This window comes from Neopsephotus bourkii, unplaced genomic scaffold (assembly GCF_033783945.1).
Source record: "Neopsephotus bourkii isolate Nb327-2 ecotype Australia unplaced genomic scaffold, CSIRO-AGI_Nbou_v1 NB_1630, whole genome shotgun sequence".
Classification (NCBI taxonomy): domain Eukaryota; kingdom Metazoa; phylum Chordata; class Aves; order Psittaciformes; family Psittacidae; genus Neopsephotus; species Neopsephotus bourkii.
In genome coordinates this window covers 330,681-447,118 of record NW_026902105.1, presented here as the reverse complement: position 1 = coordinate 447,118, position 116,438 = coordinate 330,681, and the positions used below count along the sequence as shown (strand labels likewise).

At 43.2% G+C, this 116,438-nt stretch overlaps 1 protein-coding gene across 1 annotated transcript; it reads right to left on the bottom strand.

Moving 5' to 3' along the window:
* Window positions 1-230: 230 nt before the first annotated feature.
* On the bottom strand, window positions 231-62,181 carry SDC2 (syndecan 2). The gene is made up of 5 exons (XM_061373192.1): window positions 61,827-62,181; window positions 12,285-12,396; window positions 5,059-5,192; window positions 4,152-4,287; window positions 231-2,501 (listed from the first exon to the last, which is right to left on the bottom strand). Exons 1-5 carry the CDS (start codon window positions 61,884-61,886, stop codon window positions 2,338-2,340), a joined length of 606 nt encoding a protein of 201 aa, XP_061229176.1. The 5' UTR covers window positions 61,887-62,181; the 3' UTR covers window positions 231-2,337.
* Window positions 62,182-116,438: the final 54,257 nt, after the last annotated feature.

The window sequence follows — 116,438 nt, the reverse complement described above, 5'->3', positions numbered from 1 at the left end:
TGGATAAAGTGTTCTGCACATTAGGAATAGAGGCGGAATCCAACATACGTAAATAAAAAGAAAACAGCTTCTTAATATCAATTTGCTTATGAAGGAGAAGACAATTTATCTGGCACTTAATATTCATAGCTATACTTACAGCAAAATTCATCACACCCTTAAAGAAAATTCAGATCTACTACCTCAAGCAAAGTGGGCTTCAAAAAACTGGATGTCAGACTATACAAATGAAGTATTAGTTTAGGCATGGTAGACTTTATTTTGGCACTTTAACAAATGCTTTATTTTACAGCAGTGGCACAACATTTGCCAGAAATTTTCTTTTCTTGGCACAGTTATTTCAAGCAATTATTTTACTAATTGAATTTCACTAAATATTGCACAATAAGATAAACCTGCTAAATTCTTACCCTGTTTTTACTTGATGAACTTGTATGGCTTTGAAAAACTTGCCAGTAAGTATAAGTAATTTTAAAAGCAATATATTAAATATTTTAGCACAGGATAGCATTCATTTGTTCCTAAATGACCACTGAACTTGGGACAGCAACAAATACAAGTTATGCAACTCTTTCGTAAAGAGCTACCAGAACTTATTTACATTACATTGCCATTTCTGAGAAGCACTTCAGCTTGACATCCTGATCACCTGTATTTTGGAAATCTCAAAAATAAGAAGTGAGGAGGTTAACAGAGCAGAAGACGAAGCCATTTGTCTGTTAGAAAGCGTAATATAAGGAGGCAGACTATCATCTTCTCCATGTGTCCCTCTATCCAACACCTATCTGAGGTCTAAGCAACAGAACCTTTTCTCTTCTACTCGGAAAATTTCTTTCTTCTCTTATGAAGATATTTCACTTGTCTCAACTCTTCTGCTGGAGTCTGAGCAGAATAAACCAAAATTCTCCAAAGGCCAGGGAATAAAACAATCCTGAACAACAAATCACAACCCAATATACACAATAAATGAACCCAGGTACTCCTTTGAATTTTAGAGTATGGAAAACAACATTTGCAGGACAAACAGGTCTGTGTCAGTACTGTCATTAAATATAATGCAAAGGTCAAATGACTCATACACCAGATGCAAGACTTAAACATTCCTGCTTTTCTCTGTCACTTCAGCAATAAATCTAGTCCAAAGATCAGCTTGGATCAACAGCCTTTTTCTTTTGGTCTGGATTTTTAAGATATACTAAGTGTACTCTGTGACATTAAAACATAAGCAAGTAGACATAAAATGAAAAGCGTACAAAAGTATATCACAATGGAATTCTCAGTATTAGGCCACATGATTTATTCAGTAGTGTTTATGTTCCCAAATTACAATTATGTCTATCCATGTAAGACTACAAAAGTTACCATTAGAATTGTCTGTGCTTATAAAATACCAACATTTTCTTTTACTGTTATATACTCATTAACACCAGTCTGCGACGAGTCACATATAATCATAGGCACTTCAAAGGCTTTAAAAGACGTTTACAACTTAAATGCATTTTTTAAGAACAAAAATTTAAACCCCTACTTGTACCTTCAAATTGCAAATAATTAACAAATACAGTGGCCATAGAAATCTGCAGCAACTTCTCAAAATACTGTTAGAGTCTTTGGGTTTGCTTAGGTGTGTCAGTGGCTTACTCCAAATCTTCCTTACAGGAGATTTGTTTAGTAAGAATACGACTATACAGTTTGTAGTAATCCAATTTTACACATTAATTTGCTGTTACAAATCTCACTGAAGCTACAGGTACGCTGAGAAACAATGCAAAGTGTAAAATTGATATTCTGACACTTAAATTTATACAAAGTGGAGGTTAAAGTTTACATAGCTGAAAAATTACATTTACACTAAAAGTTACTGTTATCTGAATTATCCGAAGACAAATTGCACCATGACAACTACAAAAAAGGCATTTTTTGGAAACAGATAAATTAATGAAATAAAAACTAACTTGTAAGGTCAATCTGACACATGCTGACAAAAATTAAACAACTTTCATTGAACCATAGGATAAAACAATAATTTTCATTATTTTATATTTATGCATAAAGTTTTAAAAATGATTCAGTGAATATCAATGGTTTTATAAAATAACGCTTTGCCACTGTTATTCACAGAACACTGCAAATGTTAAGTTTTAATTTTACATTTGTAAAGGAATACATGAAAAGTTTTAAATACAATGGGATTTTGTCGTAAAGGTGCCGGAATGGCTCTTTAATGACAAAAAAAAAAAAGAAAAAAAAAAAAAAAAGGGATCTTCATTATTCAATGCAAAAGCTTTATTTAAAAAAGTTCAGTGATCTCATAAATAGAGACACTAAATAGGAATTTTATGCATAAAACTCCTTAGTAGGTGCCTTTTGATAGGCAGCACAGGATGGTTTACGTTCACCAAGGTCGTAACTGCCTTCATCCTTCTTTCTCATGCGATACACCAGCAGCAGGATAAGGAAGATTGCGAAAAGAAAACCGATAACTCCGCCAGCAATAACAGCTGTAATCAAAGAAAAAGACATTCACAATATGCTGGGAAAACAAGTTTAGCACCACGTTTCTTTTTCATCTTACACAATAAGGGTGCTATTATTTTCAAATTGCAGAAAAGGACTCCCATTATGCAACTGTCTTGATTATTAGTATCCTGAAATATATTCTCAGAAATGTTTATTGAAGCAGTCATTTAAAAGAATATTCCACCTACAGGTCAGTGATGCAACAACCCACAATTCTAACAAGGTTATTAAAAATTTCCTAAAACCTCAATTAAGAGAGCCACCAATACTCTCAGAGCAAAAGTTCTATTAATTTATAATAATAATTTTCAAGTTTCTTTCAAATTCATTTTTCAACAGTTAATATTTTCAGCCTAAAAAGAACTATTTTGTCACACTGGCTAAGAAATGGGTTTTCCCTTTTCTCCATCAGTTTTCACCCTGACTTAAGGCTGAAATAAATTTCCTACTGATGAGCAGTAGGAGAGAACATTTCATGGAGCTGTAGGAACAGAGGCATTACATTCATCATGCATTTGCAAGTGTGTAGAAAGTACTAACTCCAACTAACTTTCAAGAGCAAACTTGCATGCTTCCATTGATGTGGCTATTACACAGAATCACAGAATCCCAAGGGTTGGAAGGGACCTCAAGAGACCATCTGGTCCAACCCCCCTGCAAGAGCAGGGTAACCTAGAGTACATCACACAGGAACTTCTCCAGGCGGGCCTTGAATATCTCCAATGTGGGAGACTCCACAACCCCCCCGGGCAACCTGTTCCAGTGCTCTGTCATTCTCACAGTAAAGAAGTTCTTCCTGATGTTAACGTGGAACCTTCTATGCTCCAGTTTACACCCATTGCCCCTTGTCCTATCACTGGGTATCACTGAAAAAAGCCTAGCTCCATCATCCTGACACCCACCGTTACATATTTGTAAACACTGATGAGGTCACCCCTCAGTCTCCTCTTCTCCAAGCTGAAGAGACCCAGCTCCTTCAGCCTCTCCTCATAAGGGAGGTGTTCCACTTGATGCTCATGGGAAGACATGGTCCAAACCTGTGTGACTTTCATGGCTCCCAGCACCTCCTCTGAGGACAAGTGGGGAAAAGTGTACCTCTAAACACTGTTCTTATGCCAAAAACCCTTCATGTGGTGAAAACATTGGTGGTTAGCCTGTGCCTCCCTGTGTTATGCATGGAAATAGATCTTCTGTATCCTAAGGGGGCACTCATCTGTCCCTCTTCATTCACCTGTCTACCCACCCCTTGCCATGAGCTCCTCGGGCAGTGACTGTCTGCACCAGCTGGACCAGACAGCAATGTGCTCTCGGGAGTATGGGTGAGAAATACATTTTTGCACTGCAAGCATCAATCCAAATACCAACTCCCTCTCTGAGCTGTGGAAGCTCCAGACACTTAGCTGGCAGTACTCGGCTTGTGGGCATCGAATCAATTAGCAACATACTTTGCCATTAAGCAACTCCAGAAGATTCCCATCTCATTCTCATCAAATTAACCTCTGGTACCTGCTACGAATGCGTTTAAGGATCTATTGAAAAATACAAACGCTGAGTTTGCATTATGTGATATGGATCCCTTCTGTTTTGTGGGGTATTTCTGGTGAGCTGGACCTTAACAAATGTGGCCTCACCTGCCAGAACTTCTGTTCTCTGGAAGAGGTTTTCTGAATGCTTCTCAGTGTACACATCGGTGTCATCCCCTGGCTGATCGCTCTTTTTCTTGGCATCCACCTCAGTCCTTTCCTCTTTATCGATTTCTTCAGGTGACTGTGGCACAAAAGGAAAACAGAGCACTGGTTACAGACAGGGAGCACCACAAGTCTGCACAGTCACTGCCTGTCATGGGCAGCCACGAAGCTGTGGCTCCATGCTCATTGTCCACAATATCGACAAACACAACACACGGGAAGCTCTCTGACCACAGAAAGCTGTACTGGACACCGTAAATGGATCTATTTGTTGTCATTATGTTGAAATGAAAAACATCTCACACAAACTTAAAACTCCCAAAACTATATTTAACAAACAGTTGGCAAATATTTCCTGTGTTTATCAGAGTAATGGCCTCTGAATGAATTCTGAAATTAACACATCAGATGCCATATTCAGAACACCTTTGAGGGTAACAGACAATATTACCTGAGGTGGTAGAAGGAAATACTGAAATGCTAAATGGAACTTGGCAAGTGTTCAAACTACAGCCAAACCACACAACAGTCTCCTTTGAGGAGGGAAATTTCATGTAGAATTTTCTGAATAACAGTATCAGACATGTAATAAAGGTACAGCTGAGACTCAAAGGTATCATGAAAAGCTGTCATGTGTATCTAAGTTATTCTTTTTAACATCTCTTTTCTTTCATGTGAAATACAGACTTTCTAGTACAAATGAAACTGAGCAGCTCTGTATTCATTTAACAGGCTGCAACAGCATTAAGAAAAGTGTGTGTGCTTTTTAATCCATATAAATCAAAGTTAATATGAAGCCATCAGAGGTGTACAGCAGAACCATTTTAACCATTGCTCTCCAGCCACACACCTTTGTTTGTGCAGGCACCTTGGTCTGCATTTTCACTGTGGTGGTCTCAGTCCTAGATGCATCACTAGTTGCCGGTAATTTTGGAAGCGTTCTGGATGTTGTTATCACTGTACTATCCTCATCTTCGTCAGCACCTGGAGGCAAAAAAGGTGACACTGCATTTACTGGTGAAATCCTCCCAGACTAATCACATTTTTAACTATGACACCAAGGTAGGGGTGCTTGCACAGCTCACCCTGGGCAAATGGCCTAGATGATAATGCCTGCTAAGATAAGGATGAAAGAACAGTGTGCTCCAAACTGCAAGGGAGATATTTTCCCCAAGTGATCCCATGAAAGAGGATGGAGGCCATCAGCCAGATTAAGCAGTAACCAGGAAATTACCACGATATTTTTGAAACAGTAGGAACCAGCCTGAAAAGAAGCATGAAAAAAAGCATAAATACTTGTAACAGGGAGAAACCCTGGAGTGGAAGCAGCAGCTACTAGGGCTGTGTGACCCTGTCTGACATGGCCCCTTGGTACCATGGGCTCTTCTGGGGCTCGACAGTGCCACTCCCTAACCCCTGGATGTCCCCAGCAGCACCTCTAGCTCTAGCCATCATGGGGGCACCCCTGGAAGCTGTACCATGGGGGTGCAGGGCCACCTCCTGTCACCCCCAAGAGGTGGTGGGGCCCCGGGATCACATGGGGCTGGGGACACCCACATCTCCACAGCGGGGTTGTGTGGGCAGAGGGTCCTGCACACCCCGATGAGGGAAGCTTACACACCCCATGGCCTGCAAGGGTGTGTTTGTGCGTTGTGAACAAATCTTTGTGTGCATGCGGCACATGCTCAGGTCAGTTACAGAAGGAGGTTGGAGATTTGTAGTTGCATGTTACCATCTTTTTAATTGGCTGGTATTGTGGTTATGCATTGTACTGCTGATATTAAGCCCATACACGTAGTTCAAAGATTGCCAGCTAATTACATAAATCAATCAATCAATCAATCAACTTTGTTACCCTGACTTGACTTAAACCATATGAACTGAACAGTTTTTCTCTGTAACACACTGCTTCAACAACAAAATCCTTTTTCTGCAGCAGATCTGTTAAACCCTCAAACATAAAAACCCAAGTAGTTCGTATCTACAGAAAGACTATGTTTCAGTCATCAGGAATTCACATGTTTTTAAACTCTGTAATTCAGAAGTCTTTTTCTTTTGAAATAAAGAGTGAGAGAACAGAAAACTCCCTAAAGATGACCTTAAATTTAATTTCCTCCACATTCAAAGCCCTGCTGAAGTATGAAGATTCCTTTAGAATAAGATAATGGACATGTCTAATAAATATCCTTTAGTGATACTGGAAGGAAGAAGACACAGACAAGAAACTAAATTATTGCAATGCCTGAAAGAGGAAAACAATCAGCCTGTTCTTGGACCACTCCTTAGGAATCTCAATGTGTTCTGCTCATTACAGACACCAGTCACCCAAGTAACAATTGGGTAATAAATCCAGCAAATGTGCATAAGAGAATTCCTTGCAAATAAAAATATATCCTCTTACAACAGAATAGTATGACTCACTCATTCCAAACTCAATTTTTATCTTATTTTTGCAAAGAAAAGGGACAGGCTGAAAATACGAGCACAATAACGATGTTTTGAACTCATGATCAAGAATTATATATATTTGGCATTGAAGGGAAGGGAATTAACAAGACAATAATTAAAACTACTTCTGTACTGTAGGAAAGAAAATTTAGAATAATTTAAAAAAGTACTACATTAAAGCTACTGGCACAGAATAATACTGGAAAAACCCTCAGATCAGAGATACCAAAATTACAGTGCAACATCTAGAATAAGACCTCACAACAAGAATCAGATATTTTCCTGAAATGCTACTCAAAGATCAAAAAATCAGCATCTTACTTCGAAACAGAGGTGAGGAAAGGCATCCAACAGGAAAATTTTTATGGCTTTGCCTCAAGAGTTTTCTTCAAGAAATAAGGGCCCAATGTACAGCTCAGGCTGCTTCACCTTCCAAAGTTCCTCCAAATTACACACAGTTTTCAGAGTCAAGGAAATTAAAATTGATGAGCAAATTAGAGATCTGATGATAAAACACACTTTGAGAGTACAGAACTTTATTTTCTTTTTCTGAAATGAGAAGTCCCTTTTAATCACAACTGCTTCTCCAAATCCTTAAAAGGTCACCTTTGCTTCAGGCAAGTCGTGTCTGCCAGATAAAACGGTGAGCATTACAGCTCCGAACCTCTCTAGCTATGGAGGATGCAGATCTCTGGTTTCAACAAATGGATGACTAATCTAACTCCTGGACTAGTCACTACATTTGCAGTGAAGGTACCCAACTCCTCTTCTGTATGGCCTAAGGAAATCCTGACAATCCCCAAAATACTGGGACACCTATCATTTAGGCCTGACTTAGGTACCTTCTCAAACACATCCCCATGGTTCCTGCTTTCTAATTAGCTTTATCTAGACAGGTGTCTGCTTGGCACGGAGTAGAGCTAAGCAAAGGGAAGGCATTTCCTTTGCTAAACTGACAGTAGTTTTCTCAGAATTGATCATAAATACAACTAAGGGATAGAAAAAAACTCTCTAAAGCTCTCCAGAACATCACAATAGCACTTTACATAGTATCATGATCCTTAAAAGGCAAAAAAACCCACAACCCAACAACCAAAAAAGAGAGAACAAACCCCCTTCCTGAATCAAAAAGGATTGGAAAGAAAAAAAAACTATAGTGTCTGGTGTGTACATGAGAATAACTTCCAGCTAGGTTGTTAAAAGGAATACTGTGATGTGGCTGGTGTATAAGAGCTAGCTTACTTTTTCCTCTTGAAAATATCACAGTCTCTTTAGATAATTTCTGGATTTGTCCAGCTTGGGTGACAGTGCTGGGTATAAACTGCCTTGAGTTCCTTGACAGATAGATACTGCCATCATAGTGAGGGCACCACAAACCCCCCTGTGGTAATTAAACCCATAGCCATCTCTGTAGTAAAGAGTTGAAACCTCTTCATTATCACACACCATCTTCTATCCACCACAACTTCTTCAGGATGCCCAGCTCCTGTCTTCATAGTGGTCAAAATAGCTCTAGATTGTGCTGTAGCATTGGAAATATCTAATATAGCCCTCAGTAATGTGTCTATTAGCTGCCTCTTAGATGACAGGAACACAAATACACTTTCACGCTACTGGTGCTTGAAGAAACTTGTCAAGAAATCAAAACTGTGCCAGCTTAAATTATTGTACCCTACAAAAAGCCCACGGTACTTAGCACTCCTACTTGCAAAGCAATCAGTGATAAACTCTTCCTACCAAACAAATCCAATAATTTCACCCTATCATTTGGTATCACTTTTGCTGTTGCACATCATACTCTGAGAGTACTACGGTGGTAGTACAAGCAAACTTGTCATAAGCTGGGCATACACATACCCATCGTATCTTTCACACCTTTCACACCTAACCTATCATCAATGTGACATATAGCAGAATGACACATTTTTAGCAGGCTTATCTCACCCCCATTCACGTGAAAAATCCCCAGTACAACCCTTAATCAACATAGTGTTAGGCAACCAGATATGACACTGGAAACATAATACTAGTGCCCTACCACAGACCTTCAGCTGAATTGATGGGGACAGTGCAAGGCTGCTGTGTCTCTGGTAATTCTCACTTAAGGAGGGAGAAGAAAACCCAACAAAACTTGAAGAAAGAACAAAAGTTAGAGTCTTAACTGTACTGAAGTATAAGATTCTGTCCAGCACAAAAAACCCTACACTTTCAAACAGTGTCACAGTAGGATTTTATGTTGAAAGACCTGGAGAACGAGGCAGTCAATGACACGGAGCATGCTTGGGGCTGGTGTGACATACGGAGAGAAGAAGCTCTTGCTCCAAGCCAATCTGAAAGGCACTCACGAATGGGAGCGTAGGAAATAGAAAATGAATACTTGCTGTGTTGCCTCCACCACGGTAGGGGAAGCACACCAGAGGGTGTGATGATTCACCTGGAGTGTCTGCCAGGCACTGGGCAGGAGCACCCAGCAGTGGCCATGGCCCCTGTGCTGCATCCTGTTCAGCACCTGGGAGAGCACCAGCGCCTCTCCCAAGAACCAGCATCCCCCTTCTTCCCCAGCCACCCCACCACCCATCACCCAGCGCACACCACACACACTACTGCTGGACTCAAACTGCCTTCCGGCCTTGCAGCATAATTTTGCCTTCCTGTTAGGTCAAGAGCCAAAGCAGACCTGCTCTTGTGTTTCTTGGAGAAGCTCCAACCCCACCATCGTAATTTTTCTCCAAGAACAGTCCCGAGCCACAATCTCAGACTCGACCTAGTTCACCCTGATCTAACCTTCTCAGCTCAAGCTGCTATTAACTGAGAAATACTAGTTTGGGAAAGATAAGAGGGAGGAAAAAATCTGCATGATAATACAATTAATATATTGCAGAGACTTGTTTACCACAAGTAACTTCAGAGAAGATAAAAGAACCAAACTGATAGTTTTCCAAAGAGCTTGTAGATAAATCTGACAGAAGCGGTACCTTTCCTTAACATAAGGGTAGTCATGCTGGTTAGCAGCTGCTTCCAGTATCTGCATGACCCAGGTTCAGTTAGGACTTTTTATGCCAGAGGAAAAGGTAGTTATAAAAGCATTTCAAGTTATATAGGCAGGAAAACTGCTTTTACTCTTCTATTATTATGCTGCATAAAACCACCAACACTAAACACAATGATGACAGACTGAGGCATCTTCTCAGAGGTGGAGACTGGAAGAAGGAAACAGTGGACTAATGAATTCACAACTTTCTGTTCTTGATACAGAGCAGTGAGGAAACAGACATGGCTACTTCAGAAACTGTTAACCAAGAGGATGTATTTGGACTCAACACTTTGGCAAAAGCACAACGGTAGCTGAATGTACATGAAGACTAAAGAAGCTATGAAAGGAAAGGAAAAAAAAAAAGCAGAATACCATCAACTTTTTTTTTTTCTACTTTACAAAAAGCCCTCAGCCAATTTCTAGTTTGAAATGTGTCATGTCTACAGAGACATTTGTCCATGTTAATGCTGCTGCAGACCTGCAAGGGCATTAATGGTAGTGCTGACAATTCCTGTCTATCTCCACAGGCCTGGTGGCATCTAACAATCTTCATACGAAAGAAAGGAGTCAGCATGTTCTCATGTTGGATCTGTTTGCTTGAAGTGCAATTACACGGCAAGAAAACCACTCTTCAGTGGGAAGGTTCTTCCTGCTAGAGGAACACTACGTCACTGAGTATCAAGTAAAGAGACAAACATTCAACATAATATAAGGAAAACTGATCATTGGTACATCTAGAGGACACTTTCTACTTCATAAAATAGATAGCAGTAAGTATGGAATGGGTAGAGTGGCAGGGATGCTAATCTGCCTCCCTCTTGAGATTTGTTTCTTAAGTGAATACAACTGGGCCCACAGATTGGCCAGAAGATTATTTTAACTTAGAGTTTTTACTTTGCTTTAAAGTACTAGATTTTGGTACTGTAACATGAGCTCTTTGGAGAGGCATCCAGCTAGTCTCAGTCTACAATGAGACTTTTCCTGTTTTCTTGTAGGAAAGAAACGAAGATTGCCAGAGGCAGCAAGAATGCTCCCTGTTGGCATTACTGTTGGCGAGTCTAGAGGCGGATTCTGTCCTTCTGGCTCCACTTTTACCACTGAGAGGAGTTAATAAAATCTCAACCCAGTTCTTGTATAGTACTTTCCACTTAAAAAGCAGGGCTGCATTTTGAATCATTCACATTAGAAACAGCCACACTTCATAGAGGGATAAAAAAAATAAAAGGCCAAAAAAGCAGACCACTCTCCATACCACTATTTATTAACCTATCTCCTTTCATGAATCTTACCAAGTCACCAGCATCTGAAAACAGAATGGGAAGCTTACTGAAAGTGCAGTTTTACTGGAGGTCAGATTTTTCCTCAGTCCTGAAAACTGGATGAAAACACTGAATTTTTAATTTAATGTATTTTTTCCTTTTCAAATGAAATGTTACGTTTTCCCTCAAAGAAGTCTAAAGCAAGGAGGTCCAATTAAGCCTTTGATCACAGTGGAACATCAAATTGCCACCACGAAGGACTCCCAAGATACAGGGTATCACCCAGGTGCCAGTGACCTTGGGCCTGGATTTGCCTGGCAGCACAGTCATACCTCTGCAGACTCCATTTTGACATATCCTTGAATCACCAAAAGAAAGAAAAGGCAAAAAGCCATCTGAAAAATCTCAGCTGTGTCTTAGAAGGTAACAAAGACAAAACATACATAAAAAGTATGACAAAAGGTGCTTCAAGAAGGATTCATCCTTTAAAAATCCGAAGTTTGTATAACCATCAGGAGACAGATTGCAAAAAGTATCATAAAATAAAAGAAAGAAGTAACACACACTTGGAAAAGAAATGGGATTTCCACAACAGCTTAGCAAATACTCAAAGCAACAAGGAAATTCCTCTTCCAAAAATACCGTAAAATCCTGCACTTCACTTTTAATGGCTGGAGCCTCCCAGCCAGTCTAGAAGACACTCTGCAAAGAGACCTTCTGAGAGAAATGATTAATGAGGTTTCACTGACAGTTTTTTGAAGAATGATGAGCTAGTTACATGCCTCTAATGAGTGTTTAAGTCTGAGAACTCAGTACGTTATGTTTAAGAATTACTTAATTCACTTTATGTATGTAATTACCTCAGAGAAAACTCATGTTTTTGGCAGCACTAGACTTCTAAATTTAAAAGAACAACAAAAAGGCATGGACGCTGTTTACAGGAACCCGATGCATAAGAGAAAATAAGATTGCTGCTGCTGTGTTTTCTTACAGACTGCTAAATTAGCATTATGTCATGGGAGTACTAAGCCTTCTCTAATCCATATTTCTAAACTCCAGAGAGATCTACACAGAAAACAGAGAGAAAGCAGAGACAGCAGAGAGAAAAACAACACAGCAAAATGATGAAACTAAGGCGTAAGTGAAAAGAGCAGAAAGTTAAGTTTTTAAAACCGAGCCTGCACGAGTGTTCATTGCTCTGTAAATACAGAGCCAAGCACTCATGACACTCACTGAAAGTATCAACTCCAGCTTATAAAGTAAAACTACGCAGCTTTTCTTCAATCGCATTACCTCTTACACCTTTGAAAATCAAATTGTGACATGTTGTCTCACCTGAACCTGACCCAGAAGAGTAATCATCATCATCAATTGGATAGACGCCTGATGCTTCTTCAACAGAGCTGTTGTCAAGGTACAAGTCTTTATCAGAGGTCAAATCTGTTCTCTGGAAAACAGGTAAGAGAGAATGGTTAAAAAGATAACAGTTCTCCAACACAGCAGTCTCTTAATCTTTACTCCTATTTCGGAAGCTGATGATGGCACACTGAACAGTTTATAATTTCAGTTTATGCAACACATTCATCTAAGGTGTTAAAGAAATTCACAAAAATTGCAGCATAAAAAAATTCCCAAGGCTGCACAACGAAAACTAGGAAACCACCCAATCTTTAGGAAGCAAGCCCCCTTCAAATCACACTTCATTTCATTAAATGCATGAATGAATAAACAGGATTTGCAATATATTCTGCAGAGCTTCTGTAACAAGAGAGAAGCAAAGCCCAGAAGTGAGGCCCTCTGTCAGGATCTCAAATATGACATACATAGGCTGTCACATGCAGACTGTCATTTGATCTGAAATGGGAAGCAACGAGAGCATGTATCAAAACTCATATCACAGGTATATCGACCTCAATGCATTTCTCCTGAAATTTAGCTGTAGCTGCAAGAGGCTAAAAAGTTGGGATTTTGTGAATTTCACCACATTTATGTCCCCAAGTATTTCCCCTGCTAAAGAGAAAGTCTTCTAAAACGAGCTGATAATAGAACAAGGTATCAGTCATCCTTTTAGACTGACAATTCAGGTTCTGAAAGACTAGACAGTCTTTTCTTCCACAGCAGCTTGCACTTGATAGCACATGAACTTCCTTATGGGAGCCATGTATCTTTGATGACTGGGAAGGTACAGGCTGCTATTACTACTATTACTTTTATGACCATTTCTGTGAAGACCAATTTGCCACAACTTTTGAGAAAAGTATGACAGTTGCAAATGGAGTTTTAAGTCAAAAAGCCAAATACCAAAATGGTACAAAGTGCATCTTTTCTGTATCCCAGATAAGCACCCAAACCTGCTGCTCTGAGTACCAAGCATTTCCATCTTACTTTTTACTGCATGGCATTGATTGCCTGGTTTATTCTGCCCAGCATTCACTGTAGCTTTCCTGAAGGGGTACCAGATTGTGAAAGGGGTAACTCCTGTATACAAAGACTCATATCAGACTTTCCAAGGTATTTTTTTTCCTCCAAAGATCTAAAAAATATTGTCAAAGATGTCTGTTACTTATTCTTTTAGGAGTTGTTTGGCAACAGTTTCCTGTTCTCACCTTTTCATGGCAGAAAACTGCTTTCAGTTTGATCTACAGTGAAAAAATGATTCTTCATGGAAAGCAGAAAGGCCATCCTGATTATTAGACTATTTTAGAGTAAAAGACCTTTCCACTGGGGGTGCCTATAACACTTCACTGAAAAGCTCTGAACTAAAACAGTGTTACTCTGTTTTTCTTCTACAGAGGAAAAAGAAAAACAACATGACACTTGGTCAAAGTCTACTCTTGCTATGGCAGCTTTTACCTGTGGGATATGCGGAAGAAGAAAAGCCCTGTTTTTAAGACAGATTTACAAAAGGTCTACTCTCATCTGCTGCTGCTAGTTCACACGGTCTGCCTAGAACTGGCTGCAGTCCAAAGCAGAAATTCAAGACACTGTCTGGTCACCATCAAATGACTTAATTCCTTTAAAATATGTTTCCAAAGGAAGGCCTGAAGTACTTCGGTAGGTGTATAGGTGGTATTGTCATTAAGAAACAGCTGAGACTGTTTCCGTGTAGGAAAACAACTCCCTGTCACGGGACAAATATCCTGCTGTTGATGAGGCTGCCACAATGGACCAAGACACTTCACCCCATTTTACTTTCGGCTACAATTGTGGTACAAAATAGCCCACTCTCCGATACCAGTCAGGAAAAAACAAAACGCATTTAAAGGAAAACACAGGTGGCTGACCATGAGTACAGAAAAGGCATACAATATTCAAAGGCAGTAAATGTTAACCAACACCAAGCTGGGAAAAAAAATTGAAGCCCTACCTGGATAAATTTCCTAACAATGGAAATAACCAACAGCATTTGGCAACAGCTGAGAAACTGCCTGAGTTTGCAAATGTTAGTGACTGAAAACTAGTCTGCATGAGAACAGAAGCTTCACGCATCCATGCCCAGAATTTTTAGTGTGGAATAAAGATATGGACTTACAAATCTATTTATTCCTTAGGCCACCTCCTACTTCTGTCTATATCAGAAGCGAACTTAGTGGAATTAAAAAAAACACACAAAAATCCAAAACATCCTCCTGCAAAGCCCCTGTTTTCTTGCTCTTCCCAGCCTCACAGGACTTAGAGAAGACAGAAATGATCGCTCACAGTTCTTCCAAAGATTCAGTTTTTGTAAGACAGCTGAGCAGCTATCTCAGCCTAGCCCAAGCTGCAAGTGCCTGATCCTGCCCCACCCATCATGCTCACTCCCTTTCTTTCAATGGATTATGGCTTTTCAGCTGCCAAAAAGCTTTCATTTCTAGCTATGCTGAGATGTTTTCAAGATCTAAACCAGCTGAAAACAGAGAAACAGAAACGGAAGGAAAGTCTGTGTAGTTTTCAGTAGCAATTGTATTTTTTGTATGTGAGCATCCACTTTATTTGATTTGGGGGATGCAAAAGATACAATATGAAACATTATTTAATATATAGTATTGTAGGTGGTTTCCTCATTCTCCATCAGAATGAGAAAACTATTCCCCACACTCTTACAGAATCAGTACAATATTTACTATAGGGAGTAATATACAGTACAACTAACTCCAAATGCATTCAGATCAAACACCATGCTCCATCTGAGGAAGATGTTCTGCAGCTTCTCTGGCCAGAGCCCCTTGCTTCAGCCCATTTCTAGTGCAAATGATTCTCATCTAGTGAAACTTGGGCAGGAAATGAGCACCTTCTCAAACAAAAGGCACAAAGAAGCATACTCTAGCTTAAAAATCTGCAGGCATTGCCTAGATAAATGCATTGCACTATCCCCAAAAAGATCCTCTTTGCAAGATGGCTGGCTGACACGGGGTAGGGGAACCTTCTACACCCACAGCCTGCACCTCTTTTCCCAGTTGCTTAAAAGCATGTAGCGCCTTAGGCCACTTGGAATGAAAGTTGTATTTAGGTTTAGAACAAAATCAAAAGCCCAACAGTTAACACAAAATTCTGTGAAGATTAAGCTTAGAAAAATAAGATTGTTGTTAAAAACAAAAGAATGCTTCATTCATGGTCCTTCTGTATCAAGCACTGAAGCCATGTTTTGCAATTTTATGCTATGTAAAAATTAATTTCACAGTATCACAGTATGTTAGAGATTGGAAGGGACCTCAAAAGATCATCTAGTCCAATCCCCCTGCCGGAGCAGGAACACCTAGATAAGGTTACACAGGAACGTGTCCAGGCGGGTTTTGAATGTCTCCAGAGAAGGAGACTCCACAACCTCCCTGGGCAGCCTGTTCCAGTGTTCCGTCACCCTCACTGAGAAGAAGTTTCTTCTCAAGTTTAAGTGGAACCTCTTGTGTTCCAGTTTGTACCCATTGCCCCTTGTCCTATCATTGTTTGCCACTGAGAAGAGCCTGGCTCCATCCTCGTGACACTCCCCCTTTATATATTTATATACACTAATAAGGTCACCCCTCAATCTCCTCCAAACTATAGAGACCCAGCTCCCTCAGTCTTTCCTCATAAGGGAGATGCTCCACTCCCTTAATCATCTTAGTTGCCCTGCGCTGGACTCTCTCCAGCAGGTCCCTGTCCTTCTTGAACTGAGGGGCCCAGAACTGGACACAATATTCCAGATGAGGTCTCGCCAGGGCAGAGTAGAGGGGAAGGAGGACCTCTCTCGACCTACTAACCACCCCCCTTCTAATACAACCCAGGATGCCATTGGCCTTCTTGGCCAAAAGGGCACAGTGTCGGCTCATGGTCACCCTGTCATCCACTAGGACCCCCAGGTCCCTCTCCCCTACACTGCTCTCTAACAGGTCGTTCCACAACCTATACTGGAACCTGGGGTTGTTCCTGCCCAGATGCAGGACTCTACACTTTCCCTTGTTATATTTCATGAAGTTATTCCCTGCCCAACTCTCCAGCCTGTCCAGGTCTCGCTGGATGGCAGCACAGCCTTCTGGCGTTAAATTTGATTTAACATTTGCTCTCGAAATGTTTTCTTGCTTGGGAATCCATGGGGGCCTATGGAGTACTTCCAGGGTGGAAAAACAAGTCTGTTGTCAGTACTCTTGGACAGAGAAAGGTCTGTACCAGCACTTCAGTATGCTCAGGAGGAAAAGTAAAAACGTTTGTAAATTACAACTCTAAAAATCTATTTTTACTTATCATGAAGGCCAAATATTTCAGAGGCCATTTCCTATGGCTAACAATTGAAATGAGAGCCCTTACGACACTTCTCTGTAACAGCCTTATTTCCAGAACTATTAAAACGGCAGGAACACCAGGAAAGGATGTCTGTGTTATCAGTCCTTTAATCTGACCCTGAAGCCACAAAAACTGCTCATTACCTCTTGACAGAGATTGCATTCTTGTCCGTCATTGTTATCCCACTTACATTTTATTCCAAGAATATAATGCTGCAAAATCCTGTGACCTAAATACTTCACATGCTACACGCCAATGATCACCGATTCCTGTCTGGTTATTGACTATACTGGCATAAATCTAAACCTTATGGGTGCAGTGTAGATTAGCACCCATTAAGTACTAGATAAAAGATAATTCCCATACCAGTAATATGTTGAATTTGAAGTTCTTTTTTTTTCTTTTTTTTTACTGAAGCTTACATTTCAAATGATTTTTAATTTAATAAACTTAGATCATCCAGGACATTATAAAAAAAACCCCAAACGCCTCATTCTGACACTAAATGAGATAGTAAGCAAAGTGAAAAGCCTTTTCTGACTCTTCATCTCATCAAAAAAGTACAAAGTGCCCTGCCATAGCCATTGCCTTTTCCAGTACTGCCAATACAGTCATTCCTTTCAGTGCCTGGGGATAATTTAGGAGTAAGACGCTAAAGACTTTTATGCCATATAGATGAAGCCAAGAAAGCTGGTGTGAGGAGCAGTGAAGAAGTAATGCCTACCACGGCTGTTGTGGTTGTTGGAAACTCAGATGGAAGAGCGATGAGTAACTGCTGTATGGAAGGAAGTATTTTATTACTTACAGATGCACACAAATTTCTCTTCTCTGCCTTTTTAGGTATATGTATGGGACAGAGAATTTGAGGTTTGCAGCTGGGTTATTAATGGTACGCTGCTTCCCTTTTTCCCCCAGATGGAAGCCCTTTAGATGCAACCCACTCAGTATGCACAGAACCAGAGAATAGTATTTTAAAAGTGATGTTATATCACAGACACCTAAACCAGAAGGCTCTGAAAATTTGCAAGCATTACAGCTGTTGATTAGGTAGAGATCTTACATGTAAGAAGGGGAAAGGAAACATATAATAACTATATAATATAGTGCTGTTCTATACATGCTTGTATAAAAGAATGCTCAGCTGGTGAGCCTGAGTTCACTGAAGTGATGTATTCTTCATATGCACTACTTTTTTTCTGAAAGCTAACTACCTGAATGCATTCATTTAAAGCCCAAAGGCTATTGCAGAGACTCCCACTGAAGACTGAAAAAAAAGCACTTGTGTGAAGGAGAAGATGTATTTCCCTCTAGGCTTCCTGCTAAAGGAACTATGATCTGCCATCCAACAGCAGTTAGTCCTAACAGGCCTCAGCATTGCCAACCTTGAAGCAGGCAGGTGTCTTCCTATCATTGTCTGCCATTTCTTTGCTTTCCCTGATCACAGCAGAAAAGCTATTTCATCAACTGGGACTGTCCCATTATGAGTTCATTAACCTTGTCCAGGAAATTCTACAGTGCAAAACTTGAGAATCAGTTTTCCATCTCAAAGCACTAGTTTTTCACAAAGAAACGTGCTAATGGAAGAGCATTCACCTTCCATTTCTCATCGTGTTATTGATTCTTAGAGATGAGCTTCTCCTGCTCTGGCAATGCTCATCAACCTCCTTCAGCCTGCACACTCCTATGCTGCCCACATGTACCCTGTTACAAACATGTAACTTTGAATGAGGATTTTATGTTACAAGGCATGTTTACCACTAATTATCTTAATACAGATGTCTTTCTTTCCTTTCACTGATATGCCCTACAGATGGGCACCTAAGAAAAGATGTAGTCCCCATTATTTCCATTTGAAGTGGTGGCCACTTTTAAGAACTCAAAGGCCAAACTCTTCCCAGTAAACCCCACCTCGATGCACTGTGCCAAGTGTGGCGGAGCCTTTAGCAAATGGCAGTGGGAGGCATGGTGGTGGGCAGTTGTGGGAATTTTTGAGAAACAAGCCACTAGTAATTAGGGACATAATTTTAACACAACACGCTAAGGATTCCCCATTTTCTTCCTGGAGAAACTGTACTGCCTGCACAATGGTGATGTGTGGAGCGAGTACTGGCTGCCCTACACCGCAGTCTGTGTAACTGATCACAGCAAAAAATATTCTTTCCATAACAACAGGCCCCAGATTGAATTTTCCAAGTTTGAGAGCAAAGGTTTCGTACAGAAGCCAACATCTGCATTGCTCATTTCCTCTGAATCATTCTGACATGGTTACCATCTCTCAGTTTTACCTTGGAAGGGCTCAAAACCCTCCAAGCACTCTCCAAGGCTGCTGCCTTTCCGTGCCTAGTTCTCCTGCTCATCCACATACCCAACGTGAAAACCAGCCTTACGATGGCAACTGCCTCGACTGGATTTGAAAAAGCCACTGTCTCCCTCACTGCTGGCTTTGGCCAGTTAAATAACAAGCTTTGATTTCCTTGACTCATTCAGGAGAGCTCATTTCCAAAGGTATTTTTAGAATCTTAAAGGACATTTTCTGCCCTTTGTAAATTGACTTTGTACAGGTGTACCTACTAGTGTTGTAAGTCGCGTGTTTGCCCATAGGGATGGTGCTGGTGCTGGCAGCACTGCAGCAGGCTGAGACCCTGTCTGGTACAGCGCAGAGCAGCTATCACGGCTGGAGCGCATGCCAGAAAGATTATTCACGCTTCTTGTACCTCATGTAGAACTTCCTGATGCTACACAAAACTATAGCTTTAGGCCTCCAATCTCTAACGACAGACAAAGGGTTTGACCGCTCGTGGCTGCTGAGGAAAGGCAGAGCCCAAAATAAACACAAGTACTGCAAACTGCTTCTACTACTGCTTGTGTTCAACAATAAAGGAGTCTACCAAAAGAGCTGATTTACAGAGATTGCCTCATGTCAGAGCCAAGAGTCAAAATATGCTGGCTTTTAAGATGCGCACAGTCTGTTATGCCAGACTAATTACCAAAACAGAGACGTGTTTGACAAGAATGGCATTAATAAAAGAACTCTTGCCTGTTTCAGGCATTTCAGCTATGGCAGAGCTTGCACTAAAGAAAATACACTGCATACATGGTGCTCACAGGAAAATGCTCCAAGGCAAAAAGTCCCTGGGGTAAGGAGACACCAACAAGCCACCACTACATCAGTTACTGTTCACTTGCAGCCATGCATCGAAGAAATCACAGTGCTGCAGTTGATAGATTTGTGTTCATACTCTTCACAAAGTCATAGAAACTTGTGTGCCTGTTTTCTAACCATCATCTGTGCCTTTAGAAATATTCCCTTATGTGTAATTACATGCTGTATGGTACCTTACGTGATAACAGAATTTAAAACTGCAACAGGAGAACTTGTTCAAGCTTAATTGAAAATGTTTTTCTTCCCATTATAAAGGGTCACAGATCTGTGCAGTGGATCTCTGGCCTGCTCACAGCTTTGGAGCTGAAGCTTGTCCTGCCTTGAGGAGAAAGATAAACACTCTCTTAAGCTCTGACCTGTTTGAAGAAAATTCCAGTGAAAAAGGAATCTCCTTCTCTGGAGAAGAGAAGGCTGTTTGGAGGCCTCATAGCAGCCTTCCAGTATCTGAAGGGGGCCTACAAGGATGCTGGGGAGGGACTCTTCATTACGGACTGTAGTAATAGGACAAGGGGTAACAGATTAAAACTTAAACAGGGGAAGTTTAGATTGGATATGAGGAAATTCTTTCCTGTTAGGGTGGTGAGGCACTGAAATGGGCTGCCCAAGGAAACTGTGAATGCTCCATCCCTGGCGGTGTTTAAGGCCAGGTTGGAGAGAGCCTTGGGTGACATGGTTTAGTGTGAGGTGTCCCTGCCCATGGCAGGGGGTTGCAACTTGATGATCTTAAGGTCCTCTCCAACCCTAATTATTCTATGATTCTATGGTTCTATGAAAAAGCTTTTAACTTTCCACTTCTTTTCACAGAGTCTGATTTCACATTGTGCATCATATAGCTACTAGATGCACACAGAGACTAAACTTTAGTCTGTTAATATAATGCCTTATCCAGAAGCTGTGTTGCCCAGGGTAGGGCAGAGGTTGCTGTATGAATGTGCAGAAAAGAGGAGAGGTAGCACATTGGCAAGATCAGGCAGAGCTTTCTATCCTTACACGAGTATCAACAGTATGATTTGTGAAGGACAGATCAAACAACTGGGTCCATGCTCTCCAGCTACAATAGATATTTAGTAAATGAACAAAAAGAGATCCTCATCAGTTACACAACAGCCCTCCCCAGGCTACCTAATTAGGCTCAAGCCCATGTGAAGTAGTATTAAAGGACTGCTAGCTGAGCGAGACCATAGTTGGGTCTGCCCCTTCACATGATGCCTTCATCATCTACCCTGCAGAGGATGCCTACATCTTCATTCAGGTATGTGCAATTTTCTGGAACAACAAACCTTTACAACTCTATGAATCTCTGCCACTGTTACATCCCAAAGAATAGCAGTTCTTCACGTAGGCAGAGTCTCCTCAGAAGATGCTCCACAGCCTCATCCCACAACTCAGCAAGTGAAAGCTACCTGGATCACAGGATAGGAAACTGCAGTATTTTATTTTGTTTCTCCAGCAATGAAAGTTTCCTGTGGTTCTATAGCAGTTCATGTTGAAAGCCCATGCTTGAGAGAGGACCAAATGGTCAAATCACCTCCACAGAGGCTACAGGTTAGGACCAAGGGACCTTCCTACCTCAATGACCACGTAAACTTACTACAACATAAAAATGGTTACTTAGGACTGATAGAGGAGGAGGGTAAATTTGATACACCAACCTAATCAAACAGTACATGCTGTTTACATGAACCCCCTTGATTTGATATATATCACGTTCCCTGACACTGTACCAACAGGTCTTACCTTGTACATGAAACCTGGAATTGAATGCTGCAGTTTAGTTGTCTCTTCTACCTTGAAAATCCCAGCACTGCTTAACAGTCAAGGTGCAGTACACAGCAGTTCTTGCTTCCCACATAAAAGCAGTAGTTTAATACCAGAGTTTCTCTGGGAATCCCAAAATTAAAAGATTCAAAGCCCTTTCAGCCCTCACACCAAGCTATCAATCTGTGCAAAGAACAGTTTATTCCTCAACCCTGCCTTTGACGTAGGCACAATACAACAGGGAAACTATTTTAGAAGGTCTGCAGCTGAATCAGCTTCCAAAGAACTACTCCAGACTAAAATATTAAAGGGCAATGTGCAGGCGAAACAGCATTGGAAGCCAGCAGCCAGCAATGCGCATCACAGATTGATTTCTCTCAATTAGCATAGCAATTTTCTGCATGTTTTCCCAAAAGCACCCATCAGTTTTGCCAAAAATAGGATCAAAACCACCATGCAAATCATTGTCACAGCTCAAAATGCTAATCATTTTTTTTAAGGACACATCAGCCCATGTGCAGACAGGTTAAATTTAAGGCACAGCGTGACCAAGAAGCTAAATACACTCCTTTGAAAATACTGAATGAAGAGGTTAGCCTGTCTTTGAATCACCAGTCACAAGTGTGACAGCAATGGAGGAAGCAGGTAGCTTTTGGTTTAGAGGTCGTAACTACATGTACCTGCCCCAGTCAGTGCTTTTAAATCTAACGTGCACTTGCTCTTCCCCTCTCCTTTCATGCTTTACTGATCCTTTTTGCTAATCAATCAGAAGAACTAACACTTACATTTTCCTCTTTCCTCTTGAGAATCTGGATGAATGATTAAAGCTGCCAGGGTAACCTCTTTGGCATGCATGCCAATAACTCCCCACCTAATAGCCTTTCCTCTGCCTCGCTGCCCTGGCCCACTGGTGATTACTGCAATCCCTTGAAGTGGTCAAATTGCAGGGCAGCCCCCATGGAAACCTATTTGGAGCTGTTCAAGCTCATACCAAAGAATGATGTTTTTAATACAGATTGTTCTTTTTAAAGCCCTACAAAAGCAGCTGTAATCAATCGTAGTGGGAGCACTGCAAACCTCCACCAGTTTCAAAAGCCCCATATTGATTCCTTTCCAGCCCATGGATTTCAACAAAATAACCCCATGTGAGGGACCCAGAATCAACTAATGTGAAATCATTTAAATTAAGATATTTTTGCCATTAGTAGCAAGAATTGGCAATAAACTTGCTCAATCAATTACATTCCTTTTCCATAAGCAGGGAAATTACAAATAAAACAACTATATTATTAAACTTACATTATGCACCAATTAAATAATACTAACAAAGGTTATGTAGGGCAACTGATGTTTATCAAAGACGAGCAGGAATCAGCTTCACAGCTTAAGGAGTGAGATTTCCAATTTTTGAATGCATAATCTGTTATTCTGTAGGGATTCATTCACCAAGGTCTACAAATCTCCCAATGGACACTTCTGTTTGCCACCTGCAGCCAGCAGGCTTTTGGTCACATCCTACCAAAGCTCTCCACAGGTGGAAAACCAGCCACTGGGGGTTTTAAAATCTGTTTGATATTTCTAAAATTGTGTGCCATCATAGCAATTAGGTGAAGTAACTTCCCTCCCTCCCAACAAACACATGCAACCTATTTCAGAAGATGGTCATAAACTGCTTTAAATGAAGAGATATCCTAGATCCTCTAGAACTGAGATGAATATTGGTGGTAACATTCATATCCCAGGTTTGCTAGATTCTTATTTAAGGAAAGTAGAGCTCAAATAAGATTTAAGCATGCTTAAATGAAACACACCTTTGTACCAGGACTCTGGTTTCATTACAACAGAATATGCAGGCTGTGCACTCAACATGAGAGGAAAGAATCACCCTTTAAGCAAGTATCTTAAAAAAACCCAAGAAACAAACAAAAAGCCCCAAATCATCATTTTTATACTACTTTGGGTGCTGAGAAAGAGTATTTTCTGCTCAAAAGTGGTACAATCTAATGATGCAAAATGCATGGAATTGCAGATCAATGTGAACTTTGCATTAGCCAGCAGAACATGCTACACATGCCAATTTATTTCTTCAGTCCATGAAAATATCACTTTGTTTATTCAGATAACTACTTTGGGTAGTGCCTCCAAGCACAGAAATAAGGGATCAGTTTGTCCTCTGGCAGGAAAAGCACTGGTAAATCAAAAACTTGGTTAAATTAGGTAAGAGGCCATAATCTCCATGACCAAAAAGATAAATGGTATAATTCTTTCCACTGGTATAGTCTTCTCAGACAGAGACAGTAAACACAGAAAGCACTGAGAGACCAGGTACATCCTTCTGAGATACCTCCTCATATTCCAGATCCCCAAATGGTAAGACAACAAAGATAATTTTATTGCTGTTTCCAGGTGCCAACTCCTACTCACTTCACTGGTCTACAAGATTAAGTTGTTGGATTCTGCACTCTGATCCCATCTTAACTGATTTTTTGCTACAAAGGCTTAGTGTTCATATCCTCTTTGATGCATAAAAAGATAAGAAATGAATTTACTTCAGACAGGATAAAACATCACTCTAATATCTTCTACTATAACAGCAGTTGAGTGAAATCAGAGATACAGCAGCTTGTACAGGCTGCATGGCTTCAGAGGCAGTCTTCTGTCTGGTATGCTGCCCTTCAGGCATGACTCTCCTCCTTCACCAGGGAGAATGAACTGGTGCATCACCAGCAGAAGCCTGCCTGACTCCCCAGCCAAAGATGACAGACAGGTTGGGATGGGGGAGCCCAGACAAATTCCTAGCCAGGTGAGACCAAGGCAAAAAGGAAAGATTTTTCCCTCCTGCCCTCTCTCTGCTTTTGACTCTCCTGGTGGCTCCCTGGGGCTTGTAGAGCAGCACCGGACTGGGCAAGAGAAGCAAGGGGGACAATTTCTTCTGAAGACAAATACAGTCCAGCATTACATTTGGAATCTAAATGGACACACTGAGCAGAACCACTAAAAGAGAATTTGGACTATATTGTTAGGAATTTTTCCCCAGATGGTTTTGCAGCTGGTTGACCCCCTATCAACAGCACAGCAAGAGAAAACAAGACAGAGCCTCAGTGGGGCAGTCTGCTGTGGGCCTCCATACCTGCCGTTAAGACCCTTCTGCACATCATAACAATTAACATGAATTCATATCCAGAAGAACCACTTGTCGGCTCTTAAAAAAAAACCACAAACATACACAGAAAACATCAAGCTGAAACTACATAGTATAAAGTACACTAAAATAATAGTCCTTGGGCAGTGGAAAGACTGATTTCCTGCAGAGGTTCCCTTTCCCACTACAATCCCAGATCCTGACCCTTTCCCCTGAGCTACTTCTTCCCTATAACAGTGCATGTGGATGTGGCAGAACATGGATCAAACAACTCTGAAGATGAATGTATAGGAATTCCTCAAAATAAAAGTTTCAACTGAAACTACATAAGGGACGGCCTTTGAATGGCATGTTACAATTCTTCGGTTTAAGGCATGGTCAAGAAAGCTGCTCTTCTAACTGAAGGATTAGTGAACTGCTAACATTATCTCTCACTTATCATGAGTGATTACCATCAATGAAAACTGGCTGAAATAAGCTTCATATTGATTACCTTCAGCTGATGTTTTAAAAATAATGCTACATAAAACTAGAACCAAAAGAATTACATTCATAACAAAGGCAGGGATGAATTACACTGTAGTTCATAAATTAGCTTCCCTTGATTTAAAGGAAAGCAAGCCAAGTAAGTTGCTTTACAGTATTTTTAACAGTGATAGATCTGACTGAAGAATAAAATACATCAAAGACTCTAAATAGCATTAAATATCCGTTAATAAAGAACAACACTTTCTAAAGTTCATAATTTAAATCAGAGTTCTGCTGAAGGGAACAAAGACTTCAGTATTTCTATAGCCAAACTCCAAATCTTCATAAAACTGTCCCAGCGCCATCAATGCAAGGTTAGCAGCACTCTGCAATCTTTACAGCCTTACCAGCGGTCTAAAGATTTTAAAAATCCATATACCTACAAAACGTCCTGGAGCTGCTACACATTGAGGATTTCACAGCATTATTGACCTGGGCAGCCTCTTTTATCCTCAGTAAGTTATTTTAAGCAACTTTCTGCCAGAAAGCAAGTCTCTTTGTTAGGCTTTGTCAGTATTATTGCTAAAGCACTGCTTACAATACAGCACAAAGCAGAGAGGTACAAAGCAGAAACTGTAAAGGGGTCTGTCAAATTCCCTTTTTATTTCCTTATTTTCTCCACTTCTCTGATATGCTTCTAATGTTCTACAGACCACTGCCCTCCTGCCCAGAATCTGGCTACACACCTAAGCCACCTCCTGAGACGGGGAAATATGAATTCACAGCAGACAAAACAGCCCAAATCCACATATTTTTGAGACCATGCTATTTAATTTGCACACTTTCTTTTGCCTTGTTGTCACTTTTATAGTATGTATATCATAGAGAGATATATACACATATCTCTATGCTATATTTATGTATATCACAGAGAAACAAAAGCTAGCAAGTGTGTTTACCTACTGAAGAAGAAAACATATCACCTGTCTTGGGAGGCAAGGAAGGGGAGAAAGAAAAGTAAATTTCTCACACTTCAAACTCAAACCCCAAACACTCTTATCAGGGGTATACCCCCATCTTGAGGACCATATTTCTGTAGCATGGTAGAAAAAGCAAACCTCAATCTGACACATATCAGCAAACACCAAAAGCAATCTCATGGTCTTCTTCAGGCTTATGCCTGGAGGTATCAACTGAGAAAGCCAGTGCTAGCACAGCAGTATTCCTTGGATTGTAACTTATGAATAGCCACAGCTGAGCAGCCACATCCATGCTTCTTTTACTCTCCTACTTACCAAAATTTGTGTACAGTGATCCTGTTTGGAGGAGCAGCCCTTGCTTGTCCTTTGACTTTGAAGTTTCATTATCTTGAAAGCTTGTGTGGCCAGTGAATTACTAAGACCTACCCTATTTTTATCCAAGGCCACACTATAAAATGTACTCAACTGACAGCCCACACAGGCACAGAGAGATTTAGATTTGATACCAACTTCTGTATCACACTTGACAAACAGGCTCTCACCTGAGAGCCAAGACATACAGAGGAAGCTGCCCAGGAAGAAGAGTAAAAGAAAGAGATTTAAACCGAAACAAATTGAGTTTACAAACTCTCTGCTAGTGATATGTTATTTCTGTATGTTAGATCAACTTCCCTATTTTCTTGTTAAACCTGTACCTTGTGGCGTGAATGGAAAGAATAGATGTTTTCTAAGTTCAGTAAAGTTAGCAGGTACCTTTTAAGCAATGCATTACCGAAGCAACTAATTCAGTACTGGCATCTTTAGGCTACTTAATGCGGTTAAGTGCTGGCAAAAATAGTTAGTAGACACAATGGATAGGTAACCTGTCAACCCTAAATTATTCTCAGATAAAGCGGGAATATATGCCAATTATCTGCACCTTATTTCTGACAGTTCTGCTTCAACAATACAGCACATAATCTGCTCCATATATAGCCGTCAATCAAATTGAAAAATTCTCTTAGGTTTCATTGCAGATATGTTCAAAGCAATTGCACTTTACAAGGCTATCCCCAGATTAATAACAAACGTTTAATTCAAACCACAGGTTTTTCTCTGCAAACAATAGGAAAGTTTGCTACACTGGCATTAAAAAGCTTCTTAGCATCCATTTCTGTTTGCTCCAGTAAAAGGGTCACTGGTGCTCAGAACAAGCAAAAAGGAGTTTCATCAGCCTGTTACTGATATTGGCTTCTTAATAGACCTGACCTCACCTCCTGAAAAAAAATAATCTGAGGACAAAGTGGGGAGGTGAAAAGACTCTGCTTAGGGAGACCACAGAGCAAGACATTCAGATTGTCACAGCAAGAAAACACAGAATTAAATGTTTTGGGACATTACTAGTACACTTGCATATGTGTATCTAAGAAAACAGAGCAATCAAAGGACTGTGTTTCACGTGGCAGCAATGCAATGCAAAGCAACGTTTTAACAAATGCATCTATACAGATAGAAGAACGTGCCTCTAATGCGGGATTAGTAGAAAGCGTAGACGAATTTTCTGTCACACAATAATGTTGTACTTAAGTTATTCTCAAATTAGACATTTTGACTGAGAATAAACCTCCCTTCATAGGGCAGAGCATGAAGTGTGTAAAGCAGGTTTTCTGACTTACACGAGCATATGCATGATTTACATATACATGAGCAAATTAGGTCAATAACCTGTTAATAAATACAATTCTGTAAATAATGCAAATGGAGGCAGCTTTTTATGGCATACTGAGGAAGATAGCTCTAAGGAGGCAACAGCAGCATGTTACACCATGGCAAGCAGCATCAGTTTTCTCGCTTTGACCACATAGGAGAGATCAGAAAGACAATGTTCAAATGCCACTTTCAATAACTGAATGAAGGCAGACCATGACCAGGAAGCAACTGAGAACTGAAAAGGTGAAGATCTTTCCTGCTGAAAACTCAATTCATGTCAGTAGCTGACGCCTCTTCTTAAACGTCACTCAGAAGTTCATTTGACTTCACAACACAATAAACAAAGACCATTAGGCAAAAGAATGCAATAACTACAGGCATTTTGATAAAGCAGAGTCATCATTTCATTTCTTTAAAAAAAAAAAAAGTCCATAACTGGACACATCCCACAAAAACTGAAGATACTCATCCAGTGAAATAGATAGCTGCACTTCACCTGTAGAGAAACTGGCTTATCAAGATGAACTGGCACCCCAAGAGTTTTCTGTGCTGGAACTGCTTGCTTCACAGCCTGAGAGAGCACGGTCCCTTATGAAGACCAGGGGCTCTGGCTCAGCTTGTGGCAGGGGCTGTCTTTCCTCCATTAATTACATGTGCACACACATAGGCCCATGTTGCAGTCCCCCAGGGAAGCCTCTGATGGGCTGAGAAAGCAGATTACTACTGGTTTATGGCACAGATACAGCACTGTACGCAACTGAAGGGTTTAACAAGCCTCCATTTCATTCTTTTAAAATCAGTTTGAAGGGGGAAAGAACAAATAGTTATGAAGGACACTGAAATAAGTGACATAAACCCCTCAAAACACAGCACAGAGCTGTGGGATAACACCTCAGTTTTCAAGTACCAGGGTGAGGGCAGAGTCAGGAGGCTCTGCCAACAGCCCCACCCACCACGAAGCCTGCCAGAAAGCCAGGACTCCTCTTTACTGTCTGCTCAAACACTGTGTCCTTCATGAGCCTGTTTACAACTTCAGAAAGAAAGACCAGGCTACGCTCTGCAAGTCTGTTACTGAAATCTGCTTTGGCGGTCACTCCGTCTTCTACAGCAGGACATGACGCAGGAGGGAGAAGGAAAGGTCTGTCCCATGACCCACCAGGAGCCAGAGCCCAAGGAACACTGTCACTCCTTACAGGCACCAGCTCAGCAGCCACCGGCTTCAGGCAGGCAGGAAACAGTGCCAGGAGCCAAAGGCAAGGCTCCTGGTAGACCGCAGCCTGCCTGCATAGGCAATGCGGCCTTTCCTTCATTCTTTGCTGGCAGGGCTGGTTTGAAGTGTCGCACCATTTGCATTCAGAGTGGAAAACCTTGGTTTGTCATCAGAAAGCTGAGGAAAGCTTTCCCGCAAGCTGCCCCTGGGCACGTGCCTGCTGGACATTAACTTGTCCCAGCTTGCTTTGTGCCACCTTTGCTGCAAATCCAGCCAGCACTGACCACTCAACGTGGCCTGGTTTTTACAGCCCTCATTCTGTGAGCGTGGAGGGGGGTTGTGCTGTTCCCCTCTCTGTGCTCAGTACAGCCACAGTTGAGAGGTAACACAAAATGGAAAGCCTGGGGTGGTAACAGCCAACTGCAGTCCCCCAGTGCTTGCTGAAGCAAAGTATAAAAGTGGCACTTCCGACATGACCACAAAGCCTAACTACATATAGTTTTGGGTTTTTTTAAACCAACATGAGATTCAAATAAAGGGTTAGTTTAGGATACTTCACAGCACTGCTCCCCTTTATACTACCTTAGGAAATTAACTTACTATCCTATTATTGATTTATAATAAGGATATATAATGTCCTATCTATCCCAGGATATATCATATCCTATTACCAAGTTTTAATTAGCCACATGATCTGAAAGTTAAAGCTCACATTCACCAAAGGAGTCACTAAAAGGAACAAGCTTCTCTCTCACTTCCAAGCCTATTCCACTGGATCACACAGCTGAAGTTTTCCGTTTTGCTGGAGAAGGTTGTCATTCGTGACATTATGCAGCGCTGAAGGAGCCAAACAGATTAAATGGACATCTGCCTTTCCAGTCTGCTATAAAAGTGGTTTAATACCAAGCAGTGTTTAAACAGTAAAACTGTCTGCAATTGCTGCTCTATAATCTGTGAGTAATCAATCAATCTCAACGCTGGGCTTCCATCACTGTTTCTCTGCAAGCAGCTGTAAAAATTTCCAGGGCACACACTCCTTGTTTATACCCCAGTGCTAAAGAGGAATTAAACACAGATTCAGTCTGCATTCATGGTGATCCTGGCACATGTCAAGTCTCAGGCTTGTATTTTCAAAGCAAAGCACAGAAGATACTACGAAGCCTCCAGTTATAACAGCTATTTGCCATGTTACTTCCCCTCTTAATGCATTATTTAATAAATACCCTGAGGGCTTGCAAAAGCAAAATATCCCACCAGACCTGTCATCTTCCCACTTTCTGAAACCTTAGCACATCAGAAGGGAGCACAGGATGCAGCTGTGGTCCTGTGCCACCCATGGAGCTTGGCTGCTTCAGTTTGCAGACATCCTGAGGAACAGCATAGAGCGCAACATCTTTTTCAGACTTGTTGCTTGATGTTATAATGACTGTGGGATTACAACTATCGTGTTGCGGATTCAAAGGCTTACTTCTTTTAACAATGTAATCTTTGTTGACATGTTTTGGTTAAGATCTAAGTGTCCCTTGCTCTCAGAGCTATAGAGACCCTGCCAGCAAAAGTTATGCACACCAGCAGCTGACATCCCTGTTCAAGAAAACTAAAGGTGCTTCCGTTTAAGCAGGAGAAGGCCAAGAAAGATGTGGGCACTCTGACCAAGGCATGGGATTCAGAGCAACGCCAGAGCTAGACATGTAGCTCGCAGAGGATTGGTGCACCTTGTGATGGGGTCATACCCAGATTACCCTCCTTCCCCAGCTGGACATCAACAGGCATTTAACACAAGAGATGGTTTCCAGAGTGGATTAATGCTGAATCTTTTCATGTTCCTTTACTCTGTTGTTGCATAGGCTGTTGCACAGTTCTCTCTGACATGGTTTATAAAGCACACAACTAACATCCATCACCTATTCACCCCATCATCACCTCCACAAAGCCAGAATCCCATGTGGCAGAGCCCCTTACTTTATCTGAAGCGGAGAGACAGGTTGTCCCACAAATGCACAGGTCACATCATTCAATTCAGACGTGGCAAGTGAAATCAGTTCTCTGTAACAGGGATATCAGTTGCTGATTTCACACCTCTCAGCTGACAACTAGTTCAAAGGCAGCTCCTGCCCCATGTATTTATGCACCAATAAGTTCTGAGTTTGTAGCAAGTGCCCAACACGATGGCTGGTGAGGACAAGGAGCCCAGCAGAAAGACATTGCTCCTTGCAGACCCAGTGCTCAGCTCTGCTGCTGGCTGCAGCCATCCAACCTTGACGGTGTTTCCTTCATGGGCTGGAGGTTTCTGCTAGCCTGATGAAAATTGCCAGAGTCTAAAACACCACATCAGCCTTGCATGAAACCTAAAGTATTTTTCCAACATTATCTGCACCTACTCCTACTCTCCCTGTCCCTCTGCCTGGCATAGGGAGGAAAGGATCAAAGCGAGTCCCCAAAGACTCATATGCACATTCCTTTCTCTCTATCTAAGTGCAATCAGCATAATCACTGCAAACAGACTTCATTTGTAATTTTGAACCCACTGGTCTCATACTGGATTATCCTTTTCAGGGCTTTAAGACAGTGGCACTCTCAGATGAGACTAAGGAGATGGGGAGACAGAAAGTCACTGTGTATTTCAGGCACTTTAGTTCAATCCAGAGTAGCTAAATTTAGGACCAAAAGGCCCTTCTACAGATGAATGGAGAGAGGTATACTTCCCCAGAGGGCTGTTCACAGTCCTGATTTTAGGTCTGAATTCAGACTCCTCAGTTAACAGCTGAACAGTCCTTCCAACGCATGTTAAGCAAGGGAGTCAATTTCTGACTGAAATGGCACCTATAACGTCAGGTTCCAGTAGGTCTGAATGAGTTTTGGCATAGAACAGTAGAGAGGCCCACTGCAAAGCCAGCAGATCTTCTACATTTTCCAAGGGAACAATTACTGTGACAACAGCACATTTATGAGACTCGGAAAGAAACCTCAGTATCGCAGTGCTGCCATGAGATGCACTCAAATAAACCCCAAGCCCCATGACTTCAGGTTGCAGACCCATACTTTTGCAGCTGACAGTTCCAGTAAGGGATCTCTATTTGTAATGACACAGTATAACCCAACCAAATAGGTGACTTGTGCCTGGACTGGGACAGCGGGTACTCATTTCTCTGGATGCTTTATAAGGAAGGAAAAAAAAAGTAACCACAGCATAATTCCTAACTGTAAAGTTCTTTCAGTAAGAAGCTGTATTTCTTTGGTCACGTACATCAGCAGTTATTTCAGCTCTGAAGTATACAAGCACCCAAACATCACTCTCATACAACTAAATGTACAGACCTAGCTGTATAGAAAATCAATTCTGTTCACTAATTAACATGGTGCCAAAAAAAATTCTTCCAGGTAAACTTTTTACCTCTTCTTATGCTGCTTATAGTCACTTGATGACTGCATGAAGGTTATATTGTTGCACACTTGGAGCACTGCAACTCTCCTCCAATTGTTAATTCTACCCTTTACAGTCATTAAACGAATGGTAACATATATCAGACCCTTTCTCAATGCCAACCAGTGTGTACAGGAGAAAGCATAACACTGAGCTGAGCAGAATGCTTTAGAAATAAGACTTTCCACGTGCCACTTTGATTACTGTATTGCAATGCAGCTACTCCTTTGTTTTCATTTTGTCAAAAGATACACGACTATTCAGTCTTGTGCTATCTCGGAAGGATATAATGGTTTATAAAACCTGCAGACTGTGTACTGTACTTTATTTTCTCATGCACAATAAGAATGAAGTGTAATCTATTAAGGCTTAAAATTAAACATCCCATATTGTGCAATGAAACAGAAACCAGACAAACCAGTTCAAAATTCAGTTCTTTTCCATGTAAAAGAGCACTGAATACCTATCAATTACAGAATAGCAGAAAACTTGACCTAAGGCCAACCTGAAAATGTGAGATGTGCTTGTGTTAAAAAGTGCTTGAAATTTCTGGTAATTATACACCTACTCTACCTACAGACAATAAGTACCTATTCCCCCAGCATAAAGCAGCACTCCAGTTCTATTCCTGGGTCACCTCCTTTTCTTTTGAGAAAGGCTGTTGATAAATACCCACACAGTATGAAAACCCCCTAAGGATACCTGCATATAATGCACTTACAGACAATGGGGTTCTGGTCAGCAAGATGAAATTACCTTACAGTGGCGTAGAAAACCTTCCAAGAGGGACATATTGTCCTAATGTAATAGGAGGCTGTGGGAACAAACAAACTGAGAACAAAACAAGACAATTATACAAAAGCAACTTCCCAGCTAATGTCTAAGATGCAATTACAGGATATCGGCATGCTTCCTGGCCCTAAACTGAAGTACCATTGCTGTTTGCCAGCGATAGGGGAAAAGGAAAAGAGAAAAAGCACAAACAGGCATAAAGAATTTAAAACCCATTCCTGGAGAACCCCCAGAGGGCCAGACTGAAAGCAAGGGATTCAGCTCCAATGGCACCTACTTCTAGGCAGCATTTGCCTTGAGCTCAGTGTCCGGAATCTTATTTTAATCAGTGGAAATCTTGTCACTGCAGCCAGGGGAGCCCTGTTGAGCTTCCTGACCACAAGCACATAGCGCTGCTTGGGATCCCTCAGGCACCCTGACTTGTCCCCAGCTCCTGCTCCAGATGGGCATGTGCCTCCTGCAGGTCCTATCACACCTTCCAGGACTGTGCGGACCTCCCAGTGCCAGAAGGTATCTCAAATGGCACAGAAAGTTTAGATAATTTCTCTTCTCTGTCTAAGCTGGGAGGGCAGGCGTTGCAGGCAGAAGGAGGCTGTCTCCAAATCTGGACTGGTCTGCGGTATGTAAGACAAAGGACCCTGAATGAAGGTTGCGCAAATATTGGAAACACTTCTGGAATGCTCAGCTTTGTAACTTTAATACATGCTCCCTATCCACAGGTATTGAACATATCACGAGTGAAGCCTGGTTTATTACGCTTCAGTGAGAGCAGCTCCTGAACAGCAGGACAAGCTTTGGAGAATGCTCCGGGGCATTACCCAACAGATTTTCTAGAGTCCACTTTTACCGCCTAGAAACTCCTCAGACGACGAGGTCTAGGCCAAACCTGCAACGCTCCCCACACAACAGACATCAACAGAGACTCCTGTATGCCATGTGTGCAAGACAATTATAAAGGGTACAAGAACTATGCTCAAGCATTTTTTTCTCCCAGATTGCCTTTTTTAGCTAAAAATGCCAAGAACAGACACAGAAAGCTTCCAAACCTTCAAAGCCAATTTAAATAACCTGTTGCTTATAGAAGTGGGAAGAACACTAATGTATTTGTAACACAAATCTATTAGACATTTTTTCTAATAACCAAAAAACCAAGAATCCCAATCTCTGCCTTCCTCACCACAACTTAGAGCTGCTTAAACTGGTTCCCTTTGCTGCTGTGGGAAAGATCCTGAGAACCAACAACAGATGCTTCTGAAGCAGTGAAGGGACATGTCTAAGCTGTGCAGTACTCTGCTGAGCTCTCCTACAGATTACTAAATTCCCCTCACCCCCTGCCGCCTCCAATACATACAAGTTGGCTGTGGGAGTGCAGGCTGAACAATCCTCCTCCCTTTGCCATAGTGGAAAGCTAGCGAGAACACGGTGGGAAAGAGGAGGGCATCCTTCTCACCAAGTTCGTGTTGTCCTGGTTCTGCAGCAAGATCTGCATTTTCGCCAGCCCCAGGGTCTACAGCTACACAGAAAATCATTTTCAGTCTAATGCCTGTAGACACAGGCGTTAGAAGATGTTGTATTAGTCATATCTAGAGATTAAGAGCTGGAGAAAGTAGCCTGATTTGGGGCAAGCTTTACTATTATTTCAGTGCACACAGCTACAAAGTGATTTGTAGGGATTTAGGCACAGCTTTTCAGGAGTTGTCAGCCACACGGTCCATTCGCAAAACCAAGGCAAGTCTCCAAAGGACACTAAAAAGGACTTGCAGGCTGCATTCCTGAACTGGATCTTATCTTAGACAGGCAGTTGAAGACAGCAAAGTGAAGCACTACAAGCTAGCTGTGTTAAAACACCTGTAGATCTTCTACTTCCAAGGTTTCTCATTGTATAGATCACCAGCCATACTTATAGAAAGATCGGCAGAAAATCTTGGTGAACATCTCTTCTTTCTTCAAGGCTGGAAAGACAGGTCCAGGCAGGATTTGCAAGGGCTGATGCATTATTACTGATGATTCCCTCTGGGCTGGATTAAGCCAGAAATTGGCCAGGCAGGGGAGTTGATAGTAGCTCTGCCCTCCCCATCAAGGTGTTGATGAAAGCTCCAAATAAGGCTTCCAAAATAAATGCTGCTACAACATTTTTAGGGTGTAGGCACACCCTAAAACCTCATAAACCAACAAGAGGGCTTTTGTTCTCTTGACTGAAGGCCAAGCATTTCAGAGCACTCCACTGAAAGTTAACCAGAAAGGCTACCTATTTCCTTCCTTCCCAGGCTCTCAAAAACGCTAGCAATGGTATTTTTCTACAACCATAAATCAGACTGCCTACTAACACACTGTGGCATGGTATGTAGAATGCAATTTTTACAGGCAGTCAAAAAAAAATAATACGTTCATGACTGTACTCCATACTGCACTCACTTCTATTAAAAATAGGCATTTATCCTTATTGCAATAATTCTAAAGGATATAAAAGGACAATTTCTGGAAAAAAATATAAAGCTCTATAAATAAGACACACACAAAAAAATCACTCACAAAATCCAGCCACCACCAGGGAAAGATAAGTCCCAGATTTTAATTCCTTTATAGGCTAAAGGTCTGTGAACAAGTTAAACATAGGAGTAATTAACTTTTGTGTAAGTAACATGTGGGCTTTACTGCATATACAGCTAGAAAGCCTTGACAGCTTCCTACAGAACAGGCATTCCCACGGGGGCTTTTAATTTATTTTACATACAAGCACACCTTGTGAGGAACAGAAAACAATGCACAAACTTCTCACAACAGCTTGTGGACCACAGCATGGCGGGGTGGGGCAAGGATTTTGATTTTTAGTCTTTAACTGGTTTAGGAAACTTGCATACACTTCTGAATTTCCTGCTTTTTCACATGCTGCACTACCAACAGTCACAGGTAACTAGAAGCTCCATGCTCTGTGTATGTTGTCCTTTTAAGGCAGAAAACATGTAGCAAGTTTAAACTTGCCCAACGAACTCCATTATCTGAGCCGAAAAGTTTTCCTGTGTGAAGCGAGATATCATCTAAATGTTTCTACTGCAGGCAAAATTTGTCTGTGCATTTGAACCAGCAGCATTAAATCAAACGTCTTTTACTTTAGGAAAGAATGAACATTATTTTCAAAATTGATATAGCATAAGCACTATGCATAAATTTAGACTTACTTATTTTGAGGCAACTTTGCCCAATAGCAAAATCCTAAGGCTGCTTCTGACAACAGCATTCATACTGACTGACAGATGTACCCTATTCAGCATCTGTAATGAAACCCACCTTGTGCGGGTTGAACCCACAGCACAGGTAATATTACCGCCATTAGAAGAAGCATCCTTAAAGTATGGAAACCTGTTCCTGATCATTACTGATGAGAGAAGAAAAGTTTAGCTAATTCAGGCTTTAGTGTATTCCTCTAAGGTTGTAGGCTGCTGAAACACTGAAGCCAAACCAGAGAGGTTTTTTTCCCCCTCAGAAATAATTAAATCACATTAGATAAATTAAAAAAAAAAATATAATAGAGCAGAGGTAGTGTACAAACCTATCTTCTATATTAGGCACTAATTGAAAAGATGCGAAACCAAATAAGTTTAGGAAAACATTAACCTAAATTATACCGTGAAAATCCATGGCCGTTAAACAATCATCCACATCTGATACTTACTTATTATGTGCCTTAAGTAAAACTGAGTACCTAGCTCAAGGGAATCCCTGCTTAAAAATTAAACATAAGTAAACTGAAGCACAAAAAGCCTCCAAGATTTAAAGGCAATATTCTCAAGTAGAGCCATGAAAGAGAAGTTGTATAACAGCATCTCAAATGAGATTGCATTTAGAAAGTTACACCATTAAAGGACCAAATCTATTATCAGGGAATGCAGCAATTCCTGCTAAACTGTCTGATAGAAACCAGGCACTGATATAACCTAATCTGTACAACTTCCCATTACCAATACCACTTCCTAAAAGGAAGGCATTAAGGTTGAAGGGCTCTCACAGCAGCTACCACAATTCAGTGTATGAAGCAAAGCAAATCTAGCAGAATTACTTTTCTAAAAGGCAATGTGGCCACCCTGAGATGTCTTTCCAAATCAGAATTATTTAATGCTCCTTTCCAGACATGGACTTGTAGCATACTATAGAATTTGCAAGTAATTTAGTTATTTACTTTTCACAGGTACTCTAACAGGACTTATTATCCAGTCCCCCTCCTTCTACCTTTGCTCTTGGCTGTGCTGAAGGCAACACTGCTGTCACTTCTCGTTTAGATAAAGAGATCTCAGTGCTTGCTCAGTGCTGTGGCAAGAAATACTGTGACACAGCGCTGATCTGTATTTTTATCTCTCTGCAATCTCATTGAAGACTACAGCTTTCTTTTACACAGCCAAAGTATCAAGTTATAGCAAGGAGGCCATAAACACTGAGCTCTTAGTACTCACCTCTCTTGAAACTCAGATTAACAGGAAAAAATGTTCCCCTCTTATTAGCCTTTTATTATGAAATAGCTATTCACAGATTCCTGAAATACCTGCAATTCTTTTAATTCACTATGAAGAAACTCTTCTAAAGCTTAATGAATTGCAGAAACATTATACGCTAACAAAGGCAAGATGCTTCAAGAAACAGGAGGAATGCTTGTTCAGTATCATACAACACTGAAGAAAATGACACAGGAAGATAACGATGTAAAAAAAAAAATCTATTTCATAAAAACTTCCCACAGAATATATGTAAAGGATATAAAAACAGGAAAAAATAACTACATAATGCATATACTGTCTAAAATGGAGCAGCTGAAGGTATATTATGGTAAGAGAGTGAAAAATGTCAGTGGTAAAAGACTGTTGTTTCCATATAAACATGTCATAAACTATAAATCATACTTCCCTTGTCAAGTTGAAAGGCCAGTGAAGCATGGTGAGGTGACATGCTACCACAAATCCCACACTGCAGATGATACTCTGCTTTCAAGCCTCCTTTTTTAAGGTGTACTCCCTTGGTGTATCTGAGTGAAGAGGGGCCCAGAGATGAAGCTTCACTTGGAAAATGGGAGAGGAAGAAATTTCCTCTGCGTATTTTACTATTACCAGTATTACACAAACAGATGTCACACACCTTGAGGGACAAATGAAGGTCATAACGACTGCTGGCACCAGTCAAGTCACCAATTCAGCAATACAAATTGGAAACCTCCTTCTCCATGAATCACGCACAAAGTATAGTGGCTGGAATTGCAGTCAAAACAGAGCTACTGAAACGAAAAGCAACTTTGCCATGTAGCTCACACCCTTCTACTTTCTGAGCCAGTGCCCTCCATTTGCTGCTGGTAAGGCAGCCTTCGGAGGACAGCAGCTCTCCATCACCACGACCAGACATGCCCACAGGAGAAGCAGGTACCACAGCGAGCACCATGCACACCTGGGCCTGGGTTTGCCATATCATGTGTGAGTATCAAGGTGCAGATCGCTGCCTGCTCTTCAGATGGGAGGCAGGTCTTACTAACAGAGAGCAGAGGAGGTCTCATCACCTGAACTCTAAGGCTGAAGTGGTATGAGAACAATGGAGCAAGAAAGGAAAGGATATACAAGGGTGTAATAAAGGTGTAATTTCCTAGTATAGGTTCTTTTCAACAGAGTATCTCAAATTTTACAGTGGCAAAAGCCACCTAGTAGTGATGAGTGACATAATGGCTGAGCAACTGCAGAAACAAAACATGATGAATAAAACTGTGATTGCAGAAAGGCGGCTTTTCATCACTAATACACCCCAAGCGGATAAATTATGATGAAAGTCCTATTACATGGAAATTCAGCCACCTGGGAATTCAAACAGTTAGCAGCCAGATCTATTTTTAATCACATTCATCTGCCAGGCCTAATAGCAGAGCTGTGCCAAATCCTCCAGAACAGAGCAGAACTGACTATGGCCTTCAAAGGTACAACCATACTGCACTCACTGCAGAGTAGGTGCCTACAAATCCTGCCAGCTCTGCAGTCCAGGGACAGAGCAACCAGCTTTGGAGGAACTCAGGAGCAAGCACAGTTTCAAGCAAAGTACTCCACCCCAATAAACTACACCTCATCTGTACCTGATTTGTATGGGACATGACACCAAAGCTTCCCTGAGTGAAAACAAAACAGAATCAGTAATACAAATTACTTCCAGGGATGGTGAATATATGAGAGAAGAATTAAGGCCTCAGCCCATATGCCACATGTGGCATCAACTTTGGAGGACTCAACTCTGCAACATCGCTGAGGTTTGTGTGCATAACCAGTACGCACACTGCTAGACCAGTACCTATACCTGGTACCAGTTGGCCAGCTCAGCACTAGACCAAAGCCTCCAGCTCCAGATTCCCAGGAGCTGCTGTGCGATTCCAACCCTTGCAAACATCCACTGCTTGTAGCGTGCAAAGTATCCTCAGGCAAGAGCAAGGTGCTGCCATCCAACAGCTTTGGCTTCAGCCAGGCTTGGTTGCAGCTTCAGACAGGGAAGATGGCATGGATTTATCCATGCACAGTTTAGTAGTCTGAGTTTGGGCGGAGGTCAGCAGGCAACTGCCGATTATCAAGTAAGAAAAACAAGACTGCCTCACAAATAAGTCTGCAACGAGAACTTGGGATGGAAAGTATTACTTAACTTAGGGCACGTGTTGTGCTTCAGTCACACTTAGCAACTACAGGTAACAGAATTACACAGGCAATGACAACCACTGGTTTCCTTCACGTGAGGCACAGAAGAAACATCCTTTCTTCCAGTTAACATGGTGGAAACTTGTCAAGTCTCACAGACTTCTGTCATTTCAATTTCCTCTCTGAAAGGCTGACAAAAACAAGCGAGCCACTTGTACAGGACTCTCTTCTGGAGTTATTCATCTTTTCCAATGAGACAATTCCATGCTTGTCTGCAGTGATCTGCATCCCTGCTCTCAGCTGCATTCCCAACTGTAACTGCCAAACACAGTATGTAAACTGCCTTTAGTCTGTATTTGATTCAATTTTTATTTTTTTAAAGAAGCAACAGTTCCTAGGACAAACTTGCAAGGAAGCCAGCTGCCTCTTCTCCGCATTCATCAGCTCCTCCTGCTCAGGCTGTTCCTCCCAAAGCAAAACTTGATGGGTTTTGCTTCCCTCACAATCTTTTCACTGAGATACAGTACTGAATAAAGCAACCTGTGCAGTGTTAGTCTAAGTGTTCGTGCCATTCAGGGCTTATATTGAATTCTGTACCATTCTCTCCTCCCAGAGCACTAAAACTATGTTATTTTGTAAATTCCTAAATAAATAAAGACATCTGCAGCAGAAAAGAGCTTGGTCTGGCCTGGCTTGCATCAATCCAAACCCATGAAACCACATCATGGAACACTTTTGTGGAGCCATCAAACCCAGCAAGGAACACACGGACAATTTTGGCCCAGTACCCTGCTACCACTTTTGAATTAGTGTTTTCCCATGATCTGCAACTCTGAGCTTGGGCCCCCATCAGATGCTCCCATGCATGCTTCGCTCTATGCACAAGGGGTACCATCAGGGACCCCATTTTAGCTTGCTCAGTGTGCTTAACTGGGAGCATATGCTTAAGTCAAGGACTGCGTCTCATTTGCTTGTTTAATTCATGTTGTAAAAGACTGCTCTGAAAATACAAGTTTTCTTTTGTTTTGTTGTGTTTTTTTGTTTAATTTGCTTATTTACTACTCTAAAACACTTCAGGACACCATTCAAGTATATGCTTGTACGTTAAACCCCTACGATATTTCCATAGGGCACCATTAACAATTGAGAGGTCCTAGAAAATGAGAGAGATGCAAGAGTAACGAAGAACAGTGTGTGGGATCCATCTAACTGAACTTCATCACCAGCCAAGGGAGGTGATGGATCAACCACTATTTAGTGTTACACAACCAAACACTTTCTTCAGCATCATCTAGTCATAAGTAACATAATGACTGGGGTTGTCCTAAATCCCAGCAAAATAAATACCATCCTCCAACAAAGCAGATGCAATAACAGATGTAGACTCCTGCAACAACGAATTGCTGCCAGCTCAACCTCTCTCCCTTGATGACTGAAATCCTCAAGCCTCCTGATTTAGCTTGGCTTCAGCTACTGATGCAGCACAGCCAAGCCATGGCCCCTAGGAAGAGGGGTGAAGAGAGTTGTGAACAAGAAAGGAACTACTTTTCTTATTTTTTAAGAATCATTTTGCTGAAACCTATTTTAAAAAATCTCTTTTGAAAGGCACCATAATGAATGAAAAGTTCTGTGTGGTTGTCACTCTGCATCTGTACAGGACAGAATTCAAAGCATTTCCTCTCTTTTCTGAGAAGCCACCTAAACATTTACCTTTCTCTGACATACCATATTTATTTTCATTGCTCAATGCTTGTTCCTCTAAAAATCAAAGTAGTAAGAAAAACAACATGATCTTTCTGTATTCCCCTTTCTCCCTGATATTATTCCATCCTTCAGCATATCTAAAGCTATGATTTGATGGGGTTTTTTTTGGAGTAAGATCTCCAAATACTACAACATAAACTTCACTCATGTCAATGGCATTTGCTCAAGTACAACCAAGAGTAAAAGCAAGAGTATCCCAAATTTCTTAATAGAAATTAAGAAATGCTGCAGAAAATTTTTCTCAGAAGCAGTCAAGGAAGAGGATGCTATTAACATGAGCTACTTTATGCTGTGCTTCTCAAACATTCAACAGCAAACACCATCTTGATCCCAACTCCCTGGTTTTGATGGCAGTAAGTAGTAACATTGAGGTGATGGAGGGAATGAAACAAATACTGGTTTGTGGGAAAGAGGGAAGGGAGAAAAAAGCATCACACAGCAGTTATACAGTTTACAAAATTGCTTTTTTCTATACAAATTCAGAACATAACCATGTCCTGTAAAGCTTGAATTATTTATTTTTTTTTTTATCCAAAGGATACCAGCAGGTTGAGGTCTGTTCATTTCTACAACTCTTTCCTTTGCATTCAACCATTAACTTTTGGTTAACTTTCTGCATAACTTACATGGCTGCAAAGTCAGCCCTTCCTTCACCAACAGCAGGGGGGTCCCTGCACACCCCATTGAGCCTGCCAAGCTGCCGGTGTTGTCCTCGGGGCAACTTTCCCACCGGGCACAGGATGGAAGAGGCTGCGCTGGGAATGGGCACACAAGCGCAGGCACCGCGGCACCAGTATCGCTGTTCACGCTCAAAGGAGCCATGGTCATTTGCTCTATTGCCTGAACGCCTGCTAGCTACGGGATGAATTATGCATTTGGGATAGCACCAGTTTCTATTTTCATGGTGCTGAGACGGCCATGTGCAGCTGGAGGACTGAACTCTATTTTCTTCAGAGCAAGAGACTTAAAATAAGTTTGCTGCCTGAGGGTGAGAAAGCGGCTCATGCTATAAAACAAGAACCTTTTCACTTTGTTGCCAGAGTTTCTAATTTAATGGAACTGGGGTAATGGGCAGCCAATTTTAAGCTGGTGGTTTGGTTTAAATATTAACTCTGGTGGTACATAAGACTTCACTCAAAGGATAAATTTAGCTGCCCAGAGACAGTTTACAAAACAAGTATAATGTAGCGAGAACTACATTGTAATTACATCCTTGAAAGTTACTTTTAATCCTCAAAGTTTCATATGTTGTGGACTCTTAAAAAGAAAAACAAAACAACAAATAAAACCTCACACAGAACACACTGAGTGCAAATGAAACACGGTACCTAGTGCTCCTTACAAAGAATTGCTAAGAAGTGTTGACTTTTTTTAGATGGTAAAAGCATATAACTAATTCTGGCTCCATAACCGGGCAGATCATGCTGGTGTGGAAATCCCTGAACTGCTAAGCAACAGGGACTTTACATTTGAAAAAGTAAAGTCCCTAACTTGTTGTGATTCCCCAAGGCAATTCTGCAGCAAACTGCCACTTGATGCATCAGCCAAATACCTCCTACCAATCATTTCTTTTGTTCTTTTGTTTCTTAACAACCAAACCAATTTTATTCTAAACAGTTCTTTTTAGCTCCTCCTTGTCTTGCCTTCCCCGCCCGCTCCCCCCCCCTCCCCCCGGCACCTTGTAACTGCAATACTTTCATATATAAATGGAGATTGCCCTTGCCATCAAACAACCATAATGCATACAGATTCATTGCTGTTTTCCTGTCCTGTAGAAAATCTTGCTCCCCCCCACCCCTTCCCCCCCACCCCCGCCCCCCACCCCCCGAACTCCACATGCATTTGCATGGCTTACTTTGTCCTGGAAAATGGCATCCATAGCACACCCAGACTCATCATCCCCTGGTACTAAAGCTGAACCAGCAATAACCTACCGCTTTATTTTGAAACTGCCTTCCTACTTGGCTCTTCACAAAGACTGTCTAGTCCTAAAAAACCACCTGTCAATTCTGGATGCTTCAGCTTCAGAGATGACTATATTGACATTTAAAAGCAAATTTTAAAATGAAAAACGTGTTCAGAAACTCAGCTGTGTGACACGCGTAATATCCACCTAAATTCCCAAAGCGAAATCACAGCATCACTTGAGTAGATGATCCATTTCAATCCTCCCTGCAAGCAAATGAATTCACATCTCTAAGAGGATTTTTCCTGGAGAACTGGCCCCTTCCTGAGTTCTGGGAAGTGCAAGATACTCACATCTCCATCCAGACTCGTTGACAAGCACTGAAAAGGGACATTCCAACCGCGGGCAAAAAGCAGCAGGTGGGAAAAATGTCGCTTAATGTAGAACTGTGCAGAGAAGGCAGGAGGGAGATGCCTTCCCAGCTGAAGCTGCCTCCTGGAGAACCTCATTCATCAGGCGTGAATGACTGATATTTAGCAGCTAATAAATATTTATTAGGTAACAGCTAAATAAGGTTTAATAGCTCATATAAAATACTAGCTAATTTTCACCCTGTAAGAATGTTATACCCATACGCACTGTGAAGCATAATCTTTAACTTGGTTAATTCATATGCTCTTTAAGTCCTGAATCATACAGGTTTCCGAAGATAAAACTGATAAAATATAGGTACTTTACTTCTAGCATGAGTGTTCCAAAGCAGTAACTGATTTGCTGGTGTTGCAGTAGGAGCTAGAAATGTCTTACGTGATGCTGAAGTACTGACGTAAGAGCTATATTGGTCCGTGCATTTTCACATCAGTTCAGACATGATATACCACAAGGGATATCTGGGTTTTTTCCACCAGAATAGTCAGCTCCAGAACCTGCTATTCTGTCCCACTTCTCCTAGAGAAAGCAGTGCTCTGCTTTTACAAGAGCTACACAAGAGCACCTTCACTTCCCTGGATCATCTTTCTGGAGTCCCACAGATAAATCCAACATTACCTTTGCCCTCATTTCTTACAACATTACTTGCAACTCTATCGATTCCCTCAAAGCACCAGTTTGGAGGAGGTGAGCAGCTCAGGGACTGGTGAGAAGGCCTTAACTCCTTCACCCCCTGGTAGCTCTGCCAGCAGTGATGGTGCTGGGTGCCTGCTCACTCTCCATCAGTGCTTCTTCACTTGGCTCTTGGGCAGAGGACAGGGAGGAACTGACTGTAGTCACATCCTCCGTAACAAAAGGAAACTAAAACCCAACAAAACCAAAAGCAGAACAATCAAAAGTTATAGCAAGCGAGTTTTCTTGCATGTTTTTCCCCTTTTCAGGGAAAGCTGCCTCTCTCATGTCCGTTGCTGCAGCCACTTCCAAAGCATGCACAATTTTATGGAATGGCATTTGTTGATTGTGAGCAGTCACAGTCACACTGTGGCTCTTCCCTCTTCTTTACCTGTGTCTCTACATCTGACTTTCTCGATGCCTTCCGTACCCACGAGATAGCAGCAGCAGCACACCATTACTCCACCCTCTCTACCAAATTCTCAGCAAAGTTTGATATTTTTCATTAGCTGAGGGCAGATCCCTCCACATCAGAAACACAAATGCCCAAATAAGCTGTGTTAGCAACAGGTTCAGCTGAGAGGTAAAAAATTAAGAGAAGCTGGTATTCAGCTACGTTTTTTCTTCACAGAAAGTGCTGAGATACCTCTACTGGTGATCCAGACTACAGGGTACTTCATCCTAACTTGTGCTAATTATGCTGGAATTATAAAGTAATTCAGACTATTGTCATACAATTAAAAAGTAATTTTAAATTCATTAAATATGAAAAAAAAACCCAACCAAAACCAAAACCCCCAGAAACCAAACAACCCCAACCAACCAACAACAACCAATATTACTTGGATTTGACATCCATGGCATTTCCAAGACTGCCTGGAATTACAAACACAGTAAGTAGGGTACTACAGGGCAGATCCCTAGATGTTTCCAAAATTGGGCTCCTTACCAAAATACATATTTGCTTGTTTGACCATGATGCTGCCAGAAGAGACACGCTGTCCTTGCAGAAAAATGTCATCCATTTCACAACTTTCCCAAAAATATGCTTTCTCCTGCTTTTATGAACACCTCAGCATACAAACACATGCATCAAAAATACAAGAAAACAAACCAAGTGTCACAAACCACCAGAATTTCTTAATCATGAGCTGCTTCTCCCAGTATTAGAAAAAAATAAATCCTGCTCTGTTTGGCACACCAGCATATTATTCTAAATAAGTAAGAGGGCTGAAAGAAAGTGCCCCTTCATCTCCCAAACCCCAAGAGAAAATGAAGGAGTTATTTCCAGAGCATGTGCTCAATGACCATCCAGTGAAGCCTATTCATTGTGGTCAGGCTTCACAAGTCCTGCACCACACCTAATGAACACACTGCCTTCTTCTGATGCCTCTTATGCTGCCAGCAGGAGAGGATTAAAAATAATTATGCAAAAAGAAAACAAAATAGCCCCAAAGAATTCTTATTGGAACAACTTCCCCTTTAATTTCCTTGGTGTTTGTTCATTCTCCCTTGGAAGAAACTGTTACCTCATGCAAGAGGTCAGCCTCACAGTTTCAGCTTCTATTTGCATTTTAAGGAAAAACACCGCAATCATTTTGAAAACAGAGGTGTGCAGAGCCTCTGCTGCATAAGTGGGGACACATCACACCCCAGCCACCCCCCTGCAAGGATCCGGGTTAACTAGCTGCCCTGGGGAAGCCTGGATGCAATCCTGGCTGTTGTGGCCTACATCACTTAATCTTCTGCTCACGCAAGATTTGTTATTGGCATTCCTAATGCTCCAGAGCTTTTAAGAGTAAAAACCATGAGGTACAAAAGCTGTTTCTCAGATCTTCATACTTCCTCACTACTGAGCAGTTTCTCCACTTCAAAATGCACATTTTCCAACACAGTCCCCGCACAGCACAGGCTTTGCCCAAGTTAGGTGAGACTGAGAAAAGATAAAAGGATAAACTAGGTGCTTTGAAATAACCAAGCAGCTGCAAGCCAAGATATATGCAGTTCGTGCTCTACCAATATCTTAACTCTCGCCCTGTTTCTTTGTCCTTTCAGGAGTATCAGCGCTACTCAGAGTGTACTCTCAACTCTGGGAGCATTTCACGTCATTGACCATAGATGAAGTGATACAGACGTGCTTTTCCATCAGCTGGGGAAGAATCTATGGCCAGGGAAAGGGAGGTTTCCAGTCACATTGGCAGCTGGTGGAACAGGAGAGCTACATGGAGGGAGCTCACGGCAGGGAAGGAGCCTCCTGCAAACTCTGCAGCCGGAGACTGCCTGTCTTCCCTCCTGCAGCAGCTCCACTGGCCTCAGGCTTTTACAGCTAACTCTTAAAATACCCTCAGCAGAACTCCTGGTGCATTTCATCACACCCATGTGAATCAAGTTTAACCCAGATTATTTTCTCCGAGTCCTTTCACTCCTTGTTCTTGCCTTTCCTAACCAGAAAGGGGATGTGGCAATCAGCACGTAACAGCTAAAGCTGCACTTCCCACACAGTGAGGCTCAGCTATCAGAAGACTACCCTCGCCTTTCCTCCCCACAGGTGTTAAGTCTCACATCCCTGCTGTCTTTACAGATTCAGGCTTCCCAGACCAACCTCCCTTCTGATGCTGACTGTTGCAGCAGACCTTTCTGCAGAGGCATGGGAACAGGTCCCTCTGCCTTGAAGGAAAACGCGGCTTACAGCCCTCTGACTGTTCTGGGAAAAAGCTTCTAGCAAATCAAAGACTAAGACCAAGACTGGTTTTATCTGCAGAGAAGCCTATTAAAAAAAGGCTTTGTAGCAGATGACAATTCCTAAAATTTTAGTCACAGTCCCACAGTAAAGCCAGTTATTTCTCATGGTCTTCATTTATCTTATTCTTTTCACTTCAGTCTCTTCCCCACACATGCTTGTCCTTCATCGTTGGAAACAAACTGCACCCAAAAACCAGCAAGGTATTTTTGTCTTTTTTTTGTGGCTAAGACCAGCACAGGAGCTTTGAATGAAATGAAATAAATAAAATAAAATAAAATCCACTGGTATTATTAGAAGGGAGGTATAAATATTGCTCAGAGAGGACTCTCACAGCTTGCTCCTCAAACACGCTTCTCCCGAGCAGCGCATCAAGGCTATTTCAAGTAGCACCTCCCATTTTTCACTCGTGTCAGCTTAAGTAGCCAAAGGAAGAAATGGTTACTTAAGGGCAAGTGTAAATACCTTGGAAAGGGTGGGAGGAAGACAGGGCTGTGTTAACAGGTTGCTCACCATGCAGGGTATGGCAAAACAAGCATCCAGACAGCAGCTGCTGAGCTGCAAATAATCCCCCCAGGCATGATGAAGCCCACCCTTCCTCTTCCCCCTGCACCATGCTCAGCACCTGAGCACCCCAGGGACAAAACACTTCCCTCCCTGCATTGCCTGCCTTGAAAGTGTTCAATAGCGCACACATAGGCTTACACTTTGGGGTAGCAATACTCAACATTTTCCCCTCTGGTATCCATGGAAAGAGATTAGCACTCCAATACTTCATTAGCCAACAGCGCTAAGTATTCCACCAACTTGTGGAAAGAGTAAAAAGCACTGAGGTTAATGCATTTGGTGAGGCTCTGTCGAGTGGTTTGGGGTATTTTGTTTCAGGATAGCATAAGGAAAGCAGCTGTCACCTTGACTATAGTGCCCTCAGTAACCTGATATTTCTCCAACTAGTCCTAACTTCAGCCAGCTCCCCCTCCACTTGAGCAAACACTGATCACTTCAACAGGCAGATGGTGACTTGGACAAAAATAAGTTTTGAAGTGATGCTGTAGGCCAGAGCAGGAGCACCAGCTTCATCAGCACCTTGCACCTACCATTCCCATCTTTCCCCAGTCCACGAGGAAAATGCAAAGGCTTCCAAGGAAGCCTGATGAGCAGAGATAAATGCCAAGCTGCAAGGTCTGGCTCCACACACTCACTTTCTCCAAAGCAAAGGGGTTGGGGGATGCAGTGCTCAAGTCATCCGCATCTGCTTTAACACTTGTTTCACATGCATCAGTGCTGTCAGACACAGGTGATGAGTCAAAGGTGGAGCTAGTATCCCTGATACAGTGACTCTTTTCCAGCCCAGACCAGTCACCTCCAGGTTTTCCCTTGAGTTATGGTCTGACCAAGACATGTCAGCAGCTCAGCAGCCCTTCCCCACCAACAGCTCTGCCAGTATTTTGGTCACCCCAGCTGCCTCCTCCCCACTCCCTCTTTCTCACTGCGGTAAGCTGAGTGAGCAGAAGGATTCCTGAGGGTGGGCAAAGCACCAAAGCAGACCCAGTTTTTCATCCACCTTTTCTTCTGCTCTTGGATCGAGTACCTGCAACATGAGACTGAAGAGCATTGCCAATGCTAACAGTTACCTGGCTTGCCTGACAGCACAAAAGCAGCAGGGAGGGAAAAAATGAATCTAATGAGGTTGGAAGCATAGGAGATTGCAAAGAAAAAGAGCAAATAAAGAACTTAAGGTACAAATTACAATTACAAAGTGCACTACATGTACTGTGCAGTATTGCTCAGAAATACCAGTAGCACCGGTCAAAAAGTGACATTTCTGGTAGGAAATTGGCAGTCTTACACCATCACTGCAATAATAATGGCACGAGAAAACATACAAGTGACTGGTTAGATAGAATTTAGAAGACCTCAGTTCAGGTTCTTTTGTTTGTTTTTATCTTCTGATAGAAACAGCCTACACCTACACAGACAATAACACAGAGCATTACCCATTCCTGCAGTACACTCTACCATACCACCATTGAAAAACAGACTTTCCCCACCCCCCATTTTCTTTTGAAGACAAAAGCCTATCAAGGCAAAATGTTGTTACATCTGCTTTGATTTATCCAAAGGAAATCAAAATGCTTACACTTTATGCAATAACTGATAAATTTACATAGCTCCATGGATGATGTTTTATAATTTAATGATTTATTTCCTTGGAAAAGAAAGCAAACTTTTATTTATAAACTGCTACACCTTTTAGAGGTATTCACTGAAACAGGAGTTCAGTGTATTACAAAGTCTTTACTTGCACATGCAGAGCCAGCACTGTGCTTCAGGCTTTGCAATTAGTCACAAAAAAACCCAGCAAATAAAAAAGAAGGCTTAAGGAAAGCTAATTGACAACTGCATAGCACAGGAGAAGGGCCCGCCTCTGCTTAATTGAAGGTCTTTTCTGTTAAGCTGTATGCTATATTTACCACCTGGCTTGCAATGGCTGCTTTTATTCAAATGCTCTGTGGTAAAATATATGCACGTGTAGGGGATGAAGACTTTATCATTGAAACCTTCTGCAAGAAATTAGGGGAATGAGAAAGGCTTGCACACTTCCGCAGCAAAATTAGGTCAGGACGCCTTTGAACGGCTCCATCTGAAGACTGTGCCAGACTTCAGATCAAATACTTTTGAGTGCATTAGACCCAGTGGCTTAAGAGATGAACTTCTGCACTGCTGATAATTATTACTGGTGCTGTGCATTGCTGCTTCGCTCTCCACCTGTGGATAACTATAAATAGCTTACATATTCCAGTCGCTGACATATGCCACTCAGTTAATAGCACTTCCGAAACTCATCCTTTGTAACCACGAGTCACACATTTCACACATGACCACATAACTCCACATGGATTGGGGAATTACTTGTCCCACACATACACTGAACTAAATACTCCCTGAATATACGTGTATGGCTAAATGACATTAGCACCACAGTAATTAACGATGCGAAGCTGTGAAGTGCCAAGTTGGTGATTCAAACACAGATCTGTCTCTGCCCTCTGGTGCCTATGTACAGCCCTGAACGGTGTGGCCAAGGAGCAGCACTGTGGCTCTGTCACCTCCCGCCCTGCTTCACCACAGTCAACCCATGGCTGGTGCTCCCCTCCATGCCAGCTCCTGCTTTTAACTGGCTTCAGGGCTATCCCCAAATAAAGCATATTCCAGGACACAAAGGAATATGCGCATTCCAGGACAAAGGCCAAAGAACTGTCCCCAGATATATAAAGTACTCAATTACTGACTTACCTCTTCCTGGCTCAGATTCACTGTTCACACCCTGAGGAATGGGCAGCACAGCCCACCAGTCCCCATCCAATCATGCTTGTGTAAAATTTCATTAATAAATTAATCCGCAAATAAACTACAACAATGCCCAAACCCCAAAACTACTTCAAGGAGTAAGAGGGGGTTATATAGCCAAAACAATAACTCTGGGGTCAGGTATACCTTTTTGTGGAGCTTAACAACACAGCAAGTCTGTCAGTAAGAAAATCAAAGCATTCAGAATTTTAAGTCACTTTTCCTTTTTGTTCTTTTAAGCTGTTAAAATTCACAGCTGAGTTTACCCAGCAAGCCTGGCCCTTGGGAGAGCTGTTAAGATACACAAAAACATCCACCTCCAGTTTCCTACCGCTCCTTGTTTTGCTGTCCCATTAGGTGACACTACTAATTGCTGCTCTTGCAGCTAGCTGCCAGAGACTGCTCTAAGGAGGCTTTCTAATTAGGTTAGCTGAATTAAATAATGAGAGAGAGAGAGAGAGAGAGAGATTAGCTTTTTCTGTGCATCTCTAGAAAGCCACAGAGAAATCCCCAAAATACTTTTGCTAATCCTCCCTTAGGACCCCTTCATCTCTGATCACAGATACAGAAATGCAATGTGAGCTATGGTACAACACGGGAACTGTGTCAGCTCTGACTGTCTGTACAGCCACAATCTTCATGGCAAGGGATCCCACCTACCTTTCTGGAGACTGACAGCATCTGCCAGGATATTACTCCTCAGTCTTTACACATTTAAAGCAGTAAGATACTTGGATGTTATGTGAAACATCAAGAAGTAACGTGGTCATGTATCAGAGTCTCCTACAGGTATACTATAGAAGCACCACAGTTTTTTCCTAAACTAAGATTTTTTTTTTGTCATAACCAAAAGCTGCCCAATTTTTCCAGTGCTAATAGAGAGCAGACTATGAAAGGAAAACCAAACAAACAAACAAAAAGCAACAAAACCAAACCCAACAACAAAAAAATGATTGGCATGTGACCTCAGTAGCATCACTAAACATTCACAAGCCCAGAAGACTTCTTTAACCCACAGACAATTTTCATGGCTCTCAAAGAAAAGTATCAAGAAACCTTCATCACAATTTTATCTGGCTTTTGGTATATGACAATTTATTCCATCAGGCAGAAGACCAATTACAGGTATCCATAAGCAGAGACCTACATCAAGATGCTAAGTCACCAGCTCTTGGTTAAGTGGGAGAGATACAGTCAAGAAAGTAGCATTAGTGAAAGCACAGAACTCCAAAACAGCCTAGGGTAGAATAAGCTTTTCAGGTTGTGAATCACAGTAAGAACAGGAACAAAAGGGAAGAAAGGTCATTTCCTCTTTCTAATGCCCTACAGTTACAAAACAGACGAGAAGTGGCATTTTCAGCACAGCAACACTATTAAGAGTACTGTCTCAGACCATTTTAGATCCAGTGTCCTTGCATCATCAGGAACTCAAAAGTTCCCTCCATCCAGTGAGCCCCAGAATACTGGCATGGGCACACATCTGCCTCCTCACCCCAGCAGAAAGGCTGAGTCTCACCAGAGGCAAACTCCCTCCCTCCCTCTCAGAACACAGCCCTGCTCTTCAACAGGGCAGAGCTGCTTGGGCTAAGCACAGCACAACTGGAGACAGCCAGTATGCTCCCCACTATTCCCAGTTTTTCTCTTTAGAGCAAAATGTTTCCAACTCATTCACATTTTACAGTGCCATCTATGCCTGAGCCCTGCCGGAGCTTTGGGGGCAGAGTAAAGGCTGTGCTGGAGAATCAAATCAAAAGCACCTGTGGGAGCTACAGAGGATCGAATCATACTTATATTAAACCACAAGTGAAGAAATGAGAAGAAAAACATTTGTAAAGACCACCCTCATTTAAAGCTTTTTTTCCATGTAAGTAAGGTTTGAGAAGCTGCTCCTCCCACCCTAATTTAGCCCAAGAGAATTATATTAAGACAGTTTTGTGAGTAATTTTGTTAACTGGAAGTCCTTTTTATGTTCTGTGGGACGTTTCTTTTCCTGACACTTGAAAGACACACTGCCTTTTGTAAAAGACACACACACAAAAGGATATAAAATGTATGTTAAAAAATATATGTAAAATAGAGATCTCTATAGAATGAAGCTCTATATAAGAGACACACACACAAAAACAGTTTCAAGTACATTCCGAGCTAGAACAGTTGCAGAGCTCAGTGCTCAATCCTCTGCAGAAGACAGTCTCTGTGAACAAATAATTTCAAACACCCTCCAAGAAGTTTATTTTCATGCCATTTTAGATGTCACATTTAAAAAAAATCAGCCTTCTCATATGAGAAATAATCAGAGAGCACATGGCTGGAAAATGATAAGCAACTCCACCCAAGACAAGAATTTAGAAGACACATATGTCACGTTAGTAACTTTTGCTATCTACCTTCAGGACTAGTTATCTTTCTTGTTCTACAAGGAGAGATTTGTGAGTTCCACATGCTACAGATGCTTAAGTCATTAATGCTCCTAAAGCATTAATCTTCTAACATTGTATGCTGCCACAGCAGTTCTTGAGGACTTTTCACCTTCTCACAATGAGACTTACACAAGCTAGTTAAACACCTAACCAAATTTCACACATGCTGATCATGGATACTCCTTCTCCTTACTGAACAACCACTTCCATTCATCGGCTTGCATTGTCAACAGTGGCAAGTACCAAGCGCCCCTGAGCTCCTGACTGGAAGGAGATGCAGTGTCATGGCCAGGACAGGACCTGGAAGTTCTGCAAGCCCCCTTCCATGGAAAACAAAGAATATTGCTTCTCAGCAACACCATTTTATGCACATCCTTGCTGCAGGATTTATACATTATTATTATTTGTAGTATTAAGCCATGCCTGTTTTTCTTTATGACATGTCACAAATTTATATTCAACAGAAGCTCAGTCTTCAGATGTTCCTTTTCCATTATTTTGAACTAACTTCACCTTTCTGTTTTGCTTCCCTTGCAGGTTTTCATTTTAAATAATAAGAACACCATCAATGTCACACCTCCATGCCTGCATATTTGAATGTGGAACTGCACAACACTGGAAAAGGATTCGAAAGGAAAGGTTTTGTGAAGACTTTCACCTGGTAGCCAGTTTAAGTGATACATCAATTCTAGGATCTCCATATCCAGTATGAACACAGGTAAATGAGTCAGCAAAGGAAGAATCTGTCTCCTTGACATCCCCCCTGCAGCCTGCATGATAACATCATGTATTCAATCCCATTATTAGCCTTCCCCTGAAGACCCCAGTCCAAAAACCGAACAAGATTCAGCTCTTAAAGCCACAAAGAGACCAAGCACATGGGACTTGGCTGGTCACAGCTGTGCTCTCCAGCTGCTGTGTCCAGACAGCTGTTCCTGAAGGTACTGCAGAGTCACCACAGCTGGAATTAATGCAGCTCAGCCCAGAGAAAAAGGAAAGGTTGCTTCCACTTGTACAACTAATGGAGGGACAGGAGCAGACATACCAGAGAGGATCCTGGGGAAGGTAGGAGATGGAAGACCTAGTAAGGTCATTCATGTGGCAGCAAGTAGATTACATTTTTAATTCTCTCTCAAAACATTCTCAGGCTATATCAGTCGTGCACCCAGCTGCTCCCTAAGAAGTACTTCATCTCCCAAGCTACATTAGCAGCACTGTTTCCTACAGCTCTGCAAGACCATTACAGTCAGACTTCTGAAATACACTTCAAAACATAAGGATTGGCCACTTCACACTGATCTGAAAGGTGACAAGTGACCTCCATTAGTGTGGAAGCACCTCTAGAGAAAATTATGCTTTATTATGGTTAATCAAGCAGGAGCAAAGTATGCCTGACAACATAATATTTAATTACAGACAATACACTCTGGTTGTTGATCACAGTGCTGGTTTCTGCACATTTTGATTCAGTTCCTGTGTATACCACAAGCTATTTGACCTTCTGAAAGTCCCTCTGTCTCCTTACCATTAATAAAAGTACAAAGTATGTATTTATCTTCATGCTCACAACTCAAACACAGCCAAACAGGTTTTTATTTGAACTTTCCCAAATCAATTCACCTTTGGAACACAACAATTTAGCTTAGAAGGGAGATTTCTGAAGAAGTTGTTTATATATAAACTAAAAATAGTGATTTTAGATGGAGCGTCCAGTTCAGGCTTTAGTTAAGCACAGCTTACGTGACACACTAATAGCCAATCTACAGACAAGGCCAAGATCTGCAGACTCATGCCACCCTGTTAGTCATTATTTCACTTTAAATGAACCCTCCACTTGAGACGTCAACAAAAATAATTTGTTCAGCGCAAAAGTACTTGTTGCAAATGGTTGTTAAACACTATGTTTTTTCCTACTGCAATCAGTTTTCCAATACTTTTGAGGATTACATATATTTTGTATTTCTGCCTAAATATCTAGTACGCTTTTGAAAGCATCCCTCAGGGCTGAGCTAATCAAGAAAACAACATACATACAGAGAACTGTCATTATTACAGGGTCAAACACTAATGCAGTCTTTACTCAAGAGATTGCAAATTATACTTCAGTGTGAGGAAGAGAAATCTTGTTCCCAAATCACTGAATAGTGCCATGTAACCTATGAATAAATTACTAGTCCTAAAAAGATTGCAGATAGCAGTTTGTTATTGTCTTGTAAGCATGAACTGAAGATAACCAAGCTAGTGAAGAAGGCTTTAAACTAAAGTTGCCAGAGGAAGGGAACTTCAATCAAACCCATTCCTACCAGTTTGGTGTAGGAGGAGATGCCAGCAGAAGATGACCAAAGCCTGGAGAGGGATCACAGGTCAGCAGGAGAGCACCTGAAGAGCAGCACAAAGGAATTCCAGCTACTCTAACCACTAAGTTGTCTTCCTTGAGGCCCAACTTAAATGCCTCTATGCAAACACACGGTGTAAGGGGAATAAACAAGAGGAGCTAGAGACGTGAACACATGCAGGGCTACAGTCCGATTGGCATCATGGAGAGGTGGTGGGACACCTCCTATGACTGGAATGTTAGAAAGGAAGGATACAGCCTCTTTAAGGAGGACAGGCAGGGGAGATGAGGAGGAGGTGTGGCTCTCGATGTCAATGGCCATATGGAGTGCATGGAGCTCTGCCTGGGAATGGATGACGAGCCAACAGAGAATTTATGGGTCAGGATTAAAGGGAGGCCTGGGACAGGTAACATTACCACGGGTCTGCTACAGGCCACCCAACTAGACCAGGCAGATGAGACCCCCTATAGGCAAATAGGAGCAGCCTCACATTCACAGTCCCTGGTCCTCACTTCACCCACCCTGATAGCTGTTAGAAGGGCAACACAGCAGGACACAAGTTATCCAGGAGGTTCCTGAAATGCATTGATGATAACTTCTGTCTCCAAGTGACTGAAGAACTAACCAAGAGAGGTGGTTTAGATCTCTAAACTGGAGAGACATGGACCTGATGGATGGACCACTTGGCAGATAAGGAATTGACTGGATGGTCACACTCAAAGAGTTGTGGTCAATGGCTCGATGTCCAAGTGAGTCCATTGATGAGTGGTGGCACTCAGAGGTCAGTACTGGGAGCAGCACTGTTTAATAACTTTGTCAGCTACACAGACAATTGGGATTGAGTGTGTCCTCAGCAGCTTTGCTGATGACACCGAGCCGTGTGGTGTGGTTGACATGCTGGAGGGAAGGGATGCCCTCCAGAGGAATGTATACATGCTGGAGGGGTGGGTCACTGCAAAACTCATGAAGTTCAACCAAGCCAAGTGCAAGGTCCTCCACCTAGTTCAGGGCAATTCCAAGCACAACTACAGGTTGGGCAGAGAATGGAAGAACAGCCCTGAGGAGAAAGACTTGGGGGTGCTGGTTGACAAGAAGCTCAACATAAGCCAGCAATGTGCATGTGCAGCCCAGAAAGTTGATTCTCCCCCTCTGCTCCACTCTCATGGGACCCCATCTGACATACTGCATCCAGCTCTGGGGCCCCAACTTAACTACATAGACCTTTTGGAATGAGTCTAAAGGGGCAGATTTAGACTGTATATAAGGAATAAAAGCTTCACTGTGAGAATGGTGAGACACTGTCACAGGTTGCCCAGAGAAGCTGTGGCTGCCCCATCCCTGGCAGTGTACAAGGCCAGGTTGGACAGGACTTTGAGCAACCTGGTCTAGTGGAAGGTGTCCCTGCCCATGGCAGGGGATTGGAACTAGATGAGCTTTGAGGTCTCTTACAATCCAAACTATTCTGTGACTCTATGATAACCAAACAACAAGCTGTTTGCAGAACAGCCTACAGCAATTCTCTCATGCTTGCTACAGTATGGAGAGCAAAGCAACTTGAACATGGACCAAATTGCTTACTCATGACTTGCACACTCTCTCACAAATGCAGCAGCACAGAGGGCATCTTTATGACTTGCATTCAAGCAGGCTCTTAGATGGGCCTCAAATAAGCTTGCCAGTCTCAAACACAACATTTCTGTTAAAAATCATAGTCAGTCAAATCTATTCAGAAGACAAGAGTACTTTTCTGTAAGTAGACAAGAGCCCTTTGTTCGGCTGCTGGGCTTTACTAAAGCCCGTAATTCTTCACCATAAAGAAAATGTTTAAACTGGTCAATGGCAAAAGTCAATTTGGTGACATAATGTAATTAATAAATGCCATCCATATGCCTCTGTTTTATAGAGACAATTGGCCATGAAAAGCAGGGCAAATGGAAAGCTCTGAAAATGACCGGATGCTCTGCAGGGAGCTCAGCTGCTGCTGGGAGGAATGAGCTCTTCTCCAAACTCAGGACTCCCAGCCAAAACATTACATTCCTCACCAAGGATAGCAGGTAGCTCTCCGCCATCCTCCATGGAGGCATTAGATCATGGCTCAGACTTTGACACGGGACTTTTCAGAACTCACACCTCTCCTGGCCAAGAAATTAGGCTTTGACCTCTGCTAGTCAAAAGAAATTAAGCCTCAATATGGTCCTCCTGAAATTACATTTAAGGTTATGACCACAGAGACTTAGACCCATCAAAACTTCAAGTAAACCCAAGCCTTATGTCTCATTCTCCAAGTTTACCATCTTTATTCCATTAGCTGCAGCAATTGCCTCAGAGGTATCATCTGCCCAAGAACCACAATCCCAGTACCTTATTTCAAACCTTGAGACATTTGCCCTGACTTGTTCCTGAAGATGACGCTCTCATCTACTTCCTTGATAAGGATCTAGAAAGAAATGCAGAGAAAACATCTCTGCACTTAAGGCCCGAATATTAAGTCAGTTCCAAGGCAGACCTCGGGGCTAAGATATTAAAAAGGGAAAATGTTTCAGTGTTTGATCTTGGGTCAAGAACCATCTGCTGTTTAATTTGTAAAAGATAAGCTAACCTGGGAGGGAAGTCTACTGCCAGAAAGTGGCTCCTGAGAACATCCAGGTAAAGGGTGGCTTCACTGCAGCACCAGAATTGTAATTCCCAAGACTGGTGGCAAAACCCACAGCTCCCCCGAATTTCCAGTGCACAGCAGTACAGACAACTGTTGGATTGGAGCATCCAGATGTTCAGCCAGAGCAAAGGAAGCAGCCATGGCAGGTGCTGCTTCCTGATTCCAGGTGCTGCCAAGCCACAAAAAGCAAAGGATGGATATTTATTAATTCTACAGTGAGAAGAAATCACTCATATGAGCTGGGGAAGGGTGGAAATAAATCAAGACTAAAAAAGCTTCCTACCTTTCTTGGGAACTTCCTTGGCAATGCAGGCTTTAACATGCTTAGGAAAGACATGCATGGCATATCAATCTGAAATGCCACCTATCTCTTCAGACCTTCTCTGTTCTCCTCTAATAACTACCTCCAAAGTCTAGCTGCCTTTTCAAAAAAGCCAACATTCCTCCTCTCCAACACATGATCAATTTTCCAAATTTGAAAACCAAAATAACCATTAAAATCAAATAAGGAAAATTACAGCATTGTGCTTCTAAAATACTAAATACTTTTGAAAAATATACCAAATATTGCCCTTGGATCATCCTTCAATAACTACATTTATGCCAACAAATCAGACCTCAGATGCTTTCAGAAGAAACAGAAAGACCACCCAGTTGATGTTGATGCCTCAGTGCTCTATTCTACTGAGAGCCTAAAACGCAACACCCCACCATGTATTGCTGATGCGAAGCAAAGTCTCCAGACTCCAGAACTCTCACGAGGAGAGCCACTATTAACCTTCTGTTAGGAGAGCAGCACTCCAGCACTGCAGTATGCAGCACAACCTGCCAGCCAGCAAAGTTTCCCAACATGCGCTTGGGCTTGTGGAGGGGATCAGACCATCATACAAGCTCTGGAAAACCATTCATTTCACTGCTGCAAACCAGGATGAAACAGAAAGGTTTATCAGCCTCTTCCAAATGGGAGCTGACAAGTACAGCTGGATACTTGGCGCTGCTCTCGTGCTACTAAAATCAGCAACTGCTGACTCCCACCACCTCCAGGACTGGACCCAACCTTTTAAAAGGCACATCAAGCCTCTCACTTACAGAGTTTGCCTTTTCTTTCCAGAGGTTTCATATCACTCTCTTTCCCTCTCCTAAAAGAAACCAGAAAACTTTCAACGTTTTTTGATGGTCAGACAAGCCTGGGTAATTCACCCATGTCCTTCCAGGCCCACCAGGGTTACTGGACCCCACTCAACTCTGATGTCTCACTGCACACTGTGTTGATGGCAGCAAATCACCCTGATATCCACCAGCTTTGATGTCGGCAGTGCTTGCCACCATGTGCAGGTTGGCATGAGCAGGTTGAGCTCACCCTCTTTATTCCAGCCATGTCCCCAAGCACTGGCTCCCCCAGGGCAGCCGGCACAGCACAGCAGAGAGCATCTCTGGTGCTCCCCCCCACCTCGCGACGCACAGAGCATGCATCCAGCATGGACAAACCACTCCCAGGTTCAGGGGTGTTCTCATGTCCAGTAATTTTTGACACAGCTCTGACATCTACATGGCCCACCCCCAGTAAAGAGGTTTGTTGGTTACATGAAGTAAATAAACACAGGGAACTCACTGCTTTAGGAAACAAAATCTCCTGCTGCCCTACCCTCCCCTCTTAAAAAGCTCCTGGATAATTTACTTACTCAGAAATGAGATTTCTACCTTACAGCTTTGCCTAGATAATAACAACAATAAATAGCAGAATCAAAGGGGAAGAAATTTAAAGCTAAACCTCTTGAGAGTGCTCCGGAGAGCTAGCAGGTTTTTTAAGCACCCAAATAAAAGCTCTTACAACCAGGACAGCCTTCTGCAGAGACAACTGAATTGGCATCTATCTTTTCCAGAGATCATTCTACAGAATCCTACTTTAAGGGACCATGTAGCCGCTGCCAGACATAGTGAGAGGAGAAAAAAAGCGGGGAGGATAGGGGAAGAAAAAGAAAAAACAACAACCTCCCTTCCCTTTTCCAATCTCTCCACAACTTTCTGGCAGCAGGGAGGGCGCTGCACCACCGCCGAGCTGCGCCCCCCCCCCCGCCTCCCTCTCCCCCTGCCCCCCGAACCTCCTCAAGCCGCCGCAGCTTGCTCATCCTAAGGCAAAACCCCATCAAACTTAATACTTTACTAATTACTGTGGCAGTTTAATAGTTACTGCACCATCAGAGAGCTTCGTAATAACTACATTTCTATAAAATTAAAATATATTGTCCCTCATTAGCCAAGCGTGTTTCTGCAGCGCTGCTACACTTCGCGGAAAAGGGACTCGCTGTTCTACACAGCCCTTTTTTAATTAGTTCTTAAGAAACGCGTTTTGCAATTGTATCCTTAGAAATCCCTAACGATGAGCCAGATTTCATGAAGGCTGTGACTGGCTAATTTATACAACTAGACAACTTCAAAAGTTAGCCCAAACTAGTGACATTATTTAGTTCACTGGAGCGGCTCATTTTAATTGGATTAAATTGTCATGTTTTTTTAATTTCATAGTGAAACCTCAATTTATTATTTCCTAATATTTGCCCAAGCACTGCAACAGTGTCATCTGCATGCCTCCCTTCCCTCAGGACAATCTTGAGCTTCGCCGATGGAAAAGACTAAACCCCTCTGCCCGGCTGTCACCGGCTCCCTGCCGCGGAAGAGTGGGAGCGCCTAGCCGAGAGTGGCTTTTCCAGAGGCACAAATCCCGGCAACCGAGTTAACTGCATTAAGTGCAGGGCCTCGCTTAGCAAATACACTTGTGGCTCGGAAAAAGTGTAAACAGCAGCATTATCCCGAGCATCTCGCAGCAAGCCCGCAGGGGAAGGGCTGGCGGGGCGGGCGGCCGGACAGGCGGCTAGCTGGGCGGCGCGCAGCGCTGCGCCCCCCTGCAAGCAGAGGCGCAGCAGCGCTGCGTACCCGAAGGTTTTGGGGAGTCTTGAGCCTCACAACCAAGGGTCGTTACTGCTTCCCCCCCCCCCCCCCCATATTAGCAGCCGTGCGGGAAGGGTTGACTTTGCAAGGAGACGCCCACCCTCCCGCCGCCCGCAGAGCCGGGGGAAGGCGCGCTGCCCTCAGGCTGCTGCTCCCAGCGCCGGGCTGGGCACGGAGCCCCTGCGGGACGCAGCTCCCCGAAGGCTTCGGGACCCGACCCCGCAGCGCCGCCGTCGCCCTTCGGGTGCCCCACGGCAGCTGAGTCGTCTCACTCCTTCATCCCCCTCGCTCCGGGGCGGCAGGGAAAGAATCACCGGGGGGGGGGGCTCCGGGACCGGCAGGCGGACGGGTCGTCGCGGCAAACTTAGGCTGAGGATCGCTGGAGGGCGACAGGGCGCTCCGCTCCGCTTCAGTTCGGGAGATCCCTTTTCTTTTGGAGGAGGGGGGGTCTGCTGCTTGCAGAGCTCTCAGCTATCAACAGATGCCTCCTGAATCAGCCCCCTGCCCGGAGGTCGGCGATGCTGCCGGCAGAGCCGCGGCTGCGCGCCCCGCGCTCGGAGACGGAGCCGAAGCGGCTGCCCCCGTCCCTGTCCCGTCCCTCCGCGCCCCGTGCGGCCGCCCCCTCCCCTTCGCCCCGGCACTCACCGGCTGCCCGGAGGCGCAGGCCACGAAGCTGACGGTGAGCGCTAGCCACACGCCCCGCATTATTCCCGCAGAGCCGAAGCAGCGGCCGCTTGGGGCCGGGCACAAAGGAGAAACCGGGGGGGCGGCGGCGCTCAGCAGCGCCCGGGGGGCGCGGGGCAAGGCCGCGGGCGCCCTCTTGCCCACCGCCCTCCTTCCGTTCCACTCCGCGCTCCGCTCCGGCGCTGCCCGGCGGGCCTGATGTTGCGCGGCGCTGGGGCGCCCGGCTTGCAGGCTGCGCGCTGCCGGCTCTGTTGCCTTCCCTCCGCCCCGAGTGCGCGGCGGCGGCGGCGCGGCTCCCAGTTAAACCCCGCAGAAATTCCTGCAGGATTACAACACAGATTGGCAGCTCCCCCAGCCAGTGGAAGGAGGCGGCGCCCCGCTGCCGCCGGCTCTCGCCCCTCGCAAATTCAAGCAACTTTCCCCCCCCAACCCCTCCTCCTCCTCCTCAGCTCCGGTCTCCCCTCTCTCGTCCTCCCCTCCAGTGGAAAACATGAGCAGCGCCGCGGGCCGACCGAGCGAGGGCTGGCCCGGTATAAAAGCGGGGCCGTGGAAAAGCTTCCTCTTTTCAAGGGAAATTTTGGCCGCTGCCGCGTGTTTTCAGCGTTGTATTTCGTATCGCTGCTCCGCGCCACCCTCCCGAGTCAGCCCCGGTGGCAGCCCCTGCTGTCGGAAAAAACAGGACGGAGGGGTTAAAAATCACGGGGAGGGGGGTATCCCAAAATGCCAGCCCATTGTGGATCCCCTCTTGGCTTTCTGCCCCAAGATTCTTTTGGGTTTTAACTTTTCTCCCTCGAGAAGAAGCCCAGACACTTTTAGGGGGGAGGGGGTGGTTTAAGAGACAGCTACAATTTGCACCCAGTTACAGGGATCCAGGAGCTGTGTCTTCAAAATAAATATTTCAGGAATTGACAACACCAAGAATGTGTGCTTCAGAAGCCAAAACAAGAAGTCTTGCTATGACTAGTCCGTGGTATTTCTCAACTGGGGAAAATGGTGATATTGAGGTAGGAGCCTCAGCCTGATCCACTTGCCTATGCCAGGATGTTTCCACCGTTGAGTGTGTCCATATATTACATCAGTCATTGGACACGGGAAAGGAGCAATAACCAGGAAAGCAAAATATATCAGTCTTACTTGCAAACTACCACTTGTGATTTAATTCAGAGGCTACAGGCAGCGTTATATAGCTGCATCAAATGGTCACAAGGTCTGCAATGGTCTCTTGTTTTAGCAAAACCTATCCCTCTTAGAGGACCTCTACCCTGGAGGGGACAGAAAGAGCTCAGGGAGATTGCCTGGGCAGATGTTTATCCTGTGTAGATGTTTTTCCACACCCTTTACCTTGCTTGCCCTGCACTTTGTGGAGTGCTTTGGCTGATGGGTGGTGTTGAGATCCCAACTGCCTTTAGTTCCTGCTCTGGTTGCCTTCCTATCAAAACTAGAACACCATGTAAGAAAACAAATTTGGCACAAGCAATCTCTCACCCCACTCATCACTTTCCCAACCTCTCACAGGCAAACAGGCACCCCTGGAGATGCCTGTGCAGTCTGCTGGGAAGCGGCAGGACCCTTGTCCCAGAAGGGTAGGTGGCCGTGCCTGGAGTGCTCTTGCTGCACACGACCCAGTCCCAGGAACATGATACCTCCCAACAGTTACCACACTTGCTATTTCTAGATCCACTTTCCGGACATGCCATGTCATTGATTTTTTAGGCTGCATTCCCTGCTGAAATCTTATCAGATTTTCAGTGGTCTGCTCCTCACCAGAGTCACGCACAGATTGTTTAATATATTCCTTATATTAAACAGATTGTTTAATGTAATCCTTTTCCTTCAAAGTATGTTGCAAACACTTAGGACCCAATTCTGTGTATCCTCTTCCTTGGTAGGCATCAGGACTGCAATCCAGCTAAGCAACAACTTCAGCACTGTTTGATGTGGGTGAGGGAAGTGAAGTGAACAAAAGGGAGGAAGACTCCAGTTGGGCCGAATCTGTAGGACCTCACATTGGCACGGGGTCTTACAGGCACCACCATCTGCAGGGATGGGAGAGATAAAGAGGTTGCAACTCGCCCCAAGTCAAAGCGGAAACCAGAAATAGCATTCCATGTGCTGGCAGGATACTTAACAGCAGGAAAGCAGAACGCCACATTAGAAGCAAATAACATAAAAGAGTGAATGTGAAGACAGAGAAGCTGAGTATCGGAAGCATCCTGAGGGTTGCCAGATACCAAGGGCAGGTGATTTACTACAGTAGCATGTGTTTTTAGCATTCAGACCTTTCAGGCATGTTTTTAACAAATAAAGCAAGCTCACCCTTTCTTTCATGTTACAATCCATTATTATCAGGGATTTTTAGTGTGAGGGGACGCTGGAACAAGTTGCCCAGAGAAGCTGTGGCTGCCCCATCCCTGGCAGTGTTCAAGGGCAGGTTGGATGGGGCCTAGAGCAACCTGATCTAGTGGAAGATGTCCTTGCCCGTGGCAGGAGGTTGGAACTGGATGAGCTTTAAGGTCCCTTCCAATAAAAACTGTTCTGTGATTCTGTGATCCTATGATTCATGTACTCAGTAGAATCTATCAAAGATCAGTATCATCTGCAATCAGGGAGGGGAAGGCCTTCCTCAGGCAAAGACAACAGCAGGTAAGGGGCCTCTCATGGCCTACAAGTGTCCGTATGGACATTGCCAGTGGAGGACTCGGGGCTAAGACCTGGAAAACCTCCAAATGCCTACACACATTCTTAAACCTGGGGTGAGGAGGAGATTTCTGATGCCAAGCACAAAGTTAAGCATATGCTCTAATTCTAGAAGGAGCAGAACAGAAGACCAGAAGCCAGATGAATTATTTGGAAGGACAGAAGTGAGCGTGAGGAGGAAAGAAAAGAAATAACCCTTGCAGGTCGTAGAAATAACAAAACATTGTCTTGGGACCTACTTGTTGCCTCCCCACACTCCTGAGCCCTCTGGCTGGGTGTAGGTAGGAGCATTTCCGTGCGTGGTCCAATGGAGGATAGCTGTTCTACCTCATCACAGCTAAGTGCTTTTGTACCTGCTCCTCTTGTCACCCTGATTTTATAGTGACAGAAGCAAGTGGAAAGCCCAGCATGAAACCAAATGTTTTTAACCCAGAGGAATTATGTAATAAGAACTTCAATGTGAGGGTAATCAGAGCCAGGCAATGAGACAGAGCTGCCAAGAGAAAGCTGAAGGCCAGGGCATTTCTGATGCAGACTGCCAGGCAGCGATCACTGCTCATCCTTTGTGCCATCCCTAGACCCCCAGTTCTCCAACAGCCACTGGCCACCTGACCACAACCCCGATGCTGAATCACACAAGGCTGGAGTGGGATTAAGGTGGGATTAAGGGACAAACTTTACCAAAGGACATTTTTTTACAAACTATGTTATATGCTGGAAGGATGTGAAAGGACCTCACGTGTAGCATGTGCAATGTGGTTTTCAGCTACCGAAAATACCCAACCATAATCCAAATGGCCACTAAATTTGAAAATTCAGCTGTGGGTCTCTCCTAAGGGAAAACAAACCTTCTGGATTTGGAGCCTGTGTTCCCAGCTCTGGCTCATTTGTACTATGCAGTCAAAGCACTGAATGACTTCACACAGATGCAAACATTTCTAAAGCTAGGAGTACCACAGAGCACAGGCAGGGTTTTGCAGGACCCTTTTTAGGGGGATGAGCCATGGAGTTACCGGAATTTTAGGGAAGAGTCATGGTTAGAAAGAGAGAAAAGCTGTGCAAAAAACCTTAGAAAAAAGATTTCAAGCCAGTGGCTGCCAAGGCACTGTTAAAGATAAGTTAAGTTGAACAAGTTCCTGAGTGCTTCCCAAGCATTCATTTCTGCATAGCCAAGTCCTCCAGGTGACTTGTGCACCCAGCAAGGCAAGGGAACGAGACCCACATGGGGAGGTGAGCTCTTGATCATGCCATTTCTCCATTAAGATTTGGCCAATAACACAAGGCATGATTGAGAACGCTTGACCCACATCATCAGCCAGCACAGCAAAACTCTGAGCCTCATGCTGCAGCCAAGTGGGTGATGAGGTGGCGTTGGCTGGAGCTGATGTTTGTTGTATAAATGATTGGTAGCTGTATTTGTGCCCATGATGGGATAGCCTTGGAATCATGTTCAAATGTCATAAGAGGTGGCAAATTTTCCCAAATAACTTATTCACAGAGGATCAGAATCTGTGAAGAGCAGCTGATGTTAAATCTGGTTGAACCCATGCTGGCAATGATCTGAAATAAACTTGCTAAAATATGTTAGTAGGAGAGTTCAGAATGAGATTTATTACTACATCCCCAAACTCCCAAATTTTATGCTTCTAATTTAAGAATAATAGAACTACCCATCCTTTCTACAAAAATGTCTCACTAAGTATTTGCAGCGCAGTCGTGTTGATTTCTGTATTATAATATGAATTTAGGGATGTGGTAGGCTGGTTCTTATAGAACTATTGAACCACAGGAGAGGTTGCAGCAATTTCAGTAACACGTCAGTGAATGGTTCTTTTCTGCATCAGTTTTTAGAAGTGTAATTATATGAACATGCACCCTTCTTCAACAGGCTCTTGTTCCAAGGGTACCTAGTCTAAGTATCCCCAAAGTACTCTGGGACATCTTTGTTTCTTTGATTCAAAGAACTCTCCTGCTGTGCAGCTTCTGAAGCATACACTTATGCAGGGTATTTATTTTTTAATCAATCTATCTGTTTATCTTGGTTGATATGAAATACAAACTAAGTCTGCACAGAACTGAGTGCTCCCTGGTTGCTAAAACAGCATGGCAGGAGCTAAGGGCACCATAAAGCACCCAGTGCTTCTTGTGTCTGCTGTGACATGGCCAGGTTCACTCTTTTGGACTGTATGTGCTTTATAAGGTGGTTTATAGTGCTGGGCTCTGTATGAATGCAACAAAAAGTCTGAGCTTGGCCTGCAACTTGGCTGGGCAACAACTGACAACAGAAAACTTGCATCAAGGAAAACTTTTTTGTTCATTTTCCATGGAAAAGACTGGTGGTAGGGAGTCCTAACAAAGAAGAAAATAAAAGGCTAGAATTACAGGCAGAGCACATACAGCAGCCTCCTAAGAGGTGGTGGATTGGGTGAAGCAGTCCAGGAGCAGCCTGAAAATGGAGCTGGTTTGTGTTTGTCATTGTTCAACAATAGAGAATCAATGCAAAGAGGCAGAATGGTAAACACAGGCTGGAGGCTTCACTCAAGCGATACTTGCTGGGGGGGGATGCTGCAGGTGGAGCAGGTAAGGGGGATCAGGAGTCATATGCTCAGTGAGAAGGTGTTAGCCAGCTTTCCAGAAGAGTTACGTTCAGAAAGTTGTGACCCCCACATAGAGAGGGACATCGGAACCAGCCACTCATCCACATTCAAAGATGGCCTTTACACCTGGCATTAAAGTCTGGCTTTGGCAGCACTCCTAGAACAGGTCTCATCCCTGCTATTCAGCAAGTCACTGAAGCTTTTAAATGTAAAATACGTGCCTCCAGTGCCTGGCTGATTTGAGGCTCTCTTTTCCAGGAGAGATGCATTCCAAGCACCATAAGCAAAGCAAATGACACAATGCTGACACCTAGGACCACCAAAAAATCCTGAAAGTTGGCCAAACAAGCATTATAGACTCCCAGCTTTGACTCTAGATGCTAACTGCCCTAAGAAATCCAGTGTCACTTTGTGCTGACCTCCTGAACAGGGTAAAATTTACCATTCTGACATTTTAGCCAAGGCTATTACGCTCGCTTTCTTTTTATTAGGACAAAATGTACCTTTAAAGTATAAAAGATAATTCTTTATCTATGAAAGTTTCATTTAGAACCGCGGCTCAATATTCGCCTGAGACATTTGCATACCTGGAAGCGTCTCATACGTGATCGCTGCAAATGAAATGCATTGTTGATTTAGTTTATTATCCCAAAAGATGATATCGTGGTTAAGGTTTGTATGCGGTACATCAGGAGAAAAATACGGAAGGGTTGAATTGAAACAGATTTTAATTCTGCCAGGTATACTGCTGAAGTTAATGAAAGTCGTAATTTGGCTGCTGTTGCTAACTGAATAATACAAGTAATAACAGAGGCATCCATTCAATTCCTGATGAACATGAGTAATTTCCATTATCTTAAAATGAGTAGGAGTTATGAATTATAGGTGCAGAGATTGCCCAACACTTTTTCATTATTATATCTTGTTGTCAGTTGCTTATACATTTGCCAAAGTTTAATGCATCAAGCTGAAATTTCCTACACTGAATATCAGCCTCCAGCTGACTTTATTTGTTTTGGTTTCTTTTTGTTTTGCAGGTTCTATCAAGAATGGTGCATCTGTATCCAAGAGCAAGGTTAGGAGAAAGTATGTTATTATGTCTATGGTTAGCCAAATTCCTTCAAACATTTATCTGAGAAGATGTTTTACTTCCATGCATGGAAGCAAAGAGCAAAGGTTTGGCAAAAGGAATCAACCAAACGCTAGAAATTTGCTTTTCAACACATTTGGGAAATTATTCCCAAATTTGGACCATGTCTAAACATTACTGTCTTTGCAGTTTGTACATGCTTGGTAGAGACTTGTTAAATTCTGACATCTAAAAATCCCATCTAGCCAGGGCATGTTCCAGCTCAGAGCCACAGAAATCTCTCTGTGGTTGGTCTCCAAATAAAATGGCTGGCTGTAGGTTTCTTCTCAGCACTTGTGAGACAAGGTCTGCTGTGTGTGCCTGCACAGCGAGGGGGAAGAGAAGAGAATTTGATTTACTCATGGAGGTATACAGAGAGGGGCAGTAGTAGTAAGAGTTAGAGAGTGAGGAGGAAGTGGGGGAATGTGGGGAGGGAGCAGCATGGTGGGAGAAGAACAAGAGCAAAGGTGGCTGAAGGCATTGGCATGGATGGGCAAGCACCAGAGCATCAGACCCACAGTAGGTACCCACAGGGGCAGCAAGGGAGGAAAGCAGGACAGTGCTATGTTTGGGGAGGCCAGGAGAAGAAGAGGACAGAGACAGTCCTGCTGAAGAGAAGATGATAACTGCCCATCATGGGACAGCTGTGCTCTCCTCCAGATCTCAAAATTACACCAATGAACATAAGGCTCTGCATTCCTCAACGGTCAAACAAATAGCGATGGGAAGATATCTCTCTGCCCCAACAGTCTGCATTGGCTGATCAGCATAAATAATAGGCTGCGTAGTGAGAGATAATGTTGTCAGTAAGATCCATGCCACATTTTGTTGCAGAAATTGAAAGCTATGGAGACAATGACAAAGGTGACTGTAATTAAAGATGGTATCATAAGGCATTAGCTGCAAGGACAACCTTAATTTTGATGTTTCTCAACTCCACGCACTTTTCTTTGTAACTTAAATGTTTTCATATTACAAGTTTTCTTAATGTTACTCATACAATATAATGCACAACATGTCACACTTGGCTTAACTAATTTCTGTTGTCTGCCCTGGAAATCTGTACTGCTATGGGTAATGCTTGCACACATGAAAAACTCACTGAAATTATTTGACACCACATATCATCTAACTTACGGGAGTTAAACAGATACTGCAGGACTTGCCCATGTAGTACATTGAACACGCTAAAGTTAGTTCAGCTGTGTGTATAATTGATGAAAGTATTTTAAAACAGTATCTGCTACCTCTTGCCTGCTCATACTTGATTGTTCAGATACAAATATATAAATATATTTAAAATAAACATATATTCCAACAGCAAGTGAACATCTGTCTATGTCAAGCCTTATCACAGCTGTTTAGGTTTTTTGCATTTCTGTTTCTCTCTCTATTGGTGTTGTTTTTACCTTCTCAGGATGAAACTGGATCCAGAGCTGAAAGAGTAAAACAAAGATGTGTCCAGGTCATACATGTTGCAGCATATTTATTCCAATCTCAGGATATACATCCTGTGAGTATCAAAACAAATTAGTCTGCAGTACAAGGAGAGTCTATGGTCTGACTGTTGCTAAGAGAAAACACAGCTGGACTTTTCATTCTAGAGAAAAAGCTTCATTTTCATGTGACAAGCTCTTCCTTTCTGAGTGTAATTGCAAATTCATCAGGTATGTGGGAGAGGTGAAATGAAATAATAACCAGTGTTCCTCAGTGCTCTAGAGCAATCCCTGGGGGAAGTCTGACACCCAGGTGAGGAGAAGAGCCACCATCTACCTCTGTGAGATGATGCAGAGTGGGGTTTCCCCTGGCTGGAGCATCCATCGCTTGGGGTTTCTGAAATCAAAGGGTACATTCTCAATAATGACCAGCTTCCTAATGATAGTAAAATGGGACCTATGCAGGGCTGCAAGCAAAGGACAAATTCTGAATGAGACAAAATGAGTTCAAAGCATGTGATTAAATAGTGGTAGGCTTACGGTCTTAATTCTCCTCTCCCACTATGCAAAAATAGGAGTAACTCATTTGTAGTCAGTGAAGCTACAGAGATGTAAAATGGCATCAGAGGAGAATCAGGCCATTGTTCTCTGGAAAACTCACTGATAAGATGTTAATTACTAAAAGAGAAAATGCCATCAAAAGGATTTTAAATGCCTTGCAGAACTCAGGAGACAAACTCATTAAATGCTATGTCGTAGAGGGAATTAATTCCAAATTTGTGAATGCAGAGAAGGCAAATGCTGCACTACAGATAGTGGGTGATCATTTTGCAAGCCTTCTTCAGAAGGCCTACTTTCTTTCAGAGGGGGAGCCAACCCCACATATTACATCCAGAGATGCAAAACAATTCCAGATAAAATAAATCACCCTGAACCTTGGTCCATCTCACACACTGAATCTCAGCCAACTGCAGTTGTTTAAGGTTTGTAGAAGTTTACTGGACTCTGTTTCCTGCCCAGCCTGTCTCCTCTCCACTCCCAGCTTTCATCTTAGGTCAAGCCAGGCTTGGAAGCAGAAAAGCTAAACACCAGTCAGACAGCATCATGTGCGGTCTTTCTAACTGAACATCCAGTTAAAGTGCTAGAAATCTCACTGGGGCAAACCCCAGCTCCAGGGATATGATAAAAATCTGTGGTAAAATTCTCATCTGACCTCTCCAAGGACAAGATTTTACCCTCATCCTTAGGATAATCCCCAGATAATTTTGCAGATCTGGTTGCTGAGATAGGGTGACCAAGTATTTGAAACTTCTAATGTCTTTTTGAACAACAGCCCTGAGCAGTTAACCCCCCATTAAATCCACCACAGAGGAGATGAAGCCTATTAATATACAAGAAGGAACATAAAAGGTATAATTGGTGAGAACTGAAAACATGACTGTCATAGGGGACAGTATTGTGTGCCCCAGCCACCAAACATGCCATGTTTTGCTGGGGGACCCTGGATGCTGAGGCTCCCAGTGCAGCACCATGGATATCTTGAAGGCACATTTTTGACCCAGGCCTTAGCAGCAACAAACAGAGTGAATAGTTGCCCCATCTGCCTTTTGCTTTGGGCATGGGCAAAAGCTCTGCAGCAAGATGCTGGGAGTCAGGATCCTTGGGGCTGAGGCTGGCATCCAACTGTGTGATGGAATAAAGGAAGTGGGACAAGAAGATGCAGTTGTCACATGAGCCAGGGGCAAGGTGAAGATGCCATAACAATATATGCCTAACACGTGACTTGTGCTCAACACTGTCCTGTGATCTGATGGGGTGACTGTATTCCTCTCACAGGACCTGTGTGAAGGAGAGAGTCCTTTTGAATGTCCCCTATTTCCGGGCTCTTTCTTGTCACTGTTGTTCAAACCCAGCCACTCGAAGCAGGAGAGGGTTCAGACTATGTCATTGGCGTCATTGTGTACTGATCACACTTTGGGACTGGTGGCAGGAGCTCAAAAGGATTATTCACAGTCCCCGAGCTGCCAAAGAGGCCGTCCACTGCAGAGCAGCAGGAGTGGTTCCCTGGCTCCCTGACACAGGAGGATGTGTCTGCCAGGACAGCAATGTCCTTAGCTGCAGGACTTGCCTTGTCATCCCTAACCAGCCCTGGGACCCTGCAGTTCAGATTCATGGATGACAAGAAGAATAACAAGTACCTAGCCGTTGTCAAACTCGTTGTGGCAACACAGGCTCACTCCTCAAAACAGGACAACTTGTGCATCAGCTGGAGGCTGCTCTGATGTCATGTCTCAGTGGCCAGTGCTGCAGCCTCACAGTTCTCATTTCCAGCTTGAGTGCACAGGGGGGCTGTCACCTTTCCCTTGCATGTTTGGCTGGATACTCTTCCGCTATACCATAAAGTTCAGACTTCTCCCGCTCCATATAGTCCTTGAGTTCCCATGGTTTAGCTGCACTTGGTTGGAGTGTGGGGGCTCTCAATCCTGTGGTATAATTTTGGGCAGTAGTGCAAATGATGCACACTCAGATTTTTTGGTTAGAGAGATGTACAACGTGAGGTCATTCAATGCAGGTGGCCTCTGGCTACCTGGGGCATGTCTGACCTGGCCTGTGCTGTGTGTGAGCATCCAGAGGCAGTAAGAATACATATTCTTGCATCAGAGAACCCAGAGAAGGTGTGAACCAGAGAAACCACCCAATGGTGTCTCTGGGCAGGACCAGAAGTCAAGACATATATGAAAAGTTAGGAAAAGGCTTAGAAGAAACTATAAGTGTAATTTAACAGGTCGATTAATTGCAAGCAATTTCTGGAGCAGCTGATCATCACACTAACCCTCAGCTCTAAGGCTAGCCAGGACAGTGTCCTTATCTAGCAACAGGTCATAGACTGGGGGGGCTCCTACCAGAAAGCACCTCATTTTGTAAATGGTATATTTTGAATTTAGATCTGCATGGGACCTCTTCTAGTTATAAATTTATACTAAATTGGGGAAAATCTCATAGAGCTCCTTTTACTGTATTTGCAAAAGCATCTTTTCAAACCGGGCCAAAAGTGGATTAATAGTATGAAACGAAAAAAGAATTAAACCAGCCAACATCAAAGTTATGGCTGTGCTGCTGCAGTGTCCCGTCACTGGGCATCAGCTTGCTAGAACTCTGTTCCAGTGTTTTGTTAAAATACTGCATTGGGAACAGTAATTAAACAGATTCTCATGATGGTTTTTAACACATGCCAGCTGGCTCACAGCCAGTGTCGAAGCAGAAACATTGTGCAAACTCATGGTCAATGATGACTTTGATCTTTGAAGGGCTTTGTAGTGGTGGAAGGAAATGGGAGGATAGGAAGGAGGGAGAAGGGTGCAAGCAATGGGGAGAAAAAAGAGTAACATGCGCTAGAGTGGGAATTATCTTCTGCACCTTGACAAAGGCAGTGGGTGCTTTCTTCCTTCCCCTCTTTCTTCATGTGGGGCAGTAGGCACAGTCATAAACATTACCATAAAGGCCTAGTTTTGTCAATGGAAACCCATATGAGTAACAGCAGTCTTTTGAATATTCCCATGTGTGTGCCTTTGGGTTTGCTCTGCGAGTGACTTCCTCTGTAGACTGGTTTGCAGTAGCTGACCCTGCCAGCATATTCACATGTAATGGATACTGGATTGTGTAGTAGTTCTTCAGGACAGAACCTGGGACAAAGATGAAGAGGTCTTCTGTGGCCAAGAAAATAAAAAATACATGCTATTCAAACTATCTGCTTAGACATTGCCTGTAATTCTACAACAGCTCTTTAGGCACAAAGAAAGTTGCTGCTTCTGTCCCACAAGGTTCTCTGTTCAGATGTGGCATGAACGAGGGTCAGGGATAACAGACAATCACAGATGGCAAGAATGAGCAGAGATGTGTGCTCACACAGTCCTGAACAGTTAGTTTAAATGTCGTATGACTTTCCCATTTAACAGTTAACAGTGCGCACAAAAAAGGAAAATCACTTTGTCCTTTCTAAGCCTCAGAGATATGCAGACAGTTTAGGTAGAGGATGTTCCTGATTTCCAAGACATTGCTAGCTGTGCCTTGGTCAGCAGTGAGCCTGTGTTCCCAAGGACTCTGAATACTGGTGTCCTCTCTTTCAGGTGAACCTCACTTCAGAGATCCCAGCTGCTTTTACTCTAACATTCTTACTCAATTCTTTCAGAGGGGTAGGATTGCCTTAACAGTACAAGCTGCAATGCTTCTGTAGTAGCACAGGAAAGATGAAAAACCTTCCAAATATCTTCACATTGAAAATAAATGTCTTTATTTCCCTTCCAACTTCCTCACTAATGTTAAATGATGACACTTGCGATTTTTCCCTCTTTCTTCTTTTCTGTAATGAGCAACGTTTTAAATTCGTTACCTTCTAGCTCTGGAAGGACACATTTAGCAGCTATGGGGTTTTGGTGTGACTCCTAAGAATTTCAAAGAATAAAGTCCTTAATGAGTTCTCCTGTGCTTTTGCATGCACAAAAGATGTTGTCAGTGAGAATAACCTTTATTTTACTTCAAGGGCTCCAGCAGACAACTGAGTTAAGTAACTAACCTTGCATCAGCTGAGCTCCTGGAGATGTCAATAATAATTTATGTGCACTCCTCACCTGTTCTAATTGCAAGGTAAGGCAACTCAGCATGAACTCTGATTGGAGAGTTGTAAGTTAAAGCATTTTCTTCACAATGGGGTGACAGTAGTTCAGTTTTTAATCTGAAACACAAGAAAACTGTAAGCTGGAGAAGATAAGCGTGGTGTTTACAGGATGCTATGTCTGGCCCCACTGCGAGGAGACCTTGAACTGAAATGTAAGTATAAGCAATCAGTGCACTAGTCTTGCATTTTATACCAGTCAGATTCTCTATGTGGGCATATTTAATTGATTTACAACTGACTAATAGCAAAGAAGTTGATGTAAATGAGTTCTAAAGCAGTTTAAGTGTGCACAATATAACTCATTCTCTGAATTAAAATCCTATTAATTAATGTAGGTTTTGTGCTTATAGAAAACATATTGCAAAGTTCTTCAGATAATACACCTTGAGCTCTAACAGCAAAAAATGGCCATAGCATTGAATCTCCCAGCAATATGCAGGAGTATGAATGCCATGCCCAGCTCAGTGATCCTGGCAAGTATGTCCACTATAGACTTAAGGTAAAAGAATTTGCCATGTGCTTCTCCAAACCTTACCTAGTTTGAGCATTGTTGCTTTCTGAGTTTGTTTGGATGCTGTGGCAGATCTGCAGAGATGTGCTAAAGGAGAGCAGCAGGAACTCAGAGGCTCCCCCTCAAAATAATGAAGACCCTCCTAAATGAATCACTTGGTCTTCCTGTTCGTTTACAGGAAAGAATCAGAGATCACAGCAGGCTTAATTAAAACATGCAGTCCCTTGGTTATTTTGGTGCTATGACAAAATCCTTGTTCAAAAAACCTGGGAACAAAGAATAGCTCTTGCTGCCATGTTAGGAAGGACCCAAGCAGGTAGGCAGTCGCTGCTGGATCTTGTCACAGGGCTCCTGGCTCTCCCTGCTCCCAGGTCAGCATCCATGGATCCTGCTGGGCCTTCAACACAGGACAACCCCTGTATTGTCCCTACCAATAAGGAGTCAGGCCTGCAGCCCAGCCAAAGGAGTAACTGCTTCAGAGGGTGTATCAGTGTCTCTATCCCTGTGCTGCCTGCTCCCAGAATGGTGCTCCCAGTGCTGCAGGGAGCTGCCAGTCCTGCAAGGCTGTGCTGCAGTATTTGCCACCTTCATTTTTAATTGGATTTTTCCCAGATGCATAGACACATGTACACACACACAGATGATAATGCTACATAACCACCTTACAGGTCATTGATTAACCTCACCTTTCCCAGATACATATAGAACTTGCAGCTTTTCCAGTAACAACAGGAGCTGATAATAAATGCCACATCCTATGATGGGCATCTCCTCTAATTGCAGTAACGCATCTAGCATCACCAGTACTTGCTGCACATGCCTTTTTGGGAATGACCCTACTAAAATAATTGCCTCCACCTCCTAGAGACCCTAGTGTCAGTTTCAGTGGCTCAAGACTTCAAATGGCTCAGTCATGATATGAAGAGGCATTTATCCATCCAGAGCTCTTTTTCTACAGCAATACGTGTTTTTACTAAGTGAAGATAGTAAGGCAGGAGACCTTGGTATCAAGGACTTGTTTACTCTAAGTGCAAAAGGGAAACAATGTCAAGGTAACTAATCTTCTACAGCCATGTCCAGTGAAGTCGTTCTTATGCCACCCAGCCCTGAGGGATGGATGGAGGGAGGGCCTCATACATGAGGAGTACAGGCAGTTGTGCTGCTCACAGGCAGCTGAGGTGAAATGTCATCCAGGGAGAGTGACTGTCCCCTGCATGGCACAGGCAGGGGAGTGACACACATGTGGAGTTTTACATAGTCTTGTTGCAAGGCTGCAACAAGTGCTGTCCCAGCACCAGGCTGGGAGCTCTGACCCCACGCCTCTGCTCTGCCAGGAGCACAATGTAGTATGAGGCTGAGCCTTCAGGTAGCTCACCTGCAGGTGGGGAGAGCAGGGGTGGGAGCACTTTTCCCCTGCATTGCAAGAAACCAGGGCAGCTCACTGAAGACTGGGAATCTGTGAGATAGCAGGAGCAATTCAGACACAAGAAATACAGCTGTGCTTTGCTGAAAAGCCCAGTAAGTAGGGTACTTGGAAATATTGTCTTATATAGCTAAAGACTCACCTCTGCATTCCAGTGGAGAGTTAGACAAAGCCCGAGAAGAGTAGTGTTTCCTTACAAGTTTACTTAGTTAAGTATTATTTTCCAAAGTACTTGATTAAACTGGAGTCACCATTTTCCTTGGAAAACCATATTACTTTACTCTTATTATTCTGGAGTGCTGCTCTCTCCATGTGAAAGGTGAAAGGGAGTTCCTAGGAGATATTTAGTCACAGCTTAAACAGACCTTGATTTTACAGTTGAGTTTGATGGCTTGCAGAAAGTTACTCCTCCCTTAATGAGCCCCTGGGAATACGGTTGTGTGTTTTTTCAAGATCTGTGATGCACATATGTATCTATCTGGCATCATCCCAAACCTTTTCAAAGATAAAATGTGAGCTGAACATCTGGTTCACACTATTACAATCTTTATTAAACACTAATTTCTTCTCCAGAAAAGCACCATCTGCCACAGCTCCAGACCTTGTTTTCTAACAGGAGTTTTTCTTCAGAAGTACACGATGAAATAAATCTTCACACTTACAGTCCCCAGAATTTCCTGAGATGAAAAAGCACAGTGACAGTAGCAGGCTCCAAGAGCTGATTTGCTTCAAAAATTCTCCTTTATTACTTAATTCAGTAAGAAACCGTATTAGCAAGGATACTATCTCCACTTCACATTCCAAAGAGTTCTGTTAAGTGTTTTGATAAGTCCATTGCTGAAGGATTTGATACCTTTTCAGCAGCTTAGAGCACTGCATCCTCAAGTCTAGAAAGTCAAGGTGTGGATTTTGCAAAATCTCCCTTGCTTTTCACAGTTTTTTTTGAAAAGAGAGATAGCTTCATGCCAATTCGGTCACTGTCTTTATGACCAATGTTCATAAGCCCGGTAGTACCCAAAAGCCAGGAGATAAAACACCTCTGAGCCATTATCTGCTTGTCTACTTCAGAGGCAAAAAGATGCCCTCATTTTCCCATTGCTGGGGAGCAGTCCTGAGACACTCATGTCTTTTATATGACATTTGGAAATTCATCTCACTCTACATGGGAGCTTGAGTGTCTGAAAGGATTAATCTCCTGGGCTCTTAAGTCCTTATTCCTGCCTTTTATCAAAAGCAAATCTAAATAAATGCTATTAAGAAGCTAAATTCAATTTGCTGTCTCTTGGTGTTCCAGTACCGCATCAGTAAGAAGCTGTGTGTACACCACTGTGCCCAAGGAGCACCCTGTATGCCTTCAAAGGGCTTCGTAAAGTGCTGAGTCCTTAATATCACGGCATTGGGCAGCAATGGTGCATGACTCCAGCCGCTGCAGTCAGCCCTGCCTGGAGAAGATGAGGCTGAATGAGCACATTCAGCCTAATTTCAAATCCCCTCAAGCAGTGACAGTTGGAAGAGATTTGCAAAGAATGAACTGCCATGATCAGTGTTGGTTTTAGGCTGCCGGAAAGGAAGGATTCCAGTATGGACTTTGTCCCCCTACCTGGGCTGGCTGGGCATCTGACTTGACATGCCATGACCAGGCAAGTCCCTTCAGGGTGTCCTTCTCCATAGCAAGCTACTACAGATGCAGACAGACTCTAGAACCCTGATTTTGTACATGCTGACTGGTTGGTGTCAATGACAGCAGAGAGGATGGATGAACTCCATGAACACTACACATCGATGCTTTCCTCCACATCAACTTCCAAGAGCAGCTCCCCCCTGCTCCCTGTGATGGCAACACACAGCTATACTTGTATTTGTAAATCCTTGCTGTATTTTGCTGCCCCTGTAACTGGATTTTTGAGGTATTGCATGGTCCACAGTAATAGCCTTGGAGACTGGGCCTCCTGCCCTTCTCCATTAGCCTGCTCTTCTGGAGTGCCCTCCCTGCCTGTTGTGCCCAAGAGTTTTCTGGAGTTTATGGTGACAGCAATAGCAAAAAGGAATAAAGAAAAGTAACCTTACCATGACAAAGCACCATAGTGAAACTGTTAAAGGTTACTCTATATCCTACAAAAATCACCTGTTTCTAGTCAGAACCTGTTCTTTGAAGAGCATCAGGAAGTTGTACTGAGTAGTGACAGTAAAACAGATAAGGAGTATGCCTTTTAAATTAAAATCTGTAATGGATCCCAAGTGTGCTGCTGAAAACTGTGTTTAAAGAAAATCCTTGAGGGTATAAATGGTGTAGGGATTTTCATCAGAATTATGGCCCAGTGGGTCATATCTATATCAGCTTCACAGTATGTGTCCCAAAAGTAAGGGATAAAGAGATAGAAACTGAGATTAGAGACAGTGGGTGAGCATCATTTGGAGCCAGAAATGCCTGCTCACATCACAGTGGACATGGGAAAGGTACAAGTGATGGCATGGTGACTTAAGAGAAACAGGAGGTTTTCCTAGAGAGGTTCATGAAATCTGTACACCTAAAGGGAGGAAAGATTCAACTTCCCATGGAAATGGATACCAGCAAGATGGGTTCAAAGGACACTCAGGCAGCCCATGGACACAGCTATCCCAGGGAAGAATGACCTTAGTGATTTCTGAATTTCAGTGGAGCTCCAGCTCAAATAGTCCCCACTTGCCCTCTAGTACCAAAACCAGATCTCGAGTGTCTTCAAGAGATCAACTGAAACCATTGCACCTCTCCCGTTGGACATTCCCCTATCCTTGGTGCTGTCCCTCCAAACACCACACAGGTACAGAGCAATCTCAGAAGCTCTGTTAATCTCAGCTGGAAATGGGGTCGAAATCATAGGGAGCACAATGCAGAGGTATCCTCTCCAGATGTGCCTATTGCATAAAAATCCTCCTGTTGCTCCTCTGACAATGCACCCTTGCCAAAGAGCTGAGGGCCTCAGCATACCCGATACTAAAACTGAAACATGGGCAAGTGGGAAAATTTTCTTCGAGATCACAGGACATCCTGTTCTTGAGGACAGCACTTGCAGAGCAGCCCAGGACTGGCAGGCTGCAGCTCTCACCATTACCCAGCTGGGTCCTTTGGAGGAAGGGAGGTCAGAGGTGGAGGTTGCCTCTGTGTCACCCTCCAGGTCAGAGATCAATCCTGTGGAATTCCTTAAAACAAGAAGATTGAATGTGTAACCCCAGCAATGTCATCAACATTCCTTCTGATCATTAAACAAGCTGAAATAAGCATCCAGAGCCACCAGAGCTGCAGTACCTGAGAATTACCTACACAATGTGGTTGCATGCATGGTTGCTATCAGCTGATGAATTTCCACTGCTGTTTTACATACCCGAAGTGTGAAAAAGGCAATACAAAGTCAAATTCCTTAGGACTTATTTCATGGCAATTTTAATTTTAAATGGCTCCTGCATGCAGGCAGGGCAGGTACAGAAGGTGAACTCAATGGGCACGGGGCATGCAGTCACATAAACAAGACTTTGAATGAGAAACATTTGTCCAGAACCAATATCTACTGCCAAGCACATGCACAGGCTGATGAAACCCAAAGTGACAAACTCTAAACGTGTGCACTGAGCTGATTGTGTGAGCCGCTTCCACGCACTGAGCCAGGGGATTATGGGAACTTGCTGCACTGGATAATTCCAGTGGGGTGCAAGGAGTTTCATCCCATTGCCTGAGGGTGGTTTGATTACTCCGTACAGTGTGTTGCAATCCTCAATCAAAACGTTTCACTACGTTCAGTACGCCTCATGGGAACATCTGGCAATTTACAGCAGAACGCCTTGTAGCATTTAATGCCTGAGTATCTCTTTCCTACAACCTATTTTCGTTTGACTGAATAAAGACCCAATTTCCTGAAATTTTAAAAAGTCTTGCTAATATAATCAAATTACCATGATTACTCGGCAATGATTCTAAAAAGTCCTAGAAGCGCTGTTCCAACTTTGCAGTGAATTCCTATTACATGTAGAAGATTTTGTAAACACTTCAAGTAAAATGCTTTTAATTCAATCAGAAGAGTAAACAGTGTTTGTTTTTAGCTATTCAGTGTATTTGAGCCACAAGCATTTTTCCAAGTGAGTGGCTATGGGGGTTTGTAATGCAATGCAAAGTAAACAGTGCGAATATAAAATCACACTTGTTCAAACAGGATTGGAGAGTTTATTCTAGCAGAGCTTCCAAGGATTTCAAAGAGAAAATAGCAATTTTTTTATTTTATTTTTTTTTATATTTTTGTTACGGAGGTGGAAAATACGCTATGCCTGGTCAGTGATTGCACTTGGTAGGATCCCAGCAGTACCGTGCAGCCCATTCCCCTGCTGATCAGCAGGGCAGGGATGCCATTCATTTTTCACAGCCTCTCAGCCCTCTGCAGCTCACTCCAGTTCTGCCTTTGCTAAGCAATTGCTTTCACTGTATTTTGTTAACACGAACTGGAAGCCAGCAAAGGGCTAAAGCCTATTTCTGGCATGCATAGAGCAGTTGATGAAAAAAAGTAACTACTCCGTGCTTTTTCACGCATGTCTTTTGCTGGCCAGATATAAGTCGTGATGAGAAAGGAAGCAGTTTCTTGTCCTGCGGTGTGGACTAGAGTTACACAGAAAGCCAAATGCCTCAGCCCTAGCTTGGGTGACAGCTCTCACTCATATGCCCATGCTGCTGAACTTCTCCCTGCATCCCTTCTCTCTCTCCATCCCTCCTTCTGCCTCCTGCAAATGTCTCCAGTACCTTTTGCCAACATTTCCTAGCAAAACTTCCTGCCCAGTGCTGGAAACATCCAAACGCATGGGACGAGCATCGCCCCTTCTCTGCTTTCAGCTGTGTTGAAGCACATGGTGGTTGCCATCCTCTCTCCCACAGCCTTGCCCAATTCAAATTATTAGGTGACCCAGAGAGGCACTGTAGACTCCCCTAGAAGTATTTTCTAGGTACTACACTCCTATTTTTCCATAATCATAAAGTAGTTATTGCCAGGGGCTGTGAATACTTCCTCCTGGATGGTGGCTAGCAGGTCAGTCTGTGAGCCCCAACCCATGTCTCCAAATGTATTTGTTATTCATAAGCGGTCACTGAGTTGCTTGGACAGATGATTTGCAGATTACAGGTTGTGCACAAGCTTTTGTTGTTTCAGCCATTCAGGACTCCTTTTGTGCAATTGACAATTTGGGTGACATGGTGTCATTTCTGATCCCGGATTAGATGGCTGGAGTATTTAAAAGAGAAGAGGCGAGAGGGGCAGACAGAAAACAGTGTCGTTCTGCTTCAAAGACACATTTCCTCTGCAGTTCATCATCATCATGGGATTTCTGTAGCACTGACAGCAGTCCAAATACTGTCAAAATGTCAGTAAGGTAGTTCCACCACTCGCAGCAAACTGAATCCAGGGCGTTAAAGAATATGTTAAAACCGTAGATTTCTTTTGCCAGCCAGCACTCTGTGTGTATGCATACATCTGTGTGGGGGCACATGCGGACACACAAACAGAAAAAGAAAATATTAACCCTGTGCAAATACTGCATGCACAAACAGTTTCTGGGCTTTTACTGTGAAAAGGGATCATTTTGCAACCCCTCTGCAATGTCTGAAGAAATGTTTAGCATCACCTGTTACTGTACCGAATTTCTGAAAGCTGCCTTGATTTAGCCCTTTGTGATCAGCCCAAAACCCTCAACAGAGAAACAGAGAGAGAGCTCAATTTTTGTCATTGAGCTGGTGTTCAAAATCAAAAACTATTTAGGCACTGCAATGGTACCTAGCTATTTCTGCTCAAATTCAGGACATTGGGGTGCTTGAGAGAGCCTGGATAATAAGCATGAAAATGCTGTCATTTAAAGGTATTACCAACATCAGAAGCCCTGATATAACATCAAACCAGCTATTCACATGGATATTTCCCAAAAAAGGGTGATGGTGATCCCAGGCGTTTGGGGGCAGGGCAGCAATACACTGTGCCCTCCTCACAGCTCCACGATTCTTCCCACCAAGGGCTGGGCAGCAGGATTTTGAGGCTGTGGAAAAGCAAAGCTTGGCAGCAAGTCCTCCCCCACCAGCACATTTCAGGGCTAACAAAAAGTGAGGGTTTGGGTGTGTTTTCTTTTGAGAGTTCCTTTTCACCTCATTGATGATCTAATGATCACAGTCATTTGACCAAAATAGAAAGGATGTGTTTAAAATAGGGAAAGTGAATGTGTCCACTGGAAAATTTAGATTCTGAAGAGTTATCAAATATATTTGTCACATGGGTGGGAGGATTTCCCCATACAGCTTGCAAGATGATATTGCAGAAAGACTACATATAAGGGTAATATTAAGCAATAGTCATATTTTTAGCAACCTTTTAATCAACTGAGCAGCTGGAAGTAAGAAGAAAGAATCACTCCCACGTGATTCGTGCTGTAGGATCTGCTTTGTAGGCTAGAGTTTGGGATGCTCTGTGCTACCAGTAGCTATTTCTGCAACATCCTCCAGTGTGACACTGTGAATCATTCAGCTCCAACATGTAGTGCTTTCTAATCAACATGTATTGTTGTCACAACTTCCTTAGAAACCCAACTGCAATGGCAAACTTTTCACAAGAGGATATTCAGACACGAGACTGTGTCTCAACCTAGAAATTACCCTTGTCCATAAATCTAATAGTGAAGAATTCCTTGACGACAGCTATTTCTCAGCTGGCTGCATGACATTTCCATGGTGCTGAGGGAATGTGAGAAAAGCTATGATTCTATTGCCCTAAGCAACGATGATGGAGAGAGTTAAACAGCATCAGTTCTTCCACTGGGAGTACTTTTGCAGTTTTTCAAGGCCTCTTGCTTGGCTATTCTTATTAAAAGACATGCAATCTAAATTAACAAACAGATTACTGAGCATTTTGGAAAGAGAGTTCAAACTTTTATAACTACCTGATATAGTCAGTTATTTACAAAATATTGAAGCAATAAGATTCTTGCTGTGTTTGTTGAGAAATGGAGGGCCAGGATATCTGTGGGATTTATTTTTGCCTTTCCAAAACCATTAGTATTTGATGCCAGTTGCTTGCAGTGCTGCCCCACAGATTCTGTCCTCGCTGTGCAGGGCTGTGAGAAAGAGCTGCAAATTGGGCCATGAAGCAGATTCAGCTTTTAGTCTGTTAGACACGTCCCCTGGCTGCATCTATACCCTGTCTCTGCACCTTCCTCTGCATCCCCTTTGCCAAGCCTACAGCCAGAAACTCTCATATAGCAGCAGGGGGCTTGGAATGACTCTGGATGCCATGGTAGTGAGCACAGGGTGGTGTGGTGGGCAGGGGGAAACCCACTTTGAAGGCCATGTGTTTTGCCCATGCAGCAGGATGAAGCCTGTATGTGCCGCTTCACCATAGCGGAGCAGCTGCCATTATGGTAAATTGATGTGCTGACAGGGAAGGAGGATGAGAGGAGAAGGATCTGTTGGACTCCAGCAGGTACTTTGGCTGCCCCTGCACAAGGTCCATGGCATGGTGAATTACCACTCCAGGTCCTTCTTTGAATGAGCAGATATTACATCCTTTGCCTTCAGGTATTTCTCATGTATTTTTCCTAGATGAAAGCCTTGGTAGGATAGAGATTGTACCGTAAGCACATAAAATGAATGAAACCCTCCTCTTCCACAGCTGGATGCTACAGTGTATGTGGTACCCACAGCTGGGACCTCCAAACAAACCCAGTAATTCACTGACACGATGGATTGGTTGTGGACACTAGCAGCTAGTTAGGCACAGTGTAGAAGCTTCTAATTCCTGCCTTTTGTCATTTTATCTCATCACTTTGACACTGAGACAGCATTTGATTGGTAAGATTTGGAAGTCATCAAATAACACCATGTAGAAAAGTGGTATGAATTAAGCACCGACAATGTGAGTGGGCTGAGATTTCAAATACCTCTGCAAACCGTAGATGGAGGCAGGAGTTGGGCACTGGGATGTTTGCCCTTATTTAGTTTGTTTGTTTAAACTGTTGCAGGTTGTGTAGTTCGTTTGCAATTAAAATACCAAAGACCAAGCAGCCCCAGGAACAGTCATGTTCAACTGCAGCAGTTAAAGACAAGAATGTTGAAATTTCAGTGAATGTTATTCACAGCCTCTAACTTATCAAAAGAACCATGCTATTTAGAGGTAACTAATGGATAAAATATGAGTAGAGATTAAACTACAAAGGCTAAAAAGGTTTATTTAGAGCACTTCCATTATGCAGTGTCCTGACATTAATATTTAGACACTCATGAACACTTACATAACTGCAACTTACTTTTAATGGGCTTCTATCTTGCTTTCTTAACAGGCTGACAAAATGTAATTCAGGACTATAAGCTGCAAGCCCCACATGGAAAGAAAAGCCTATAATTCACATCATGCTCTGGCTTTTAAGAGTTAGGAGATGATGGCGATTGTATGGCAGAATGCAGCTTGCAGGGCAATATCCATTTACATGCCAGCTGAGACCCTCAGGCTATGCAAAGTGCTGCAAAGTGCATTGTAAAAGAAAAAAAAGGAAGAAGCAGGTTTAGTTACAATTGAACTGACATGAAGGCAAATTAATTCATAAGGTAAAGGGAAGAAAAGAAGCCCCGGTTCTGTCAGCATGGTGGTGTACCCGCTGACGTGCACACGTCTCCAACTTCATCTTGCATCACTGATTCATAACTCCAGATCTTCTGTCCTTCCCTTGGTATAAAACCGCAGGCAGGGGGCAAAGCATCAGGTCGGTGTTTCCCAGGCAAATAGAGAGTCAAGCAGAGCGAATGTTAAAAAATAGAAAAGGTTTTGTGTATACTAGGAAATCAAGGTTATTAGTTAATGTTTGTTTTCTCCTCATCCAGCCCAAAGTTAATAATTATTAAGCCTGTTTTGAGAAAGGCAGGGCCAGGGCTTGACCCGTGTTAAGCACAGATGTCACTAGAAATTAGCCAGGACTGTACCTGATGTGCTCCCTGGGGAATCAATGTGGATGACAAGCCACAGAGGTACAGCTGCAGCACCTGAGTGGCTTATCCACCTTTATTTGCATTGCTGCAGCTATTTTCCACTTGGAGGCTCCCATTAGCTGTTCCCCGAGGGAGACCTTTGACACTCTCTGTGTGCTTGGTCTCTGAAGTGTAAAGACAAAGTGGCTGGCCACCCTGGGGTGAGGGCTGACAGTATTCCTGGTCATGGGACACATCCAGAGGGTTGCTAGAGGGATATGCCACCTCCTTCTTGGTTAGTCCCCTCCAAGGAGTTGAGTGGAGGTCCCATCTCTTTGCTTGCAACATTTTATCTGTCTCCAATTTCATGGACACATGCTTTGTCCTTGAATTTATATGCACAAAAATATGTGTTTATATTCCCAGTCTAGCAAAGGTTGGCTGTATTCAGGGATTATAAACAAGAGAGAGTGAATATAAAACTAAGATGAAGACAGGAGAAATGACTGCACTTTGTGCACAGCCAACATAACTGCCATCAGTCAGTGCCTATTGCTGCACCATCTTTCCAATCTCCTCAACCAAACCGCCAGCAAAGACTCATGACGACACGTAGGTCTGGCTTTTAGATCCTGTCTCTGGGGTAGACCTCAGACATTGCTCCTCTCAAACTCCTCTTGCAGCTCCTCAGAAAACAGAGCAAGAACCTGGTTCTGTACCAGCCTCTCCTTAGCAAATCCCTGGAGCATGGGTTGCTGGGCCAGGCTCTGCTGTACAGACTACCACCTACTGCTCAGCACTTTCTACTCCTCATCCCATTTCACTGGTGTATATGGGCTATTTGCTTTATGTTGGTTTTGCAGTAACTGCTTTAGTCAACATCTTCACCCACTGCGGTTGGTTCCAAGGAGGTCACAGGCACAATTACAAGATCTTTGTGTGATCTCCCAGGTCTGCTTACTACCTCCCTGCCTGGCATAGGTGTTCCGAGTCTGGCAGATGCCTCGCTGCATCCTTCCTTTGATGGAGCTTTTCTTAAGAAAACAGCCCTCTAGAAGGTGTATTGTCGTCCCACAGCGTTGTAAGATCAATACCTGAAAAGGTATAGCCCATCTCCATAGGCAAAAGAGGCCTGCTAGAGCATGCTAAAGATAGTGGTGGCCTCAGGGTCTAGGTAAACTTTGGGGGATTCGGGAAAATCTTTGTGGATTAATCTGGGAGAGGGATGGGCACCTACACTGTCTGCAGGAGCTGCTGGACAATATGCATCTCCCGAAGATACACTTGAGATTTCACAGTATCACAGTATGTTAGAGATTGGAAGGGACCTCAAAAGATCATCTAGTCCAATCCCCCTGCCGGAGCAGGAACACCTAGATAAGGTTACACAGGAACGTGTCCAGGCGGGTTTTGAATGTCTGCAGAGAAGGAGACTCCACAACCTCCGTGGGCAGCCTGTTCCAGTGTTCCGTCACCCTCACTGAGAAGAATTTTCTTCTCAAGTTTAAGTGGAACCTCTTGTGTCCCAGTTTGTACCCATTTCCCCTTGTCCTATCATTGTTTGCCAATGATTTTCCTAGTATTACATCACTTGGGTCATCCTAAATCTTGCCTGAGGGTCATTCAGGCAGTCAGCCAAGGGTTTGCTCTTAGGAGATGATGTGAGCTGCCAGGCTGCCTCCCTCGGCTCCTGCTGCCAGCAGGTAACAGGAATCTCCTGAAAGACTGACCTTCCCCTGATCCACCACTGCTACAGAGAACACTGTGGGCTGATGACTCTTTCGTGGTGTTAATGTAATAGTGTGGTGATGTAACTACATGGGTCTCAACACATCAATGAGTACGTGTATAAAAATGGTTGTGAGAAAAAAACACATCAGATATGACAATTATAACTTCTCTCTTCAGTCCTTGCTATAAAGATAAAACCTACCTCTTCCGATTTTTTCTGATCATCTCTATTGGGAGAACCTGTGTGTTGAAGGCATTTATAAGAGGAAGCTGGAAGCCCCAGATTTAACCTGTGACAGGCAAAGGAAATCATTCAATGCAGAATGAACGCAATGAGATGTGATGTTACAGAAGTGAGCTAATGAACTCCCTCTATGACAATAGTGGGGAAACCTTGTAGATTCAAGTCATGGTAGAGGACTGTGGATAGCAGCAATGCTGCCATGGGACTGGGGTTACTGCTGTCTACCCATGGACCAAGAGCCTGAATCACACCAGAAAACCTAATGTTAGGGTGGATGAGGCAAGAAACTCCTGAACATGCACTGACATCTTGGGCAAATACGGCAAATCACAAGGTGTATCATGTGTGTTAGGACTTCTGTCGTTCTAACAGCGATGTCAGTGGCCTTTTGGTTAGGTTGTGAAAAACAAGGAAGAGGTTTGCTACAGCCTTACTAGGGTACCACCAGAGCTAGTTGCTGTCTTGTGCAACAGCTCGTGTTAGCCCTTGTTAAAGTAGTTACACCCCAGGCTCAGCAGAAGCAGATGTCTGCTGATTCAGTTGTTAAAAGAGGTTTCTAAGCAATACCTCTACAGCCTGACATATTTTTACATATATATATACATACACATAAATGAACGCTCCATCTCAGGGCAAACTGCAAAAGTCACAGGTAGAGCAACTGTTAGCCCAAGCACTTTCAATGGAGTTGGAAAGAGGATGTGGCAAGAGATGCTGGGGGCTCCACTCACTTTGCAAGGGCTCTTAGGAAGCTGATTCAGTGCTGTTTGTGAAAGTAAGCTTGCTCATTATAAGCTTGATGATGCTGTTAATGGGTAAAACTAAAATTTCTGTCTGATCTACCAATGTCCCAAGAAGCAGCATAGGTTAGCTAATGTAGGGAGGTCATACTTGCAATATGGCAATATTCTGTCCTTGCTTGATAAATTTAACTGAGGAATTGTCTGAGCAACACTGTCGTAAATTATACATGTTCCTTTTACTGAATGTTTCTGTTGCTCGGGTAGCGTTAAACAGGAAAATTGTTTAGGTTTTGTAAGGAAACCATTATGAAGAACATCAAAAAACTTGCTGGAGCTCTTTTCCTGTGGTTTTTAGGGGCTCTTGAAATCTACAGTAAATAATAACATTTATTAATAATATTTAACATTCACCACATGGTAAATAATAGCAATGAGGCAGGCATGCTGTTCAATAATGTTCTGCTGTTTTGAATTCTTGTAACATAGCATGCTCCCAGAGCTTTGACGTAACATCAGTTTACAGAAATGCCTGCTAATGCTATGGATGGAGGCTTTGCAGGACAGGCTTGTACCAAAGCTAGCAGATGCCAAGGAAAACAACCCTGTATGCTGGCTAATGTTCTTTAAAGTGCCAAGACATGGCTGGAACAGGCACCTTTGGTCCGAGTAAAGACTAATTCTGCCCTTTTAGCAGGTATTGGACAGTGTCATTCACTTAATTTCTTTTTTTGTCTCCATGTTCATGATGCAAGGTAACCCAATAAATATCAGATGATGAATCAATGATTTGTAAATGCTGTGTGCTGCAGAGAGACTTCTGGTCATTTCCTGTGTAAAACTGTTTATTTATTTCCTACAAAACCTGTAGACTGGAAATTCAGGCTTTTGAATTGAACATAATTCTTCCGACACAGCAGGGTAGCCATCATATTCCACACAAAACCATCTGCAGTAATAACAATACAACATAAAACCCAGACCTCGCAACGAAAAAGTTGTCTTCATTTTTTAAACCTTATTCTTCATGATAGTGATAGTCTTCACTTCCCTCTTGCTTACTGGTATTGCGAGCCAGATGGGTCTGCCACACTGGTTTAATTTTCCTCTTAGAATATGAAAAGCAAAATTCACTACTAGAGTTGTGCTGTTATCAACCTGCCAAAGAAGGTCTTTTCCATGGTACAATGGCTGCTGCTTTCTTCTGTCAATTTGAATTTTTATCATCTGCTCCTGATGGACTGGGGATTATTTGGGGGATCCTGCAGAGTAAGAGGCTTCAAGGATATTTGCTTTTAAATATTTCTTTCCTTGATGACTCCTCAGCTCCTGGACCACAGGGCATCATGAGGAGCAAGGAAGCCCTGCACAATTCTTGTCCCCACTGTGGACTGCAGAGCGGCCCAAGCAACTGCTCAAAGGTGAGAACCTGCACTGTCCACAGGCAGCCCAAGTACTTGAAACCTCCCTCCTCCTAACGTTCTTAACCCAGCTGTAACATCCTCACAGCACTCAGTGTTGATGGGAAGTCAGTCTTCTTTGGGGAATAAAAACTTGGGCGTGGGTCCATGAATATCCTCTGAATCCAGTTATTCAGGTTTCTGGTAGGCAATTTTGCATTAGATTTCATCAGGGGTTTGTCTTGATGCTCTCTGGATCATTTCCCTGGCTTTACCTGCGAGCACTAGGACTGTGGCTAAAGGCAAATTAATTCTCTGATTTCCATGAAATGAATTAAAAAATCTTTTCAAATACAGTTGAGAAAGGTTTTCGAGGCTCCTGTGAGCAGACATCTTTCAATGCTAGATGATTCTGGCTCCAGATCTTTTTCTTGGTAATACCTTGAAAATAAACATTCAAAATCCCATAAAATCAGTTGAGTAAGACTGAGTGCATAATTGCTGTTCATAATAAATGCTCAATCTAATGAAAGAAATTTAGCATTAGCTCTGTTTTAACTTTCAAAATAGAAAATTAGATCAAAGACAATGGAATGATTAACAGAGAAATTACAGAAACAGTTTTCCCCTTCCTTTGCATAGATACGGAATCCCCCCAGGTGAGTGAGGTATCAATGAGAGGAGAACCCAGCTTACAGATTCAGGTGCAACCAAACACAGGCCTGCTGCAGTCAGTAGGATATTGCTGTTCACTTGAGCACGTGCAGGCTCTGACTTTTAGATGCACATTTTCCTTTAAAGTAATTGCACGCCAGTTAATTGTGTGTGTATGTGTATGTGGACCAGATGCACAGATTTGTGGACACCAGAGAATTTCAGTGCTTTCAAAGGACGTGATGTAAAATTCTGTACACTAAATTTATTTCTTCCCATGCAACTGTGTACAATCATTTCTAATAGGAACTAGACACTTCCTGCACGTCTGTTTTCTAATGGAATCTGCTAAGTTTTATAAGGGCCATATTTAGCTGTACATCCTCTCAACTGTTAACTGTACTATCCTTTTAAGGAAGTCATTAACTGTTCACTAAACACTCTTCCTATAGCAGTTTTACAGTGCATGAACATTGAAATGTGGTTCTCTGTGGACTAAATAGCTCTTCATAGTGAAAGAATCAGTGTGTTTATATGTGACTAGAATAAACGAGGAGAACCTCTAAAATGTATGGCACAATTAGCAAATAATTTCTTCTTGTCTGCCCTCCAACAGCTCCTAACACAAACTTCACACGTTTAAATGATTTCCTTTTCTTTACAACTGATCCCAGAACTATTGCTCATGATGCCCAGAAATTATAATTTCAGTTACATTTTTATTTCAGCTTGGAGGAGAGAAATAATTTTCACATCCTGACTGGTTCAGCATTTGCAGCTGAAGCTGTTTTCTTCCTTGAGTCATTCTGGACTAGCTCCTACATTTCATCTCACACTGTTATGTTCTGTTATGCTTTCCGTGTACAAAGTGGAACCATCAACTTTCAGCCTAAAAGGTCTATTTTAAGATGAAGGAGAAATAAAATGAGGAAGATGGTAAGTGAAGTCTCCATGAAGAAGTTCAGTGCACTTCCTCTTTATGAAAACAAACTGGAGTCTGCCCCTGGCAAATATGAGGTTTCTTTTAATGTTACTGTACAGTGAAGAGTTTAATCCTTGAACCTGCCATGGTTCTGCTCTGTGAAGTCTGCATAGAGTTTACATGGGAGTTATAAATCAGAAAGAGATAGCACTGAAATGAACAGTCTGTACTTCCTATGGGATAACAGTATTGTACACTCCAAGCTGCAGGTTAGCTTTTTACTGAACTTATGCACTTGAATAATCAAATGTCCAGAAACTAGCAACTGCATCCTTTCTTCACTCACCTGCATTCGCTGCCTTTGCTAAAGCAAAAAATAAAATAGCCCCAGCAATTCTTTCTTTCCAATGCATGATTTCTTCCTGTGATTTCTGGTTCTTTGTCACCCTAACTGAGACTTATGGAAGTCTGTGAGTAGGTGCCCAAACAATTTCAGGCAATCCTGTGCCAGGAAAACTTCACTTTCCAACCCTGTAGCCCCTGGAGGTAGGTCGATGTTATTGGGAATTGTGCACTGGCTCACATAATTCACCTACTCTGCTATCCACTTTTGTGGGTTTCTCCTCCACGGCAATGGTAGACTGGAGACAAAAATACATGGCAGGAAAATAGTTATTCTACCTCGTATTTTTGAGAATTTTTACGCTGGGGCTCTTTCCTGCTTTCTGATTCTGTTATGGGGAAAGCAAGGATGGATGGGGTCGCAACTCCTCCCTTTTTTGCAGTAGCAAAATGCCCGGGTATGGACACACACATAGGTCCCACTATCTCAGCTGGATGGCAACACATATTAGAAGAGAAAGAAACAGTGAGATGGCCAGGGAGGATGAAACCCTGACAGTGTGTGTGCTCAGAACAGGCTGGTAACTGTTCTTGGTAGAAGAGCCTTGGGAAGGTATTTTTGTGCATCTGCATATGGCAGAGGAAAATAAGAGAAGCCTGACAACCACATCATCTGAGACCAGCCCAGCAGAAGCTCATTTCCCAGCCAGTTCCAGAGCCCAGGCACATGGTTGCTCAGCTCATGCTGGGATGCTGGTGGCATCATGACTTCTGCCTGACTTGCAATGAGGGAGTGGGAAGGAGATGATAGGTCTTGCCTTCAGTCTGGCAAATGGATGCTTCATGCACTCTCAGGCTTTATGAAGCCAAGGGGCCACACCACATCCTTCTTCCCAAAACTGCAAATCCCAGGAGCCTAATAACTCCAAGAGTAAAACATGGAGAAACTTCTTAGAGAGTTTTCCCTTTATCTGAATTTTTGGGAGGCATGCCCAAGCTCTCAAGGTTATTAGCTTAACATTTGGCATCCATTTAAAAAATATTTATTTTCTATGTTCACATAAACAGGATCTTTTATTTTTTCCCTCCCTTCCTAAAGAAAAATAATATTGGCTGGTGTACGTCTAGGAAGCTAACAGAGAGTGCATACAAAGCTGTGTGTGTCCACTCCCCATAAAGTTGTGCCATGTTCAGGTGTTTGTAGGACTTTGTCCTTTATGAATGAAAACAAGAGAAATTCATTGAACTCAATACGCATCAAAACAAAGAGTCCTGGAGGAATAGTGTAAGAACAATGAAAATAAAATATTTCTATTTTTACAGAAAGTAATGGAAAAAACCCTATTTTCCCCCAAAATCTCCAACCTGCTTTTCTAGCAATAGTCAGAGCTCAATTTTGAAAAAATTCTGCTTGCTAGTTGGGGACTACATCCCTCGGCAGAGTAAGGTACATGTCAGGATTGCAATGTGTGCAGCAGACACAATCTGAGTCACACAGAAGGGCTGTCATCTGCACATTAGGCTTTCAGAGGGATCCCAGAGGCCTTGGACCCCACTGAACAAGGCCCTGAGTAAACTCTTTGAGACATGCACAGCCAATTTACTTTTAAGAGCAGTTATTATTAGACAATAGGAAATGGATGTGGAAGGTACGGTTTTGATTAAGGAGCAGTTTACCTCTATTACACACAGGAATAAATGACTACGCAGAGAATGGGGCAATGGGGAAAACAGTATTTTTGGTGGAGAGCTTCAGTCTAAAAGCCAAAGTCTGGTGTTTTTGGTAAAGGCAGATCCTTGAATTGTGGAGCTGGTGGAAGAACCACTGTGCATTGACTCTTGGCAGATGCAGAGCATCAGACCGCCTTGCCCATCAGACCGAAGGCTTCTGACAGAGCTCCTCAGCAGGGCCCTGGGGAAACTGCAGGCTTGGTTGCAAGCATGAAAACAAAACATAGCTTTTTGCAACCAAGGAAGGTCACTGAGAGGCTTTTGCAGTTTGTTCTGGGACCTGCTCTTCAAGAGACTTGTAAATGACCTAGAGCAAGTGGTGGACCACAAGGTGAGAATATTTTCTGCTGATAGCAAGTATTCAGGACAGCAAGGCACCTTGCATTCTCCAGGGCAGAGATATAAAGTTCAACCTGATGCGTAACACACATGAGAGAAACTCCTAGTGGCAGTGCTGGTAAGCTTCAGATGCCAATAGCATGTCTATGTGTAAGTCCACTCTAAATAGATTTATTTCAGTTTATCTTTTAATTGAATTCATGACTGTAAGCTGCAAACCCCAAACACTTCCTGGGGACTCAGAAAAGCTGTGCCGGATGGAATGACATTCTTCAGGTTTGAAACAGATCTCACAGCTAGTGAGAAAGTATGATTAAGAAAGACTAAAACATCTGGAAAACAGCTGATGATGATGTGCCCCCAAGGGACATAATCCAAATATCCTGAAAGAATATTTTTGTTGCAGAAGCCAGGCCAGTATTGCACACAGAGAAGTGATTTTTCTTGGGAAAATAAAAAAAGTCCTTGTCCAAAAGGCTGTTTTTTCTCTCCCCGTTAAAATTTAGGGGGAAAAAAATAGAAACAGTAATTCCTCCTGTTTCAGACAATGAAAATACATGCTTACTAATATCTCCATATTTAGACAGGCCAGCATACTTGGGGGATACAGCCACTCATTTGGTATCAAGGGCTCCTTTGTTTGCAAAAGCAAAAATAGCATTTGAACAACCCTCGTGGACACTTCTGCCTTCGAGTGTAACGTGGCTGTAATACAAAATCGCAAGTAATTCAAGCCCCCTTTGAAATCAATGTCAAGATCCAGCTCTTTAAAGAGTTGCTGGAGAGGCTGACTCGGGAGGGGTTTGCAGGGTGTTTAGGTGAATGTCAGCCAAGTCCCATGGGGTTCATCCCCAGAGCTGCATTTCTGGGCTGCGCGGCAGCTCAGGCAATGGCCAGCAGCCTTCTGTCAGGACAGCCCTCATTAGCCTTGCTTCTTAATTGGACCCAGAGATAGCTGCACATCAGAGCTCCTCTCCACGAAGGGAGAGTGACCTGCCAGTGTTTTCTTTAAGGCCTGAACTCATTTCCTTCCCTGGCAGAGCCAGAGACTTGCTCTTGTTTGGCGACACAGGGCTCAGCTCTGCCCTCCTCAGCCATGTGTGCATGGGACAGCGCAGAGCCAGGCGCATCAGTTTCCAGCACAGGATGATGAGCAGGAGCAGTTGATGCTTAAAGGTGACCTGGGGCAGCCTCTTCGCTGGCCCCCTTCCTGACAGAGCCATGCCTTTTACCACCCACTCTGTGCCTTGTCTTTTCCTTGTAGGGTCTAGACATCCCTTCCAAGATGCTCAGTCAATCCACCTTTTGCATCGTTTAAACACCCTCATTATCATCAAGTACCATGATGTATCAGGGGAGAAGCAACACACTGGGAGCAAAGTCTGCTCAAGTTTTCCTTTAAGATCTGCTTTTGCAAAAGTGAAGATTCGATAGTGATAAGCTGTAGTAAATCCTCACATCAGGAACAGCACTGGACATCTTAAGAATTACAAGAATGAAAGCCCTATATTTAAAAAGGAAGCAGAGAGGAAAACAATCTAGATAATCCCCAGACTATTTCTCAAACACCCATAAAATCCAGTTCTGGAAGGCTCTGTACTATTTAAAATACATTTTGTAGGGAAAGGTATTTACAAGCATGAAGGTAACTAGAAAATAGACTAAAATGGTAGATATAGAGATTTTTCTTTAGTAAGGAGCTGATGGCATGGATGATGGGAATTTTACTGATAACAGATATCATCTGTCTGAACTTCAGTGAACCAACCGATGGGAGGACACAAGGGGAATTATGTGTTGATATGAGGAAGAGGGGATCTCAGTAAGAAGTGTCAATGAGAAAGAAAAAGATATAAGTAATAGTAAAGTATGAATGGTGAATTGTGAACTAAGAGATTAGACTGAGAACAGAAAACAAAGAAATGGCTTAAAAAAGTCTGGTTGTGACAAGCAGCTCCCAAATATTGCCAGGTTGGAATGAAATATTGGATGAGGAGAATGAGGTGACTTTTCTGAAGGCACAAGTAACAGGACTTAAAGAAGTGGAACGAAAAGTAAGAATTCGGGATTTCAGTGATAGTAAATGAGGATTCCTACAATAAATCAGGAATTAAAAGAAATAGAGGAATGGTGTGATGTAGGTGCCACAGTTATTGCCAGGCTGTAAAATTACTAGTGCAATGTGACAGTGCAGTAAGTAGTGAGACATTTCCATTGGAAAAGGGAATTTTCGGTGCTGTTTTTCAAGCTGCTGGTAAGAGGTAGCCCAGAGGAATGTGTTCAATTCTGGCTACCAGCAGCTGGAAAGGATGAACGAAGACTGGAAAAAGTGCAAGAACGGAGCAGGAGACCATGTCTAACTTGTCCAAACCAGGAGGACTTGTGCCCACCTGCTGTAAGGCAGGACCTGGCAGCATACACCCCTCGTGTCCCCACTGTAGATTTCAGAGAAATGAAACCTGGGAGCATGGTCAGGGGAGATGAGGCACAGCTGGGCAGCTCCTTGTCCTGGGTAATGAAGGGAAATGACACTTCAAGAGCTTCCTGAAGAGTGTTTCCACCCTGCTGGCTTTCTGGCTGCCCCACATGCTGCTGGATCCTCCAGCCTACCAAAGCAAGGCCTGGGCAACTGCCGTCTCTAAGTCCTTTTCTAGCCATCTAGGATACAGAGGCATTGGATCAGCTTCCTAGTCCAGGCAGTGGGGACAAGAAAATCTGATGAGTTTCAAGATGAAGCTTGATCCGGTTCATGAAGAACATTAACGAGTTGTTGGACACCTTCTCTGTTACCAGGGAGCCCCAAGTTCCTAGGAAGCTATAGGCTCTGTGTTTTTCCATCTGTACAGTACTAGCTGTGCTCCCAGAGAACCACTGGCAGCATCAAACAGACAACTCCTGGAGTACTGTGCAGAGCTACAGAAACCAGCCAGTTCTGTTTTCAGATACTAACCTTTAAAGATGGTGTTTAGTCGATCTTTGCCCACTCTATGGCAGCAAAAGGTTCCCTCTTAATCCTGAATGTATTGCCTAGTTCCATTTTATTTCTAGGGTATTTTTCTTCACTTCTTTCACATTTCCAATGAAGAAACCAATGAATAAAATGGCTTTAAACCAACATTTTTCAGCATGATATTTTTCCAATATGTCTCATGGGCAGCAATTTATGTTACCAGTCTCTTGTGCCTGCCTCCCTGGTATTCATTTTTCCCTCATGGCAGTATTAAGTTAATACAATTCTGCCACTACCTGCAGCATTTCCAAAGTGAGTCAAGTCACTTTGGTGGCATATCAGAACTAGGCATGCTTAGCTGCACCAGTTTCTGGCACATGACAAGTACCAACTTGCCAGCAGCAATTCCAACTTGCCAACAACATTCCAACTTGCCAGCAGCAATTTTCTCTGCAGGGTGAAGTTAGCCTCCGTAACAAGGTAAGGGAAGTGAGAAAATGGCAAGGAAATAGGAGAGCTGTAATCCAAAATTTTGGGTAGTCAGAACCATCTTAGATCCCACACTGTGAAGGTTGGGAAAGATATCTACTAGTAAGGCTTCATGAGTCAATGCTTCGGTCCCTCTTTATGTTCTCGTGCAACTGTGCTCAAGTCAGGGACAGTCCAGGTGGCTCCAGCTATTTGGAGTGTCAGGATTTTTGCCCAAGTTTCAAACAGTTACCAGAATGCAGTGGAAAATGTGATCATAAGGAGTCGGACTTGGTAACTTTCCTATTTAGTTAATAAGCCTGTTTATTTAGACTTAGCAATTTCCTGTGGTCTACGGCGTATTTCCAGAGAGGAAACTCAAGTGCTGCTCTACAACTGCTGTCTGTAAGTACCACCACAGCAAGACAATACACGAGCCACTTTCATTTATTTCACAATTCGGAAGTAATCGCCCTCCTTTGTAGTCATGTGCCTTTTACTAAAAGCTCTCTGTGTGTACTTCCCCTTCACACAAAGCCATTTTCGGTTGCTGAATTAACACTTCCCAGATACCGATCTCACGCCAGAGGAGTGGGTAACACCACTGACTCAATGTCACCTGCACATGCTGCTCTCTCCAGCCAACACTTTGCCAGAAGTCAAACCTGCTCTCGGTGCAAGCCCATTCCCCAGCACCCCACACATGGCTCCTAATGACCTGTTCTGCCTCCAGCTCCTTAGCACTGCATTCACACTGTCTTATTCCACATAGAGGTACCCAAAAGAAGAATTGACTTAGCCTGTACAGCCACACTGGGTGTAGAACTGATGGCTTCTTAATTTCTAGCCATGAGTTAAATTCTCATCTGGCATTACAGTGACATTTATTAAAACCAGTAACAAACTCTCAAAACTGTGCAGCATCTTGTTGCTGTCCAAAACGTATCCACTTACGAGAACATTGCCACTTAAAGCTACAAAAATAAATAGAAAAGGAAAATTAAGTGGGGTACTTTATGATGGTTGCCAGCTCCAGACAGCTCATGCTTTGCCATCACACCCCTCAGAGTTCATCTTTATAACATCAATTAAATCAGTTTGTCAGCAATCTGGCTAAGGATGGCCCTTGGGGCCTAGTTAAAACAAAGGGAAGAAAATCACAGCAATAAAGAAAAGTCAATCCAGGGTAAGACGCATTACAGCAAATAGTAAGAAACCTGACTCCTCTTTTCAACACCATTAATGTTATTAAATTTCCATGTAATCATTACAGGTGTGTGTGCGTTAGATGCATCAAACAGTTGTAATACAAGATCTTGCAGAAGATTTCAGCTGTTTATGCAGGGACTGGTGAGAGTAACCCAAAATGTTGTGCTGTTCTTCCTGTGCTGCTGGCCCTGTGCAAGCCTACACCCTCCAAAATGCTGGGCTGTTTGGTGTGGGTAAGTCTGGGAAAGGACCTGGAAATTATGCTCACAAAGATGTTATTTAAAGGACAGAAATTCTAACCAGCAAATTTGTGGTTGGATTTTATCGTAACATGTGTATTTATTGTTTACCCAGAAAATTGACTAATTAATAGTTCTTCCTGTAGCCACAGCAACTGAAAGGATTTGTACTGCCCAGGGTATGCACAGTTACACTGAAGCCAAGCCAGAGACTGTATTTCTAGCCAAGGCTCTTTGCTGAGTCCTTTGCCAGTGGGGGGTTTGGAGTAACACTATCTTCCTGTCCTTTCTTTGGAAAGAATATATCATTAGCCCTCAAAATCATAGAATCATAGAATAGTTAGTAGGGTTGGAAAGAACCTTAAGATCATCTAGTTCCAACCCCCCTGCCATGGACAGGGACACCTTCCTCTACACCATGTCACCCAAGGCTCTGTCCAACCTGGATTTGAACACCATCAGGGATGGAGCATTCACAGCTTCCTGGGCAACCCATTCCAGTGCCTTATCACCCTTACAGTTAAGAACTTTCTCCTTATATGCAATCTAAACTTCCCCTGTTTAAGTTTGAACCTGTTACCCATTGTCCTATCACTACAGTCTCTAATGAAGAGTCCCTCCACAGCATCCTTATCCGATATCTTCTCTTATCCCATATTTTCTTACCCCATATCTTCTTTTCTCTCTTGTTCCCACACCATCTCTGCACATGCTACTACTAAGACTGGTGTTCCCTTGCCCATGTAAGCCAGTGCTGATGGGGGACCTATGGGGGTGCAGGGAGCAGTCCCCAGCTAATGGTGAAAATATTGCTCAGGTCCCAGAAAACCTCAGTGAGCCGGTAGGGATAGTGTCCAGCCCAGAGATCCTGCCTCCATCCATCCCAGCACTGCAAGCTGCATGTGCTTGCCTGTGGTGGCTGCCATGGCTTGGAGCTGGGGATAAGCATGCATGCTGGTGGCCTAGAAACTGGAGAAATATTGACAGATGGATGGACTTTAATTTGCGTGGGCAAACTTGTAGGTTGCTGTATTGAGGGTGACTGTGTACAGTTCCCACCTTTCCAGTTAGTGCAAGGTCATTTCATTGGAAAGCGCTTGTTTTCTCATGTGCGTTTGGGGGGGGTGGTTCTTTGAAGCATGGACTGGCCCTGATTTTCAACTGGCTTTTAAGGGTTTCCCAAAGGAAAGAGAGTCCAAAGGCTGTTGAGCTGCACTGTATGGATGTTGTTTTATACACATGTGGTGCTAGCAGTGTTATCCCACCACACACAACAGAGCAGGCTGTCTTTCATCTGCCCTTCCAAGCCATCGTGGCAATTAATTTCTGCTTTTAGCCAAGGAAGCTACTGGAATAGTTTCTCCCAGCCGCAGCCAGTGGGCCTGGAAGCTGGGCTATGGAGCTAAACCCAAAGATTCATTCAGCGCAGAAGTCCAGCCAAAAGGAAAGTGGCATTAGAAGAAACTTGTCCTGATACAAATGCTGTCTCCTTTTCCTCCCAGGCTAAAGATTTGTACTTAAGTTAACTCTACAGTTCTAACTGGCTTTTTGATTTAACAGGGTTGGCAGGGGAGGGGAAAGCTGCCATAAACTGTTTCCTCATTTCTATTTTTTTTTTAATCAAAAAAACTCTGGAGGAAATTATTTTACACACAAGAAGTAATCTCCAGTTAAAGTTGGAAACCCATCCAGTCCCCATTTCACACTGATTTCTGGAGCTGTCACACATCAAAATATGGGTGTAAAATGCTGCAAAGAACCTGGTTCTGGAAAACTTCACCTAATATATGTCATGAAAAGTATGCTTATATGAGGAGTGATAAATATATATATATTTATATACACGTAAGATTTTCAGGCCAATATTAATGACTAGAATGTTAAAAGATGGCCCACTATGTCCTTTTCCTGCAATAGAAAAACTGACCAGTGATTTCTACCAGCTTTCTCACATTTAGGTCTGAGCCCACCTCCTGTTTGTCTCCCAATGCCTTGGGAGACATTACTTGTGAAAGAAGGAGTGAAGCAAAACCCAGCTTGTAAGACATTAGCACGTATTGGCTCCAGAAGAGAAACTACAATGACAATTAGATTTGGCCATTGACAACGGAGCAGCTAATCACTGAAGCTAAAATCAGATTACCCGAAATGAAAGTCTGTTGCCTGGCTGCAGCCGAGTTTCAGATGTTCTCATTGTAAGTGTACCACGAGGAATTGCAATCCCGTTATTCAAACAAGGACCAAAAGCCCAAATCAAATGCCAGACAGATTAAACAGTGACTTCCCATGTCCCTTCCATCACACGTGCTTGTCTTGCTGCTGAGCCCCAAACCTGACACTGCTCCTCTTTGGACACATGCTGGTGGGTGCTGCCTTCAGCCCTCCACCAGAAGCATCTGAGTCAATTCACAACACCCACCCTCCAGCTCCAGTTTAAAAGACAATGTGGGTGCAAACTGAAAAGTCCGGGTGTTTATCTGGTTGGTGTCTCAAACTTTTCCACTCTGCTTTCATACATTGGTTGTGGGATCGCACTCGAATTCAGCAACGAAATTTACCCTCTGCTGGACACACAGGCAGTGGTCAGAGGTGGTGCAATATCATGTTGGCAAACATTTGGGCTCCTTGGTATTTTTGTAAATTTACTAATATTCAGCTGAAGTTTGCAGAAGGGTTTAACTGAAAGGTCAATGAAAGAATATCTGCATATTGTAAATCTAATAATAGGGGAAGATGTAATTTGTTTAAATTTAGGAAAAAGCCAAAGTAAACTCTTTAAAGAAATGGCTCATATATTTGAGGCTAGCTGTGGGGTAATAAAAACAGAAATTATGGAGATAGGACCTATTGTGGTATAGAAACTTAACCTCAACATATTGATTGAGGCACTTCTTGTCCCTGAATTAATATACACCTATGAGTGAGTATTTGTTTTGGGAAAGTTAAATAGAAAGGTCGTGAATAAATATAAAGGCTGAGATGAAATAGCCATCTGGACTACATTAGACCAAAATGCATAATTGAAGCAAAGAGAACATACATCCTTTGATCCAGTCACGCACTACTGAAATGAAAGTAAATGGGCAATTCCTCTTATCTAATCATTGGAGAAGAGTTTGCAGCACATGTGAGTGAGAAGGACTGCTGGAGGGCTGCAGCTGAGGCCACCTCTGTGGCAAGAGGACCCCAAGTATGCCAGCCACAAAAGTCCTCATATCAGGTGCTATGTCAAGGCCAGGACTTCAGCATAAACCATAGCTGGGTTTATGTTTAAACTGCTGAAACCATGTGTCCAGCCTCAGCATCTCTGCCATTTCCATAGGATTAACAGCAAAAACACGGCAGGGCAAGACTGAGCTTGGCTCTTTGTGCAGCTGGAAGAGGTGGGGTGGCTTCATTGTGCCCTGTTGTGCCATGGCAGGGACACCCACATAGCCAACCAGGGAAACACTGGTCCCCTTTAATCCAGATCGGTCTTGTGAGCCATGGCACAGAGAGGGACATGCATTATTGTGCAGCTGGACCCTCAACATCTCTTGACCATTCCATCTCAAACAGGGCTTGTCAAACTAGTAGGTGTGATTCTACCAGTGTGGTGAGGTCCCCATGCTAAGGAACAATAACATTTGGAGGTGTGGGTGGGCTGCTGAATGAGTCTGAGGGCTTTGGAATCAGGGCATACCATGGGGCCAGAAGGCAGAGGCAGTGCTCATGGCCTAAACTGGAATAAGCTGCCTGTTGATCTGGTGATGGGCAGCACATGGCAGTGCTTGGGAAAGCAGAGCTTGCTGAGAACAGCTTCTCGTTATTTTTTCTCTTGTTCAGGAGATTGCTGGGATTTCAACAACTGGTTCAACCACAGAGGACCAAGCTGTCTCCTAGCAGAGCCCTGTCGGGAGTGGGGAAAGAAGAAATTCTATTGAATCCAAGGAAATAATTTTTCAAGATCTTGCTGACAACTGCCAGCTTCTTGAATAGTTTTTCCATTTCCCCCATGTTCCTCAGTTCTGTGCCTGTGGTTTAGTCCTGTGTTCAACATGACGTGTTTGGGAACAGGCAGAATGTAAAGTCAGCTCTTCTGTGCCGAGAGCAACAGGCTGGTTAATACCTCAAAACAGCTCTGTGGCCAACAGCAGAATATTATCTAATAATTTTTCTCCATTATTTTCCCAGCTCAAAGAGCAAGGGAAATTATTTGCAAATGTCCACACACACACACACACATATATATATATGCATTTTCTGACATTGCAACTTAAAACATTCACGCGGAGAGCTTCCCAAGCTCAAGCAGAATTTTTTTAGCACCGTTTGCCTGACTGACATTATGTCGCCATTTTTACAGGACAAAAATGGTAAATCATAGAATCATAGAATCATAGAATAGTTAGGGTTGGAAAGGACCTTAAGATCATCAAGTCCCAACCCCCCTGCCATGGGCAGGGGCACCTCGCTCTAAACCATATTACCCAAGGCCTCATCCAACCTAGCCTTGAACACTGCCAGGGATGAAGCATTCACAACCTCCCTGGACAACCTATTCCAGTGCCTCACTACCCTAACAGGAAAGAGTTTCCTCCTTATATCCAAACTTCCCCTGTTTAAGTTTTAACCCATTACCCCTTGTCCTGTCACTACAGTTCCTAATGAAGAGTGCCTCCCCAGCATCCTTATATGCCCCCTTCAGATACTGGAAGGCTGCTATGAGGTCTCCATGCAGCCTTCTCCTCTCCAGGCTGAACAGCCCCAACTTTCTCAGCCTGTCTTCATATGGGAGGTGCTCCAGTCCCCTGATCATTCTCGTGGCCCTCCTCTGGACTTGTTCCAACAGATCCATGTCCTTTTTATGTTGAGAACACCAGAACTGCACACAATACTCCAAGTGAGGTCTCACGAGAGCAGAATAAAGGGGCAGGATCACCTCCTTCGACCTGCTGGTCACACTCCTTTTGATGCAGCCCAGGATACGGTTGGCTTTCTGGGCTGCAAGCACACACTGCCGGCTCATGTTCATTTTCTCATCGACCAACACCCCCAAGTCCTTCTCCGCAGGGCTGCTCTGAATCTCTTCTCTGCCCAACCTGTAGCTGTGTCTGGGATTGCTCCGACCCAGGTGTAGGACCTTGCACTTGGCATGGTTAAACTTCATGAGGTTGGCATCAGCCAACCTCACAAGCGTGTCAAGGTCCCTCTGGATGGCATTCCTTCCCTCCAGCGTATCAACCGAACCACACAGCTTGGTGTCATCGGCAAACTTGCTGAGGGCACACTCAATCCCACTGTCCATGTCAGCGATGAAGATGTTAAACAAGACCGGTCCCAACACTGATCCTTGAGGAACACCACTCGTTACTGGTCTCCAGCCGGACATTGATCCATTGACCACAACTCTTTGTGTGCGGCCATTCAGCCAGTTCTTTATCCACCGAGTGGTCCATTCATCAAATCGATGTCTCTCCAATTTAGATACAAGGATGTCATGTGGGACAGTGTCAAACACTTTACATGAGTCCAGGTAGATGACATCAACTGCTTTACCACTGTCCATCAGTTCTGTAGCCCCATCATAGAAGGCCACCAAATTGGTCAGGCAGGATTTCCCCCTGGTGAAGCCATGCTGGCTGTCACCAAGCACCTTGTTGTTTTTCATGTGCCTTAGCATGCCTTCAAGGAGAATCTGCTCCAAGATTTTGCCAGGCACAGAGGTGAGACTGACTGGTCTGTAATAAATTCCAGAAAAAGAGGGTGCCGCATCCACCAATGTGGAGAGAGTGGGAAGCTTTCAAAAACTAAATTTTCAAGTCTTTGAAAAATCCTTCATTGAGTGACTTCCAGACTGAGACAGACCCATTTCAAGTAGCTCTGTCATCAGTGGCAAAGCTGGCTGGGTAACTGAGAGATGGGTCTGATATGCCTGTCTTAACGCTACCAAAAATTGTGTAATGAGTCCTGTGACACGCTGGTCATGATGGGTGCTTTTTGGTGACAAAGTTCAGCAGAGTGAAGGTGGGTGCTTCCTTCCAGTTTGTTAGGAAACACTGTATGCCAGGCTGCTACATTCAGAGCACAGACACAGCGATACAGGGAGGGCAGCTGGAAAAAATAGCTTTGGGTAGCAGCTCTGAGTCCTGACAGCTCCCTTATTTAAATCCAATATCCAAGCCTTAAAATTACTTGAAACAAGGTTTCTGTCCCTGGCTGTACCTACCACTGTCCTGTCTACCCTCTCATTGGAGGATGTCTTCACTTTGCGCTCAACAGTTTGGAAGAATATATATAAGTATATATATATATATGTGCATATATATATATATTTAAATTTTTTCCCACATTTACATTTCACCATATTTAATGAGTAAAACTTGTACAAGTTGTCTGAGGAAAAGGGGATACCCCATGTCCCAGGCACTCACTCTTTTCCACACAGCCTGGCCACCCTCCTGTACTGTCCATCTGCCAAGCAAAATTCAACATAGAATCATAGAATAGTTAGGGTTGGAAAGGACCTTAAGATCATCAAGTCCCAACTCCCCTGCCATGGGCAGGGACACCTCGCTCTAAACCATATTACCCAAGGCCTCATCCAACTTGGCCTTGAACACCGCCAGGGATGGAGCATTCACAACCTCCCTGGGCAACCCATTCCAGTGCCTCACCACCCTAACAGGAAAGAATTTCCTCCTTATATCCAATCTAAACTTCCTCTAAGTTTTAACCCTTTACCCCTTGTCCTATCACTACAGTCCCTAATCTCACAGACAAATGGCAAGGGGAAAGTTTTGCATGAGAAATGGTGAATTTTCAGAGCAAATACCATATTCATATTTGTCAGGAACAAAATGTACAGTTTACAGCCACGTGTGGCTGAATATAAATTAGTTTGCACAGCTGAGTTAACCTTTATCCCTGCTGGAGAGGAAGAGGTTTAGCTTAAATGGGAAACCCCATGTCAGATTTCTCCAGCTGTAGCCCCACACACTCCTGCACCATCCCTTTTGGTCACACCACTGCAACCTGCCACCAGCCACCTCTGGAATGGAGAGACCTGTAAAGAAAACACTGGACTCCAGGACCAGGAGAAAGGAATAGAGTTCAGGACTTCTTACACCGCATTGTTCTCCAGACCTGAATCCAAGCCCACCTGCATTTGCAAGTTACCAGGAAAGGTCTCTGTGCTCTTACTTATCCAGGCTTCATCATGGGGCCATGAAATGGAAAAATATTGGCTGAAATTCAGGTCAGGGTGACCTGTCTGAAGCGGGAAGGGTGAGGTCAGAGAGTGAGCCAGATCTTTGCAATGATAAACAAACACAATTGCTACGTTTTGTCCCATTTCCGAGTCAGTTTCTCAAGGTCTGGATTTTCTTATCTGGCGATGTGGCGTCAAATTCCTGCTTTGTCCTGGCTGTTCACATAGACGTTACTGATGGAGCAGCTTTGGCTGCTCCTAGCTGTTCTTGCCCAGCTTTTGCAGCATCATTATTCACCCCTGGAGGTAGCTGGTGCTGTGCTTGGTGGATACAAGACCCTGTTTCTTTCCCGTAAGTTTGGAGAATAACTCAAGTCTGGTTTAGGGCTACGTGGTAGGATTTCCTACTCCTGACATAGTGTTGCAAGAAAGATTAGTGGATAGAAAAGAGGGGGAATGCAATGGGCCTGGGATTTGTCCTCTTTCCAACCCTGTGCATGTTGCCTGAGTTGAGTTTCAAGGCTCCATACGTGTGCCTGGCTGCCAGCTGAGATCAGGAGCGGCAGCTGGGCTGTGACATCCCACAGTGCCGGCAGTGCACAAGCTCCATGGCAGCACAGAAGAGCAGGTCCCATGCTCTCCTGGCATTGCTGGCTCCTGCCAGACCACCTCAGGAAGGCAGAGGTTGCTCTACAAGGAAAAATGAATTTATGTGGCAGTAAGCTGGGGAGCTGATGTAGCCATCCCTGTTGAGCTGGTAGGTTTGATGCTGATGGAAATACTGAGCTGTGGTATCAGCCAAGTGTCACGGGGGCCAAGGGCCAGCTTCGCATTAAACAACACCACCCCCCCCCCCCGAGTGAGAAACTGGGGTTTAAGAGTCGGATACGCAGATTGCTCCCAGGATGGTCAATTTTTTATTTCATTTTTTGAATCAAACCTAGTAAATCGTGGGTATAAATAGGTAACATGAGTAACTTGGCCTTAGATTCACTTGAATGGATAGACGGATCCACCTTTGGTAATACTCCCTCAACATTTGCTCACATCTCATTCCATCTTGCTAACAGCTGGAAAGGCTGAAGCAGGCTGTGATGGAGCAGCTTCTCGTGATCTTTAGTCTATCCAAGGCCACTTGGACATCAGCTGGTTTCTTAAAACATGTGCAGCTCCTGAAGGGAAGATGGAGCCCTGAACTCAATAAGGGGAGCTAACAGGCAGCTGTTTAATCCTTTATCCCTACGGAAGAGAGTAAATACAGGAAGGCAAGAAAATGTTTTCCATGGGAGAAAAGGGCAAAAAAAATTCAGCTTGTACACATGATTTCTATATTGAGATGCACTTGTCAGGAGCCAGAAACCAATGCTTCACTAAGAAAGCAGAAGCCATGAAGGGCTCATCTGCTGACAGGCTCAGTCTCCTGTGGCTGTTGAACTCGAGACCTACAGGGAAGAACAATCATTTATACTGTGCAATAAACCACTGGGCTTTATCATAGCCTGCCACGGGAATACAGATGCCTACAGAGCTGGGAGTGTAGCTCCAATCAGCAGGCAAGGCTAGAAAGGTGGGAAAACTTCCCCAGGGGAGCTGAAAGCAAAACAACTCCCCAGTCTTCAAAGGCAGCTCAGCAAGAGGAACAGATCCCACAGGCTGATTTCTGTAGGCACTGCTTATCATTTCAAGTGCTGGAGGTTTCACACTTTAAAGTCTCACTTCCTCTACAGTGCTCACACACCATTGGTATAATAATATTTCTCCTTCCTCCAAAGTGTCATTTATTATCTTCCAGCCTCCCTTATGTCTTACCCAGATCATAAACGCTAACCGTTTGTGGGTTCTTCTGCACAGTCACCCATTCACATGTAACATCTGAACAATAAATAACTGCAGATCATTCCTGAGGTTTGTTTTCCCAGTGTTGTCAGGTTCTTTTAAGACACTTCATAAAAGCCAAGTGAAATGAATGGACCTGACCCATGACAGCCATAGTCTATAGCTCATGGTGAGGGAGCTGTTAACTACAGCCTCTATCCGCTGTTCTCTCCTTCCCCTTTCCATCACCTGGGTCTCTGTCTGTCTGTCCAGCCATGGTTTGTTAACCCGCACCCTCTGGCTATCAGGCAGCCAGTAGGCTGGCAGAGGTGGCGTGTAAAACCAGGCAAAAATCCTGCTCTTCACCCCCTCACATGCATCACCCTGAGGGGTGAAGACAAACAAAATGGGACCAAGAACACTCAGTCAACCCTCATAATTTAAGGCTGTTTTATGTCTGATGGTGCAGGCAGTAGCCCTGCTCTGTTCCTGCATTTCAAAATGCCCACGTGGTCTGGGCATGCACACCTCTGCATCTTTCTAAGTCATCCTTCCTCTAAGGAAATTTGAAAACTTACTGCTTTGTGTGTTATACGCAGAGACAAGCAGAGCACACTGGGTCCTCTGTGGAAGAAAAACAACACAAGAAATATAGTAATGTTCAGAATGAGTCTACCCAGCCTGTTAAGAGCTATAGTTCTGACAAAGACAAATTGCCAGCATCTGCAGATGACATAACAAAGAGGACCTGAAATGCCCTATATTAGCACATATGTCGACTAAGTAAATTATCTTTTCTCTATTTTTCTACCTTTGCTCCCTGACTATCCCTAACATTACCTTATGCAACGACAAAATGCTTTCTAAATAAGGCTCTGAGCCCAAATACCCTACACTAGGTAAATTAACTGCAGTAAACAAGCAAGCAGCTAACTGGAGCTAATTATGTATCTGCCAGCAGCCTTGCTTTTAAGCATCTTACAGGTGAACATTTTCATTACTTAATGTGCTCTATTGTCCTCCATTTAGATATGAGAAAAATAACATTGATCTGATCCTTATTTATTTTTACTCACTGGAGTTGGAAGGCAAGTGGCTTTGTGAGGGGATTATGCGTGCACTAATCCTCCTTAGCTATGATAAAGTTCTCTGCTTCCTAGTTAGATTGTTTAACCCTCTTCTAACAGCTGCAGCTAGTTCTTATAGAAAGAAGCTGGACAAGATGAAATACAGCTTGGGAGAGCTGAAAGGAGAAAGCAGGGTTTTGTCTCATCTTTTCCCATGCTAATATCGCTTATCATACCAGTAGGAAAACAGCCTCAAATTTAGCAGGTCCTGTAAGGAAGCAAAGGAATGACATGTTTGTTCCAGCACAGATCCCTTCATTTTCTTTTTGGTGCTGTAACAGTCTGTGTATCACCAGCATTCTGAAAGTACACCATCGGGAAGAGGGATGACAAGTAATTCCCATCCCCTCAGATGGAAATGATCCATTGCTGGAGTACAGTATTTCTGCATTTGGAAAACAGCATCACACTGTGAGGACCAACAGGGGAAAAAAGGTGGATGCCTCAAACCAGGGGAGCAACGCAGGACAAAAGATTGGACTCATTCCTTGTAATTCGGTGCTTCCAGGAGGTGCTGCAACGAGGGGCTGGTGCCTGCTGCCAGCAGTGGAGGCTCCTTCAGAGGTCAGCTGGGACTGCAGAGGGTGATGAAACCATCTGCAGCCTCCCTTGCTCTTTGAAGGTGCCTACTGGGTATTACTGACTAGTGAGGAAGCCTGCGGAGACTTTGCACCTAATTTAGGTTTTTCCATCAACTGTCTCAAGTGGAGATGAATCCAGGTGTCCTGAACTGCTGTGGGAAGGGGCCAGGCTGGCCACTGCATGACAGAGAGTAATATGGCTGCTGAGGGAGAGGAGCAAAAAGTAATTATGAGTGGAACAGAACAGAGGCTGAACCATTGTCACCAGGACACTTCTGTCACCTGGTAATGGCTGACATCTTGTGGGATCACATCAGCTGAAAGGATAGATATGAGCCAGGAAACCAGCTCAGAAACAAAAGCTGCATTTTGGTTTTCTTTTCGCTTTAAATAGTTGGCATCCTCCTGTCAAGTTCAAGGAGTAATTAGCCCTTGATGAAAGATCTCTGACATGTCAAGGCAGAAGAGCATGGCTGATGGAAGAAAATACCAGAGCCTGGACAGGTTCAAAAACAGTATTGAAACAGCAGGAATTGAAACTTTTTAGCCTGGTGCAGAGTCACTCGGATCATCATCTCCTTTACTCTTGCTGTAACAAAACAGGGAAAACAGCAGAATGCAAAGGGTATCGCCCAGAATTTTTGACAAAAGCAAAACCAAAGCCATGAGGGCCTTGAGGTCCTGGTATTAGTGACAAGACTGTGCAAATCACTTCTACAAGTTACAGTTTCCTCATGCTGGTGCCAGAAGGCAATGCATGCCTGGGCACATAAACCCATGAAAAACAGGTTTCTCTGCAACAACGTGGAGTTGTTGATCAAAAAACCCATGAAAATTCAAACTGATATGATGGCCAAACTACCACTTTACCCCAGCTTTGGGATCTGCAGACATCAAGGTCTTCAGAGAGGGAACTGATGCTTCAATGCTTTGTGTTCCAAGTGATTTACAGCCTGTATTTCCAAGCCAGCAGCTGCTTGGAAACACCATGGTTATTTGGCATGAAGTCATGGCCCATGCCAGTTTTAACAGCCAGTGGCATATAAAAAGTATTCATAGCCATCTCTACAACCAAGCTAATGAGAAATTGGCTGTTGGGAGAGATGCAGAAGGATAGTACTACCAGGCAATGACAGCAGCTTTTCTCAGAAAGGTCCTCTGGAAACTTGCTAGGGGTCAAAGCAAGAAGCAAGTGAGGATCATTGTGGAGGCCCACAGTAAGGACAATCTCGTAGCAGACTGAGAGACAAAACTGATTTGGGCTCAGGAGTAATGGACACACCCAAGGGAAGGAAAGTGTCTGAAACAGTTTCACACACCAATTCAGATGCAGAGCATCTCAATAAAGAGTGTGGCTCTGCAGGGAAGATGGGTACAGCACCTGCATGTCCCTCAAAAAGCAGCAAGGAGCCCATGAAAACAAAACACTCTTTGCCAAAATATTTATAATAGTTCCAGCTACAATTTTTTCATGTATTTGGGGGAACAGCCTTCCAAAAAATTAAAACTTCCCTTTAAAATCAGTTCTGATTCAAACACAGGAGAACCCCACTCCTGGCCTCTAGCTACTATCTCTTCTGTGGCCCTGGTTCAACCAGGACTGCTAGTCTTGATTAACTTGAAAAAGGCAAAATGGCCTGCCTGTTTCATCCCTTGGGTAAACAAATGTGTTGGACTACAGGTGCTAATAAGGAAAGCAGAGTGCTGCTAGATTGATTCAGAACCATGGTGCCCCAGCATACCTTGGAGATGTAGATTTTCTACTTTGCCCTACATGTGTTGACCTACTTTAAGCAAACCCTAATGTTAAATCAACAGCCAAAGTACTGGTCAAGAAAGCTCATTGGAAAAGGCAAGTAAGTCAATGTAAGCTAGTAAAACAAAATGAAGACCAGAATATGTGAATGGAGGAGAGTTATCACCTCACTCCTGTTCCATCCTTGTGTAACACAATATGTTTTCATTTCTAGGGATTAAGAGATGCAGATAACATTCTTGGATTTCCTACAGAAGCCCTTTTTTAGCAAGTCCCATGATACCTTTTGGTTACAGCATGGGAAACAAAGGTCTGGGATCTTATTCTTCTCTTTGTCTTCAGCTTCCTGGCGAAATGTAAACAAGGCACCCTTTGTCCTCATTTGTAATCTTTTAACATGAATTTACTGGCCACCCCCCATCAAGTTTGCAATGTCCTATGCATTGTTTCAAATAAATTCCTTCAACATGGAAGTGGTGCAAGAAGAAAACTATACAGCATGAAAGATCATTACTGGTAATCACGTTACCATCCCTGTAGGAGAGGCACTAGGACTGAATGAATAGCATGTACCGCAGAAGCTGAAGTCAACAAGTGGAACACTTCACCCAGAAAGATATTTTGGGATGTTTAGAGAACATGTCACCAGGAAATTGTAATTCAGCTCTCTCTGGTTTCTCCACCCTAACCTCTGTCCTGCTATTCTAAATGCATTTTAAGTGTGGGTAAACAGAATGCACAGATCCAGACTTGGGATCCAAATATGGCAAAGTCAGCAAATGGGAAGAAATCTGAATACTTAAAAGGTTGTAAGCATCATTCTGCATCACCTACAGCTCTCACAGCACACACATTGGGGGAAAAAAAAAACACAACTGTCTCAGCTAATTTAATGAAAGGTCTTGGTTTTCTTCAATTACTTATTTGATTAATGGAAATGTGTGTCCTTTAGTGATATTTTTGACTGCATTCTTTTTCCTTCCCATTAAGTACTAATTAGTACAAAACTAATAGAGGTTTCTACTAGTGGCACAGAACCCAAATGAGAAGAGCAAGGAAACTGTGCTTCCTCCTGCAAGATATGAGGGCTGTGATTTCTTCTTCAGGCGTCCATGTACAAATTGAGACTTTTTCCTATGCTAATAAAAATATCTAAGTGTTAAAATTCATAGTAATTGGTACAAGTCCACCACCCGGTTGGGGTTTGTAATGAACAGGATTTTCCAAATCTTTAGACTAAATGCTCAGTGGCTCTTAATAGAAAAACAGGAATTCTTTGTAGATGGTATGAAGTTCTGAATGCTTGCTCAAACATGCTGAGCCATCCCAAACTCACATGAATACATGAAACAATAATAACCTGCTTATGGTGGCTTCCCTTTCCAAAGCAGGATGGCAGTGATGCAGGACAGGCTCATCTGAGCAAGCAAATAACCTCACAGCTTCATCACTAGAGCCAGAAACTCAGGCAAGTGGGCAGCACTGGAGACTGTGGCCTGGTCCCACTGAGTTCCTGGGAGCAATAAGCAAACAACCTTTCCAAACAGCTGTCCCCCCATCCCACCCCTGTGCCCTACACAAAGGGCAGCGGGAACAGAAAGCAAGCCAGAAGAACCCTGCCCAGAGGTTCAACCCAAAGATCCTGTGGAGAGAGCAGTGCTCCTTTCAAATGTAGAAGGTACTTACACAATAAATTGGTACTCTGTGCGTTTGGTATAAACCAAAATAGAAGTCTCGCACTCTTGTTCTCCAAAGACTAGAGCTATCATTTAATGTTTTAATTAAAAGTCTCCTCAAAGCTACTAATTTGATTTTATTTTGCTTTGGTTGTTCTGCAGCAAGTTTGACAAGACTGGCACTTTGCAGGCCTGTGTACACAGCACATGTAATTAAAGTCAACAGGAGTTATGAAGTCTTTAAAACTGAGCCAGAGTGGCTAAAGCCAGTAGCCCAAAATTAGAAGCAGTATTTTCTAAACCCAGGTCATGTTCCCTGTGTGTTTGTGTTAGAGCATCACCTAGGGGCTGCAACTGAGATTAGTACTGAATTATCCCTGACATTATAGGGGTACACACAGACTTGGATGCTTCGGCAGACATCGTCACAGAGACAACACTCAACCAAGCCCTAAACATTCTGATGAGAAAGCTCAACTGGTAGATTTATATGTATATACGCATATGCACAAGTAATTTATGCATTTTTTTACGCAAGAACCACTGAAAAACTGGAGAGCATAACCGTTGTAGAACACACTATGGATCATGGCCATAGGAATGCTACTGCTGTAAATTCCCCTACTCTAAAAAACATTAAATAAGCCATCCAGTTATTTCATGATCATCTGCAAACTGAGATCCATGAAAATTAAACCCATGTGTATGCTTAGTATAGTCTGGCACTCACATAGTTGCTGATTATAGGAATTCAATGTTTACAATTCACATTCTTTCCCACACTTTTTTTCTGAATTGAAGTAAAAAGTCATTTGGCCTTACCATAATATAATTTAGACTGTTGAGGGCAGGACTGCTCCTTTGTGAAAGAAGCAAAGTCCAAGCATGAGAGACCAATTCCAGCTTTAACCAAGAGATGATGGAAACACAAGAAGATACAGTCCAAATTCATCATCATGGCTTGACTTTGCGAATGAAGATTTGGGAAAGGTTTTACCCATGCTTACTACAAGCACGCTGATGACTAAAAAGGCCAATGTGGGATAGGCAAATCTGGTTGCAAAAAGCACAGTAAAGGGTCTCCTTGGGTGGTATAGGTGGGGCACAATTCTTTCTACATTGTCTTTTCTCCTCAAGACTAATTCTGCTCGTGTTCTCAAAGGAGACAACAGCGTTATGTGTGGTGTGTCCCCAACTCTCCCGATTGGAGGCCAAGGTGGACCACTGATAGTAGTCGATATGGCCAAGACTGAGGTATTGTTTCAGGGAGTCCTTATATCTCTTCTTTGGGGCACTTCTCTTGCAGCAGCCAGTGGCAAGTACATCGTAAAACACAATCTTAGGGAGGCGGTGATCCTTCATCCTAGATGTGCCCTGCCCAGCACAGCTGTGATTTCAGCAATATGGCCTCGATACTGGTGACCCCTGCCTGTTCAAGGACAGTAACATTTGGCACATAGTCAGTCCAATGGATGTTTAGAATTGTACGGAGGCAGCGTGGATGAAAGCATTCGAGGAGTCGCAGGTGATGGCTGTAGAGCCTTTGGAAAACTTCATAAAAGAGTCTGGTGCAATAAACACCTGAAGAAAAGTACAAAGATCAGTGTCTATAGAGCCATTGTACTGTCTACTCTTTTATATGGGTCTGAATCATGGGTCATCTACCGCCATCACCTGCGACTCCTCAAACAGTCCAAATGAAAGACATAGGAAGGAGCTGGAAATAAAAAATGATCCTCAACATTTCTAAAGCCCTTTGAGATAACCTTGACTTGGACTAATCTTTAGAATATGAAGGAACTTGGTGAATTTTGCTGAGCAGCTGTCCAGAGTGAACAGAGAGTGAAAAACACACTATGGAAGACTCATGCAGGATCTGCTCTTCATGATGTTCTAGAGATGCATAGCAAACTGTACATTGCCAAATGCAACAACATGTCTGTAATCCTCCAGAAAACAGGAGAAAACCCCAAGTACTTCTGCCAGACCTGACTGGGGTTCTAGAGCCATCCTGGTGGTTTATACATACAACTCTCATGTACAGGAAGGTTACTGGCCTGATTGGTGCCATGACGTAAACCAATTAAAAAAGATAACAAAGAAAAGCCCTTCTCAGCATGACAAAGTTCCAGTATTCAAGGCCTGTAGAGAGAAGGAACTGAGGAAGAAAGAGAAAGCCATGCTTCTATACACAGTAGACATCAGGCTAGTGCCAACAGCAGAGAAGCAATCAACAGCTCACAACAGGTTTTGGATATAAAACAACTGGAAACTGCTGATGTGGAAACTGTGGCAGCAGTGGAAGCCAAAGCAATACTCAATACTCAATGACACCTTTACACTGGCAGAAGTTTACTTGCCAATAGCCAGTCTTGCTGTTCTTCTATAGGAAGCCTCATTTCTTCTACATGAAAGCCTATCATGAGACCATCTTGCAACTCTGCTCTCCCATCCAACAGTAAACCCAAGAAAGAATAATGAGGACAAGATTTATCCTGTATACTAGAGAAACTTCATAAGGCATAATGTAACTGTTCATGTGATCAGATCTGCTGCTCCAAAATAATAAATTATGGCAAAACCTTAGTGTGTACTATAGGCTGTTCAGGAACTGCTGAATTGTCAGCATGAAGTTATACAGAATAAAATGTAATAGCTTCTAAAGGCAGTATATAATCATTTCCTATGCCTTGCAGGTACAGACAAAACACACATACTGGTCACATGGGTTGATTTACTGAGTTATTGCAAAATACAATACTTTGCAATCAATACAGAGCAAGTCTATTCAAAAACTATTAAATACATGGTAACATACGTGTCCTCTTGTGATAAAGTAAAAAATATCAAAGTTTTAACAGCTGGAACATCAAATTATGATTTTCACAGAAGAGTAACAAAAGCACTGGTTGAAATCACACTTCAAATATTAATTTGATGTGGTTCATGATCTATGCAGCAACTTTAATACCAGAATCCAGTACTCAAGCCTAGCTCTGGTTCATTGTATACCTGCATTTTTAAATTTTCCATTTTTATTTAATCCACTATTTAAAGTTCCTGTCACTACCTCTGCTTACACCACACTGCCCTGAATTAGCCTCCCCTTCAATGACTGACATCATTGATGGCCAGCCTCTGGAGGGCCAATTCAGATCTCTCCATAACAGCCAGGGAGATCACTAGGGGACAGAGAAAGGGAAGAACATCAGAAGAAGGAAAGTAGGAATGCGAGGCTGTGACAGAACAAGTAATTAAAAACATGACAGTGCATCCATGACTGTTACAAAACACTGTTCACTCAGCAGAACTCATACATGGATGTTTGTCACTAAGTGATTTGTCATTGTAGGTGTTACACACATACAGAGTTCAGCAATAGCGCAGTACACAATAAAATTGAGATCACTAATTTTACAGCAGTGATCAAAAGCACCTTTCCAATGCCTGGCAGTGCAAAGCTCACATCCAAAATGATGGGGCTGCAAACACAGCTGTCAGTCAGTGCAGGACTTGTGAGAACACATAAGAATTCCAGCCAGAACTGCTGACAGAGGACACAAAGGGCCATTTTCCAAGCAGCACTTGAATAGTTTACTTAAGTTCCCCCTCTTCTTCCTGGCCATCTCTCTTTTAGAGTAGCAAAAAAAACCAAACCAACACAAAATAAAAACCCCAAAACCCCAAAACAACAAAAAAATTCAACCAAACATAAAAAATTAAAGTAAAAAGATTTCATGGGAAATATTTTTAAAGGTGTTGTCATACAACATTTCTTCAAGGCCAAGCTGTTGTAATAGTATACAGAAGAAGCTTCCAACAAGATGACACTTCAACATTTGCCTTTCCAATATTTTTAGGGTGCAGTTCAGCAGTGTGAGCACCAGGTTTGCATTTACAAAATGTGTGCTTGTCCCCTCAGGCAAGTAGATATTGTACTTCAGTATGTGCTTACACATGTAAGCTTTGTATACATAGTTGGTGTGTATAACCTTGCAAGTACAAAACAGGCTCTCATCTTTGAAAACCACAGTATTTA

What these genes read in the sequence shown, in the direction of transcription:
- SDC2 (XM_061373192.1), bottom strand. Translation starts at nt 61,886, where the DNA reads ATGCGGGGCGTGTGGCTAGCGCTCACCGTCAGCTTCGTGGCCTGCGCC. An exon ending in AGGTGCCTGCACAAACAAAG is followed by an intron (nt 4,288 to 5,058) that starts GTGTGTGGCTGG and finishes TTTGTGCCACAG; the next exon opens with TCACCTGAAGAAATCGATAA. An exon ending in GAGAACAGAAGTTCTGGCAG is followed by an intron (nt 2,502 to 4,151) that starts GTGAGGCCACAT and finishes CTTTGATTACAG; the next exon opens with CTGTTATTGCTGGCGGAGTT.